Below are 143,035 nucleotides of genomic sequence, written 5' to 3' on the forward strand. Positions count from 1 at the left end.
TGTTGGGGGAAAATAGAATGAAAAAAAAAAAATAAGAAAAATAAAAAATAAATTAAAAGTAAATAAATTATTTTTTTGTTATTTTAAATTTATTTTAAATAATTTAAAAATATATAAGTTTTTAATTAATTTTAATTATATTTGATTTTTTATTTTATAAGACAGTTAAATATAATTTTTTTTTTTTTTTTTGTATTTTTCCAAAACCAAATATAAATGAATTTATTAATTGAAATAAAAATAAAGGGATAAGAAAGGAGCGAGATATCCAAATCTCGGGTTTATTTTAGTATACGGTGTAGTAGGGGAGTAGTGATGACAACTTTTGGGGTGTTTTTTAACTTTTGAATGAAAGGATCGGCAGATGCCATTAATGCCGCCTGATAAGTTTGACTTCCGCTGTTACTATAAAGCGATAGTGAAGGTGAAGGATGTGTGATGGAAAATCTTGAAGCGTCACAACGGCTATATTTACGGTTCTTGGGAAGAGGGTAAGGGATCTTCTTTGTGTAACACAATGAGAGGGGGAGAGAGAAAAGGAAAGTAAAAAATGGATAAAAAATCAATTGTCAGGGCCGTCAGGCCCATTAGGGGCTCAATGAATAAAAATTGTTGTCTTCTTTGGGCCCAATTGGTTCGTGGATCTCAGAAACTGATTCAGTGTGTTGTCAGACCAGACCTCGTATTCCTATATTTATAGTTAAATTTTGCATTTTTTTTTTTAATGTTGAAGATTGATTTAGCAACTTCAAGTGAACATGAAAATATTAGTCATGAGAAACTTAAAACTTTAAGTGGTGGAAGTCAAATTTAGCAAACTTTTAAGTTGTGTAAATCAAATCTAGTTGTTAATTATGGATTTATGAAAGGTATGCATTCAAGTTTACAAGATTCAAATGTCATATCCTTTAAAAGATTTACATTGATTGATACCTACGCTTTGATTCTACATTCTTAACACAACATTTCATGTTCCTTAGAACATAAAAGTCCCATGAAAGTATGTCACATTGGACCAATAATATGCATGTTGGGAACAAAATTGTCAACTCGATTGTTAGTTAATCTAGCATGCTAATAATAACAATTTTGAATGGAAAAAAAATGAGTGATGACAATAAGACTCAACTATGTCATCTCAGATCTTGAATATGATAGATGCACTATATAGATTACCCTACTTAAGGGATGGCTAATATAGGAATTATTTGCTAAGGATGGCAACAAGATAGATTTTGGATAGATTACCTCGATCTTGATCTCATCCCATTTATATAAATTAATTCTAATATTTGTCTCAATAAAAATTTAAATGGTGGGTAAGGAAAGACGATACTCAGACCCTTCCAAGTGGCAAAAAAAATCTCAAATTGACTCTTGACTTGTTTGTATTAATTTCAAAACTGTCTCATTAGGAGGGGTGAGACAAGTGAAAAAAAAAAAAAAAACCTTATCTCATTGTCATCCTTAAATTTTTTTAACATTTGATTATGAAGTTTTCTATTCTTAAACTTTGGAACAAGAGGGCTCAATTTGTGGAGGATGTAACCCTTCATTATGGCTGACAATAATGATTAAATGGGATATAACATACGCCTAATCATTGTTGGTCAACATATTTTTTGGGTATTTATTTAAATTTATTAACAAAATTTCCACCGTTAGCCAAGTGTCATAAGAATTTGTCTAAGTGCCGCACGAGCTTAGGAAAAAAAAACTAAATCCGTGACACAAGACTACTTATAAAATCATGATTTTACTTGTAGGTTCGAACAAAAGTTAAAAAAATAAAAAATTAGGAAACAATCCTAAAACGTGCAAAAATCCAGTTCATTTGACAAAAATGATCAAACCGTTCTTAAAATTTTTAATCTCAAAGTAGGTTTAAATAATTCGGTGATCATCTCAATTTCATCACTGGGTTATAATATAGAATGGGCTACAATGGCATGACCTGTAGCTTCTTGTAAATTACAATTATATTATTTGAGTCTTTTTACACACAATGTCTAATAATGGGCTTCTTGGGTTTGTGCCAATTGCTATTAAACAAAATCAAAAACAGCCAATCCAAACCATCCCATTTTCTGGTTTTATTAGTTCCATTCTAGATATATAAAATCCGATGAGACTGATAGAGTTTTGATTTTAATACTCACAATTGAACCAAACACACAGTGCACACTCAGGGGCAACTGTCCAAATTTTAACTCCTATTTGGCATATGAATACTAGAAAACTTGTCTTTCTTATAGAAAACCTGGCAAATGCTTCGGTTAGAATAGAAAAGAAACATCAGAAAATCCCCCGGTGTGATTGTATACTCTCTGCACAAGGATTCCAAGGGGAAAAAAGGGTAAAAAGAAGCCAGATTTGGGTCATATTTCGTAGTTCACAAAAGATTAAAATTACCCATACAAACAATATAAAGGCTGAGATTTTGTTTTTTCTTCTTTTCAACTGAGGGCATGTTCTGGACCTTTCTTTTTTGTCCATTTTAGGATTGACGAGAGGGATATCAAACTTCATTCATACATAGAACTGAAAAACAGAAGTATTAGAAGGGAAAAGGGTCTGCCCCCACACATAAAACAGCATTCCTAACCCATGGCATACTTCTGGGTCCAGCTCCTTGCAGTTGTCTCATACTTGCTTCGGTCCGTCTTGTACATGTGAGCAATCTCTGGCACCAGCGGATCATCAGGGTTCGGATCCGTCAACAGAGAACAGATTGAAAGCAACACCTGAAATTGCAAACAACCACCATTTTTTACACATCAGGAAATGAAAACATGCAACTTAGTAAAACTGTTTAACTGGGCCAAAAGGGAGTTCTTTTTTGGGTGCAAAAAAAAATTTTACAACTAATTATTTGGTTGATTGAACTTCTATAGGAAAGAGAAAGTGTAATAAGTGATCTCCCAAGTTTCCAAATTGATTATGCAATGATAATTTTTCAAAGATGGCTAATTATGATGATTTTGCAAAGTAAGAAAATGCAGGTAATGAACTAGAACCTTGGAAATAGTTAGGGCAGGGCTCCACTGCTCCTTCAATATATCGAGACAAATGCTCCCATTGCTGTTAATATTTGGGTGGAACACCTTTGTCCTGAATGCCACCTACAAGATCCATCACCATCAGTGTTAGAAGCGGAGAGACGACTGATCCTAAGAATGATCCTCAACAACGAAAGCACAACAAATACTTAAGAACAAAATTCAAACCCCCCCCCCCCCCCCCCCCCTGCATACGAAAGCCAAAATTCTAATCCAACCAGTGTGGGGTGGGGTGGGGGAGCTGGGGGGAGATTCTGGGTCATGAGAAAGAGAAGGAATGCAGTAGAGCAAAATTCAAATACTTAAGAACAAAATTCAAAATCCCCCCTGCATACAAAAGCCAAAATTCTAATCCAACCAGTGGGGGGGAAGCTGGGGGGAGATTCTGGGTCATGAGAAAGAGAAGGACTGCAGGAGTAGAGCAGCTCCAATTCACTGAAAAGATAATCACCATATGAATCTATTTTTTTGGGTCCCTACTGGTGGAACACCTCCCCCAGTCCCATCCCAACCCTCTACCAGTTAACCCCAGCCTTATAGGCTACTCTAACCATGTGAATCTATTTTTTGTTTATATTGAGCAAAAAATAACTTCTTCACCAAATAAATAAATAAATAAAACATACTTTTGACTGCATCACAAATCCCTCAATGAGGAGGGGCCAATACATAACAGTGGGATAAAATTAGCCCCATGTCTGTGTATAACACAGCTGAACCAATAAATAGGCCAGGCATTACAGAATAAATGGACCATAGTAGAGAACACTGATGTTCAAAACACACTCCAACTTCAAACTATACCAGTGTTAAAGGTAAAAGTATCAGAATTAAAGAGAAAAAAATAGCAAACAAGAAAAAAAATGAAGTGCACACTCGATAATTACAGATCTTGATTAACTTTAAACTGTAAACAGTTAAAGAGTGGATGGGGTACCTTAGGTGGCTTAAATGGATAATCTGGAGGGAAATGGATAGTTACTAGAAAAACACCCCCAGCATAAGGACTATCTGGGGGGCCCATAATCGTGGCTTGCCAGTGAAACATGTCTTCAGCAACTGGGCCTAAAACATACACAAAATCAACAATGTTAGAAAACAACGACAAGAGTGGCACAGACAATGAAGATTTTCTTGTATCAGGATTTGTAACACATTAGTTAAGGATAGAGAAATTAGCTAATTTTACGAAACACACAAAATAAATAACTTAGCCTGGAAAGAAAGATAACAAAGATAACATTTATATTCCCAATATAAACAAGAAACAGAAAAAGAGAAAAAAAATCAGAAACAAGCATAATTCAACGATATAAATGGTTCCATTAAGATTTCCTTCCATGTTAGTATTGAGAAGAGAACAGAGGAATGGAATTTTCAAAAAACTTTATAGCAGTGCAAAGCAATATGTTTTTTTTTTTTTGATAAGTAAGTGCAAAGCAATATGTTTTAAAAACTAGTACTGCCCCTTCACCAATTGATGACCCCAAATCCAGGCAAACATTAAAATCATTTACAACATGGAGGAATTTCAAACAAAAGGTTATCAACAATCACATTCCATATCACTAATTACTATGCCTTGACTAAATAATGCATAAACAAGCATTAAGAACAGCCAATGAATGGTTGGATCTGAATTTAGTATGTAGAACAGTATTTCCCCCAAATCAAAATATCGATTAACCAAAGGAGTCAACCAATACCAACCCATTTGCAACATCATGGCTCTTACTCCCCACCTTTTCAAGCCAAAATTTTTCTTATTCGAGTGTTGGGTAACAGATGAATTTAACGCAAACCACCAACCACCATCACATCTTTGGCTTCCAACAGAAAAGTAAAAACAAATGTGATGCTAACTGGATTTTCATGCAATTAGATAAATGGCTAAATATTCAAACTTCTATAATAACAAACAGCTCCGATGTCATCTAAAATAAGAGTCCTGAAACTGTTGAAAGAAAAACTACAGAGTAAACATGGCACAGGATCATGCAGGCTTCACAGGCCAAAAAGGTTAGGATTCCCATCATATTTGAAGACTATATGATACATAGTTCCTACATATGGCATGTATTCTCTAGCGGTCAAAGAGAAGTAATTCCCTTTTCTTTGGATGAGCAATGATAATATTATATAATAAATATAAACAAGCATCAAAAAACACTGCACCAAGGTACACAGGACATATAGAATGAGTGCTAAAGGATGAACATAAACACCCTCCCCTAGCAAGAATCCAATCAATCAACAAAATCTATTAAAGACATAGAACTTCATCTATGTACAACTTTACTCACAACAAAAGATTACTAAAGAATTGGTCTTTTAGAGCATTCACTAACTGTTCATCATTCTCAAAACACCTATGATTCTGGCCTTTCCAAACCTTTTGGCGTCTTCTCCCCACAAATAAACCATGTCAACCTAAAAGGATTTCTCTGAATGTGGTGAAAATAACCCAAGAAGCACTAAACAGGGAGAAGAAGAACTGCCATAGATCCCTTGTCATGGTCAATGATTAAAAAAAATATCACTGAAATTCGATGAAAAATCAAGGAAATATCAGTATATTGGGATCCACATATATGATATATAGCATGGAAAGACTGACCAGCCAAATATTGCAGATTTCTTTTAGATTTTATTGGTTTCGATTTCTCGGCAATTTCATTACCATTTTCACTATTTTTTTTTACGATTTTGACCAGTCAACACAGGTTAAATCTGTTGACTTTTTAATTCGATGAAAAATCAAGGAAATATCAGTATATTGGAATCCACAAATCTGATATATAGCATGGAAAGACTGACCAGCAAAATATTGCAGATTTCTTTTAGATTTTATTGGTTTCGATTTCTCTGCAATTTCATTGCCATTTTCACTATTTTTTGACGATTTTGACCAGTCAACACAGGTTAAATCTGTTGACCTTTTAAAATTAAAATGGCAGAACAAGGCTGCAACTCAAAATCATGCCTTCACTACAAAATGGCAGGTAGCAAACCCCCTGAGCAGCTTTGCCCTTAAGGATATATGTGCATAAAATACATATAAACAAATATTAAAATAAAATTTCAATAAGTAAATTAATTTAAATTATCTTATTTCAAATTCCATTTAACATATTACTGAAGTTATAAAAATCATCACAATAATCTTCTTAATTAGTTTCTCTATATTTCATATAAAAATTAAACACAAAAGAAAAACAACATCGAAATAAAATTATAAATTTTTTAAATAAAAAAATCATACACTTATCATCATTTCACTTATATCTTGAATACATCTAAACTAGATAGATCATCATTTTAGCATAAAATGTGTTTTCAAGTTATTACTATCGAATGCCACAAATTTTATCATATATAAATTGTTTTCTTCAATAAAAGAACTCAATATGTGTAATATTGCTTGCTTGTCATTTTGTTGAAGTTTTACTAATATTTCTACAAGTTTTGATCAATTTCCATTCCACCAATTTTTTTTTGTCTAAATTTTAGTTTGATATTTCCCGATATTTCAATAAAATTCAACCATTAATTTTCCTTAATTTCCGATATCGTGATCCTTGATCATGGTATAGTACAATAAAATGTGATCAACAAATTCTTCATCTACTTTGTAGAGGAAGCATCTATTAGCCAACATCCACCAACTTTTATAAAGCTAATCACGAGTCAAGAACCTTCCTCAACAAGCTTTCCATGCAAAAAAACTTATTTTTTCATGGAACCCATAAATTCCAAATGATCCTTGTTGGAAAAGAGCCTTTAGCCAACATCCACCAACTTTTATAAAGCTAATCACGAGTCAAGAACCTTCCTCAACAAGCTTTCCATGCAAAAAAACTTATTTTTTCATGGAACCCATAAATTCCAAATGATCCTTGTTGGAAAAGAGCCTGAACTCCTCAACTCCACCACGGAATAAAGACACTTCACAGAGAAGGAATTATTCCTCAAGTCCATCCACATTGCCCTATCCACCTCATAATTCATCACCTTGCTCTACTGTCTAGAAAACAGATGCACTACGTCATCCATCTCCCAATCATTTAGATTCTTACAAAAAAAGGGTTCCAATGGCCCCTCTCGCAGTAAAATGTGATCAATAAATTCTTCATCTACTTTGTACAAGAAGCATCTAATAGCCAACATCCACCACCTTTTTTGAAGTTTGTCATGAGTCAAGATCTTTCCTCAACAAGCTTTCCACGCAAAAAACTTTTTTTTTTCATGGAACCTGTAAATTCTAAATGATCCTTGTTGGAAAAGAGCCCAAACTCCTCAACTCTAGAGCAGAATAAAGAGACTTCACAAAGAAGAAATCATTCCTCAAGTCTGCCCACATTGTCCTGTCCTCCTCATAAAACAGATGTATCATCCATCTCCCAATCATTTAGATTCCTAGAAAAAGAAGGGTTCCAATGGCCCAAGTCTGCCCACATTGTCCTGTCCTCCTCATAAAACAGATGTATCATCCATCTCCCAATCATTTAGATTCCTAGAAAAAGAAGGGTTCCAATGGCCCCTTTTGCTAGCCTGATCCCACAACTCTAACACCCAAAGCATATATTGATGAGGCTAAATTAAACAAAGCTAGAAAATAAATGCACAAGGGCTCATCCCCACACCACATATCCTTTCAAAACTTCACCCTCCACTCATTCCCTTCAAAGAAATAAATTATACTACTAATGGAGTCTCAATCCTTCCAGATTTCATGCATTCATCTCCAAAATGTTTTGATAAAGAATGTGTCTCCAAAGGCCCTTTAAAACGTTTAAGTACCCTCATCAGCAACAAGAAGTATGTAGGAATCTTTATGTAGTAGTTCCAACAAGCCTCCTATAAAAATAATGCATCCATAAAGGTAACTGCAACAAAGAAATAGAAATAGATGGTCTTTAAGTATAAAATAAGTTCCCAAATATAGGTTCTTAATTTGCTCCTTTGTCAAATGGATATTTCAAATGAGTAAAGCACCCATGTTTGACATACCCTGTTACATAAGCATTTCATTTTACCTAAGAAAATTTAAGAATATAAGAATAAGACATTGTGAAGATTTTTTTTGTGTCTCATTGCCCCACCCCCCACCCCCAAACAACAAACCCACACACACACACACACGAACGATAATAGTAAATGGCAGACACACATCCACAACCAAAGTGCGAGACACCTAGACACACAGCTGCACCTCACACGCTTAATGCGCGTCTCACCGGCCATGCATGCACAAAGCTAGGGGAAATAATACAAAAGTTGATTTGACTGAAAACAGCTAAACTGAAAGTATAGGACAAAATCATAAAAATAACATAAAACATACTAAACCAAACTATGACCTACATCTCCACGATAAAAAACAAACTATAAAATACACAAATCTTATTTACATGACAACAACTGGCCTTTTCCAAGGGCAAAACCTTTGTTGCCTCTCACTTGACAACCAAAAATCTTGTTAATTTTTCCAACAATTTCAAATCATTTTTTTTTCAGCTCTTTAATATCAATCCAAAAAGAAAATCATCATCCATACCAAAATAAATGAATGAATAAACATTGCAAAGCTGAATCATGATCAAAACTTCCTCAATGGAAACAACTACTAGGGCCTTAAAATATTGTTATATACATGATACACATTATTTAAAAAATAAAATCAACAATTAAAAAATGGAAAACAAAAATTGTAATTTACAAAGCCCAGTCACAAACGAAAGGTCACTACCTCAAAGGAAACAATTATTAGGGGCTTCAAACATGATCAGAGGCATAACATACGTGATTACATAATAATATGTTGAAAAAAACGAGAAAAGAAAGAAATTTGAAAATTTTTGTATTTCAAAGCTGAATCCCAAACAAAAGTTGACATCTTCAACGTAAACACCAAGTAGGGGCTGATATATTATCAATCACATACATGCATATGATTGAAAAAAAGAAACCACCAGAATAATACAAAAATAATGATAATAAAAGTAAAATTTCATAATAGATGAAGCAAACAAACTAAAATGCATCGAAAAATAAAAAGAAAAATAAAAGGAAATTTTTGAGAAAATGCGATACCAGCACTGCAAGATGTGGGAGGATCCTTCTGCAGATCCTTGAGTTCCTTCAAGATCCGCTTTGAAGCCATCGAGAAACCTGGTTCCAGCGGCCAGATCGCTTCAGATCAGACTCATCACAACAGAAACAACACAAGGAACCAAACACAACAACGCATATGCAAAAACAAATACACAGATTCGAAGGGAGAAAAAGAGATGCGAGGAAATCTTACCGAATAAAATTTGGATCCTCCTCTTCTGTGGTTTGTTTTTCCTAGGGGAGGGTGTTTGGGAGAAAGGAAAAGAAAATGGAGACGGGAATGGGGATTCTGTGCGGTGGTAACTTTTATAAAGGCCTGGTGTGGCGCTGGAGAATGCTTGTAATCGACTCTCTCATTGGTTATTCCCTTTCGTGTGGGCCCCAATTGACGTTTTCTGTGGGGCAAATGATTTTCGCCGAAAGGGATCAAAAGGTAATTTAATTTATCAACTCTGGGCGCAATTATGAGGGAGGGGGACGGAGACGATGCTTCCAAACGACGTCGTTTTCTTTGGATCTAGTCAGTTTTGCTTTAGTCCGGTGGAATCGTTGTTGGCTTTGCCACGGAGACGCGTTGTCGCCTCGTCAACTGGTCAACTTATTATTAGGATAATTATTTTTTTTTAAATTAAAATGATTAGCTTAAATCGCAAGTTATTCTCAATTCTTAATAATAAATTCGAGGAATCTACGGTTTGTGGTATATAGAAATTGAGGGCTTAGATTCTCCGCTCCTTCCTCTCTTCCACAAATCTGACTCATATCATTTAATTTAAATATTTTTAAATAAATAATAATAATAATAATAATTTTTATATAAAATATAAAAATTCAAATCTTCATTCAAAATTTAAAATTTTAAAATATTAAAATATTAAAGGCTTTTATTATCTTGTATTTTAAAATTTTTCAGGATTATATAATTTTATTGTCCTATACCATTAAAAAATCAAAAATTTGAAAATTAAATTATAACTTATTTGACAATTATTTTTTACAACAGTTTTGAAAAATAAATTTTTTAAAACCTTTTTTTTTTATATTCTATAAAATAAAAATTTGTTTGAAAATCTGAAATATTTTTAACCTATTATAAATATCTTTCAAAAATCATTTTTATATCTAATATTTTATTTTTAATAATTTCATATCTTTGTAAAATTATTTCTTAAAACAATCCAAAACAAATGAAAATAAAAAAAATAATTAAAATATATTATTTTGAAATATATTATTTTATATTCTTAATATCAAAAAATAAAAAATAGTTTTTAATTGTCAAATGTGTTTTTTATATTTTTTTGTTTTGAAAAATATAAAATTGTTCTTGAAAATAGTTTCAAACATGTCCTAAATTAATCGATCAAAAACATTTTTGTCCCTTTATTTAATTATCTCGTACTATTTTATTTTTTTATTTTTAAAAAATAGTAAATGTATAATAAGTACATATAAATACACTAAAAATATCTTTTACTTTATAATTTTGAAAATTTTAAAATATTTGAAGAAAATTCACTATAATAGGAAATAATTTTCAAAAACTATTTCCTAAGTGGAATACCAATAAAAAAATTAAATAATTTGTTTTAAATTTAAAAATGAATTATTCCTTGTTGGTTCTCTCTTAAAAAGGGAAAAAATAAAAAATGGTTTGTGCATTATCATTATAATTTTTGCAATTTCTTTTCTTTTCTTTTCTTTTTTAGTACAAGTCATGGTCCAGAAAGGAAAAAGTACCAAATTCTATGGCGGTGGAGTGGGGCTGCTGCTGCCTTTAGGAGAATAATTCAATGGTCCAAAGGTGGAGAATAAAATGTCGTTATTTATGAACATTTGTTTCACGATTTTGCCATCTACCATTTTTCCAAAGTTGGACTAAAAAGATACGAAAAATGTGATTCCCAAATTCTAATCCACAGAGATTAAAATTCTAGGAAGAACGAGTCACGTTTCTCGTACGTGACTGTTTTTGTTTTTTTTTTTTTACTCACAAGGTAAGGCGCAAGGCAAAATTATACTTGTCGGATAAAATAATAAATATAGAAATTGAAATTCTATAAAGAATGAGGCATGTTTCTTAGGATTAAGGTTTATTTTGAAGAATTAATTCGTTTTTATTTTTAAATATTTACTTTAATTAGAATTTAAGAAAAATAATAAATGTAGAAATTAAAATTCTATAAATAATGAGTCACGTTTCTTTGAATGGAAGTTTCTTTTATTGGAATTCAACATATAAATTCGATTTTATAAAAGATAAATTTTAATTAGTTATCTAAAAATAATTAATATTTCATATACTTTTTAATTAAAAGTACTGTATTTGATCGTTCAAGTACTATATTTTAATGATATAGGTATTACTTTTTATCATCTTCGGTATTACTTTTGACTCATGAATATATAAAACTTGGGTTTTTAAATGATTTATATTTTGTGATTATTTTTAGATGGTTGTATTGAAACACGTTTTTTCCTTTTTCTCGTCTTTTATTTTATTTCCTTTTGCATTTTTCTTAAGGCTATGTTTGATTTCTTCAAGTTTTGAATGAAAAAAAATAAAAAATATATTCAAAATTAATAATTTATTTTTATATGTTTATTTAAACCCATTCCACTTAATTTCATTTACCATATAAAAATTGAATAATTTTAAAATATGTAAATTTATAATTAATTTAAATTTTTTTTAAAAAAATTTTATAGTGAAACTAAATATGAGAAAATTATTGTTTTTTATATTTTTTTATTTTCTTGGCACTTTTCCGAACTAAACATAACCTAAATGTATATATTATTTTATTAAAATAAAATTTTATTGAATATAAAAGAAAATCAAAATAGAGTTATGTATATATTAATATGCATCCTCGTGTTGATGAGACATTCTCTTGCGGGAATGGCACGTGTAAGGCAGGTCGTCATAATTGGTATATGCATTTATGTAATTTTCATATTAAATATATATTTTCTTAAATCAAATGATTTTAACAAAATTAGATGAATAGATATAAAAACTTTTTTGGTTAATCAGAAATCAATCCATCATCGTTGTTGTTCCAAATTTATAGTTTTAACTTATACTTTTATCTCATTATTAAAACAAGATATTGTTTTAAAGTCAAATAAGCATTTAATTGGCGTACAAATAAGGCTAATCAAGCCTTTAGTCAATAAACCATATACTATTTCTGATGATTAGTAATGTCATCCACAGTTGTTAGATTAAATATAAACATGTCACATGTCACAAGAGCTGTGGCATTTTGGTACCAATGTGAATAATAATAATAATAATAATATTCTATTCTAATCATATGATACAAAAATTGGCATGCCACATGCAGGTGCAATAAATATTATAGTGAATTATTTATTGCAAATTTGTAGAATTTATTGAGGATAGAAAAAAAAAGTTATGAAAAATGATTTTTTTAAAAAATTGAAGAAAATAGAATATAATTAAAAATATTTAAAAATTTATATGCTTTTAAATTATTTCATTTTTAAATAAATAGTTAAAATAAGTTAAATAAATTTAAAATAATATATAAAAATGATTTATTAATTTAAAATTTATGTTTGGTTGTTGAAAAAATTAAGAGAAAATGTAAGGGGAAAAAAAGAAAGAAAAAATAGAAAGAAATAAAAAATGAAAAAAAATAAAAAATTTTTAAAGCTATTGAATTATTTTTATTTATTATTTTAAATTGTTTACTTATTTTAATTTTTTAATTTAAAATTTAAATAATTTTAAAATATATAAGTGTTTTAGAAAATCAATTTTCTTAATATATTTTTTTAATACTTTCTAAAAATCAAATGCAACCTAAATCTATTTTTTTTCCCTTTTTGTTTAGTTTTTGAAAAATTTAAAGGAAAAAAATATGAAAAAAATAAAAATAGATTCAAAATAAAAAAAATTATTTTTATATATTTATTTAAATTCATTTTATTATATTATATAATGATTAAGTAATTTTAAATTACATAAATTTCAAATTAATTTTAATTATTTTTATTTTTTACTTTTTGTATTTGTCATTGTGAAATTTCATTAATTTTTTTCTTTAATACTTTTCAAACGTAATAAATGTATAAATAATTTATTAATTTTAAATATTTTTTTTATTTTTTTTATCTTTCTTTTTATTTTGTATCTCTTATATATTTTTCTCAAAATTTTTTAATATCAAACATAGCATTAAAATTAATTATTTACATTATTATTAGAAATATTTTGACATATAATTCTCATAATAAAATCAAGAAAAATGATACAAAAATTGAAAATTATTAAAAAATTATTTATTAATAATTATCAAATAAATAAAATTCCAATTTATTGAGATTCCAACCCAAATCATTGCATTAATTTCCTCGTCCTCTTCTTCTTTCATCCTCATTTTTTTTTTCCTTCAAATTATTATTATTTTTTTATTCGAATAATTTAGCAGACGATTTATCGACTGCTCTTGGCCTTGACTTCAAATCCTCTGAAATGGCTCAGAAATCAGAGGCCCACTTCGCGAAGATGGAACGGCTCAGATCGCACCGTCGTGTCCAAATCGAAGATTCCAAACCCACTCGCTACGACGACGACGACGACGAAGAAGAACCAAGTTCACGCGGTTCAATCAAACTGAGGCCGTCGGAGAAGAACGTAACTGAAGATCAAGAGCCGTTCATGGGCGTCAAGGTCCGGAGAAGAGCTTCGCTGCATCGCGATTACAAGGGGGATTATCTCGATGTGCCTTCTCAGCCATTCCTCATGAAGCTTTTAGGGAAACAAGGTGAGCGGTGTTTGATTTGATTTGATTGATTTTGTGTTGGTTTGGTTTTATCTCGATTTGGTGGTGGAGGGAATGCGGGAAAGGGAGGGAATTGAAGTTTTGATTTTGGGGGTGGGTTGGGCACTGGTAAAACTAATAATTCTCACTCGATGATGATGGGAGTTAATAATGGTTCAATTTGATTCTGTTTTGGTTTGATTTTAGCTCAGTTTGATGGGCTAGAATGCAGGGAAAGAAATGGAATCGATGTTTTGGTTTTGGGTTTTTCGTGGGTTATTAACTGGTAAAAAATGATTCTTAGTTGATGATGAAATTTAATAATGGTTGATTTGATCTCGTCTTGTTTTAACTTTACCTCACCTCTGGTGTGTGAGAAAATGATGGAAAAGATTGAAATGGAAGCATTACTTTTGGTGTTTTTTTTTTCCTTTTTTTTGTGGTCTGGAAATGGTAGAACAATGATTCTCACTCAGTTGATGCTGAAATTGATAATTGCTCTTCGATTTTTGTTTAATTTTACCTCAGTTTGATGGGCAATAAAATGGGGAAAATAAATTAAATCGAAGTTTCACTTAATTGATGCTGAAATTGAGTTGATTTGTTTTTAACTCTTCTCTTGAAACTGTGACTAAATTGGGAATTTGATGACCGGGCATTGTGTTTTCAACCTTTGGTTGTTGTAGTCACTGGAGCCACTTTGTTATTTTGTGAGTCTACAGTGAAGTAGTTTTGGTTGTAGGAAGACACACTAAAAGAATGAAATCAAAGTTCAGTAGGGTTCAGATTACTTTGCATATGTTTAATTTTTTGGGACAAAATTGGGTTTTTGATGATTTGTTATTGATCAGTGGAGTTTTTTATGGCTTTGGATTCTGGATAGCTTTTTAATATTTTGGTTACTAAATATGTTTTGCTTGGTTGCTGAGAAAATTTAGGAAAACAAATGCAATTCGAATTTGAAACTTGGACCTTTGACTGTCTGGGAGTGGAGGAAAGAAAAACCCTCATGCAACTGTGATTGATTATAGAACCGTTTAGCTTACTTGAGTGAGGTTTTCATTTTTCTTTTACTCCTATTAGCAACTAAAAGAAGGGTTTGGGAATTAGTGTGAAGTCATAACAAGGTAGCCATACTGGAAGATGCAGCTAGATTATTTCCTTTTCAGGGAGAGCTAATGCGGCAATCCCATAGAAAGACATCACGATCCACTGAGCAGTCATTTGGGCCTTAGCCGGTGATCCAAGGCTGTTTCCCCCCCATATATGGTCTTACAACTTTGCGGAGACCTCAGAATAAAAATGTTTTGAACCCTTTCCTTAAAATTTAAAGTGTATGATAAGCATTGGAAATTATAAATTTTAAGCTTGTATTATTGTGAAATGCATTTGCTTCATGTGAGTTGTATCTCATTAATAAGGGAATGCCATGGAAATTAATAAATCTTATTGTGTTTTAGGTTGTACTCAAGATGAGTCTGTTGCATTCCTCATAATATGTGATTCTGTTTACTGCATGCAAATGCACATAGACGAACTTTGCTGAAACATTTATGAAAACAATCCAAGAAAATATTCAATAACTTTTTTTTTGATGGGCAAAGGCTAAATATTTATTAAGAAAAAGATTCAATACATTGATTGAAAGTATATGTATGAAATGGTGGTTGTGGATTCTTTCAGCATTTAAAAGTTGTCTCTGGCGCAGGTTTTAAGTTTTAACTCCGTGTTTTATGTTTTGACTTTTGTCACCTAAAAATTGATCTAAATCATGAAACACAAATTGAAGGTTGGTGAACATGACTCACTCATTTCCTCAGTAGTAACACTTTTTTTGTTTATAGTAAATTATTTGATATTAGTATAAAAAGGCCTGTAACGAAAGGGGTTGCAACCCTAGTACATAGGAAGTGTGGAGAATCATTCAGAAGCAGATGAACAAAGAAAAGAGGATATTGTAGGTATAAAAAGAAAAATACAAATTTACAACCCCCAAAGGACCCTTTGATGAAGCAAATAGAGATTTTAAGAAACATATTTGTTACTTCTGAATGAGAATAGTGTGAACCATTGAAAGTTCTTCAATTCTCAAGCAAGCGTGATGGCCTCACTCTCCATGCTTGCATTCTGGTCCTTTCCTATAAAGCTGCTGTGCTAACCAGGTAAAAATTCTATTGACAGGATGAGGTAACACCCAATGTACATCAAACAAGGTAAATCACAAAGGCAGACAAACTATACACATGGTCACAGTGGAGAATGGTATGTTTGATGGATTCCTTCATTCCTTAGACAAAAATGGTTAACCAGAGACTAGCCCTTCTCATGAATTGGTTGGACTAAAGATTGTCTTCCACAATGGTTCTGCATGAGGGATCCAATCCTGCAGTTGATGCTAGAACCCCACACCTCACTTCCTGAAGCTGGCTAAAATTCCCAAATTACTAGGATTTGTTGAACAGCTTCATAGAGATACAACATTTATTATCCTTCCTGTGTTGTAGATCAGGTAGCCAAACAAGGAGCAAAGCATTTATCCTCTATTTGAGATTTTATTCCCCCTTGAGTGTCGAATGTTTCCCTACTTTATGTATGTTGGTTTTTTCCTCATGAGGTTAGTCTAGTTGTTGTGGATCTGGTTACTTGGTTACTTTCTAACCAGCCTTTGTACATCTTTAAAGGATCGCTCATATTTCTTGTATTTATCAATTGATAGATGAAAAAAAAAAAAACAAACAAATACAACCTTTCTTACAGAACCACCACACCAACCTATCCTCCCTCCCCCTAAGGATTTACTCAGTTTCTGAGTAATTTTATGCTACATGATTGTAGCAGCCTTTGCAGTTGAGAGAAGTAATTGATATTCCAATGTTCCTGCCGTCTGCTGGTAATGCTGTAAGACTGAAAAACCTGGAGAAATTCCTAGCAAATGTATCTCCACTAGAAAAATGTGGAGGATTTTCTGGTGATATCGATCATCTTTGTTGACTTGGCCATTTTGATTTTAGATATTGATTTCACAGTAGCTTCAAGTGCATGTGTTGAAATATTATAAATGGGTCTGAGCAGGCAGATTTGTGGAATATGCCCCTGTAGGAATGTGAAAAACTCTTTACAACCTCCCAAAACACCATAAAATACTAAATTTCTGATAATAATGATTAACATGAGACAAGCAGGGTGTTTATTGTCCCTCTCTTAATTTTTGTTATCTAGGGAAATTCCCACATATTGATTGATAAGCCTTGCTATCATGGGCTTGCTGATAAATTTAAAATTTATGTATTTGAGCGCTGGAGGGTTTGACATTCCATAAAGCATCAGTTAGAGGGACTATATTATTTTCATGTCATCTTAGCTAGTGCTTGCTTTCTGTCATATTTGACAGAACGTGATTATTTAATACTCAACTATAATTTCTTCTTCGACAAACAATTGTTTTTCTACTCCATTTTTAGGGAAACGAAGTCTTAGAAAACGAGGCCATTTTTTTATATTCTTATGGAGGTTATGTTGTCTAGAATACTGCTACTGTGAACTATGTCTGACAGTTCTATTGACAAGTGGTAATAATGGAGGGTATTAAATCCTAGACAAGCAAATTACAGGAATTAAATATCCTTCTAGAAATATGAAGGACATCTAAAATATTTCTCCCAAACTGTATCTGATGCTCAGCTGGAGCTCTTTTTTGTGTAGTGGATTAGATTAGAGTCGGTTGATAAATGCATAATCCTAGCCCTACTACTATTCAGTGGTATCTACTGGTATTAGTAGGAGACTACTGTCTATCAGAATCATATCATTAATTTATTAGCCTGTTGTTAAATTCTTAAGACTTTGCTCTCCATGTCTACAGGTGACAGGCAAGTTCTCTTTGCAGATAAAGCTTTGAAGTTCACTGGTTCAGGAAAGATGAAACGGCGTACCCTCTTGATCACTGACTTCGCCATTTACATCATTGACTCAGAGACCGATATGCTTAAACGGAGGATATCACTTGCAGCTGTTGAAAAAATTTGTTTGAGTGAACTAAGTGATAACTTCTTTGCAATTATTATTCCAACTGAGTACGACTTGCTGATGGCCAGTACTCGAAAGACCGAGATTGTTACTGTGTTGGTTGATGCTACCAAGAATATGTCTGACTATGAGCTTGAGGTGGTTTTCTCCAACAGGTAATACCTTTTATGTTGTCTTTTTTTTTTTTTTCTTTTATTATTTGTAATTTTTACCTTCCATGTTTCTTTCATAACACCATCATTATATCTGTAAGGACGTCTACTGCTGACTATGCAACTTGTTTGACCAAGTAATCAAAACTTGGTTGTCCCAAATTTAAAGCATCCAAACGGGAGTTTGAAGAAAATAAGCCTTGAAACCTTTGACTTGGGCAACTGGGTTTTTGGTGTAGTCCACCTACCAAGCAACACTACACCACTTGTGGGATCATGTGATTGAGAAGTTAGGCAGGCACATGTCAAGTCTATTGATTTTCATTAGCCTTTTGGTTGATTCATGGTTTAAAATTTAAACTTACCATGTGAATTTCTGCACTAACCTGTGGGATGTGATTGGTTCTCCAAAAGTACTAAGAAAAGAAAAAAGAATTGTTAATTCATGTTTGGTTGTTCTAGGAAAAAAATCAAATCAAATCAAATTAGTTAGAAACTTATTCATTTTCAAATTATTTAATTTTATATATAAAAATTAAAATAAGTGAAAGAAGTTTGAAGCATATAAAAATAATGTGTTGACTTTGAATTTTTTTTTTTTCCTTCTCTTTTTCTTTCCTTTTATTTTTCATCTTTTTTTTCTTTTCCTTGGATCTCCTCTCAAATTTTCTAAGAACTGAACATAGCCTTAAAGATATTGGGTGTCTTGGAGATTTACAGTTTAACCAGATGATACATTGAGAGGTGGGAATGTTAGTTTTGCCTCGGGATTTACTTTTATGGCTTCAATGCCTGTCAGAACAGTTAGAAGATTCATCCCATGCCTTCCAAGTTACCGTTTACAGCAATTTTTTTTGAGGATCATACCATTTTCAGTTGTAGTTGGTCTCCATTCTTCCCTTTGGAGGGTATTTTCAGCATAAGCACTTTTCTTTTGATTATCATGGCTGATACAGTCAACACTATGATGTATTTCTTTATCACATTCTATTGACTACAGCCAAAATTTCTTTAAAGACTGCTTCTATTGACTGCCAATTATCCCTCTTTTGTTGCAGATTTGAATATAATGCTGCCTCTGACCTGGTGAAGGAAGTTCAATTCGAAGAAGTTGAAGGTCTGTAACAATAGTACTTTCTTATACAAGATCTCCTCTCTGACAAAATTATTACTCAAATTCTCCACATATATGCTATATTTGATTCTAGGAAAGTACTAAGAAAAGAAAAAAAATGTTACGGAAAATTATTTTCTTGTGTTTAGTTTTATTACGAAAAATACAAAAGAAAATAAAATATAATTAAAATTAGTTAGAAACTTAATCATTTTAAAATTATTTTATCTTTATATAAAGGAGAAAAAAAATAAGTGAAATAAGTTTGAAGTAGCACATAAAATTAACTTATTGACTTTAAATTTATTATTTATTTATTTTTCTTTTTTTCCTCTTTATTTTCTTTCTCTTGCATTTCCTTCAAATTTTTCGGGAACCATGCATAGGTTTAGGTTAAGTAATACCAGTTTACTGTCCTGAAGTTTTCAATGTTTGTGAACAGGGGGTGTCAAAACAAGAATTTTGAGGAAGTGAGTTGCAGCTTTTCATTGTGATCATATGATTTCTACACACTTGCGGGGATTGGCACAATACTGATTATTTCATCTCTGCGATCAGGAGGTTCTATTCAGTGTACAACCCAACCCCACCTGAAATGTAGTTTATTGTTTCATTTATATTATTATTTTTTTGTGTGTAATTTTTCTACTCTGAACCAGTTTCATCTGGAAGCAGAACCTGTGATTACTGAGATCTTCAAAATCAATATGAAATTGTTTGTTATCTGCAGTCGTTGCCCATGATATCATTGAATGCTCGTTTCCTGATAACCCTCATGTAATCATGCCAGCAGAAGCGAAAACGGAAAGGGAAACCATTGTTCTTGGTAGAAGGTATGGTGGCAATTCGTGTTGGTGGATCATATTCATGTCGTATCACAAATCAAATATTAGACCCGAAAAGTCAATCTCAAATCAGACACAACTAATAATTGGATTAAAAACATGAGTCCAAATATGAAACAATTATATTGTCCTATGTATAATTAATTGATATGATTATTAAATAAGTACATTTATATCAAATACTAAGGTCCGTTAATTACTTAATTATAGCGAATTTGATCCAAACATGATTATATTAGATTATACGCCATCTAAACCCGAAAAAATACATTGGATTTGGGTCATGTCAATGAATCATATCAGATTTTATTGCGGCAGCCACAAATTTTCTATCAAAAGAAGCCGTAGATGGTCAGCAGGGGTAATACAAAAGAAACCAAACTCTTTCATCCAATAACTTTTTCCTAATCAGGTTTTGGAGATTATGACTGACAAAACCTCTCATTATCTTTGAAAATTATGTAACTTGTTAGAGCAGGCTCTTTGAGTGCAGATTTGTTGATAACCCAGGCGGTCATTTTCAGTATTGATTATATTAGTAGCTGAAATGGGTGTCTGTGAAATCACTCAAAATTCAATTCAATTCCACCGAAAAAGTAGGCTCTACGTTTGAATCTATATGTTTGTTAGGTGGGTCTGGCGCATTAAGTCTTGCCCCAGAGCCATAAAACCCGGAGGTTGCACCCACACCCACCAACCCCATCAGCCCAGGCCCCAGACCCACCCCAGCATGGGCACACACATCTGAGAGAGACATGGAGAATTGGCTAGATGTTATTGACCATGAAATGACCAAGTCCTGACCAAATAATACAATAACCCTGAATTTGATCTTAGCTGGATCAGGTAGGTAAACTAATCTTGGTACCAAATCTGTGGAATAAAAACTACATAAACGTCTAAAGTAATCCAAACCCATGTGCTAATTCATAAGACGAATTTGAAGCAAAAGTGAAAAAGGAAAAAAAATTAATCACAACGACTAATGACTGATAAGGCAAGAATCTCACTGTTGGGCAGAGGAGGAACCCATTTCAGCTGCTGCCGGAGGAGTTGGGGTTGAAGATGAGACTTCTGATTTAGTTTCAGAGGATGGGCGGTTTCCAGTATTGACCTGCTGGATGCTCTCCATCATTTTCACTACTTCTGCCATTTTTGGTCTTTGTTCTGGCATTTTCACCACACAATTCATCCCTATCTGTAACATCTCCACCATCTCTTCCTCTATATTTGGATACCTTAAAAGCTCTACATCGAACACTTCTGCGGTCCACTCCTCTCTTACCACAGAATTAACCCATCTCACCAAGTGGATCACCTCATCACCACCGGTGTTATGAATGGGGGATTTTCCAGTTAGAAGCTCAAGGAGCAAGACCCCAAAGCTGTAGACATCCGATGCTTGAGACGCTTTTCGGGTGTCTGTCACCTCTGGGGCTCGGTACCCTGCAGCCCTCGTCATAGGCATTGGTGTTGGGGTCATCAGTGTTCCCAAGCCAAGGTCAGAAACACAACCATATCGCCGGGAGTTGAGGAAAATGTTGGAGGCTTTTATGTTTCCATGGACAAGTTTCCCTCCATTCTCTGTGTGGATATGAGCTATGCCTCTTGCTGCACCAAGAGCAATTCTGAGTCGAGTTTCCCAGTCTAACGAAACCCGACCATCCCCTCGTCTTCCTGCAAAAAACCGATGCACCAAAATGTAGTCACATCTTTGTGATCAATCAACCTCTTTGGATACTGGTAACAGTACATTGATCAGGGTTTCGAGGACTCAAAATTTCGAAATCCACCATGATAGGGCTTTCTTAGCCTAGATTAGTTTTTTCTTTGAAAGACTAATTCCCCATTTCCCAATTACCCCTCAGCTTGCAATCATTAAGTATAAACTCCATCCTAGTTGAGCCAATCTTTCCATGGTTTTTAGGACAAATCTTCCACCAAAATCCAATGCTTTGTTTGGCTCTAGACTAATCCAAATCAAAAAAGGAAAAAGGCTGGATGCTATATAGAAACAACAATGAAAACTCGGGGAAAATGAAAAGTAGGATCAAAGACAACTTAGCACCAAATATCAATCCATTGGGAACCTGAAAAAGTAATGACAGAAGCTAAAATTGAGGAAAGGTTTAACATACCATGCAATATCGAAGATACACTTCCTTGACCGTAGAAATCATATACCATAAGCTTCTCATCCTTGGAATAGTAATAAGCCCTTAGTGGAGCCACATTCTCATGCCTTATCTGCCCAACAATCTGCATCTGCTGCTCAAAATCCCGTCTCACCAGGCTCACTTCCTTCAATCTTTTGACCACCAGAGTGGTGGCATCCTCCAGAGCTGCCTTATATGTTGTCCCAAATGTTCCCTTACCCAAAACTTCAGCAGAGGCCCTTAACAAATCCTCCAAATCAAATGCAAAACTACAACCCTCAAAGAACACAAGCCTGTTACTACCATCATGGCTCCCAGAAACAGTTTTCTTCACAGACCCTTCTCCCTTCTGGGACTTCACTATGAACCCAGTTTCCCGGTCTCTTTTCGAGTAGCAAACAATCATCAGAAGGGCAAATAACACAAACCCCACAACAGAACCGCCAAGTATGATTCCCAACAAGGCGGGTTCACTGAGTTTCTTAGATTTCCTCAATGGTGGATTATTAGGTGGAAAAACTGGGGGAATGGCATTTTCTGTGGAAATGTTGTTCCCAGAGAATGCCCAGTTGGGGAATCTTCGGAGGGATTGAGGCAAAGTGCCATTGAGCAAATTGTTGGATAGATTTATGTGTTGCAAACTAGAAGTATTGAGATCAGGAATTTCTCCTGAAAGTGAGTTGTTAGCGAGATCTAAAGCTGCAAGATGAGTCAGTTTTGAAATGGAAGAAGGGATACTACCATTGAAGCCATTGTTTGAGAGATTAATAATGGTAAGATTCTTCCAGACTGAGAAATCAATTGGCAAAGGACCCGAAAACTTGTTATACTGAAGATACAGGGCCGTTAAGTTTTCGAGTTTGGAGAAATCAGAGGGGAAAGGGCTCGTAATCGCATTCGATCTAAGACTCAGAATCTGAACTGCAGACAGCTGACCAAGAGTGTTTGGAGGGATTTCACCACGGAATCCGATTCCGGGTAAGTGCAGAGCTATAACCCTTGAATGATCACCACTACAAGTCACTCCAGTCCAAGTATTGCAGACGGAGGAGTATTCATTCCAATTGAGAGTGCGGGAATGATTGATATTATTGAGAAAATCGAGCAAAGCTTGTTTATCTTCAACAGGTTCGGCAAAACCCTGGAAAGAAATTGTTCCCAGCAAGAAAATTATCGAGAAAATAGACTTGACTCCCATTTTCTCACCCGAAGTAAAAGATCCGATAGTCGGAGCAAAGATGAGCAGATTTTTCTGTTATAGAACGAACTGTTTGTGGAATTTTTTGCTCACATCTACAAGAATTTGGAAGAATAAGCACAATTAGAAACTCAAAAGACAAAAGAGATATACTTGACTTGTAAGGCTGGTACTTATTGCATATTGACTTATAAGGCTCAATTTTCTTCCGTTGTTTGATGACTCTTGCTCCTCTCACCCATTCGCAGCTCTGTTTGGTAAGCGAGAAAAAGTAGGAAACCGAAAGAAACTATAAAAAAAATATTTAATACAAACTTTAAAGAGGCAAGCCTAATGCCACTTTTCCTTTTTGGTGTTGAGAAAAGTACAGGTATTGGCTTCGTTGAGCTGGTTTTTCATTTCCAGAAATACACCAAAAAAAAAAGAGAGGAAATTTTCATTTCTTTTTCATTTCCTCCGTATTCCCACAAACCAAACAGATGAACTTCATATGATTCAAGAAATAAAACCCACTTACCCTCTTCTCAGTACCGGACACAGAGCAACCTCCACTGCCGTACAGATACGACTAGTGGAAGAACGACGTCGTATTGGGAACTGCAGAAGAAGACAGAAGCTGAGACATGGTTAGAGAATTTGATGAGAAACAGTTAAGAGAGAGGACTGTACTTGGTGGGAGATGATAATGATGATGACGATGATGATGAGAGTGGGGTGGTGGGTTTTACTTCAGAAAACAGGGTCTCATGCCGAGAACAGTAGACAAGAATAATGATTGAAAAGAGCGTTGAGAAGTGAAGCGTAGTAATAAAATATAGTTGGATTTTGGCGCAAGAATAGGGGTCGCATGTGGGAAGAGATAAAGAGAGAGAGAGGGAGAGAGGTCAAGGGTATGAGAGTGTGGGGTAGGGTGGCGTCCTACAAGAATCCTCTCTTTCCGCCGTTGTTGAGCTACAGAAAGCTGCCTCTCTGTTTTTGTGTGTTTTTCAATGGTGTCTGGAAGAAAAAAAACAGAACAGAAAAGGGAAAAACTACAAACTGGTCCGGAAAATGTGTTTTCCAAAAGTAAGGAAGTATATTGGGACTTGTTTGGAATGGGAAATGGAAATGATTTCTAAAAATTATTTTCCTAGTTAGCTAAGAACTAGGATTCCACTGCAGCGGAATCCAACGTTATTTTTAAGTTAGGCGTGGAAAATGGAGCACCCGCGGCTAAACCAACTTAATAATTTAAAATTTTAAAAAGTAACTTAATAATTTAATTTAAATCATTAAATAAATTAAGAATTTGTTGAACAATAATTTTAAAAAATGCTTTAAATATTTTCAATACTTAAAAAATTTATCATTCAAATATTAAAAATATTATAAATATTTTTTAGAATTACTATCAAACATAATCTCTAATGTTTCTAACACTTAAATGATACAAATTTTTAAGTATTAAAACTTAAAAAGGATAAAAATACTTTCTAAAATCATTACCAAATAGGCTCTAAGAGTACGTTTGATCCTAATTATAGAAAATGTTTTTAATATTTTTAATACTTGAAAATTTTTATCATTAAAATTATTTTCAAACGCACTCTAATAGTGTGTTTATGAAGTGTTTTTAGTCTTTCTAACACTTTAAATTTTTTATATTTAAAGTATTAAAGATACTATAAACACTTTTTATAATCACGGTCAAATACACTATAAAAATTTATTTAGTAATGATTCTAAGAAATATTTTTAATATTTATAATACTTGAAAAAAGTGTTAAAAATGTTAAAAACACTTTTTAAAATCACTTTTAAACGCACTCCAATCATATTTGATAAAATCACTTAATAAAATAACTTAAAGTCAAATATAATTTTAAATAATAAATAAAAATAATTAATTTATTTTTAAATTTATTTTACTTTTTTACTCTATTTACGCTGATACTTTCACGATATCATTTGTTATTTTACGATTTTTCTTTATTACTCAACCTTCTTTTTCCTAATTATAATTTATAAGTATAAATATATTAATTTAATGATTTAAAATAAGTTTTAAATTAATTCTATCAAACATATTTAAAATAAAAATTAAATAAGAGGTTTTAAATTAATAATTTAAATATAATTTAACTTAACTTATTAACTAAAAAATATAAGTTTCACCTAACACTCATTAATACACTGTTTATTTGTCTCATTCAACAATATAAATGGGAAATCAATAGGTATTAATTCAATAAATGGGAAAACTCAAAATGTTTTTTAACCTGTTTTTAATTTTTTTAAATATATTTTAAAATAAAATTTATATCTAGTGTTTTGTTTTAAATTATTTTACATATTTGTATAATTATTTTTTAAAGCAATAATTAAAAAACAAATAAAAACAACTAAAAGATATTATCCGAAAATACTTGTTTTCTGTTCTTAAGAATAGAAAAAACAAAAAACTATTTTTTATTGTCAAATATGTTTCTTGTTCTGAAAAATAGAAATTTGTTTTAAAAAACAAATTATCAAACAAGCCCTAAATAATTATTTTTTGTTTTCTATTCTTAAAAAATGGAAACAAAATATTTTTTGAGAATAATTTTTAATTGTCTTAAGTTGTTTTTCCTCGTTTTTTTTATTATTATTTTTAAAATATAATTATATAAACACATAGAATGTTTAAAACTAAAGTACTATATATCAAAAGTATTTTTAAAACATATTTTAAAATATTAAAAACTTCTAACATTTTCAAATAGACTTTTGTTTTACAAAACATCAAGAAATTTTTTTAAAAAATTGTTCTCAAAAACCGTTTTTAAAACAATTACCAAATATAACCTAACTTTTTCTCAAACTTTCTAAAATTAAAATGGGTCTTAAAAGAAAATACAATCAACAAATCAAATGATTAGAATAGAGTGAAATAAATTATCGTATACGCCAAACAATATATTTGCATGATTGGTCAATCACCTATACTTTATTCTATATATCATGTTGCATGGATTTGAAGTAAACGAAGGAGTATGATGATAAATAAATAAAGAGTAAAGTATTGGCATGAGACCAAGTCCAATACAAGATACAACACCTCATGCAACATGGCTTTTTGAAATGGCAAAGTATGACCCTAGTGCATGTGCCCTTCAATCATATGGAAATGAGTATACATGTAACCCAAATGTTGAAATAAAGAAATTGTTTTAGGAGATTATAATATAATGGCTAGTGACTTAAGAGCTTAATTAATTTATAGTTTCATCATTCAAGGATGGTGCATGTGCCACTAACTCGAGCTGACGTAAACTCAATTCTACCTTCATAAAAAGTCATATAGATGGATTAGGGCATAATTTATGAATCAAAATTTAAATAAATCCCCTAAATTTGAAGGCATAACTGTAATGACCCATTTTTTCTTATATAGATATTATTCATTCGATGTCAAATAGGCTTTCATAATTTTAATATAAGTCGATATGATTAAAAGCGATTCATATACATGTTATGTAAAAACGAGAATAGACAACAAAAAAAATAAAAACATTCATATTTATATAAAAAAAACCCTACACGGGAAAACTACAGATAAATGAGAAAAAAAATCTCTATATTAAAAATTAATATAAAAGGGGAGAGAATCGAGTGGTTACTATGTAGACATAAACATCATTATCCTAAATTTTATATACCATTGCATGACCCTAAATCTTATTGACTTGATCTTTCCATTACCACCACAAACCATTCAAAAAATCTCATAAGTTTTTTTTATCATCCATGTCACATGGTGAGCTTTTTGAGTCACCAAGCTCTAACAATATACATCCTTACAATTTCAAATCGAATAATTGATGGGATAAGTTTTGTCCACCCCTTATTTGAGGTATGCTAAGAGATTAAGCTAGTAGAGTAATCAATGGAAAGACATGTCGTAGGAATAAGGAAACATGTGTTATAAAAAAACACCACATACTTCAATCAAACTAAATTAGTAAAATCTAGTATAGATTTGAGTTGTAAATAGAGAGCACAATGGGGCGGGTTCAAGACAAGGTTACCCCATCTCAATCCTATCTCGTTTATCCAAAATAATTTTTATCATCGTTTCGTTTAAAAAATTAAATAGGCAGGACAGGAATAATTATATTAAAATAAATATATTTTATAAATAATTAAATTATTATATTTTTTTTATAATTTATTTTATTTTAAAAAATAATTTTATATATAATCAGACAAGATAGACGTGTGGTGGGACAAAGCAATATCCGAATCCACCCACGCATACGGGGTTTTAAAAAAAAATTCAAAACCATTTCAAATCCATTTAGTTCAAATTGAAACTCGTTTCATTAAGGGTGACGGGACAGGACGGGATGGGACGGCGTATCCGAAGAAATCTTTCACATTTTCATCCCTAGTTGTAAACAGTGAATTTTTCCGATTGCTTTCGAAGTAACTCGTTGACATCGCCTTATTTTGTTGACCAGGATAAAACATCGCTCCCCAACCAATCAAAACGATGTCGTAAAAGTTATGGTAGCAGACTAGCGAGGTGATGTTACACGTGCACCTGATAACTCTTTGGTTTTTTACGAAAACAGCAAGCAATGTCGGTCCTGTTATCTAGTTTACACGTGGGCACGCCCCACTATCATCCGTCAACACCATTGATGTTACCCCCTGAATCCTACTCTCTTAAATTATATAGTCACATATTTAATTACCTTAAATAATTAATATCTTCATATAATGTTAAATTATTATTTTACTAAGTCGTATTTTTTTTTTAACTTTTTATAATTTTATTTATAAAAATAAAAAATACTAGCTTCTATATAAAATAAACTTACCTTAAAAAATAATAATTTAAAAACCTTTAAAAAATTAAAATTTCAATAAATATTTACTACTTAAATTTTAAAAATCTAAAAATAATTTTTAAGTACAGAATATAATTTTTATTTAAAAAAAAACATATTCAATTGAATTTTTTTTTTCAATGAATATATTAAAAGGTTTTTATTATCAAATTTCACTCTTACACCTTAAAATTTTTACATTTTTCCCGCTAATTCTGCCAAACTCGTCCCTGGATGGTAGACAGGGACAGTCGGGAAAATCTCGTCAATCCATTCTTGCCCGGAACTAATTAGATGACGAGGCATTTGATTGCATTAATGTTCTTATGTTTTTTCTTATATATATATTTTTTAAATGAGCAAAAGGCACAGATGCATTCAAAAGACCTCTAAAAGAGTTCTGATGTGACGTTTTGCAAATAGGGGACAACCACGTAGTTGCGACCCGCCATGTGGTATGCTCAGATGCTGATGTGGTTGGTCTAAATACAGCGAATGCGTCGAGGGATTGGTGACAATCTGAATTCGGCATGAAATTATATGCCAGCATGGCATTTATGTCCATCCTTCCGCGGTGAGATCCTGGCGTAGATCATGGAGATTGGACTCCGAGACATTTTGCATTTGGGTTCATCCATATGTCCATTGCTGTAATAGAATCATTTCATTTTTTAGGGGTTAGACTTATAGTATAGCCAAAATGACAAACAATGTTTAGGGGGCTTTTGGTCGTCCCATGCAAATTGAATGATTCCATTATATCATGGATGCAAATTTGGAACCTAGCTTGTGTCAACTTTGAAAGTTTCCATTTTATCTTATGTACTATTATTTGCAAATAAGGAACCTCCCATTTTGACTTGAAAACTCATCTTCAAAATTCAAAGTCAAAAACTCTTTATTTAACTTTTTGGATAAGTTTTCGGGTTTAAAAGTGGCATTTACTCGCACAGCAGGAACCTTGACTTTAATATAAGTGAGTGTTTGATAAATCAACTTAATAACTTTAAGTGATTTAATAACTTTATTTAATTAATAAATAAATTAAATATGTTTAATAAAGTAATTTAATGATATGAATTCAAATAATAAATAATAATAATAAGTAAAAATAATTAACTTATTTTTAAATTCACTTTTTTATTTTATATTTTTATTCTCATTTACCTTATTTTACCTTTGTGATTTTCTTTAAATATAATTTAACTTAAAATCAACTTTAATCATTATGTAATAAGTATTAAGTTTGACCAAATACTCTTAAGTATAATTTTACCGAGGAATGTGCTAAATATAATTTAAATTAATTAAAAATTTATAAAATTTTATATTACTTAATCTTTATATAAAAGTGGAAAAATCTTGGAAAAGTATATAAAATTAATTTATTGATATTAAATCATTTTTTATCTTTGTTTTATTTTTTTAATATTTCTCTATTCTATTTTTTGTCCCCATAGGCAAGTTTTTGTTTAATTAAATCAATTTTTGAAAGTGTAAAGACTTTAAAGTGGAAATCAAGGGTTTAATTAGCTACATTTTCAAAAAGAATTATTAAAAATAATTCTTTTTATTAAAAACATTTTTTTATATTTTTCAAAATAAAATTTGTTTGATAACTTAGAATATATTTATTATGATTTTTAAAATATTTTTTAAAATAATTTTTATATGTAATACTTTATTTTTAAATATTATTTAATTTATATAACTATTTTTAAAAATAACCTTAAAAAACAAATAAAAACACTTTAAAAAAACTAAAATATGTTTTTAAAAAACACTATTTTCACATAATAATATTTAAAAATATATTTGGAAACAATTAATAACAAAAAAGTGTTTTTATATTTTTTTATTCTAAAAACAAAAAACCCTTGTTAAAAACAATTTCCATGACCATCACCCAAGCCCTAAATAAAATGCAATGAAATTATTCAAAATTTAAAGGGAGGCAACCCTGCATGTTTTGGGGAGCAATAGTGGGTGGTATGTATAATGATATTATTAGTCAAAAGTTTTAAATAGATTAATTCCTGAATTTTGTAATCATCTAAGAAAGGGATATTATACTTTGCCTTTTGCTTAAAGGTCAAATCCCAATAACACAACCTTACAATAAGATATTGGGCATATATACTTGTATTTTGTCAATGAATTTAGTGGTATATTAAAGTATTTGTAGAATAAAAAAAATCAAAACAAGAATCAAGCTTATAATTTTTTAAGGGAAAAAATGGAGAAGAAAAGAAGAAGAAGAAGAAAATTTGAACAAATTTTCATTGTTTTGTTGTTCAAGAATAAATTGAAGGGAAAAATATCAAATTATTTAGCAACATGATTTCTCAAAATTTTTTCTCATATTCTCTTTTTAAGGAAAATACATAGGAAAATCTTTCAATCTTTTTTTTCTCATCTCTATGTTGCTATTGGTTACGTTTTGTTATCGAAAAATAGTTAAAAAAAGAAGAAGTTAAAAAGTGATTTTCTCATATTTAATTTCATCATATAAAATAAAAACAAATAAAGTATAATTAAAATTAGTTAAAATTATATATATATATATATATATATATATATATATATTTAAATTATTTAATTTTTAGCAAGGTTTGAAAAATCGGATTTGTTCCTCAAAATATCGGTGAAAAATTGGTCATTGACAGTGGCCCAAATGAAATCGGCCACCAATAATTGGTTGGGTATATATTTATCATTTTTTTAAATTATTTATTTTTAATTTATCTTTTATTTTAAATTTATATTATCATTTATTTTTAACTAATTTTCATATTTATCTCATTAATCTTATTTTAAAATATTAAAAATATAATTTTACTCAAAATTGCTATAATATAAAAAATTTAATAATGTCCTAATATTTTATAAATTAAAATTAATTTGATAAGATAAATTATTAATAATTTTAATCATTTAAGTAAATTAATGTTAGTAGAAAAAATTGTCACCACATATTTGTAATCAAATTTTAGAAATTAAATCTTAAATAAAATATTTTATATAAATCAATTTAATTTTTTATTTAAAAGGTAATAAAACATGTTTTAATAAAAATATTTTTAAAATTTTAAAATAAATTAATATAAATATATTAAAGGAATTTAAACTATTTTTTTTTATAAAAATTTGATAAATATTATCTTTAATCATACTTATGCAAATTATACTTACAAAATAACTTTAATATATGTATTTTTACTTATTTTATCATTTTTTTGAAAGTTTTCTAATCATTTTCATGAATTTTAAACCATTTATGTTCCATAAAATATCCATCGATATTTTTCCGATATTTTCAATATATCCGTAAAATCTAAAAACCTATTTGTATTTACCAATATTTTAAATCTTGATCTTTACATGTAAAAAGAAAAATAAATGAAATCACTTTAAAATAATATATAAAAATAATTTAATGATTTTCATTTTTTTTTTCATTTACTTTCTACCATTGATCACTAGCTCTAACGATCAAAGGGCTCTCTGTTTGATCCTAGGTTAGAAAGCTTGACAATTTGTTCACCCCGTTAGTAAAAGTCGTTTTCCTTTTGCTAAAAACTCTTCTTCCTTCGAGAAGGCAAGTCAGTAGGTCATAACAATTATTTGCTTGTTAAATAACCTCCCGATGACCCAGCTTTGAGAGTCTTTGTATATTTTGACATTTCTTTTCATTCATAAACTAACGAAATGACATATATCAACAAAACTTTTAATAACTCTTCTTTAAGAGCTCCCCTATTTTTTACCAAAAAATATTTATTATCAAATATTAATTTAAAATTTATTTTAAAAACCTTATCATATATATATATATTGAAAAGAAAATATCAAAATATTATAAAATAGATCTAATTCTATTAAAATTACTCACTTGTGGTAAAGCCGTAAAGGTTTATGCTTATCTAGCGTAGGTTCACGCACTACTCCCACCTATCTCAATAAATAAATAAATAAATAAATAACCTGCCCCAGAAAAGGCGACGGCACATAGGGACAGGCAGCGCCAACCACTACATCACTGACCCAAATAAATGTTACCGAAGCAAAATTAAATTACATGGCATTCATCATATGCCCCACCGAATCCCACTCTCCACTCCTCTCACAATACATCATCAATATATATTTTTTCCCTCCTATCTTTGTAATTTAAATTTTTATCATATGATCATGACCATACCATTCCTATTTATTTATTTATTTGTAGTTAGGGGACATGCATGGCCTACTAACGTTTAGTATTATTTGCTTGACAATATAGTTCGTGATGAAATCTCATAAAAAAATCAATTATTTTTTTAGAAAATATTTTTATTAAAAAGAGAAAAAAAATGGCGAAGATTTATCATTTTGATTATATATGTATAAAATTTAAAGGATAAAGTTATTTTTATATAAATAAAAGGTAAAAATATTTATATGAAAAAGAGGTGGAAATAAAAAAAATGGAGGGTTAGATTTATAAATTGGGAGTTATTTATCTCCTTTAATCAAATAACCATTTATCCTTCACAAAGATATTAAGTGGGTATTTGGTAAATCAACTTAATAACTTAATTTAAGTCATTAAGTAAATTAAGTAAAACCTAATGATATATATAACTTAAAGTAAAAAATAATTTTAAGTAAAAGATAAAAATAATTAACTTATTCTTAACTCCATATCTTTATTATACATTTTTTATCTTATTTATCATAATTACTTCTACCATTTATTTTACTTATCTACAACTTTCATTGTTACTTAACTTTTTTTGTCATAATTATATTTTACGATAATAAATATGCCAATTTGATGATTTAAAATAAATTTTAAGTTAATTTTATCATACAATCTCAACACTTAAAGTTATAATTAAGTAATAAGTTTTAAATAAATGTATAATTTAACTTAAAGCTAACTTAAATTATTAGACAATAAGTACTAAGTTTTATCAAACACTTTGTATTTGTGTATAATGTAAAAGTTTAAATGTATTCTTATTATTTTTAATTATTACATAAAACACTTTATAATAAATAATTGAAAATACCTACAATTTGTTTTAAAAAATAATTTATTTTTTTAGAATAAATTATAAAAATAAATTTAGATCAAAAGTTTGTCAAACATCCTCTCGGATTTATAGTTTTTTATTTTTCCTTTAATAAATTTTATATAAAATATAAGAAATATTTTCAAAGAAAAAATTTGTTTTAAAAATTATTATTAAAAACCATCCTTTTAAAACAAATATCTTAAAAAAGAGAAATCAATTATAATATCACATATCTATAATTTGGTCATATTACTTTGTGAGACTTCAATAGTGCATTCACGACACGGTTAACCTCTTATTTACAAAACAATCCCCCTCTAGCGACACTCATAGAGTTTGAATATTCGAACCCATAATCTCTCGACTTTAATACCATTTGTAGGATCTTAAGTGTTATTAACTCCCCTAAAAATAATTGTTGTCAGGAAATACGTAAACCCTAATTTTATAGTGTATTTATCTCATCATTCATGAAATTTGAATATAAAGGGAATTGATGGATGTGGTCAATATTTGTTCTGTCAATATACTTTATACCTAATTTGTATTTTATTATTTTTATACACCGACACAAGTTTTATTATATACTTTTAGTTCATATTTTTAATAATTGAGATTCCAAGTTGGACACTTACCATACTTTAAAAATTTTCTAAATTATAACTTTTTACTTTAAAATTAAATTATTAAATAATAACTTGATGATACATGTGAGTACACAGACCCTCCAACTAATTTCTTCTTATTCTACTAAACTTAAATTTATTGGTCGGACAATAGAATCCCGCCACCCAAACAGTCTCCTGATTGGAAAGAGTCGAATTCTAATCCAATTCCCTAGTAGCACACGCGTGTTTTGACACTTGACAGGGACCTTAAAAATTAAAATGAAGAAAGTCAAAAGAAAATACAATGATTAAATTCTTAAACCAATGGATTTTTCCCAAGACCCTGTAATACTTAGGTTAACTAATCAAGTTAGGCATCTATCATTTTGAATGAATTGGAACATCAAGACGAGTCAAGTCAACTAGCCACCTCTCAAATAGAAATAAGTACAATATTTTGGTGCAAATATAATTAAAATGGGTTATTTGATTAAAAGGGTCATTAGAAACCCCATTTTGAAAATATAACCCTTTATTTTTTTGACATCATTTTGACGAAAATACCCTCATCATTTTCTTGTAAAATTGACATTTTTTTTAAAACATATTACAAATACTTGAAATAATTAAAGGTATTTATATCCAAAAAATGGGTTACTCTTAAAAAAAATCGAAAGGGATAAATTTATAAATATGGAAATTATTTCATTCATTTTAACCAATTAATTTAATTAAATTTAAGATGACAAGACATATAATAGAACCTTCATGGTTAAGGATGACAAACACGAGTCTGAGAATAAATAATTTACTTGCAAAAACATAATTTACATAATAAATATTCTATCGAAATTATTTTCAAACTAGTGCATACGATCTTAAGGTATCTATATTATAAAACCGTATTTGCTAACTACAGTTTTAAATTTAAAATAGTCAAAACCTAACTACAATTGTAAACTTAAACTTAAAATCGTAGTTACCAACTACAACTTTATATTTAAAGAAAAATTCAAACTACGGTTTTGACATTTTATTTAGATTAAAAACTTTGCAAATAATTAGGGCTTTTGATGAGCAAGGAGGATAAGGAAAAATTAGTTTGTATTGATGATGAGAATTTGTTTTGAAAACTGATTGGTTCGGGTATAGTTAGGGTTGAAAATGGGGGTAATATTTGCCAAGATGAAAATAAATTATAAATGAGTTGGTAGTGATTTTGAGAATTTGTTTTTAATTTTTATTGGGTTTGGAGTAAGTTCCTATCCATTGAAAAGTTCTTAAGCTTCTTTTGAACCAAAAGGGGGTAAGAGAATGAAATTCTAAATTACTTCTCCAAATACATAACATGGCCCAGATCCATTTGAGGCCTGACACAACCCATCGATGTCAAAGCCCAAAGTTGATAGGGCTTGGGCCAAAGAATTTAATATTTTCAAATGAGATGAGATTGTATCTCAAGATATCAGAGTGGCGCAGCGGAAGCGTGGTGGGCCCATAACCCACAGGTCCCAGGATCGAAACCTGGCTCTGATAAGAAGTTTTTATTTTCTTTTTCCGAAAGACACGACGTCGTTTCATATATCTTTTTATAACAGCTGAAACGACGTCGCCTGACTCCCAGGTTTAATTTGTTTAAAGTAACATAAAACGACGTCGTCTGACTATCAGGTTTAAAATAACATCGCTTCATCTGATTGGCTAGCTTTTGTCAATATGCCGCGATATATCATGAATCGACCTAAGAAGATAAAAGAGAAGAAAAAACAAAAAAACAAATATAATAAAGAAAATACAAAAAACGAGAACGGAAGATGAAAGAAGAGAAAGTAAAGAAAAGAAGACCCCCTCGAAGCCCTAACTCCAAAATCTCGCGATAAATCGAAAATTCCCAAACCTGCAACTTCCGTTTATCTCTCTCCTTCCCTGTGTGAGTATATTGAAGTTCTCGCTATTTTCTCTTCATTTTGATTCTTTGAACCTCCCAATGCTTTTTGCCTTTTTTATTTAATTTATTTTTTGTTTTGGATTTTGAAGCTGTTTGGTTACTGAGAAAGTGGAGTAAAAAGGAGAGGAAATTTTAAATATTGGGATGGGATTTGGTTTTTAACACCCATTCACTTTGAATCAATGGAATATTAAGGGTTCCAAGTTCTGTTATTTGCTTTCCTTTTTCTCAGCAACCAAACAGAGTATGGCTAGTGGTTTTCCTGTGCACACTGTGGTGTTCCACAGCGGATTGACGAAAAGCCAAGTGCTTAATGCTCCATTTGGTTGCTGAGAAAGTGTGGGAAGGGGAAAGAAAGCTTAACTAAGTGAAGTGGTTGTGTTTGTGTTGGTTGAAGGGAGTTTTCTGCTTGATCCTGGTCTTAAATTATGAGAAGTTCCTGATGGTGAATCTGGGAAATTTTCAGGCTGTTTTTTCTTTTTCCAGGATCTGAACTTATCCGAACTATAGAATTTATGATTTCTTTACGATTTTCCATGAGATTTTTCTATAAAATTACGAAAAAACTCATGCTAAAAGAAAACTCTAGAATTTATAATGCATAAATAACCTGTTCTGCCAATGAAATGTTGGGTTCATTGTTGTTTCAGTTAATGGCGTGCTCTTAAAAAAATCCGGGCAGTAGAAAGTGTTTGTGGTAGTTTTATCAGCTTGCTTTGCTCTAGTTTGTTGCTTAGTTGTGAGCATTCCAATGGGACTTTCAATTCTTTTCTTCCAGTTGTTTTTTTTTGTTTCAAAATGGTCCATGAAGAAGAATAGACTTGCAAGAGGAAATTCAATACTTTGGGGGAAAGAGAACTCTTATTCCTTTGAATTTTTGAAACTGTAATTCAATGGTAGCCTACTCCAAACCTGTGATCTTAGTTATATTGCCTTCTTTGAAGCTAATATAATAGAGGCAAAATGTTTTGTTGCCTTGAATTTGCTTTGAAGGTCCTAGTGCAGAAAGGATACACATTACAGGGAAGATTTCCAAAGTCGAGAGGAATGTTAAATGGGTAGTTGGGCAATTTAAGTCTATATTGTGATCTAGAAGTATCAAAGAAGGGACAGGACTCTTGTAGTTTTGCATATATGAGACAGCTCAATCACTCTATAATCATTTTCCAAAGAAAGGAAGAATTGCTGGTAAGATGACCATAGAGGGCAGTTCATCTTGAAGAAATCCTAAGGTTCCTAACATATTTGATTTGGAAACCCAGGCTTGAAATAGAAAATGTCACTCTCTTCTCTCTACTAGCAAATTTAGGAATCAGACCATATGTAGAGTAGGATGAACTTATAAATTGGACTTATGGGTCCTTAAAGAAGCTGGGTTTGCTCAAAAGTTAATGATAAGTATTCTCAATTTCTTTACTTGTGCTCTTCCATAGCAGCTTCTGAAATTCTTTTATAGGTACTTTTGATCTTTTAATAATTGCCTTCTTGTAATTTCTTCTTTGCTGCTTGTGTAGGTCTGCATACAGGTTAACAGGGCATTTCCTTCATCAGCAGTAAGTCCAAGCTTAATATTCTGTAATCATTTATTGGTAAAAGTTTGATATGTTTTAAACTACAATCTCATGTAACATTTTCCTTTTGAATTTGAGAAATCGTCTACATGCTTTTTAATCAGTACTATTGGATATAAATACTGGCTTCAGTTGGTTGGTCTAACTTTTCATCATCACACCTTGTCTGTTTCCCTTACCTTACATGGTTAAATATTTAGGACTTAAGTTATGTTTGAGTGCTGTGGTTCTCCGTTCATGACTTTCAAATTAAGCGTTGTATGACCCATTAGAGTTCCAATTGAATGCTAAAACTTCTTCAAGCCTATCAGCTCAGCAAGGCCTTAATCCTAATTATCTGGGGCTGGCCAAGAAACACCTGTTCCGCTATTCTGTTCATTCTCAGGCCAATCATCTCGTTCTGCTGGAAACTACATAATCTTCTTTTTTCACAACTATTGTAAGAGAATTTGGTGTTTATCTGCTGATTATTTGAGTTAAAGGGGAAGAAAATCTCACATGATTGAGTTGACCCTTTTCTTAGATGAACTCAAAATTGGAATATTCCTACTTCATAAGTTGGACATATGGTATCCGAAATAAGTTAGTCATTTGAACTCTCTGGCACAAATGTGTTGTTGTCAAATAAGAGAGAAAATGGAGTACAGAAGTTACTGACATATAGATAACTGATTATAAGTTTGTTTTCTGGCAGTGGTACGAGAAAAGGATGTTTGTTGGGAATATGCAGAGAAGTTAGATGGAAACAAGGTGAGATGCAAATTTTGCCTTAGAGTTTTAAATGGTGGCATTAGTAGATTGAAGCATCATTTATCCCGGCTTCCCAGTAAAGGTGTAAATCCATGTAGCAAAGTTAGGGATGATGTTACTGATAGAGTGAGGGCCATAATATCATCAAAAGAAGATGGGAAAGAAACTTCTAGTGCTAAGAAGCAAAGAGTAGCAGAAGCTAAATCTCCTGGAAATTACTCTGCAATTAAAGCTCTCATGTCTGTAGAGACACCATCACCAATTGCAAAAATTTTCCCACCAATCACTCACATGGGTCCTTCCTCATCAAATGATGGAGAAAATGCGGAGAGGAGTATTGCTCTGTTCTTTTTTGAAAATAAGCTAGACTTTAGTGTTGCTCGTTCTTCATCCTATCAGCTAATGATAGAAGCAGTATCAAAGTGCGGTCATGGATTTAGAGGCCCATCTGCAGAAATCCTGAAGACTACATGGTTGGAAAGGATTAAGTCTGAAGTGAGCCTACAGTCAAAAGACATTGAGAAGGAGTGGGCTACCACAGGCTGTACCATCATTGCAGACACATGGACAGACAATAAATCAAGAGCTTTGATTAACTTCTTGGTTTCATCACCCTCCAGAACCTTTTTCCATAAATCAGTGGACGCATCCTCATATTTCAAAAACACAAAATATCTTGCTGATTTATTTGATTCTGTTATTCAAGATTTAGGCCCTGATAATGTTGTGCAAATAATCATGGATAGCACTCTCAATTATACTGGTGTAGCTAGCCATATCGTGCAGAACTATGGAACTGTGTTTGTGTCTCCCTGTGCTTCTCAGTGCTTGAATCTGATTTTAGAGGATTTTTGTAAGATAGATTGGGTGAACAGATGTATACTGCAAGCACAGACTATATCAAAGTTTATATATAATAATGCATCAATGCTTGATCTAATGAAGAAATCCACTGGGGGACAAGATCTCATTAGGACTGGTATAACAAAGTCTGTTTCCAACTTCCTCTCATTGCAGTCTATGTTGAAGCAGAGGCCAAGATTGAAGCATATGTTTGGTAGCTCAGAATATTCTACAAACTCTTACTCAAATAAACCACAAAACATATCTTGTATTGCCATTCTTGAAGACAATGATTTCTGGAGGGCAGTGGAAGAGTGTGTGGCGATTTCTGAGCCCTTTCTGAAAGGGTTAAGGGAAGTTTCTGGAGGGAAACCTGCTGTGGGATCTATATATGAGCTAATGACCAAGGCCAAGGAATCAATTAGGACATACTATATTATGGATGAAAGTAAGTGCAAGGCATTTTTAGATATAGTAGATGGAAGGTGGCGGAACCAGCTCCATTCACCTCTACATGCAGCAGCAGCATTTTTGAACCCTAGCATCCAATATAATCCAGAAATCAAATTTATTGGAGCTATAAAAGAAGACTTTTTCAAAGTTCTGGAGAAGCTTCTTCCAACATCTGATATGAGACGTGACATCACAAATCAAATTCTTTTGTTTACAAGGGCGACTGGGATGTTTGGTTGTAACCTAGCAAGGGAAGCACGTGACACAGTCCCACCTGGTACGTATACAAATTTTTGTATCATCCAATATCTGGGTATGTTGGAGTGAGAATTCTACTATATGCTGCATCTTCATGCATAATCAGTGGACAAAGCAATTGTGGGGGGGCATAATTTGTCCTCTGCATTCAGAACAAACACCAATGTATTGCTGGTCATAGTGCACCATATTATGGTACAATGGGGTTCTTCCTTTAGTGGTTGGGATATTCTATTTGGCACATGTTTACCATAATACAACTTCTAACTCGTTTATGACAAACTCAAATCCTTATATGTCTTTTGGATACACTTCTTGTTTTCTATTTTTAAAAACAAAAAATGATAATAACTCCTACATAACGTAAGAACTCTGAGACTTACTTTAGAAGACTATACCTTTCAAAAATCCATACTTTTTTATTTGAGAGTTACCATACTTTATATATAAGTTGCTACATTTTATTTTTAAAAACAAAAAAACAATTATATCCAAATGAGCACTTAGATTTTCATGAACATTTGTCCCTGCATGCACACAACCCTGTCATTACTGCATCGTGCTTCTAACCCGCTGCCATCTTTCATGAAAAATATCTTTCTTTTTCAGTGAAATGATAGCTACAACCTTTAGACTATGAATGGCTCACCATGGTTATGGATTGTTATTGGCAATCATTGATGAGAAATTGACATGGAGAATTCTTTCCATGGTCTGTTTGCTTTTCATCTGTCATGGCTCCTGCCTAATATATGAAACAATAATTTGTTCAAGCATATGTGCATTGACTCATACCGATTATATGACATAACTGTGAGCAAGTGTATATGCAAACATAAACTTCATTTATTTTTCGGTTTTTTCAATCATACTGCAAATATGTTGTAGGGCTTTGGTGGGAACAATTTGGCGATTCTGCACCAGTGTTGCAACGAGTTGCCATTAGAATACTCAGTCAAGTTTGCAGCACTTCTACTTTTGAGAGGCACTGGAACACATTCCAGCAGATCCACTCTGAGAAGCGAAATAAGATTGATAAAGAAACATTAAATGATCTTGTGTATATAAATTATAATCTCAAGTTGGCAAGACAAATGAAAATGAAGTCTTCAGAAGCTGATCCTCTCCAATTTGATGACATTGATATGACTTCAGAGTGGGTAGAGGAAACTGAAAACCCAAGCCCTACTCAGTGGCTTGATCGGTTTGGTTCTGCTTTGGATGGGAGTGACTTGAATACAAGACAGTTTAATGCAGCTATATTTGGTTCGAGTGACACCATATTTGGTCTGTGATTGTGCAAACTTCCCTCAGTCCCTCATGTATTTTATTCGAAATGTGCTTCCAAATCTTGTTTTCCCGGATTCCCTCGTAGCAGGTGCTGTTCCTTAGACGGTTTCATGCTCTTTATTTTTGGTAGAGTAATGAAAAATGTAATAGTAGATAATGTCTTGCATTCTGTAGATGACAGTGTATACCTTGCATGGAAAGCTTATCATTCAGTTCTACAATATGTTGTGGTCCTGAACTTTAATCTTTTGAAAGCAAAATATAAGGTTCTGTTTGGAAAGTGTTTTTGAAAACAGTTCTGAAAAATAGTTTGTAAGAACAATCTTTGAAAACCGTTTTTTTTTTCTTTTATATTTTGTAGAACGAAAGTTTGTTTGGAAATTTGAAACGTTCTTATGTTTTTAAAAATAACTTTTATCTATAATATTTTATTTTTAATTATTCTTTATATTTGTATAATTATTTTTTAAAACAGTTTTTTAAAAAATATTTTTTAAAAACACTATGTATTTTGCATTTTTAGAACAAAAAAATTGTTTTTGGTTTTCAAATTGTAAAGCATGTATAAATGTTCAGTTTCCTGTTAGGCTGTTACCTCCATTGTTATGCCTTTTAAATTCTTTATTGAGTGCCTTTAGGATGTTCACTCTTCCCTTGATTGTGATGTAGTTCATAGATCTTTGTACCTAAATACCTGTAGGAGATAAGATGCTCACCTCGAGTTTCCTAAATACCTTTAGCATAGGTTCACATCTGTTGGGGCTCATATTATCTGCAACCCCATAGTTGCCTAGTAAAACCTTTGTTTATTTCGAATTAAAAGCACATTTGAGAGGATTAGAAATGCTTCTTTTCAGAAATGAGATGTTTGAAAAACTTTTGAAAATAAACTTGAAAAAACCTTGAGAATCATTGGAAGTGATTCGGATAAAATTACTTTTAAAGTGTGTTTGGTAGTGATTTTAGATAAAGTTTATAATATTTTAAATATTTAATAATAAATTTTTTTAAATATTATAAATACTTCATAAAGTTATTGTCGAATAGATTATTAGAGTGGGCTTGATAGTAATTTTAAGAAGTGTTTTTAATATTTAATATTTTTTATTTTTTAAGTATTAGAAAAACTAAAAATACTTTTTAAAATAATTATCAAACGAGTATTCTTAAAGTGTGTTTAACAATAATTCTGAAAAGTGTTTTTAGTTTTTTTTAAATTTTAAAGTATTAGAAATATTAAAAACACTTATTAAAAATATCCTCTAAAAACATATATATATATATATATATTTTAATAACAGAAAGTAGAAAACGGTTTTTGATTGTCCAAACTAGATTATTAAGTTTTCTATTTTAGAAAACAAAAAAATTGTTTTAAAAAACAGTTGTCAAATAGAGTCTTAATTTTTTTAGAATTTCTTCTTATAATAAGATTTTAGAATAAATTTAAGATTTTTTAATTGTTTGTTTTGGAGTATTTGAGTAATAATTAAAAATATTAAAAGTGCTTTAATAACTTTTTATATTAGTAAAAAAAAAATATTTTTTATATCCGAGTTTTTAATTAGAATTTTGTTTTTGAAAACCATTTTTTAAAATCTCTTTTTTTTAAAAATTGTTTCTTAAGAACTATTCTTGAAATCATTGCCAAGCAAATCCCGATTTTTTAACCAAACTATTTATAGAACCTTTTTATCATTATTTTCTGTGTTCTTTTTGAGTTTGTTACATATCGAGAACTTCTTATACAATCTATTTAAAAAAAATAAAGAATCAAAATTTATTTGAAAGCTTGAAATGTTATTCATCATTTCTAAGGTTTTTTAATATTTTTTAAAATAAGTAAAAATAATTAAAAATAGGTTTTTTTGAAAATTATTTTTCATTAAAAAATTATGAAACGTGTTTTCATGGAAAATAATTTTCCTTTACCCAAACAGCCTCCTACATTTTCTACGAAATATTAAAAATGTTGTGAAAAAAAAAAATAGATATTTTTCATTTGACTATTCTATTTAGTTATTTATTTATTTTCTTGGCCAACTCTTGCTTGGCTCCGACTCCAAGGAAACTCTAGATTGTTTATCACCGCGTTGAACCCTTAAATCATATTTGAGGTAGTCCCGTTCTCATTCCCGAACATTCTCCGAAATTCGCTTTCTTCAGCCTTTCGTTCTCTCTCTGTCTCTCCCTCGTCTCTTCCCGTCAATGAGTTACGATTACAGGAACAGAGCAAATCAGCCGTACGATTCTCAGATCCCAATGTACAAAACCACCACATCTTCATCTTCTTCCGCACCAGGCCATCAGTTGTACGGAGCTCCTATGTATCCTAGGGTTAGTCAACCCTCGTTCGGCGCCGTTCCTCCCCCCGGCCGTGCTTCCTCTTATCAACAGACCTCTGCACCTTCCTCGTCTCGTAAGTCTCCTCGGTTTTGCCGTAGTTTTTCATGTTTTATCGAGAAAGTGCGAGAAAACAAGAGTTTTTTCTTTTGGCTCTAGGGTTTCTGGTTGTTTTTCTTGTCAGTCAGCCCCGCCATCCGTAATTTTTCATTTTTTTTTTCATAAAAAGTGCGAGAAATGAAAGAGAAATTACGAACGTATGGTTTCTCATTGTTCGGAAACTGTGAACACTGAAACGCGTGTTTTGTTTGAGGCTTTCTAGACATGAGATTATAAATTTTATTTTGTTTAGTTTTATAGGTTTTGTTGGCGATCAGAGGGGAGGTTAGGTTTGCAGTAATTAGAACAATATAATTACCAAAATTTTAAGCCTGATCGGATAATAGTGATGTAGCAGATATTGTTGAATTTGATTCATTATGTTGATTTGATCACTTGGCTTTTTCCGATGAAGTGTGTGAAAATGAAAGAAAATTTTTTAATCCAGGATTTCTTGTTGCTTCTCTCGTGGTTTCCTCTGCCATATAATTTTCTTGCTAGATAAAGTGCAAGAAAATGGAACAATAATTTTTTTTTTATTTTCTAGGATTCGTTTTCATTGTTTGGGACCTGAGAACGCTAAAGCTGCAATTTCTTCAGTTTTTTTTATACAAATTTGTGAATTTAATTTTACTTTTATCTCTAATTTCATCAGCTTTCTCAGTGATCAAAGGGAATGACTTGTGCTGTGGATTGGAAGAATATAATTACTTGGATTTTAGTTTTTTGTTGTTATTGATGGGATGATAACTCGGTGATCGATGCTATTAATTAAATTTTTTTAGTTTGTTTCAGATGTGGTTTATTAGATGCAAAAATTATATTCTCCTTCCTTTTCATTATTTTTCTCGGCAACCAACCAGCATGGTAGAGTTTTGTTAGCTTATATTGTCACATTTACAGTAATGTAAATTATGTAATTACTAGAATTTTAGTCCTAGTCTTTGGTTGATCAGATAGTAACGATCCAAAGGTATTATTGCCAATGGTATTTGATACATGTTCTGATCACATGAAGTTTCATACATGGTTTTCGTTTTTATGATTTGCAGCTGGATTGGGCATTAGAGTTGTGATCAAACCAGAATTTCGGATCTCTCCTCCGGTATGTTTTGAGTTTAATACTCCCTAGGTCTTATTTGTGAATGATGATTACGTGGTTTTCAAGTATGAAAATGTTGTCTTAAATTGATATCAATGATTGACTTGGTATGTCTTGATATTTTTTTGTACTCATAAACCCTATGTTTGTGATATTGATTCTGTGATAATGATCTTGATTTTTTATGTTATCTATTTTGGTCTCTTAGTTTTTCCAATCAAAGATCAACTCCTCTTATGATGGCATGTTTACAAGGTGCCTCCTATTATTATTATTTTATTAGGATTTTGGTCTTGTACTATGGTGCATCTTTTTTCAGGCACTTTTAATATATCTTCTCCTTTTTTCCTTTCAAAAAAATTATGATTTTTGTTTTTCTTGGGCTTGTCCCTAGGATTCATTGCTTATTGGGGAATATTAAGCAAAATCCAATAGATTGTTGAGGCTGCATGTACAACCTAATTTCACATCTGTAGTTTTATTCATTTGTTTAATTATTATTTATTTTGGTTAGTTTTCATTTATTTGTTTAATTGTTGTTTTTTTTTTGTTAAAAACAATAAATTCTGTAAATTTAAATAGTAAAATAAAAAGTGGATGAGAAAACCTTCCAAAAAATACAAAAGTTGATAAAAAAAAATGGTGTTATTCATATGCCATAATGAATAACACATACATGCATACATGCAGGTGCCTCTGAAATGCTTCCTAGTACCTCCATTGGAGCCGAGACTCACTATTGGTGCTCTCTTCCTTCCCAATTACACATACATATATTAATTATATATATAGACACATATATATCCAAAATATGAATGACAAAAATGAAATAAAATTTTGAGCCAATTGGTGAAAGAACAAGAAGTAACTAGTAAGGTTTCATTGGAAGCCCTAGGAAGCTTGCTTTTAGTGGAGGCACCCCATTCCATGAGCAAATTGGCTTCTGAATCAGCAAATCCAAAATATTCTCCAAACCAAACAATTGAAGTGTGGAGAGTGTCGTACTATTGTAGTTTCCATACTCTCCAACCCCCAAGCACACACAATCTTTGCAATGATTGTCTCCTCCTCTCCTCCTCTTTGCATTCATTTTTGGTTTATATTCATATGAAGTTTCCTGTGCACCTTCTTCCATTCATGATATGGCAGTCAATGCTACTTTCAATGCATTTTTGCTCTGGCCCTTGCAAGTCCCATCTCATTAGTATTTTAACTATGATTTGTAGCTTAAGTATATGGTTTACATTGATTCATGTAACTGATGTGGCAGTTGATTTGGAATTGTTATTGGTTGATCAAGTATTTCTTTTTTTGGATAGATAAAACAATTGCATTAAAAATAAAAAAAAACGCCACAAGGTTGCACCAAAGTACATTGAACATATTCAAATAGTGCCTAATAACACAGAAACAAGAAAAGAACCCCAGCTACAACCCCCTCCCTTAACCCAAACTCAGCCACTCAATAAAATCAATTAAAGACATAGAATCTATCTCTATGTACTTCTTTACCCAAGAAAACAAATTTCTAAGAAAGAACATCTTCAAAAACTGAGCTAAATGCTCCTCATTATCAAACAACCTAGCTTTCTTTCCTTCCAAACCATCCAAATGATACATAATGGAGCTGGTCTCTAAACCTTTTTTCATTTTTTGCCCACAAACGAGCTGTGCCACCCTAATAGAGCTTCCTTAACCATAGCAGCTTGCCCCTAATGGATATCAAAGAGATCAAACAGCAACTACCAAAGGATCCTAAACAATGAAAAATGAAGGAGGATGTGGTCTATGGATTCTTCTTCTTTGCAAAGAAAACACCTATTGACCAAAGACTACCTTCATTTTTGAAGCTAATCTAAAATCAAAAGGTTGATGAAATAATACTTATCAATCTAAAGCAATTCCTTTTTAAAAAATGCATGAGAAAGTGTTCATGATTGTTTGTTTGTTTAAGTTTATACCTTACTATGTGATTTATACTTCTTGACTCCTGTGTATAGGGGTCGCACCCTTATTGCGGGGCATTCTTTAAGAAATCTTTTCATTGCCTATCAATAATAATGTATTTTCTGATTTTATTGGGTTTGTATTTAACGCTCATTTTTAGCCTCAATTATCACCACAAGTGGGAGAGATTCCCCGGAGCACTTTCCAGTTTGACTTTGATCTCGAGAAAAAGATATTAGCTGAAGCAGAGAAGGACAGCCAAAATTGGAGCAGGCTTGGGTTGGAGAATCTTCCGTCAAAAGCTTTAGAATCAACTCCATCAATGGTATGCTATCTGATGTCATATTTCTGATTTTGAATTTGATGTATGTGCTGCATTTTACCAGAGATGGCTAATCAGGCTAGGACTGCAGGTTGCTCTTTTGGCGGCCCTTTTTAATTTATTTATTTTTCTTATCTATCTAAAACAAAAAATAAAAAAATCAGCCTAGACCTATTGTGAACTAGTTGAATCAAACTAGAAAAAAAAATGTTAATATAATGGAGTAGGTTTTTTGTAGGTTTGTGTTTTATTATGTAGTTATTGACATGGAAAGTCCTTGTTAAAGGGGAAATACAAAATGTAGATCTAAGATCAAGAAGTTCACTTTTTGGTTGGGGCATGAAGCTATTTGTAATGTCTCAATATGAGCTAAAGAAACTAAAATGTGGCGAAGGAGAAAGGACTTCCATGGAATTTCGAATGGAGTAGATCTGCCTTTAAATTAATCTGAGGGTCCTCCTGCTGCTGGATGAAGCAGTACATAGAATGTCTGGTTTTCACTTTTGTCTTCTTCAGTTTCTTTTCTTTCCAGGGATGAGAATTCTATTTGGTGTAGGGGTTAGAAAGGGTTGTGTGATTGTGTCTGAGCTATGAAGTTTGTATGATGCACCTTGAACTTTTAACAGTGGTTGATGGTGGTAGATGAGCATTTCACTGAGATGAGTCATGCTTCTCATCTGTTTATAATGATTAGAATCTTTAAGTTTGATTAACCGGATCATTTGAGTAATATTTTTTTAATGTTTTGGTAAATCATTTTACTAAGAATTGTGCCTCTTTTTTACCAGTGACATTTGCTAACCTCAATAATAATTTTTAATCGAAAGCCTTTTTCATGAAAATAGCTCATTTAAAAATGGTCAATCTTTTATTTTTCTATGCAGGGTTCCACTGCAGATCCTGTGGTGAGCAAATACATTGCATCTGGGCTTAGTCGAGAAGCTGTTCCTCTTGCTGTTGCCAATTATGGAGACAATGAAACCAAGGTCTCTCCTTTTTAGCTCCTTGCCTAATTTTTCTGTAATGCCCATGAATTTGACCAGATTACATTCAAAAGTTATTTATTTATAGTACTCATTTGCTTCTTCACTGCCATTTTATGCACATTAGAGCAGTTAAGATCATGCACTCGATCATAGTGGCACTTGCAATGGATGCTAGACTCTTTTTTAATTCTACAATGAACGTTCACACAATTTCCTGTGGCCTTAGATTAGATCATTGTAATTGGAATTCTTTAGTCATCCAATTGATTGCATTGAAAAAAACATGCCATTTTTGCATCCCTCTTACTGCTCTGGTATCTTAGTTATTTGGAGCTGAAAGACCTCCTAGATAGAAATGACTTGTCCAGTGTCTGGTCACTTGAATTGTTTCAACCACACATTAGCAATTTCTTTACTCTTCATTCTGAGTGGGGTAAAAAATTGCTTTGTTTGGGCTAAAAACTCCCCTTTCTAGGATTTGGAAAACAAAATAGTTCCTTTATACCATGTTTGAGAATGTAGGAGTCACTCTCCTTTTTTTCTTTTTCCCCCCTTTTTCTCCCTTGCCTGTGCAATGAAACAATTAATCACGAGGAACCTTTTTCAGTTTTGAGGTAAAAAACATTATTCTAGTTAGTTTTTTCTCCCTTTCTTTCACCTAAAACATATGCTAGTTAGTTTTTCCCCCTTTCTTAACCTAAGAAGGCTGTTGTGGTCCATCTGAATTAAGCTAAAAGCATTATTTTGATCAACTTTCTCAGTTAAAAAAAGATGATCAGGATAATGCTTTTAGGGCTTTTTTGAAAAAAAGATAGGGTGGCTTTCTTAGCTTATAATGGAAGAGGTGATGTTATCATTAGTCTCCTTGTTATGTGGCTAAAAAAATGTCACATCAGCATCCCTCCTCCTACATGTCTAAAACATTGAAGATTGGGACTGTTTTGTTTCCTGAATCCTATTAGAGGCCTTTTTTAGTCGAACTTCTTACTCCCTGCATTACATGGCAAATGCTTCTATCTTGGTTTGGAGGACTTCCAATATATCTGGTGGTGTCTCCCACATGTAGTGAGTGCCTTTGATTTGTTTTAGTGTACACTAAAAGATTGCTTTTTCTGCTATTCTTAAGGTTCGGGAATTTACCAATGGCTACACCCTCCTGCGAGAAATGGGATTCTCATCAAGCAATGTTGCTGAAGCTTTAGTCATGTATGACAACGACACCGACAAGGCTCTTGCGCATTTCCTTAACAGCTCATCCTGAGAGATCAGATGGTCTTATATTATATATGGTATACATCCACACCGAGTAAGAGGTTCTATGGTATTGTACAAATAGTGTGTTTATATTTTACTCATCCAGATTGGCGACACTACTTTTGTTTGTAAAAGATGTTTGTTTTTAGGTTCCGTTTCACAATACTAGCAGCTTGTCTCGATAGCCTTCCAGGTCCCTTGGCCTAATCCTAGGTTTCCGTTGGACTACAAATACTAGCCTGAAGGCCAGGCTTTTGGCCCAAAAATGTGTTTAGCCCGAGCTCAGGTTCAAAAGGATTAGGGTACATAGTTCCTCTATTATTTGGGCTTGGCCCAAAACCCTGTCCCTTCTGGCCTGATAATTTGGGATCAAACAGCAGCTGGGCACATGCCCTAGGCCGAGCCTGGCTTTTGAGCCCCCTTTAAAAATGTATGTTTAAGGCGATGTCACTGAAGTGACGAGCCCAAACTTGCCACATGTTTATATAAGAAAAATAAATGAGGTTTTATAAGATCCATGTGCTTAGGCAGGGCTTGCGCTTGGTATTAAATTTCCAGTTCGGTCTGCTTATATATGTCATCGTAGCCTTTGGTCCGCGATGTGGCCTTGAAGGGCAAATTTGTTCCTACAACCTACGGGAGAAGTTCGTACCTAGAAGTAGGCCCATTTAGTTGCCGAATAAACGGTTGAGCCCAGAGTCTGAGGCCCAAAGCCTCTGGAGTAGACATTCATTTGGGCGTGGCCTAAGTTGGGCCTGAGTGTCATAACCCCATCTTTGGTCCAAAACTAAATTAGTCAAAGGTCCTTTGGGCTTGGATTCATGCCATGGACCACTTGAAGGTCCAGATCTGAAGGCCTAGGTCTAAGAGTTTATAGCTAGGTCCTGAGCCAGTAGGAGCCCACATCAAGCATATCAGACCCAAATCTAAAATTAATCTGTACATAATTAATGCTCTTAACACCGTCTGGGCATGACCAGCATTGATCTGGTTGGCAGTGCAGTTGAAGCCCATCTTAGAAGAATGTGGCCCAAGAGTACCAATCCCAACCAATGATTAAGCCGGAATGTCAAGCCTAAAACAGAATGTGTATATCATCATCCTTTGGTGCCCCATGGCCAAACGCTAAAGTCAAAATGTGGAAAGTTCATGGTTAGATCTCTTACTGCAGTTAAAGCCCATGCGAGGTTTGAGTGCCTTACAAGCTCAAAAGCCCATTGGCTATAGAGATGCTAAGCAAATCCACCAGACTAGGCCTCGGAGTGGTCCAGTGTCAGGGCTGAGGTTAACCAGCAAGCCCATTATAGAAAGGCTTAAGCCCAGGCTGAAAATCCCCTGAAACTACTAGAGCGTATGTGGGATAATAAGAGGAAAGGTACCTGTGTTGAAACGAAGCATGAGAGAATTGACATAATGCTCTCCGCCATCTGAAGCTTTATAAGCATTGGATTTTAACGAAGAATAGGCTGCTAAAAGCCTAAAAGGAGGTAATGTGTTTTCCACCCTGTGCAAGGCCTTGACATTGCTAGTTGCCCCCCGACATCCTTAAATATTTTATCCTCCAAATCCAAGTTGTATTTTAACTCAATAACAAAGAAGGAAAACAAGTAGTAAGAAACCAAAAGCAGAATATGATTCATCATTTTCAGCTGTAAAGGTCCACAAAATTTTCCCCACAATTTTGTTAATGATTTATGTAGATCGCCTGCCGCAGGAGACCGTTATTGGTTTGCATGCACTGTCCAGTGTCCGCAATATATCTGGAAGGCAAGAAACCAAGAATCAAATACAGTGAGGGAGCTGCACATGTTTGCTTTCCTTGTCAAACCTAAAGTCAGACATCTAAGAGCTGCATAATAAAACCCTATAAACCTCAGCTTTATAATTTCTTCTCAGGATCACCAAACAGCTTGAATCAAACGCCGGAACATATGGCCCCTGAAACACAAGATGTTCATCAAAGATGAGGCAATGCCACTGAGCAAATATTCATTTCCATTATATCTACCAGAATTGAGCCAGATGGCCCTTGGGATAGGTCGTAGCCGAAGACACCGACAGATAAAATGGTACATTGCTAGAGCTCCTACTCACTATACCTGATGTCCAAGATGAGCAGCAAAACTTTGGTTCATGCACATATTCAACATTGAGGCCAATAAACCAAGATCCGACACTGGCATCATCATGGGCATAAGTCCTTATAAGAGATCTGCCAAAGGAATACACCTATGATTCAGTAATTGATCCATACTGTAATATTAGTTGGAACTGATCCAATAAAGGGGAGAACAACTAACCTATTTATTGAAATGAATTTAGCCAATCCTCGGGATATGACATACATTTCACCTGATGCATAGCGGAAGTACCTGATGGATACAGGGAAGTACGTTTTTTAAGACGAATGCAAAATGCAGAAAAAGAAATATGATAAATGAGAACCAGCATGACTACATGTATCTCAAGAAGCCGAGGCCTCTTCTTGGGCATTTTATGACAAGAAATTTGGAAGGAAAATTTGAAATGTGGTATCACTTACGATTTCCCATCACCGAACTTCCACCAATCTGATTCATACCATTTATGGCCCCTGCCAAGGTGCAGTAATTTACAAATAATTGAGAATGCTATAATAAATTGTATTCAAATCCCATACGCAAATGCTCATTTTCTAACAAATTCATCAATAAGTTAAGTTTCTAGCTGAACTAACACATCAGAAAAAACTTCGCCTGATTTCATACAACCGATATACGTTCGAGACACCTGCAAATGAGCTTCAAGCATGGTCACCAGGGCATCTGTGCAGGAGAAAGAAAGGGAGAAAAAATTAAGCAACAAAGAAACATTAGAAAATTCAGTCTAACTGATGGGGGGAAAAAGGGTTTCTGTTCTCTAAATAGCTTTGGTCAGATGGATCTGCAATTTAGGAAATACAAGAAACATGAAAAGCACTGCATTTCAGCATAAGTATATAATTATATTGCAGTCATAAGATATGCACCACCACATTATTCCACATGGAGATGAAGGATATAAAACACTACATCAAGATAATAGTTGGCAAACTTGCTGCTTTCGAATCTCAAATAAAAATCCAAAAACACTCACCGTGCCACTTAACCTTTAAGGTACAATAGTCATACATTGTCTCTAATCAAATCACCCAAATTCTTTGATCTTACACTAACATGCCCATAATCAACCATTATATTTTTCCTTTTTCATGAGTCAGCAAAAAGCACCCGAAACAGCAAAATAGGGAGGATAACCTAAGAACACATTTTATAAATGGATCATAGAAGGAATAATCTGAAGAAGAAAAAAAGGAAAAGAAACAAAAGACCACACTAAACAAAAAAATATCATCCGTGAAAAACAAGAAAGAACCCTAGTCATCTCTCCTAACATCATAAACCCAACAGAACAGCTTGATAAGGAAAATAGGTTTCTGCTCTACCTGTGGCATCTCAATCATTATATTGACTTCATGAACTACTTCTACAAATTTCTGTAACCAGGTGATTCATCATTTGAAGTGGTTGTCTCTACTGAGTTGAGTTGCTAGTTGAGATGAGTTCTAAGATAGCTTGGTCATTCAGAGAGACCAAAGAGACAACAAAATGCACTAAAACTAGAAACATACAAAATGTGTCATAATGTTCTTAACAGGACCCTTCCACATTGAAATCTACATTTTAGGCTTTGACATAAAATATAGTACTCATTCTGTTGATACTCACCAATATTCACATAAACATCATCATTTACTTTCGCATAGAATTCAGCATCCCAGTTATCAGCAGCATGAGCAAAGAACAACTTGGTCTTCTTAGGAAGCTCCTCAGGTGCCTCCACATGGTCATTCTGTCAAGAAAAAAGGTACAAATGAAAATAAAAAGAGATTAAACAAGAAAGAGACCAACATTTTATGGGGGGGGTGAACTCTCTGCCATTAGCCACAAAAGTTATACAACATTATGAAATACAGAAGAACACTTATAATTAACCATTGAACGTACAAGAATAATGAAATCATTGGTCTGCCTATTTTCATTGATAATGGCCCTGTCCAGACTGTCCCCCTGATTTGCACTGCAAATTAACATTTTATCATGGCATCAAGCTCTAACTCACCCTCCTAAAATTTATGGCATACACCAAAACAGAGAAAAATAAGGACAATAAAGGAAAGAAACCTTCTTCCAATGATGAATCGAACAACTATACCCTTTTCATCCTCCATCTTTTTTAAAGCTGCACCTGAAAAGATAAAATGTTGGGATTTGTAATTTCAATGCAGATTAGAAGAAGCTAACTACTTATAAGAACCAAAAATATTGGGAAATAATCATCCTTTCCATATCTACACATTTACCCTTCATCCTGATTATTATATTTGGGAGTGGGATGCATAGACAACCATACAGCGGTGGAAAAAAGATTAATCTCATTTATAAACAAACAAAATCCCATTCTGCCTTTTTACGTTTAATTCTAAAACCTCTAGTGTGTGGTATGGGAAAGAGATTTTTATGTTTCTTCAATTTTGAGTTCATCCTTCTTTTTGTCATGAAATCTTAACTTTCATTGTAACCTCTTGGACCATGACATAAAAGAACTTATTCACCTCATGTCAACTTTGGTCAATGTGTATTTGTCATCCACTTCTCCTAATAACAGGGTTTGGTCATTTATTTAGAGGCAATGAGAGGTTTGGCCTTTGGCATCCTTTGGCCTGTTCAGTTAAATATTTTTCTAAAGCCCTTTCTGTCTCTGCCAACTCGAGGTCCTTTGTTCCTACAAATTTTATCCAGAAATTTAAAGCCCCTCTGAAAGCCAAGGCCTTGGAAAACTGGTAACAAATAAGAAGGTTAATAACTTAATATAATGATTTGCTGCAAAAGAGGAGGCCTTACAAGGCTCTTAACCCGAAATGACGTGTCATGTGTTAAAGGAGTGGGGCATCAGTATATCATCTTTTTCTACATTGCTTAGTGGCATTGACATCATGGCATGGCACACACTGTTTGGACTTGCAGAAATCAACTAGGTTCCACCAAGAAATGTAGTGGAGATGCTGACTGTTTCTTACTCAGGTTTTGGAAACCTTCCTAGAGGCAAGTCATTGTGGAGCATTTCTGGTCTCATCTTGTTATGGACAATTTTTCAAGAGAGGAACATGAGAATTTTTGAGAATAGGTTGAAGATTTTGAGCAATGTGGGTCCTACTCTATTTCCCTTCATCCCTTTGGGCAACAGCTTGTGCAACATCTTTAGCATTGTTGGAAGGCTTGAAGTTATTTTTCCAATATTTTAGTAGAGGAAGATTTGGCAAGCCATATCTTGGTGAATAAGAAAGAAAGAGGTTCATTGAAGTTAAAGGGGCTTCCTCAATTCATTGGTAATGCTTTGGAGTTGAAATATTCCTTTTTTTAGATTCCTCACTAAGCTCATTAAGTGGCAGATTCATCAGCAAAGAGAGAAGCAAAAGATTTAAGACCTATCTGGCAATATTTTTGAAAACAATTCTTGAAATAAGTTTTCAAGGACAGTTCTTAAAAGTAGTTCTTAATTGTCTTCAGAAATAAAATTTTGTTTCGGAACTCAAATATGAAAAACAATTTTCTCAACTTATTCTTCATTCAAACATTGTGCACTTATGTACAATACAAAAGTTCCCGACCTATTCTTGATGTATTCAACTATTTCTTAGAACACCCTACAAAAAAACAAGTGAAAACTCTACAAAACTGTTCTAAAAAATCACTCATAGTTAAAAACAAATTCTCAAAAACTGTTTTCTGTAAAAGGTTTGTCCAATGTGTTTTTTAATTTAAAAAACTATTTTCAAGAACAGTTTCCAAATAGGCCCTTAATTTCCTTCATATAGGATTTTTTTACCTTCACAAGGAATTGATTTATAGTTGTAACTTGTTACCTCTTTCTTGCTTTTTATTCAAGGTGTTGTAAGGTGGTTATGGGGGAAATACTTCTCATCCTTCATTACCTAATTATTTCTTGGGAATAAAATTTCTGTTTATGATTTAGAAGAAAAAAAAATACTCATTCTATCAAGTGTCAATAAATTTATCCCACGAGAAAGTTTAGTACTGTACCAGTTAACATCCATACTTTACGGATTGCATCTCTGTTTCTCTTCTGGCCAAATGAGGTATGAATTCCTATCACTACCAAAGGCCTTTTCTTCAAGCCAGTCCCACTAGCTCTTGAAGAGGGCTTTGTAACGAAACCCTCATGTCTAGCTGCAGCCAACTCCATCTCAAGGGCTGCCAATTTCTTCTGCTGTTCCCTAACAAGCAAAGCTCCTTTAGTAAAATCTATGAAGTAACGACAATGGACCTACCAATTAAAAATTAAAATCACCTTACTTGCAGGCTATGATCTTCAATGAGTCAGCCACTGATATAGCTGATTTGCCCTAAAAACATAAGATCACTTCTTATTTTATCAACTTGAATTATCAAATGGAGAAAATAAATATGTAATTTGTCCTGAAAATATGAAGGCCGCTTAATACTTATTAAATTAATTATCCTACGGAAAAAATAAAGAAGTATGTGATTTGATCTAAAATTATAGAGATAGCTGATGAACTTATTGATTAAGATCATTCCACAGAAAAACCAAAATATATGTTTCTGCAAGGGCTGCAGTGAAATTTGCTCAGAGGAATAAGTTCTATTGGATTAATCTCAGATCAAATTACTATGTTATGGTACAATTTGCCTGCAAATTCTTTAAAAAGTATTAGTAGCCACAGCAAAATAGTTAGTACTACTAGCAATAATAAAAACGAACGTTAAGTTACCTGACCAGTTATTCTGTCAAGTTCTTTAATTAAATAAATTCTGTTCTGCGCATCCTGCCATAGCCTATCAGAAAAATTAAACATTCAAATCAAACATCGAGTACAATTTCCCGCTGTTTGGTTGCTGAGAAAACAAAGGGAAATAAAAACAAATAAAATACTGTTACTTTTATTTTTTTAAAGAGGGACAAAAATGAAACAACTAATTCTCTGCTCGGATGCTGAGAAAAAAGGAAAACGAAAATTTTGGAGCGAAAGGAAAAAGATCCTTAAACTTCAATCATCAGTTTTCTTCGCAACCAAACAGAAAGTGTTTATATAGGCATATATTACGTGCATGTATATAAATGTGAGTTGTAAAACCCTAGAAAGATGAAGAGAGGCGATCGAGCAAAAACTAAAAAGGAAAGAAAATGTGGAAATGATGAACTCACCTGCCGGCAACGTAAATTGCAGCCACAATAGAGAACATAGCGAACAAAAGAGTTGACGGTCGTGAGCCGGAAAGCATCGCCGATAACCGTTGATTCGATCCACGACTCTGCATCTTGGAAACAGAGATTTCGTTCGTTTATGGACGGATGTGCATGAATTGAATCCTCAAAAACTACTTCAGTTCCTGTAGCGGATCTGAATCCGGATCGAACTTGGACTTTGAATGTGGCGGTGAGGAGAAAAGGGGGAAAGAAGTTTCTAGAAATTTCCTGGTCGGTCTCTTTTTTTTCCGAGCCGCGACGACTGCAGCAACTTTTTTAGTGAGCTTCTTAGGCCTTGTTGTTGGATAGCAAATTGTGGAAAGTGGTTTGGTTTGGACTCTGGAGTGAGAAAATAAAACAAATAATAATTAGAAAAAAATCTGGAAAAGGTAAAAAATATATATATATAAATAAGATGGCATCATTCTGCTACGGATTTGGCCACCTAACACTATGTGTATTCTAAAAAAGTATTAAAAAATTAGTAAAGAAAATAGTTTTATTACAATATATATATATAATTGAAATTAATTATTTGTCCATATTTGAATTATTTAATTTTTATATAAAGAATTAAAATAAAAAATTAAATTTAAATAACATATAAAAATAATTTATCAATTTTAAATCTTTTTTTTTAAATCTCTATTTTATTTTCTTCTATTTTCCTCCTTAAAAATATCCCCATATTTTTCCCCTAATTTTTTTCCATAATCTTTTCCATGAATCAATATTTTTTAATAGGTAAATTTTTTTTTCCATAAAAGCTCAAATCTTATATACATTTTTATATATAAATTTAATGCACATAATAGATATGCATATCTTATGAAATCATTTCCCATAGATACATATCATTAAATATTATATCCAATAAAAAAATATATTCTAAGATATTATAGCTAATAGATATTTATGTTCCAATTATGTTTGATTTATAAAAATATATAGTGAACCCTGCATTTCGACTCATGCGTTTTTCATTTGATGGCGAACTCGATTTTATTTGAAAAATTATTTTTATTTATTAAGAAAATGACTTGGAATCGCCACTTATTTTTTGTTTATTTTTAAATGGTGAACAAAATAAGAAGAAAAATCCTAAGTGTGACTCCTTATTTTGGAAAATATGGTATATGAAAAACCGGATCAAGTTCGGGTCAGGTTACCTATCAGGAAGGTACAGTAAAGACCGTAGGTCTCTACTAATAAGATGAAGCAAGTATGATAATTGATTAATCGAGCATGGATACCAAATGAATATCACATAAAACAAAATAAATGAATGAATAGGAGAGACATATAATGTATCTGAGTGATGATCCAGTTTATTTCATGGGAAGCAAAGGTTAGTGAATAAACACATAATAATTGTGTGCATATCATAGAACATAATAAATCAATCACGTATGACAATCAAATCAACCAATTAATCAATCAAGCAATCATAAAATCACGTATGTGGGGCCCCCACCAAAGCCCGATTTACTTTTCTATGAATTAATCCCATGAATTTCCATTATTTAGAATTACGGGAATAAATTCATATTTATTTTAAAACATTTTTAAAATCATGGAAGTTATGAAAATTGTTTGCTAGAAGAAAAAAGTGACAACAAAATTTTATTGAAATTGATATTTTGAGGCCTAATAAAAAAAACTAAGAATGAAGATTTGAAAAGCTAAAATTATTTAAAAATCGAGAAATTGGAAACTATTTGAAAATTGGAAATTTGGAAATTATTTTAAAATTGAAGATGAAGAAATAAATAAATAAATAAAAAGGACATGTGGCCCGAAAGGTGGTCATGCATAGTTGGCCATGCAGTGAAGTTGGATGCTTGAATAGTCACTTGATCAGATAATGGCACTGTAGGGCTCTGCTCACCATTGGGATCCTTCCCTCACAAAGAAGTGTGATCTCACAAACTCAACTGTACAATTATAGTCCGCGAAGTTGAAGACAACATAGCCTATTCCTTTGGTTATCCTGTGGCCATGGATCTCATACATTCTACTCTTACCAGGCAGTCCTTCATGGGGGAGGCATAAGAGTGACTCAAACTGATTCCAGTTCATAGAGTCTCCAACCAGCATCAGCATCTTACCTCTTCGAAGATCACACCCATCTAGCTTCCATCGCTACTTCAAATACTTGGAATCTAACCTCTCTTTACCTTGGTAGCTAAAGCCTCATCAACATGTTAGGAAGTGTCTCAAATTCCTAATTAGTATAGATTCCTTTTTGTAAAGAATATTATATAGAATATTTCTAAGTTGATATATTATTATAATATTAGACTTCCTTATAGAATAAGGAAGGTTGTTGGAAATATCTTTATAAATATTCTAGGTCATGAGGGGAAAAAATTATGAGATGGAGATGGACCTGTAGAGACTATACGAGGTGGATAGAGATGTGAGGAAGAACGAGAGGTACCCGGTGGAGAGAGAGGGCTCGTAGTAAGGTATGGATACAAGGAGTGGGGAAACATGGGATGTTTCGGAAACCCAATAGTTGTATCTGGTTCTGTCCTCTATAATATTCTTTATTGTATAGTGGAATCATTATCTCTCATTCATGGACGTAGGTATGGTTGGCCGAACCACGTTAAAACCTCGTGTATCGTATGTGTGATTGTTTTATCTTTGTATTCTTGAACTAACATTGTTGGCATCAAAGCTTTCATTGGCACTACACAACATATGGGCGAGAACTTGGGCTGTAAATTGGATATTCTTCATCCTTCATCCATCATTATGGTGCCATGGTTGTATCTTTGACAACTATTTCTGGAAACTCAGCTGCTGATCAAATCCAATGAGTAATTTAGAGATTCCCTCAACTTTGAGATGTTGTCCTTGCTTGGAATTACCATTTTGAACACCTTCTGCAATTTGAGAGTGATGAAGAGAGCCATTCCCATTCATATCTGGCAGACTGTTACAAAGTGATTGATAACCTTTGAGATACCAAACGCTAATTTCAGATGCAAATTCCTCTAACTTCGAATAAAACTCCTTCTATTTCTCTGCACGTTCAGTGCATCTAAATGTGGGAGTTGTTCCAACTATTGTTAGAGATTAAATTGTTCATACAGATGTTGCAGCGGAGGATGCAACAAACCAATCATCCTCTTCGTCCAGATGCTTTTTATTTTCATGTTGCAAAAGCTTCCTTACTGATAGAGGCGACATTTGCTTAGACGCTAAAAAGGCGATGCAAGCTGTTGATGGACAACGGGTATGACAAGTGAAAGGCTTCGATGGAGGGTTTCTAAAAAATTTGGATGTCTTTCAGCTGATGACACACGTCTATCATCCTTTAGAATGTCTTTCTCTACGGAATAAGACCTAGAAACTTTTCTGGTGCTTATAAAAACCTGCAACTCCATTAGCTACATGACTTGGGAGGTGATCCATGCATTTCATTCCACGTGGAATTGAGACAACACTTTCTAAAGATCGAAGAGCAACAATAGCATTGTCGCATTCCAGAAAGGGCATTATCACGCTCAGATATTGCAGTATTTCGTTGCATTAGTGTCTCATATCCTGGGATAGTCAATTTATAGCTATAGTCATGAGGGTCCCACATAACTTTGTAAAACCTCAATGTGGAGACAAGGATTTATTATTTGAGCAGTAGAAGCAGTGACGGTGGGCATGATGGATGAGTTAGGGTTGAGAAACAGTGGTCATGAGCACCTTCCATCTTCAACTGGTTTTGCAATATGAGGTGTTTCTATTTGGACTTCAACATTCGTTGTGGTATCATCTGATTGACTCTCTTCAACTTCTTTGCTAACTAAACCTTTTGAAGACAATATTTGATCTGTTATTTCTGTAGACGGGTCAGATCTGATCACTTCTCGCCTCATGTGTTGCTGAAGCCTCCTCAATTATCTGACTAGCAGTAGATATACACCCTTCAGAAGCCGAAACTTCATAACTCAACATTGTTTTTTTTTTTTTTCTATAGTTTGGACTACATCCCCTCTCTATAATGAATTAAAGATCACACTTTCTGAGTCCTCACTATTTTTTGCCATTTCATTTAAGGCATCATCTATTGTACTTGCACCCACATCCAATTCCTCTGAAGGGGTTTCATCACCTTCTACATTCTCATCCACTACAGATGGGACACTAACTGATTTCTCATCGTTGGTAGTCGACTGATCCTGTACTTCTAGTATATTAGTCACAGTTTTAGCTTGATTCACCTATCATTTTATACTGAAACTCGCTCTTCTGATTTTATTTTCATTGCAATGTTGAGGAATAACCTATCCACAATCAGCATTTCCACTGAGCAGCCAATATTCGGGCCTCACTTCCATGCATTTATGAAGTTTTGTAACACCCGCATCCTCAACTTCAAGATCAAGTGGCCATCATCTGGATTTCCCTTTTCAACAAATTCATTCAACAAACCGGGTTGAAAGTGTCACGACCCAAATTTCGGGCGACCCAAAATTTGACCCGTGACCCCGGGTCAAAGGTTTGACCCTAAGGGTTCCTCCTATTCCACGTTGGCAGTCAACCAAAACACTTTGGAATTTTTTTTTTTTCACATACATCCCACTAGAATTCCCATAAACTACAATATCCCAAAACTACTCAAAACAACAAGGTTTAATAAATATTCATTATAGTCCAAAAATAAAAGTTCACAAGTAAACAACTTAATCAAAATAAGGTTTCATAACAAATCCATAAGTCATAATTACTAAAACAAATCTCAAAAACACAATAAAAGAATATGTCATGCTCCATTAGGCCGCTCCAAGAGCATCCTGAAGTCCTCCCTGCCCCACCTACGGATCCTCAGGAGTGATATCTGCATCTAAAAAGGTGTAAAAAAAAAAGGGTGAGCATTTCCACATTGCTCAGTAGGATGCCTAACACCCAAGGGGTTACGGGGATTACTAAGTTCTAAAGAATACGAAAAGAACACTTTAACACAATAGAAACAATTCAACATTATCAATCAAACCACATAGTTTAATATCTAATATTATACACAATTTCACAACATTCAACAATTACATGAATGCACATGAACATCTGACACACAGTCATACAATGCATTATTGTTCTCGGGCTTTCACCGAAGGATACATGTCCGCACCCAAATACACTCCCCATTCGGAGTCTTCTTGGGGTAACTTTTGGGTCTTTCACCCTAGGGATCTCTCTCCCTTCTTAATTCACCTCACACGGGCTTTCACTTTTCATCACTATTTCATTTTTTTCCATTTCATACACTTTTCACAATTTTCATAATTTTTTTTTTTCACATAACCATGATGCAAATGAATGCCACAATTCCAAAGTTCCTCAATAATTTCAACAATCTCAATATTCCCCAATAATCCAATAAAATAATTTTCCACATTAAAATTTCCGAAAGTATCCCAAATAAATATTCAAAAATTTGCATATCAATAAACTTGAAATTATACCACACTTACAGAATTTTTCAACCATTATAATAATTTCTAATATTCGAAATTAACAAACTTTCCACCATAAAAATTCCGAAAATATTCTAACTAATGCCCAAAAATTCACAAATCACTATTTTTGAAATTAAACCCTAATTTCGGAAATTTTCAACCCTTCTAATAATTTTTAATATTTGAAATTAACTAACTTTCCACCATAAAAATTCCGAAAATATTTTAACCAATGCCCAAAAATTCACAAATCACTATATTTGAAATTAAACCCTAATTTCGGAATTTTTCAATCCTTCTAATATTTTTTAACAATTCAAAACAATTAATTATCAACCAAAAGCAATTTCCCACAATTACAAAAATTCCAAACAAATTCCAAATAATCCAAAAAAATTCATACAACACCCATATTTCCTACTTAACTCATAATCACAAGATTTACAATTTTTTTCAAAGGAAAAACACATTAAATTTAAGTTTTAGGGTTAGGTTCCCTTACCACAAATCTAATAATTCAACCATTAAAAACACGATTAGCCACTGTAGGATTGTTCCTCTCGTCGAGTAGAGCACCCCCTCAAAATATGAGCCGAAATTGGGGTCGTTTAGCCACCCAAACGACCGATCAAAGTTCCGGCAAGATGAAATTTCCCACAGTGCTGCCGCCTCCTTTTCTCACCCGTTCCACTAATGTTTCCCTTTCTTTTTACAAAGCCCATTTCTTTTCCTTGTTTTAATCCACTTACCACCAGTCCACTCAAACCCAGCCCAAAGTTCAAAAACCCAATAACTAATTCCCATTTTTCTTTTAAAACCCCATTTCATCCAAGCCTAAATTAATTCCTTTTCATTTTTGTTTTTTTTTTCTCTTTATTCTCATTTGGTTATTTTCCATTTCCAATTTCATTTCATTTTTTTTATAACACACAAATTAATATTTTCTCAATTTTATTAATAAGGAATTTAATTTAATTAATTAATATTTTTTTATTAATTCTAATTAATTTTAATTAATTAACTTTTCATTTTCGTTTTTGTTTTTTTTTTTTCCGGAAATTCTCAATTACTAAAATCCTAAGAAATTTCTACCCTAAGGCTGACATGGCATAAAATTTTCAACTCGTCTAATTGACCAACACAATAAACTGAATTTCACCAATCCAAAACTAACACGTGTTCTTCAGACACTTTTCTTTTTTACTTTTCAACCATCACTCAAAATAAGACTTTTCAAAATAGAAATGCTAACGTGGCATAAAATACCCAATCATTACAGAAAGGGTCCAATTCTACTACTTCAGGGAGACCATTGCACTCACGAATGTAAATTAGGTTCAAAATTCCCTTTTTTGGCAATTCGTCAAACAAATTTGCATGCGTCAATCATTATTCCATTTCTTGCATGCATTTTCAAAGTCCCGTTCCTTGAATATTCATCCTAGCCGAATCCATTATTGTTGATATAGTCATCATCTTTTTATTTTTTATGGCAAAATTCCCATACTACAATAGTAGTCACCAGCAACGGAATCTCGATCAACGCATAGTAGTAATTCCTCTTTCCTCCTGCAAAAAGATGTTCGGACATCCCCTGCTACAATAGTAGTCACCAACAACGGAATCTCGATCAACGCATAGTAGTAATTCCTTCTTCCTCCTGCAAAAAGATGTCTGAACATCCCCTGCTACAATAGTAGTCACCAGCAACGGAATCTCGATCAACGCATAATAGTAATTCCTCCTTTCTCCTGCAAAAAGATGTCCGGACAGGATGTCCGAACACACCTCCGATGGTTTTGTTAGCCATGGCTCAAGAGATTAAGCTATCAAGGTTTTTCAGGGATAGTTAGCTTACCTTCCTCCTTGTGTGAAGGCTCTTTTATATAGTGTCAGAAAGTATGGTCTCGCTGTGCTAGCGGGTCCCATCGTCATGATTGCGGCTTATAAGGTGGCAAAGCAATCATGACATTTCTGGTGCCAGGTGGCGGTTGCCACTTCAATTATGACATTAAATATCGGGGATGTGTCAGGCACTTTGATAAGATTTAGGAATATCTTGCCTCTTTAAATATCGGGAATATGTCAGGCACTCTGATAAGATTTGGGAATATCCTTTCGAGCTTATCTTTCATTGAAGATGAGTGACAGTTCAGGAGACTTGGTCGTCAATATTATCTGAGTTTGTTTTTTTATTGTGGGCGGAAATGGATCCGGCGAATCGCGAGTGTCTGACGAGCTAAGTTGTCTGGGGAATCTGAAATGGCGGCTGCGGATGTTCTCCGGGTACGCGCTATCAGAGTATCTGGACATGCCTGACCGGGAAAGTTGAATTGTCCTCCTCTCCCATCCGACGGCAGGCGCCAGGTGTGAAATATCCGGAGAAGGTGGAACGTCGGCGGATTCAGATGTGAGATATCCGGATGAGGTGGAACGTCGGCCGGACAGAATGGCGAATGTGAGACATCCGGATGAGGTGGGATGTCGGCCGAACATAAATCCGGATGTGAGACATCCGGGTGGAATGAGTGAGAATTTCCGTCCGGGTGGAATGAACGATGCCACGTGTCGCAAGGGGGACGTTCGCGTGTCCTAGGGAGAGGAAGCCACATGGCGCTTTTTAGGGAGGATCCCACACTTATGACACGGAGGTGTGGGGATGTACGTGTTGGTATATGTGAGTGTCTCTTCCCATATCTCTGGTGTTTCCGGGCATAACGAAGATAATGACGTTGAACAAATGATGATTCACGTTTTCTTCATCTTTAAGTTGTACATCTAGTATACCAGAACAACCACTATAATGTTCAACACATGCGTTCAACAGGGACACTCATTTCCCTTCATACCATAACATGCACTCTAATCCCACCATCTCAAGGATGCAGAAACGAATGAGCCACGTGGATGGAGACCCCTAGCACACCTATACTATTTTTTTCACGTGGGGTGACAAAGGTTGGGTCCAAAGGGTGCACATCATGTAGAAACCCTGGTTTGTGGCTGAATGCATGGAGAAAGCAGAGAGACTTTAGTGTGGAGAGCATGGCGCTTGGAATGAGAAGAATGTGATAAGCATGAAGGATAGGTATAAAGGCTAGAGTGGCCACACATGGCCATGCAAGTGTGAAGGGGAAAGGTTTAGGAAGAGTAAAGAATGGTTATATATAGAGATTGGTGTCAAGTGGAATTATGGGTAGTGATAGAGATGGGTACGAAGGAATAATTCGATGGGTATGGAACAATGGGTTGGATGAACGCTAGGATAGACGAGTTTAATGAAGTATGAAGGTTAATGGGATGGGAAGGAGGTGGGTAGTGAGTGAACTGGCAGAAAACTTCGAGTTCAGTGCCATTGGGTTGGCATCCGGACATAGAAAATGGGTGTTTGATCACAGTATTAGGGGTTGGATGCACTATATTAGAGGACTCTCCTTTGTGATGCATGGGTCTTCCTATTGTAGTGTCGTTTTTTACCCGCTGTTACGTCTATTGGAGGAAGGATCATGACAGGCGTTAACCCCACTGCATGATCAGAATTTAATGGCATCTACAACTCATCATATTTCCGATAGACTCGATCAGAGTGGGTCCCTGATGAGGCCACTCCAATCTAGCCACCGCTTTCAGGAAGGCTACGTGGCGACGGGGTGGATGCTGATGTGTGTCTTGTCTTGCTTGCACCTGAACGCTTCTTCTATTCATCATCAAATTTCCACTGTTTGTATCAATGTTAGGATCACATGTTACGCCCTTGACACAGCTGCAAACTCATCAAATGCTAGAGGGCGATGAACCACAGATAGATGAGAGAATAATGGCCTTGTCCTTGCATGTGCATGAGTGGCATGAATTGTAAGATTATGATTCTTATGCCAATGTATTGACACTAAATGCTCAAGAAAGCCCAATAGAGCAATTTGGACTGAAATTGATGCCTTAACCCACAAGCTCTAGTCCAACAAGACACGCTCAACCATTTCTGCATTTGCCAACACAATACAATTTGATATTTCAATTGGTATATCAGTATTTTCAAGCTCCGAAATATGACTAAATGAATCTTTATGCGCAGAAAAATCATCCATATCCCCATGAGATCCAACTGAAAAAAATTCATCACAAAACTTAGAGAAATTAAGATCCTCAATGCTAGCTTCTGGATTAATCGCAACAGGCAAGGAAATATTATGAGTATTTTCCAACTTCCTTGGTTTAGAAAATGAAGCCTTACATGCAGCAATCTGGAAAAAGATTTCAAGAGAGTGCATGTCAAATAATGACATTCTTAATTAGGCAAAATAGCAATTAACAACTAGTAGTTTAGTTTGTTACAACAACATTAGTTATTTTCGTTTTCTTTGTTAAAACTCTGTTAGCCTTTGTTTTTCTAAACCCTGCTATATATATAGCAGAGGTGTTGTATTGTAAATATAATAAAAATCCATCTTTCTCTTTCTCACTCTCTTCTTCTTCCTATCTTGGTATCAGAGCTACAGTGCTCACGCATCAATGGCCGCTGTGAATCAGACTACTGGAGAGGTGTTACATTCGGATCCTTCAGCTGAAGCTAGAAGAGGCAATCCGACGACCACAGACGAATCTTTGAGAATGGTAATAAGCCCTTTGAGTCAGCTTATTACGATGCGTCTGGAAGATGATAATTTCTTGATGTGGAAGTATCAAATCGAAAATGTTGTACAGGGTTATGGTCTTGAAGGTTTCTTGTTTGGAACAAAGCAAGTTCCACCAAAGATGGTCACTAATGAAACAGGGATTTTGGTTCCAAATCCCAAGTTCAGAGATTACCAACGCCAAGATCATCTGTTGATTTCTTGGCTTCTATCTTCAATCGGAAGTGCGTTCTTGTCTCAGGTTGTTGGGTGTTCTTCAGCTTTTGAGGTATGGAATACAATTTCCCAGAATTTCAATTCCCAATCTTCTGCAAAGGTTATGTTCTACAAGAGTCAAATGCAGATGTTAAAAAAGGATGGTCTGACTATGAGAGATTATCTTACCAAAATGAAGAATTATTGTGATCTTCTTGCTACTGCTGGTCACAAAATTTCAGACACAGATCATATACTTGCTATAACGCAAGGTCGAGTCTGTCATTGCTGTTATCTCCTCGAAAAAGTCTTCTCCTTCTCTTCAACATGTCACCTCGACTTTGATTGTTCATGAAGGAAGAATTGCACACAAAATCTCTTCTAATGATCTTTCTATGAATTACACCTCTCAGTATTCTAATAGAGGTTCTTCTTCCTCTTGGAATTCTAATGGCTACCCTTCTAGTGGTTTTCAGAATAGGAATCAATTTGGAGGAAATCAGGTGACTAGAGGGTCTTTTGTTCATAACAGAGGAAGAGGTCGTGGCAGAGCTCAAGGAGGAATCAAGCCTCAGTGTCAACTATGCAATAAATTTGGTCATACTGTTCATCGTTGCTTCTATAGGTATGATCCAAATTTCCATGGGAATATGCCTGCTAATGGACCTACTCCTGGTGTTTTAGGAAGTGGTGCAAGGAATGGAGCATCTGGTTCAATTTCTAGTGCTGGAAATGTCAATCTCACTGAGTATGATGCTCAAGAAGATCAAGATTACTCAGAAATGGAAGCAATGGTTGCCACTCCTGAAGATCTTCAAAATTGTTGTTGGTTCCCAGATTCAAGAGCCACAAACCATGTTACTCATGATCTTGGCAACCTCAATTCTGGTGCTGAGTATAATGGTAACTCAAAAATCCACATGGGAAATGAGACTGGACTTAAAATTTCACACATTGGTTTATCTGTTTTTCCTTCTTCTTCTAGTCCAAATAAAGTTTTTTTCCTTAAAAATATTCTTAGAGTTCCTGCAATTAAGAAAAATCTGTTAAGTGTTTTTCAATTTGCCAGAGATAATAATGTTTATTTTGAGTTTCATCCAAAGGTTTGTTTTGTTAAAGACAAATCTAATCACTCTTTACTCTTGTAGGGCAATCTGCATAGAGGACTCTATCAGTTCAACCTGTCAAAGAAACTCTTTGGAAAAGCATCTGGTCTTTCTTTATCAAATGGTAAAAATGAACTTACATGTTGTAATGATTCTCTTGTGCATAATGACAATTCTGATTTTCCTAAAAATACCAATTCTAGTTTTCATGTTTTTGATTTGTGGCATAAAAGGCTTGGTCATCCGGCCTCAAAAATTGTAACACAGGTTCTCAATGTTAATAAAATTCCATTTTCTACCAAATCTGGTTCTTCAATTTGTTTAGCTTGTCAGCTCGGGAAAAGTCATAATTTGTCTTTTCTAATTTCTCAAACTGTGTATACTAAGCCTCTTCAGTTAGTTGTATCAGATTTATGGGGGCCAACTCCAATTAATTCTTCTTATGGGTTCACATATTATGTTTCTTTTGCTGATGCATACTCTAGATACACCTGGGTTTATTTCTTGAAAACTAAGTCACAAACTAGAGAAGCCTTTTTAATGTTTAAAGCTCAAGTTGAACTCCAATTTGGTTGTAAACTCAAAACCTTTCAAACAGATTGGGGTGGTGAATTTAGAAGTTTGAAAACCTATTTTGAACAAAATGGTATAATACATAGGCTTTCATGTCCTCATACTTCAAAACAGAATGGCATTATTGAAAGAAAGCATAGACATATAGTGGAGTTAGGTTTGACTTTTCTTGCTCAAGCTTCTCTTCCACTTAAATATTGGCCTGATGCTTTTTCCACAGCTGTTTTTCTCATCAATAGGTTGCCTACTGAGGTCTTAAAGCAAAAGTGTCCCTATGAGTTTTTGTTTAATTCTAAACCCAATTATTCTCAGCTTAAGGTGTTTGGCTGCCTTTGTTTTCCTCACCTAAGACCTTACAATAAACATAAACTAGATTTTAGGTCCTCACCTTGTACTTTCCTTGGTTACAGTTCTAAACACAAAGGGTATAAATGCTTAAATCAGCAAAGAAGAATGTTTATTTCTAAAAGTGTTGTCTTTGATGAAACTAAGTTTCCTTTTGCAGATAGACTTCAAAAACCTATTCAAATTGTTTCACATTCAACAGTTGGTCTTCCTTGCATTCCTTTAGTTAAAAACCTAGAGCCACTAAGTATCAGTCCTTCACTGACACTTCCCACATCTTCAGCTCAATCAAGTCATCAGCTTGATGAGAATCTTGGTTCAGACATTAGGTCTGTTCAACAGGATTTATCAAACACTGATTATTCTTCAACTGTGCCAATTCTAAATGAGTCAGCTTTCATACCTTCTTCTTCTAATCTATATGCTCTTCCTGGTACAATTCCTTTATCAACAAATTCAGATGAACCAAATGAATCTATCAATACAAGACCAGTCACTTTACCACAACAACCACATCATATGGTTACGAGGTCAAAGAATGGTATTTTTAAACCAAAAGTCTATACTGTTGATCTTAATGTTGAAGAACCTAATACTTTCCAGGAAGCAATCTCTCATCCCAAATGGAAAGAAGCAATGGATGAAGAATTTAGAGCTTTGATGAAGAACAAGACTTGGTCTTTGGTTTCTCTTCCAACTAACAGAACTTCTGTTGGGTGCAGATGGGTTTTTAAACTCAAAAGGAATCCTGATGGTTCTGTCTCTAGGTACAAAGCTCGTCTAGTAGCAAAGGGCTACTCTCAAGTTCCTGGTTTTGATTTTTATGAAACCTTCAGCCTAGTTGTGAAGCCTACTACAATTAGAGTTGTTCTTGTTATTGTTGTTTCTCAAAGCTGGTTTATAAGGCAGTTGGATGTCAATAATGCCTTTTTAAATGGTGAATTGCAAGAGGAAGTTTACATGGACCAACCTCCAGGTTTTGATGGCAAAACCAATCAAGAACAAAAGCTAGTTTGCAAACTACATAAGGCCTTGTATGGCTTAAAGCAGGCACCTCGGGCTTGGTTTGACAAACTCAAGATTTCTCTTCAACAGTTTGGTTTTTCTTCCACTAAGTCAGATCAGTCCCTATTTGTAAGGTTTACCAACTGTTCTTCTCTCTTTGTTCTTGTTTATGTTGATGACATTGTTGTGACAGAGAGTAGTAGTCAAGAGATTCACGAGCTTATCTCAAGGTTAAGGGGTTTGTTTTCCCTTAAAGATCTTGGTGAGCTTAGCTATTTTTTGGGAATTGAGGTAAAGAAAACTACAGATGGTGGACTTCATCTTTCTAAAAAAAAATACATTCAAGATTTGCTTAAGAAGACTAAAATGGATGGAGCTAAGTCACTTCCCACTCCTATGCTTTCTGGTCTAAAACTTTCAGCTGGAATGGGTGATCCAATTGATAATGTTTTTTAGTACAGAAGTGTTGTTGGAGCTTTGCAATACATAACCATCACTAGACCCGAGATTGCTTTTAGTGTCAACAAGGTTTGCCAATTTATGCAGAAGCCTTTAGATACTCATTGGAAGGCTGTCAAACGAATTTTAAGGTATCTCAATGGCACTACAGATCTTGGTATTGTGTTGAAGCCATCAGAAACTATGAATTTAGTGGGGTTTTGTGATGCTGACTGGGGGAGTGATGTTGATGATCAAAGGTCTACATTTGGGCATTGTGTTTTTCTTGGGAAAAGCTTGGTTTCATGGAGTTCAAAAAAGCAGCACACTATTTCCAGATCTAGTACTGAAGCAGAATATAGAACCTTAGCTAGCTTGACCTCAGAAATGTTATGGTTGCAGTCCCTCTTGTCTGAGCTCCAAACTAAGATGACTATGGTTCCTATAATTTGGTGTGACAATATAAGTACTATTTCCCTTTCAGCTAATCCAGTCTTGCATTCGAGGACTAAGCATATGGAGTTAGACCTTTATTTTGCAAGAGAGAAAGTAATGGAGAGAAAGCTGGTGGTCAATCATGTACCAACTGAGGATCAAGTTGCAGATGTGTTCACAAAGCCTTTATCTTTCAGGTTCTTTGACAAGCTGCGTGAAAAGCTTACTGTTACTTCTCTTGATCTGAAGAATGGAGATTAGGCTTGGTGTTGTTGGGATGTTCTCGGGATCTCTTTTATTAGGCTTGGTGTTGCTGGGATGTTCTCAGGATCTCCTTTTGAAAGTCTGATTGCTTCTACTGAGTGGTAAAAAGCTTGAATGATTGAAGTTTATGGTGGCAGGTTCAGTGGCTCCTAGGGGCTTGCTCCTAGAGGCTTCATTTGAGGGAGCAAATTAGGCAAAGTAGTAGCAGGTTCAGTGGTTCCTAGAGGCTTCGTTTGAGGGAGCAAATTAGGCAAAGTTGCAATTAACAACTAGTAGTTTAGTTTGTTACAACAACATTAGTTATTTTCGTTTTCTTTGTTAAAACTTTGTTGGCCTCTGTTTTTCTAAACCCTGCTATATATATAGCAGAGGTGTTGTATTGTCAATATAATAAAAATCCCTCTATCTCTTTCTCACTCTCTTCTTCTTCCTATCTTTCTTCTATGAAGAAAGAGAGATAGCAGATGGCATCCTCTACATAGATGTCAACAGGACCAATACAAGCTCTCATAACAGCTTAGATGTCTCCACCGAATGAATCTCTAGCGCACTGATACATAAAACGAGCTGACCGAATATGCATACAGCCAAACAACTCATGAACCATTTTCAGCTAGGTACCTTTTGGTCCAACTATATTTGAGAGAAACCCACATTTTTATTATGGCCCGACTCGCTCACCCCAACCTAAGTCATGACTGATGGTGGGATGCTGCCTTCATGAGCATTGGATTTACACTGTCTTATAACAGGAAGAAATGGAGTCTTCGAGGTATCCTTCAAGTAATCACAAACCACATGGCTACTCTGTTCCGAATAAACTACCCATTCTTCCCATGCCTCAAAACAAGGGGTATTCGTAGGTATTCTGATAGCTGAAAGCCTCACAGGAGTTGGTATTTGAGAACAACACTCAGAGTCTTGATTGATAGCGGACCATGTTCAAAGACCCCTCCTAAGGCCCATTCAGGTGCAGAAAAATCCCCTGTTTCATGAAACACACTCCACGAAACCATCTTCTGATCCCAAGCTTTAGAAATTGTGCCCATATGAAAACCAAAGGCTCATGCTGGACCAAAACCCTTCTCCTTGAGGGTATGAATGGCCATCGAGAACAAAGTATAAACAGCAAGAGAGCAAGCACAAAAACAGAGTATAAACTAAACCAAAGAAAACACCGACCCGAGCTCCATTTCATATTGGAGTCAATGGGCTTATGCATGGGTGGGAATAACCAAGGGGAACTAAGATCTCAAAGATATGACTCAAATATCCAAATGAGAGCTATAAAGGAATCAGATTACTCTAAAACAAATTTTCAATGAAAAACAAAGCATGGATACATTATCACATAGTCACAGCAACCCAAATGATATCAATGGCAAGCAAAATGTGGTTTAGCCAACGTATCTGAGAATGTTTCCTTTCTTTTCTCTGTTTCAGCTTTCAGTTGCCTTTTCTCTCAAGCAACTAGCCATCTGAATCACCTTCTCTCACAGTCTCCCTAAAAAAATACCTCTGCCTCAGCCACCCTAGAAAAAAATCCCCCCAAACGGAATACTCTCTATCCCTCTTTAGCTTGCTACCCAAGCTCAAACGTCTCTCTCCTCTCTCTGCTTTTTTTTCCAGCTAAGCTCTCAAAATCTCTGTAAAAACCATCCTCTCCAAAAAAACCTCCTCCTCCGCAACCTCCAACCCCTCTCGCATTACCTGATGACCAATCTTCAAGCTCCATGTGGCTTTCCGAAATCAAGACACTTGGCAAAACAAAAATGCATAAAATGCACCCGGGGTCTACACACACATTTTATATATATATATAGTTATTTTACAATGTAATCTATATATATTTTTAATCTTCTTTATACGGATACAATCTATAATCTAAAACTTTGTTTTATATCTTCTTTATATGGATATGTTAATCATACGATTAAAATATAAAATGTACTATTTCATGTATTATAAATCGATTATTCTCATCAATTTTTTTTCATTTGCTATAGTAGTTATTTTGCAAAAAAAAAAAAAATTATTACAAAAACTAAATTTATAGTTAAAAAAAAGGTAAAAATGTATAAAATATATTGTAAAATAATATTAATATATGTATTGTTTAATAATATATATTAATTTTATATTTTTAATAACATGATATAACAATTTTTTTATTTATAAAATTTAAAATATTTTAATCATGAATATTAAAAATAAATAAATAAATGGTTACTTACTAAATTTTAAATTATATAATAATTTTCAAATAATACTTAGTATGAGAGAGATCTTATATTTTTTTTAATAACAAAAATTAGAATGTAACGTAATTTTTCTTTTAAACAAATATTGAAGCTTGACTTGAAAACTGGAAAAAATTGGTTACTATTGGAAAGAAAACAAGATTGGTCGTATATCATGGAGACTTTTTTTTTATAAATTCAGAAATAAGTAAAGGTGGGTTTTGAACTGCATTAGCATTGAATTTCTCCTTAGAGAAGCCTTTCATATACAACAACAACTTGGTCATATAAGAGATCTTGTTCATTCACTACCTGAGACTAAGATTGAGTTTCCTTCGCTTTCGACTTCTTATTTGTTTGTAGATGACTAGGAATTGACATGACCTGAACAAACGATATTTCAACAAAATATAATTTGTTTTTTATTTTATACTAAATTTAAATATAATATAAACTATCACACTCAATATAACATTAAAAAAATCATTCAATGGCATATAATATTATAGGATATTCCTATCTCATTCAATATGTAACACTCAATTACATTTAAAAATCCTATGATGTGTATGTGTATATATATATTTATAAAAATTTTAAAATTTAAGGTATTAAAAAATGTTAATATTAAATTTTTGTTAAATTTTTAGCCGTTATTGCATCTTATATAAAAATTATTATTATTTCTTTATTATAAAAATTGAAAATTGAAAATATATCTAAACTACATCATAATTACTTGGACAATATTGACTTGGTGTGACTTTTATTTAATGTAGTATTTTATTAATTTTGTCTTCTATCATTAACAAATGAAATGATGCTTCATAGCTATCTGTGGACCCCGCATTTCGGCTCAATGCGTTTCCCACTCGATGGTGAAACTCGATTTTGATTTGAAAAATGATTTTTATTTATTAAAAAGAAATGACTTGGAGTCGCCACTTATTTTTTGTTTTATTTTTAAAGGGTAAACAAAATAAGAAAGAAAAACCCTAAGTATGACTCCTTGTTTTGGAAAAGGTGGTCTGTGAAAACCGGATCGGGTTCGGGGGTCAGGTTACTCATCGGGAAGGTACGGTAAAGACCGTAGCACCCCTCTAAGTCCCTAAAGTCGGGTCTCTACTAATACAGTGAAACTGACGTGGCAATCAATGAGAAAATCAATGAATACTCGAAGCGATCATGCACATATGGGAATCAAAACATGTATAAGGAATGAACAAAATATGAGTGGATACGTACCTGGTCCTCCAGTCACGAATCCGCTAGCATGAAACAGGATTAGTGAATCACGAATAGATAAAATTATGCGCATGTCAAGGATCAGAATAAATCAAACAAAATAAATAAATCAATCAATCAGTCAGTCATAAGGAAATCACATATGTTGGGCCCCACCAAAGCCCGATTTATATTGCATGAATTAATCTCACGAATCCCATTATTTCGGAATTATGAAGATTCATCATTCTTGGTTGGGTAAAAATTAAAAGAAATAGAACATTATTTAAAAATTGGAGTGGAATTAAAACTGTTCGAGAGAAAATTGGATTTTTGAGATTTATTTGGAAATTGAAGTCTCGAAAATTATTTGAAGACTAGAGTCTTGAGAATTAAATTTAAGAATTGGAATTTTGGATATTAAATTTGAAAGAAATTAGAATTTTGGAAATCGGAAATTAAGTTTAGAAATTGGAATTTTGAAGAATTGTTTAAAATGGAATTTCAAAATAAATAACTAAAATGAAAGAAATTAGAATTTTGGAAATCGGAAATTAAGTTCAGAAATTGGAATTTTGAAGAATTGTTTAAAATGGAATTTCAAAATAAATAACTAAAATAATAATAATTAAATGGATTAATGTGAATATCGGAATTTTCGGAATTAGAAATTAAAATCGGAAGTAAGAAATTTTAAAAAATTGTTTAAAGTGAAATCTTAAAATGAATAAATAAAATATTAATGATTAAATAAATTAATGTGAACGTGAAAATTTTTGGGATTATGAATTTAATTCGGAAATCGGAAGTTTTAAAGAATTGATTTAAAATGAAGTTTTAAAATAAATAAATAAAATACCAATAATTAAATAAATTAATGCGATTATGAGAATTTTAGGGATTAGGAATTTAAATTTAAGGGTAAAAAAGAAGAAGAAATAATAATAATAATAATAGAAGATTAAACTTTTAGCACCAAAAATGAAGAAATTGCGTGAAATAACTTAATAAATAAGTAGATGAATGGGTATAAAGGTAAAATGGGAGTGGTTGTTGGAGTGGCGGACCCAAGAATGCCCATGCATGGATTCTTGTGCAGTGGGGCTGGTTGTTCAAATGATTACAAGATGGCTTGGTGGGGCTCCATTCACCCTTTAAACATATATAACCTCAAATATCAACCCACACTAGTTTACTCCTATCTAAAAAAAAGAACTCTCATCAAGTGGGCTTCCACCAACACGGCATCCTTCAAGGAGTCCCATGAGCACAAGTTGACAGGCCCAGATTGCAAGATGCTCCGGGCGCGAACGAGGTTGGGTTTGCCATATGCTTCGGGGGATGCTTTCCACAGCCCGGTGCATGGTGATGTAGAAAGAGAATGATGATAATAGAAATGGGTATGAAAGGTGTATTGGGTATGGGTGTGAAAGAGATGACCAGATTTGCATGTTCTCACGAGCATGAGTGGATGAATCTAAGGAGTTTTGGACAGCCGTACATGGGCGGAAACATGTAATGGATTGGTGGAATGAGTAGAGAGGTTTAATGAGAAAATGGGTATGGGAAAAGGTGATCTAGCTTGCATGGAATTGGTGATGTGGCGAGGTGAAGCATTAAGATGGCATGGGAAGGCAGTAAGATGTAAGGAGAAATGGATTTAATGTAGACACCCATGGCCGTGAATCAATGGAAGGAATGATTTTGAAATACACTCAGAAAATGGGTATGGGGCTTGAAAAAAAAGAGAGAGAAAAGGTGGTAAAAAAAAATGAGGATTAGGAACGTGGGTATGGAGTTTTGGGTGATGAGATGATGTAGTTATGGAGTGTGGGTATGGGGAGTGAGCATGGCGCAGCCACGCACAGCCATGCATTCTTCACACGTCTAACCCTGTCCAGGAACTTTCTCTAGCTTTATGCGCATGCAATAAATGTACTCTGCCCCCCTCATTGCACTGGGTGTAAGTAGAAAGCAGTTCCTCCAGACCAGCATCCCCACATATATCACAAACTTTTACTTCATATTCCAAAACATCTGATTTAACATTATCATCAACAAGCTGAGATTGCAAAGGACGTTTCTGTGAGTTTGAATGTCTCAAGTAATGCACAATACTCTTCAGAATGTTCCTTTTTATCTGACTTTTGACCACCGAAACTAGAGGCTGCCACTGCCACTCTCGCCGATGATGATTCAACTTGTTTTCCAAAGCATTCAGAAGATTCTCCCTTCGGTGATGTTGGATTTGGACCAGCATAAACACCTTTTAAGTAAGAAAATTCTGACGGGTCCAATTTGTTTGATAAGCCAGCAGTTTTCCTCATGGATTCTTTAATAAATTCCTCTCCAAACTTTCGGAGTCCCTCAAAACACCCAACCCGGACAGCCAAACTTAAACAAAAATATTTGTACTAAAAGAAATAGAAAAAACAGAGGATAAAGAGTGAAGAAGGAAAACAGAGCAAGAATGACAAGAGGAAAGAAGTATTTAGCCAAAACCATGTATCATGAGTGATAAACGGGCTTCGAACTGGTGGGACAAAGAGGAAGGCTTCAATATAACTATCATTCATCAAATCTAAACCCAAAGAAGAAACTCACCATTTACAGAGGGGAAAACAAGATTATTAGAAGGGAATAAACAGAGCATATATAAGCAAAAAATCACATTCAACCAAAGCAAACCTGTGGCCCTTGAACGTCCACAGCAAATCACAAATAGATATTCGTTAGATTAACATAGAATGAAGTGGGATTTTCAGAAATGAAAACGCACCAGATTCAAAGTGATGCTTCTCACGCCTCCACAGCACAAACTCCTCCCCTTCAACGACTGCCTCCAGAAAGAAAAAAAAAACCCCCCGAACCCCCTTTCAACCTCTTTCCTTGCTTTTTCAACCTCCTCACCTTGTCTTCCTCAGCAAGCCATCCTCGGCTCCACTGCTACACATCCCATCTGCCGCCCAAAAGCTCTGCCTCCCCTGCAGCTTCAGAGCCCCCAAACACAGCTCTCCCATCATGTCGAGCCCCGGGAAATAAAAATTAAAATTAAAAAAAAAGTCTCTGCTTCCGGGGGGTCTACACTATCACTAAATGCAAGTACACCACACCATATGCATTTGATGTGTATGTTTTCATTAAATATTAGGTACAATGCTCAAGTTTAGATGTATAGGTACAATTTTGGATTTTTGTCCCTTGTCCACTTGACCATCACTTTCTCACACTTTCTGGTCTTTAAGCTAGCTCAAAGATAAGATTTTTTTTATTTTTTTTGCAATTTTGCTAATAACACCATGTGGTGATACCTTTGGTTATTTTTTTTTGCTTTTTTTTTAAATGACGTTGACAACGGGATTATTAATTATTATTAATTTGAAATTTTATCAAATACCTATCTGGTCTTATTTATTATTTTTTCTGTTCTATTTTGTTTAAAATAAGGTAAATATTTGACAAAATCTTAAATTCCTTGAGATTAAGTGGATTTAGCTCACATTTTTTAAAAATGAGTCAAATTTACTTTTTTGTGTCTTATCGCTTCTCTTTTCAAAAATCTTATATGTTACAAATTTTTGTTTGTATTCCTCGTATTACCAATTTTAATTATCTATTTTAGTGCCATTTCTTTGTGTATTTGATGTGGTTTTCTTATTATGTTTGTGACTATTAATGACTTTTTCAGGTTATGTTTGGTTTTTGGAAAAATTGAAGAAAAAAAATGAAGAAGAGAAAACAAGGAGAAGAATAAAGAATGAAGTTAAAGTTATACAAGTTAAATAATCTAAAAATATCTAAGTTTCTAAGTAATTTTAATTATATTTGATTTTTTTTTTTTTTTTGTGTTTTCTATAGTAAAATCAAGTATGAAAAAAAAAATTAGCATTTTTTTTCTACTCTTGGTACCTTCTCACAAACCAAACATAGCCTCAAAGGATTACTTTGGTAGGAAAATTTACATTTAAATGCTTTTAAGAAGCATTCATGTTTGGCGGCCCACCTTTGGGCAATTTGACCAAAAGGTTCAAAATAAAAAATAAGGTCTTCTTTGATAACTATTTTTAAGATTTCTTGTGAAGGATTGTTCACCTTTTGAAGAGAAACAAAGAACATTATTTGTGCTTTTGTAATTGAGAGCTTGATATATGTTTAGATATGTATAAAACTCAATATTGCACATGCAATAAGAATATTAGGCAAATATCGAAGTAATTTAAGCTTGGAATAATAGAGAGTCGCGAAGAAAGGCATGCAATACTTCCAATGTACAAAGGATTATAACCTTAATATAGACTATTTGAATGATCTAATCATTTGGAAGTGGTTAGATATTCATATTTTGACTTTACTTACTACTCCATTCTGAAAGATCGACATTAGGATATGTCATCTTATTAAGGGGTTATTTATTGGAAAAGTGAAACGCAAGTAATACTTATTTCTTTGACCATAAGAAATTGCGAAACAACCATATAAGCTATTTGGCTAAAGAATTTTATTTTAGAGTTGAAGTTGTTGACTCAATTTCCATGTGTTTGGGAATTCACTATGACAACTACACTAATGTTTTTGGCTAAGAACAACAAGAACGAAAGATGTAATAAATACATCGATATAAAATACTTAGTTATTAAATAATATATAAAATCAAACAAGATAACTATTAAGCGCATCCGTATTGTATTATATTGATGATTGTGGATCCCTTATCAAAAGGTTTGCTATCAAAAACATATGAGGAACATGGTGAGTATACAAGACCAAGTCACATTTTGTAGATATTATGTAACTAATATGCTCTTTGTGTTTGTATCGTATTTTGGTCTATATATGCTTATATTGCATTTTAATTGATATGAAAAGCTTCAATAACTTCGATTGTATATCTAAAGTTTAAAGAATAACAATATGCATTTTTTAATATTAAGTAGTCTTAAATGAGCATTTGAAAATTCATTCTTAAAAATATGAAAAAAAAAAAAAAAAATCGTTTTGTTACCAAATGGGCTAGCACGGTCTGTTCAACGAAATCTCCCTGTTGGGCCTGATCCCGCCCCATTGGGCTGGTAGTTAAAGGACGTTTCACTCCGTCTGCATACAAAAGGAACGAATCAGATGCCCATAGAACCCAAAAAAAAAAAAAAAGATGAGTCTGACAAATATTGGGCTACAGTAAGGCCCTTCAATAGAAAAGGGCCCACTTTCGACAGATGTTGGGCATGATAAGGCCCATTTCATATTATAACGTTTTATTAAAGTCAAAAATTCAAAAAATTTCCCGCCATTGGTTGAATAAGTGAATTTATTAGTATTATTATTATTCTACTTGGAAGTAACATTATTGATTTTGAAGTAGCAACTTTTCCGGCTATCTCCCTTTTACCCTCCGGGCACCATGTTGATGACCCGAAAAGAAAAATCATTTAGCCACTGGACCACGAAAAAAGGAAAAGCTGTTGGTAATTATAGCTGCTCTTCGCATGATGCTACCCATCATGCTACAAGCCTGCAACATCAGAAATGGAACCTTTATTGTTGGTGGCTTCCTAAGTCTCCAAGTTGTCTAACTGCTGCACGAGTTTCTTTAATAAAAATAATGGATGCTTTTCTTAAAAGGGTTTTCACGTGTCTTTTTCTCAATCAGATTTTTTTTTTTTTGGGTATGTTTCCTACCACGGTTATTTGTTCTTCAAAATAAAAAAAATAAAAAAATACATTTAAAAACCATAAACTATTTTAAGAACAAAAAGAAATAAGAAATTTTCATAAAACATTTTTTAGTTATTTTATGTTGTTTTCACTTATTTTTTTAAGGCTGTTTTAGAAAATATTTTATACAAATACGATAAAATAATTGAAAATAAAATATTTGATATAAAAATTATTTTTAAAAATATTAAAAACATTTCAGGTTCTTAAACAAATTTTTGTTATACAAAACATTAGAAAACAAATTTCAAAAAATTGTTTTTCAGAATTGTTTAAAAAACAATTGTCAAATAAGACCTATATTTTGATAATTAAGATTTTTAAAAATTTTATATAATAAAAAATATGAACATACTAAGATATCATAATTGTATCTATTAAACAAAAGATTTGAACCATTAATTATATAATAAAATCTAAACCGTTAAATAAGGGTACAAATAAATGACATTAGAATATAAGAGTGCAAGTAAATAAAACTAATGTACAAGTTATGAAACCTAAAAAAGTATATGTTATAACTTTTAATTGATGGTTCATTTTTGATACATATCGAAATAGTATATATATATTTACGTTTGTTTCTTATTAATCTTTTTTTTATTAATTTTTAAAAAAATTAAAGTAAAATCTTTAAAAGAAACTTCATATTGTATTATCAAGTCGGCTCTAAGTCGAAAATTCTATTTGTGAGCTTAATAAAACAATTTATGTCTATTTAATTAAAAAAATATTTTTATATGAAAATTAGAAAATAATTTTTTTATGGTTTTACTTTAAAAAAATATATATAAATATTATATTTATGACTAAATGCTTTTGTATTCTTTTTCATTATTCTTGGAAGCCACCAAAAACTAACAATATCATCACATGGGTTGAGTCGGAGCTTATAAATTTCCCTACCAAATTTCGACGCTTTCTCTAAAAGATTCCCACAAAATTGTCGATTGAATTAAAACGTGGGATAATCATTCTTTGAAATGAAAGGTCAAAAATATATGTTAGACAGATTCTACTCAAGTCGATACTTTCTTCGTTGAATCATGACTCATGCAATTATACATTCAGTGTAAGAGATGGGGTTGGATTTTGCCATTGACAAAGAACGGCACGTTACTTTCATGGGCCCACAGAAATTAATAGCCTCTATTATAGCCCCCATGCAATTGGTTCGATTCCAACCACAATTTCATCCTACTCTGTCTTTATATATATATATATATAAAGAAAATGAATACTTGGTTAGATAGATTATTAACATGTTGCCTTACAAATTTAAACTTTGAACTTGATTAATAAAGATAAGGGATATTGGATTAAAAGTATCAAAACAATCCTTATTTTTGAAAAAATGATTTTTATTTTATAAAAAAATATGAAAAAAATGAAATTTTACAAAAAAAAAAACCATCCATAAATTTTTTTATATATTTAGTTAATTAAATAGGTGTTTAGTAAACCAACTTAATCACTTAAAGTGACTTAATAATTTAATTTAAGTCATTAAATAAATTAAATATATTTAATGATATAATTTAAAATAAAAAATAATTAACTTATTTTTAATTTCATATCTTTCTTTTTTTTTTTATCCCATTTGTCTTAATTATGTCCACAATCTCTTTTGTTGTTCCATGACCTTCACTATTACTCAATTTTTTTTTGTCCTAATTATAATTTATGAGGATAAATATGCTAATTTAATGATATAAAATAAGTTTTAAGTTAATTTTATCAAATAACCTTAATACTTAAAGTAATAATTAAGTAGAAAATTTTAAGCTAATAATTGAAGTATAATTTAACTTAAACTCAACTTAAGTCATTAAATAATAAATTATAAATTTTATCAAATACCGTTAATCATATTTTATAAATTATAATTCCCATGGACTATGAGTTGGCTATGTAAATTTTAGTGGTTTAGTAGACTTCTTTTGGATAAAGCTTATAGAAAAAGCCCATTGCTAAATAAGTCTCTCCCATCATTATTGTCACAAAGATGAAACATTTTTTACCTAGCTCGTACATATGGTCTCATCTCTTGTGTCTATCTTGCCTTAACAACAAAGCACAATATATTTTATATCAAAACATTTTTTTTATAAAATATATTTTTACATTATATTTATAATTTTTAAAAATATAAACATCATTTTTATAAAATAAAATAATAAGATAGTTATTTATTAAAAAAATATATAGACGGTTAAAATTGTACAATAAATTTAAACTATTGAATAAAGATACAAATAATTCAAATAAAATAAAAAAGATAAAATCGAACACTAATAATGATTTTAAAAATTAATTTTAAAGATCGATAAACTTAAGCCATTTTTTATGCTGTATTAGATAAATTTATTAAGATGTTTCTAATGTTTTTTTATAGATAATAAAAAACTATTAAGATATTTTTAATATAGAAGATACGGAAATCTAAAATGGATTAAAAATCTCATTCAAAATATTATAAAATTTTTAGGGAGTATTTTTAAGATCAAAGGGTATTACATTCCATCAATAAAAAATCCTACCTTCAAAATATCTCATTCTTCTTATTAGAATGATTTGCTCGTCTATCATCGAATGCTCGTTTCTTCCACTAAAACAAATTGCTTTAAATTTTCAATAACTTATCTTCAAGTTTTAATTAAACACATATAATCATTAATCTCTGTTGGTTTAAAATTCTATCAACTACATGCCCTATCATTTTGACTTTTTTATTTTGATTCATCCCTATCAAGGCTCTATACGTTTAACCAAGAGATAAATGAAATTAACACAAAGTTAAAAAGCTAGTGGACCATCAAATTTTCCTTGTACGACAAAAAGTGATATAAATGCTCTTTGGAAAGGAGGCTGGAAAAAGGAGAACCCGGTGGTTGGCTTTTTCGAAATGATGGGAGTCTCCAACTGTCCATGAAATGAAAGTTTTGTTTCTTACTGTTTTTTTTCTCACTGTGAGCCCCGTTCCCATGACTCCCGTCTGGGCTGACACGTGGTGGAATATATTTCTAAAACGATTTTGATTTTTTAATCCACTTTACAATCCTACCCTTCCTTTATATATATTTTTAAATAATGTTTTAATATAAATCTAGAAAATTATATACATATATATAAATATAAACTTTCATTTTAATTGTAAAAAAATATATAATAAAATTTTAAATTAAGTGAGGATAAAAGTAATTGAATTAAGGTAAAAAAAAAAACTAAGTATAAATAATAAAACCAAATATAAGATAATAAGTATGGACCGTATCCGTTTAAATATAAATTCATTTTTAACCTAGGTATGAGGTTAATATAGAACTATTCAGACATTGATGTTCATCGTGCAAGTAATAAATGTTTCGAATCATTATGTTAAGAGTTCATTATGAACATAAACATCTTATTTTAAGCCCAAAAACCGAGACATCAATTATTAACATTTAAAACATTAAAATGACACACATACAATATTTTATTTGACATCAAATTTAAATATGAAAAACAATTCTCTAAAAAAACAATTGCATGTCTCTTACAAAAACTTTTGAAGAAGTGTGTCGGAAAAAATTATCCGAATATATATATATATATATATATAAATCAAATTTAACTTAATATAAAATAATAAAATTGAGTTATAGATATAATAGAACTTGATTAATTATGCTTGGTTACTCATCAGACCACCTTCTGCTTGAGGAAAAGTCGTGGTTACCTTTTGTTTTGGTTCACATGATTAAATTTGGATGAAGACTTTAACACCAAAACGTTAGAAGCAGACCAAATCCATGAACTTTTTCTTTGTACCACAAAAGTGATAATGTTTTGCACAGGAAAGCAGGAAAAACAAAACTAGAAAAGCACAAGCCGGTGGTTGGCTTTTTGGAAATGACAGTTTTCTTTCAAAGTGTATTCATTTTGTTTTCGTCTTTTTTGTTTTTTTTTGTTCCGAGTACCTGTTGGATTCTTTATAAAAATATTATTTAAAGATAATTATTTTAAAATAAATATAAAAATAAGATTTTTTTTCTCATTTATCTTGTTTTAAAAATATAATTTATTATTTTTTAATATGAAACTTATTTTTTAAAAAAGATGAGTTGACCCGTCTTTTCCACGTAAAATCCATAAATCCAATAGTTTAAAAAAAAATAAAAATTCATGGAATGAATTTTTAAAAATTGCACTATCCACGCAAAATTCTCACTCAAATAAATTAGTGTTGTTTTTTATGTTTTTACTTATGGTCGTGTTAATCATATAATTCACGATTCTCATGAGATTACTCCAATGAGTCCCACAGGATTATAGGATCAAATATATCGAGCTTGAGAATATACTATTTGCAATAAGTTACACTCAATTATGTAGATATTGTTCATTGTAAGTTCAAATGACTCCCCATAGTTTTAAAATGTATTTATAAGATTAAAAAAGAGTTTATATATATATAATATCAAAGAGCTTCTCTCATGAGACATCATAATTAAATTTATTATTTATTTATTTATTTATCAAAATGATCCATTTTATCTTATTTGACCCATATAACTTTATTAGTCTTATATTTAAAATTTATAAAAATATTAAAATAATTTTTAATTATAAAAACCATATAATTAAAAAATTAAATAACTATCAAGCCTGAAAACATTAAATAAAATACTAAACAAGTATAAATTTAAATTTTTAATTTATTTTCTATATTATAATTATAATTAAATAATTAAAATAATTGCAAATATTTTTATAAATTTGAAATCAATTAATTATATTATGACCATATTAATAAATTTAATAGCTTATAATCATATTAAAGGGTTTAACAAGTTAGAATTGTATTGATGAGTTTAATAGACTAAAATCGTATTGACAGGTTATTCAGGTCTTGTTCATGTATAGTCATAAAAGAGATTGGCGAGGATGGCTTGTTTGTCTCATTCTCATTTCTGAATTCTGCCTCACAAACCAAGCCAGTGGCGGATGTTGTCACCTCGCGTATCCGGTGGTCCACGTTGCTGCTAGATGGATGGACACGCGATTCTCAACACACAAGGGGTTCTTGATTCAGTGGTTGTACCTGCAAAAAGGCATCCGGACAGGGTGTCCGGATGCACCCTCCGATGATGTTGTTAGCCATAGTAAGAGAGTAAGATATATGAGGCAGTTGGCCTTTTACTAGGTATCAAGAGGTTACCAGGAGATCATCCCTTTCTTCTTCGTGTGAAGTCATATATATACAGCTTCAGGGGTACTGTTCCTTTCATTAATGGTGAGGAGATATTTTCTGTTGTGATGATGACAATAGGTGTTAGTAGGAGCACTATCATCCTACGAATGGCTGTCAGAGACCATGGTAGGTGATGCGGCTGTCAGAGATCGTGGGAAGTGATTATGTAGAATGATCGTGGGAAGTGACTTGCTGTCACTTCCTCTTGTCTTCTCATTCTGCAGGTGATGGGATGTGGGCCATGGCTGCTTGCTGTGATTGCGTGTAAGACTCGCTTTACTTTAATTGACCATCCAGACGATTTATATCCGGATGGATCATGCTGATTATCCGGATGTGTTGTGGAGACTATCCGGGTGTCTACGCTCTGCCAGCGTCGTTTGCTCTTCCTTGGATAGGAGAAGCTGAAACGTCGTTTGCCTTTCCTTGAGGGGTTCCGGATAGGATAGCCGCACCATGCATATCTTTAGGAGAATTCGGATGATGATGGTCCGGCTGATAGCACGTGCCACGCGTCACCATGAGCTGCGTGCCACGTGTTTCCCAAGGGGAGGGGTCCCTACATTGCCCCCCCTTTTAACTTGCCTATTTTGCCCAAAAAATGGGCGGGTTAAAAATAACTGGGTTTTTGAAAATTGAAAAAGTCCATTCGTCTAACTTGGCCACGTGGCGAGTGGGGGTGCGGAAGCCAAAAAAGGCATTTATGGCGAGCCGCCGACCCTGTGTATCCCCAGGCAATATGTCGTTTCAATGATAACATGGCTGTTGGTTTGGCTTTCCGAGGGGCTGTCCTGCTATAAATAGGGCACTGTACCTCTTTTTGTATTTTTTCTACTGCATTCTCTTGAGAGCCTTCCTTCTTCTTACTTTTTTCTGCGTCCTTTGCTTTTCTGAGAAAAACTTCGAACGACCTCGTTTATTTGTTGCCGGTGATTTTATACCGAGAGAGTAACTGTTCTTCTTCTTCAGAGCTCTATTTGGTACGTACCTCTTTGCTACTGTCATTCCTTTGGTTGCGTTTGCTGGTTCTTTAAACTTGGTTCCTGGCTTTGTTTTGGACAAGTCGCTTGCAATTGTTTGTTGAATGTTGGTATTTTGTTGTTTGTTTGGAGGGGTTTTTGAGGGGTTTTTCTGACTGCTTTGGGTTAGGGTTTGTGTATTTTCTGATTGCTTGGTCTGAACCGTTTGCATTGCTTTTGCGTGCAGATTTTGCTTTGGCTTTGTGGTAAGAAATGGCTCCAAAAAAGACTGTTTCGTCTGTCCGGGTCAGCGAGGCTGGCGAAAAGGCGATAGATAAACTAAATGCGAAGGAGTTCCGGGAGCGATTCCGCATCCCCCATGAGGTATTGATAGACTTGGTGAACGAGGAGGCGGCTATGCCTATTGAGAAAGGTGGAAAAAACGTTATCCTCTTCACAAAGGAACAATTCAACGCGGGGCTCCGGTTCCCTCTGCCGTCGTTGTTCAAGGAATTCCTCCACTTCTCTCAGATTCCACCCATCTTCATTCATCCCAACCTTGTCCGGGTGCTGATGGGATGCAGCATCATCAACATGCTGTACAGCCTCGACCTTACGCTACTGGAGTTGTTCTTTGTCTATTCCCTGAAGAAAGCAAAGAATGATATCTTCAGTGTGTCCGCTCACCTGCCCTCCCTTCAAATGGTGACAGAATTGCCAGATTCGACAAAGGGAGGAGCGAAGGGGCTGGTGGCAGTCTAGGGTGGATGGGCGGGGCTATCGCAGCATCCGTCGAGACCTTTTTCTCCGAATTATACCTTAAAAATTCCGGGTAATCTTGTTTTGCGACTTTTTGTGTCCGGATTTTGCTTTGCTGATTTTTTCTGATTTTTCCGGACGGAATTCTCACCTTTTGTTGCTGACAATGCAGGTTTGGAATTGAGGGGCCACCTTGTGGATTGGGTGGAAAAGGCGTCCTTTGCCTGCGTCTGCAAATTATTCGAAATAGACCCCAAGGAGAGGGCCTACAAAACATTGCTTTCCGCGCGGAATCTGATAGAGGTCGTCCGGGAGCCCCAGGAATATGTTATCAATATTCTTCCTCGAAAACTGGCAAAGGATGAGATAGTGCCTGGGGAGCATTATACTGTGAAGGAGCTCCCCCTCTATCAGGAAGCTAAAGAGGCTGACGCTGAAAGGCGGCGAAAGCTCCTGGAGGATAGAGATCAGAAAAAAACTGAAGGCACTATCCGGAAGGCTCCCGGACAGAAGCGGGGTCCGGACTCTCCTCCAAAGAAAACTTCAGGAAAAAGGGGGAAGCTGGTGAAGAAGCATGGGAAGGACATGAAGGAACCCACTCCTCCCAGGGAGTTTCCTCCTCCCCAAACTACCTATGAGGGGGAAGTAATGATAGAGGAGCCAGTAAATGCTGCTCCGCACTCTATCTCAAGCGGCCCCGGACGCATGTCGGGGTTGAATCACTCAGGTCCTTCCTTGGTCGCGGCTGCGCGTCTGGCTAACGTGGCTGAGGAAGCTGCATCTATCAACCGTCCGGGCAACCTTAATCCGGATGCTGATGCAGCTGAAACGGCCCCGTTGGAGGAAGCGGGAGCAGAAAGCCAAAGTCAGCCTTCCGACGACCCGGATCGCCTGGCCATAGTCCTGGTGAAAGGGCCTCCCCTCAAGAAGCCGCGTTTGACGCGCGATCTACAGTCCGGACTCTTTGAGCGGCTTCAAGAGCGGCAGCAAGAGATTGAAATTAGCTGCGCTTCTGCCCATGATGCTCATCCGGATGGAGGCGAGGTGGAGATGGCTACTGAGACCTCAGCCGCTCCGGCAATAATTCCGGCTGAGGATGCATCCGGACCTATGTGTCCGGACGAAGATATGGGGGTTCCGATTCCGGGACAAGAGTTACCCTCTGCTTCCTCACCTGAGGAGGAATCTGCTGACGATGCCGCTCCTGCTAGCCCTTTCAGCTACGCGGAGTTGGAAGTTAAGTTAAAGCAGATTACTCCTGACTGGAGAGCCATCAAGCCCTCTGCTCAGATGTTTGATATGATAGAAACGGTATATCGTTGTCTTGTGTTTTTGCTTTTTGACTTTTTGTTGTACTGATGTGTTTGTTGTAGTATGATTTATGTCTTTGCTTTTCTTGTTTGTGTGTCAGTTGGTGAGGGGCCTCCGCAGCATGTCTCAACAACACGATCTTTTTACTCAGCTGCTGCAGACTGCAGACTATATGAGGACCTTCTCCTCTCGGCGCCAAGAGATTGAAAATCAACTGCGTCTGAGAATGGAGGAGGCTGAGGCCAGTCTATCCACCATGCGAGAGGAAAATGAAGCCCTCCGGGTGGAGTTGGCTGAGGCAAAGGGTCGAGAAGAATCAACTGCGGGCCGCCTTCATGAGGCGGAGGGTGAGGCAGCCCGGCTAAGGGATGAATTGAGTCAACTCCGGACAGAGGTTTTGAATGAAAAGAAACAGAAGGAAGACTTGCAGCTGCGTCTGGATGTGCAAAAAGAGGAACTTGAACGGGAGTTTGCTGTGGAAAGGGAGGAACTTGCAACGGATTACCAGAAACAAGTGGATGATACATTTATCTTTGGGTATCGCTGCTGCATGAAGAAGAACGGTATAAAGCGAGATACCCCTTCAATTCCTCCAAGTGAAGAAAAGAAGCTCCATGAGAAACCTGCTCCCTGATAGTTTATCTCTTTTTGCAATTTTTTTGCTGTAATTTTTCCTTCTGTATATTTTTGTGGTCCGGATGTCTCTTTGTAATTACATTTACTCATATCAATAAAACATACTCCTTTCTCATTTGCACTTGTGTACACTTTCTACTGATAATACTGCTTTAAATTGAACACATTCCATGGTCTGAGTAACGGAGTGCCATCTAGGTTTTGTAAATGATAGGCTCCATTTTCATTTGCCTTAGACACTATGTAGGGTCCTTCCCATTTGGCTTGGAACTTTCCTGCGCCTACTTCAGCAGTATTTTCAAAAACTTTTCTAAGTACTAGCGCACCATTTTTGAAGTTTCTGGGCCTGACTTTTCGATTGTAATGTGCTGATGCCCTTTGTTGATAATCTGCCATCCGGATGGCCGCGCTTTCTCTAACTTCGTCTGCCCAGTCCAAATTTCTTCCTAGGTCCATGTTGGCGTCTTTTTGCTTTGCTGCATCAGTCCGGATAGTAGGAAGACCTATTTCAGTGGGAATGACTGCATCCATTCCATATGTGAGGGCAAAAGGAGTATTTCCTGTTGGTCGTCCGGGTGTGGTTCGATAGGCCCACAGGACGCCGGGTAGCTCCTCCACCCACTTCCCTTTGGCTTGCTCCAGCCTTTTCTTTAAGGCATTGATTAGAGTTTTGTTTGTGGCTTCCGCCTGGCCATTGCTTTGAGGATAACGTGGCGTGGAGTATGAATTCCGAATATTCAATTCCGAACAGAAATTCCTGAATGCAATGCTGTCAAATTGTGGACCATTGTCAGCTATGATGATTTGGGGAATTCCAAAGCGGCAAACAATGTTCTTCCATACGAATTTGGTGACATCTTTATCTTTGATGCTTGCATATGCTTCAGCTTCTACCCATTTACTGAAGTAATCAGTGGCGACAAGGAGGAATTTCTTCTGGGCAGGTGCTGCTGGGAGGGGTCCTACAATGTCTATGCCCCATTGCGCGAAAGGCCATGGGCCTGAGACCGATTTTAATGCGGCTGATGGCATGCGTGGAATGGAAGCGTATCTTTGACATTTATCGCACTTTTGGACATATGTTGCCGCGTCTTTCTTCATTGTTGGCCAATAGTACCCTTGTGAATGAGCTCTATGTGCTAGGGATCGTCCTCCCGTATGATTTCCGCATATTCCTTCATGTAATTCAGCTAGCACATACTGGGCCTCTGAATGCCCAAGACAGCGAAGATAAGGCCCTGTGAAAGATCGCTTGTACAGGTGCCCCCCGATCAGGGTGAAGCGGGCAGCCTGCACCCGGATTTTGTGCGCTTGTTTAAGATCTTTGGGTAAAGTGCCTGTCCAGAGATATTCTGCAATATCATGCGTCCATTCTTGATTATCCGTTTGGGTTGCTTCAACGGTGTTGCAAGTGGAATTTTCTGCGACAGAGGGATGGGCTTGCACATGTATGGGCAATAGAATGGCTTCTTTGATAGGTAGAGAGGCAGCTATGCCGGCCAAAGCGTCAGCGTGCCTATTGTCAGCTCGCTTAATTTTTTCGATTGTCCACTCGTTGAATTGTTGTAAGGTGCTTCTTACTTTGGCCAAGTATCGCGCCATGCGTGAGTCCTTAGCCTCATATTCTTTCTGGATGTGCCTTACCACTAGTTGCGAGTCGCTGTAGATCCGGAGTTTGGAGACGGATAGAGCAAGGGCGAGGTCCAATCCGGACAGGATGGCCTCGTATTCTGCCTCATTGTTAGACGCGGAGAATCCCAGCCGGATGGCTTGCTCCAGATGTTCCCCAGTTGGGGACTGTAATACGAGCCCAACTCCAGAGCCTGATGAGCGTGAGGCTCCGTCAACTCGTAGTGTCCACCAGTCCTGTTCACTTGATTCGTGGTGCTAGTTGGGTATTCGTGAATATTCGAGCACAAAGTCGGCCATTACTTGGCCTTTTTTGGATAATCTGGGTTGGAATTCGATTCCAAATTCGCTCAATTCGATGGCCCATTGTAGCATTCGCCCAGTTAAATCTGGTTTGTGTAGAATGCTACGAAGGGGTTGGTCGGTTAGTACAATCACTGGGTGGGCTTGAAAATAGGGGCGGAGCTTTTGGGCAGCACTTCGAAGAGCTAAGGCTGTTAGCTCCATTTTTGAATACCTGGTTTCTACATCTGCCAATGCCCTGCTGACATAGTAGACAGGTTTCTGCTCCTTTGGTGAAGGGCAGCGGAATAGAGCGGCGCTGATTGCCCATTCTGAGACAGCTAGATACATATATAGCTTCTCCTTTGGGATGGGGCTGCTCAAGATGGGTGGATGCATAAGACAATGTTTAATTCTTTCCAACGCGTTTTGGAAATTGTCCGTCCATTCCTGCGTTCCAGCTTTTCGTATCGCTAAGAAGAAGGGTCGCAACTCATCAGTGAAGCGGGCTATAAAACGCCCTAACGCAACGAGCTTGCCTGTGAGGCGTTGTAACTCCTTTTTGTTCCTGGGAGGAGGTGTCTCCATGACTGCTTTGACTTGATCCGGGCTGACTTCTATGCCTCTTTGGCTGACCATAAACCCCAGAAACTTGCCAGCACTCACGCCAAAGGCACATTTGGAAGGATTTAGCTTCATGCCATACTTTCGCAAGAGGTAAAAAACTTCTTGTAAATGGAGGATATGCTGCTCTCGAGTTTTGCTTTTAACCACGATATCGTCAATGTATACCTCGACCGAGCGGCCTATCAGAGGTTTGAAGATTTTAGTCATCAATCTTTGATACGTGGCGCCAGCGTTTTTGAGTCCGAATGGCATGACTTTGTAGCAATAGAGGCCGTGTGACGTTATGAATGCTGTTTTTTCTTCGTCATCCGGAGACATGGGAATTTGGTGATATCCGGAGAAGGCATCCAAGAAAGAGAGCATCCCTTGCCCGGAAGTGGAATCCACAATTTGATCTATCCGTGGTAAGGGAAAACTGTCTTTTGGACATGCATTATTGAGATTGGTGTAATCAACACAGACTCGCCATTTGCCCTCTTTCTTTGGTACCACTACTACATTTGCCAACCAATCCGGATAAGATACCTCTCTGATGAACCCGGCTTCCAACAATTTGTTAATTTCATCTTGGATAACTCTTTGTCTATCCGGGTGAAAGCGTCTAATCTTCTGTTGAATGGGTCTAGCTGTTGGGAAGGCGTTAAGCTTGTGAGAGGCGATAGAGGGATGAATTCCCTTCATATCCGAATGTGTCCATGCGAAGATGTCATGGTTGCTTCGAAGGATATTTTGTATGCTCTGGGTTTCTTCTTGTGTCATGAGGGAACTGATGTTTGTGAGGTGATCATTCTCTTCTGAGATTTGGATTGTTTGTAAGGGATCTGCTGCCGGGGGATCCTTGTCCACCGGACCCAATAATTGCTATTGGTCGTGCGCAATGCTAGGTTCAGGGGGAGATGCATCCTCCTGGTTAGCGACTGCTTCACGTGCTATTTGGTAGCACTGGCGAGCGGCTAACTGGCTGCCATACAAGTCAGTTTGTCCTTCGTTGGTGAGGAAACTCACCATTTGATGATATGTGGAAGGGATGGCTTTCATGTAGTGAAGCCATGTGCGTCCCAAGATGACATTGAAGGGTGACAACTCTTGCACCACTGAGAATTGCACGTTGAGAGTGACTGGTCCAGCTCGAACCGGCAGTATAATGTCTCCTAAGGATGTTGTTGATGATCCGTTGAATCCGGATAAGATTCGTCCGGGGTTTTCGAGACCCACGAGACTATGTCCCATATGGCCAATGACTGATGCTTGTACTAGATCGGCTGAACTGCCTTGATCAACCAAGATACGTCTTACATCAAAATCTCCTATTTCTAGAGAGAGGATGAGGGCGTCGCGATGTGGCTGTAGCGTCCGGGTGGGATCTACTGGTGGGAAAATGATTGTCCCATCAATGGGGCGAGGGCCCTCCCCAGTAAGACCCGCCGGATGGAATTAATGCGCTCGCGTATTGACGCGGCTCGCAGCAATTTCTGTCTTTTCCGCCTGGAATCGTATTCCTCGTCAGATGGGCCCCCGTTGATATAGTTTATGACAGCCTTGGGGGCGACTGGGGCCCTCGGGGCCCCAGAGTTATGATGCTGTGATGCGTCCCTTCCTCCAGTATCTGAGCGGAGGTACTGTTTTAAATGTCCTGCTTTGATGAGCCTTTCAACTAGATACTGGAGGGACCGACATGTCTCTGTTGTATGACCATGGTCTTTATGGAAGGCGCATTTCTTGCTGCGGTCTCTTATAGATGGGTCCGTTTCGAGGGGTCTAGGCCACCTGAAGTCGGACAACCCTTGGATCATTGGGAGAAGTTTTTCGTAGGATATGGATAGGGGTGTGATGGGCGGCCTATCCGGACGACTCGGCCCTTCCTGCCTCCGGTCAACTGGTTTTGGCCGGTCCGGAGGTTTGGCATGTCTGTCCGCGTTATCTCTAGAAGCCCGTCCGGCAACTAAAACTTGCTGAGTGGCTGCACGTACGTCATCTTCGAGCATTGAATATTTGTTAGCGCGTCTGAACAAATCGTCCATCGTTGTAGGAGGTTTTTTTGCCAGCGATTCGAAAAATGGGGTGCCTGGACAGATGCTTCTTTTGAAGATCTGTAGGACAGCGTCCATGCTACAAACCTCTATTTGGAGTACGGCTTGGCCAAATCGTTTCACAAATTCCCTCAAGGATTCGTTGTCTCTCATTTTTATGTTCTGGAGGGTGCTGATATTCTGCTTGTGTCGAGCAGAGCATAAGTACTGTCCCACGAATGCTTCAGAGAGGTCCCTGAAATTGTCAACAGAGTTAGGAGGTAGGCGATGAAACCATGAGAGGGCCTGCCCTTGAAGGCTGGCGGGGAATACTTTGCATAATAATGCATCGTTGCCAATATCGAGCGTCATAAGCTGTCGATAGTGCATGATGTGATCGAAGGGATCGTTGGTCCCATCGTATGTGGAAAACTTTGGTACGAGGAATCCTCTTGGGGGCTCGTAATGGGTGATATGAGAGCAAAAGGGCGTGGAGAGCATGTCATCCAGCCTTTTGCTGATGGAGCCAATGGGTGGCTCGTTTGGGAGGTTTCTCCCAGCTGGTCGTTCCGCTAGGTGTGAGTGAACGTTCCGCATCGCTGGGGTGACCATGGGGTCACGATGCGGAGGTACGTTCTGCACCCTGGGAGCAATCATAGGATCGGGGCGTGGCGCCCGGGTTGTGGCTACTGGTGGCCTTGATCTCCCAGGCTCTTGTGGGCCTAGTCTTGCGCGCATAGAACTTGACAACTGTGATTTTCTATCACGTTGTCTTTTTGCTGAAAAATGAGTGGAATCTGAGCTTTCCTCACGGGGAGCTCGAGGCATGGGTGTGCGTGGCTCATGGGGCCTTGCGTTGTATGCTCCTGGGACAGCTCCTGTTGACCCAGGATATATTGATTCTGGTTCTGGCCTTGAGTTTGCCACCTGGCCTCTTGAACGCTGACGACGAGGAGGACTTGACGTTGAGGCTTGAATGCGTAATACAACATTTTCTTCCCTTAACCTCTCCGTCTCCTGGAGGAGAGCTCTTAGCTGTTTTTCGCTTGCCAACTGTCTTTTTTCGATGGCTTGACGCCATTCGTAATTATCTTCCTCCTTTCTACCAGATGATCGACTTTGGGAAGGTGTGGCCATCTTTGCTAGTGCCTGAATCAAAATAAAAAGTAAAGCATTCCCACAGACGGCGCCAATGTTGTCACCTCGCGTATCCGGTGGTCCACGTTGCTGCTAGATGGATGGACACGCGATTCTCAACACACAAGGGGTTCTTGATTCAGTGGTTGTACCTGCAAAAAGGCATCCGGACAGGGTGTCCGGATGCACCCTCCGATGATGTTGTTAGCCATAGTAAGAGAGTAAGATATATGAGGCAGTTGGCCTTTTACTAGGTATCAAGAGGTTACCAGGAGATCATCCCTTTCTTCTTCGTGTGAAGTCATATATATACAGCTTCAGGGGTACTGTTCCTTTCATTAATGGTGAGGAGATATTTTCTGTTGTGATGATGACAATAGGTGTTAGTAGGAGCACTATCATCCTACGAATGGCTGTCAGAGACCATGGTAGGTGATGCGGCTGTCAGAGATCGTGGGAAGTGATTATGTAGAATGATCGTGGGAAGTGACTTGTTGTCACTTCCTCTTGTCTTCTCATTCTGCAGGTGATGGGATGTGGGCCATGGCTGCTTGCTGTGATTACGTGTAAGACTCGCTTTACTTTAATTGACCATCCAGACGATTTATATCCGGATGGATCATGCTGATTATCCGGATGTGTTGTGGAGACTATCCGGGTGTCTACGCTCTGCCAGCGTCGTTTGCTCTTCCTTGGATAGGAGAAGCTGAAACGTCGTTTGCCTTTCCTTGAGGGGTTCCGGATAGGATAGCCGCACCATGCATATCTTTAGGAGAATCCGGATGATGATGGTCCGGCTGATAGCACGTGCCACGCGTCACCATGAGCTGCGTGCCACGTGTTTCCCAAGGGGAGGGGTCCCTACAGCGGAGAGCACTCGCCCTTTCTTATTCAATCGAGTTCAATTTCAAGTTCTAGTCCGCTTCTCCCTGGACTCACCCTCATATCTGTCAGTCTCTGATGTTCTCACTTCTCTCTCTACCTTCGTATTCAGTTCTATGTGAGACTATCCAGTCTCCACTCATTATGAAAATAGTTTTTTTTTTTTTTTTTTTTTTGGTTATTTGGATTTTGGAATGGCTCTGGAATACGGAATACCCGAAGGGTACCGCGACTGGTGAGGGCCCGTGCTCATATTATGTGAGAGATAGCTTTAACTTATGCCACGTGTTTGTTGGTTTTATGCCCTGCTGTCAGCCAGTAAAGCCTTGTTCGGTACTTCGGAATGAGTGAAAAATAGACATCATTTCAATTATGTGGGTGTAATAATGAATTGATTTTTAAATAAGATAATAAAAAATCTGATAAATAATTACTATTAAAAATAAGAGTTATGTGGTTATAGATTCGTGTTGCGAGAACGTTATAGTAAAGGAGGGATCGTTTTAAAATTAATAAATTATTTTTGTATTTACTACATTCAACTCATTGTAACTTTTTATATTATATAAAAATTTAAATAATTTTAAAATATTTTAAAAAATAATTATAATTATATTTGATATTCTTTCATAATTTTTTAATAAAATTAAATATAACAAAAAATCAATTTTTTTTCTTAACTCAATGATTTCTAAACCAAACACAACATAGGCAAAGGGTGTGACTTCAAAATTGTGAAGGTGAGCCTACTATGGTATGTTGGGGGATAGAGGGACAAATTTTGTCCACTCATTAATTATCACATGTCAATATAAATCCACATGCATTGTTAAATAATTAAATAATTAAATAAAAAATTATTTCGTGAGAAATAAAAAGTAGACATGTGATATGTTATATAAAACATTTAATAACTAATAATTATGTTCCAAGAAAAGGCACTTCTTCAAAGGTATTGGACCAATTATATTAATATATGACCGTACAATAATTTTAAATTATTTATGTCTATCAAATCCACTTAAATATGTCATAAAGCAGCTTTTCTAAGTATCTTCACGTTATAATATGTATAATATTTATTTTCTATTTATATGTATTTACCTTTGGCTTTTGACTTTTTTTTTATAACGGGGTTTTAGTTTTTTTTTTTTCTATTCATTTTTATGAAAAATAAAACTTTGGAATTATTTTCTGAAATGTTCAAGAATCTCGATTGGTTGTTTTATTGATCAATTTTATCGCTTAAAGTTATGAATTGAACTACATATATAAGAGTCATTTTTTTCTTATAACACAAAAACCTTATCCTTCATTTTCATCGAGAAAAACATGAAAAACTTTGAGAATATATATATATATATTTAAGAAGAAGAATGGATGTTTCTATTATTATTAAGGAAAGAAGAAAAAAAAAATGTATTTATCTTTAGGATGTTTTCTAAAAAGAGAAAGTTCATTAAGAGATAAATTTATTTTTATTTAATAATAACAGTTTTTTTTTATATAGTTTTAAAATTCTCATAAATTACTCTCTTTATTTCTCCTATTTATTGGGTTGGCTGGGATCAACTTGCTTGGTAAGCCAAACCCAACTCCAACACATCTCTTTAAGTTTAACCCCCCAAAAATGAACATTTTCCTTATTTTATTTTTGAAGAAAATAATATTTAAAAAAAATCATTTTATTTTCATAATAAAACAAGATATTAGGGCTTTTTTTTTATTTAGTTTTTTACTAAAAATAATTTGCTTCAAGACTTTGAATTATTTATTTTTATACTTTTTCATAATTTATTATACATTTTTTATTAAATAAAAAAGTAAAAATATTTTATTTCTTCTAAATAAAAAAAGAAATATGTTGATTTTTTTTAATACAAAGTAAAATATTATAAAAATAAATTACTTAAAACTTAACATTCTTAAATACTATTTAGTTTTAAGTCCGGTGTAAAAAATACAAACACTATCAGAGCCTTTTTTTTTTTTTTCATTTTATTTTATTTTTTTTGGTTATGGGGTAGTTGACAAGTTCACTTAAATTAGCCCAAAAAAACAAAAAGGATAAACATTCTTAATTAAGTAAAAAATAAGCTACAAGGTTATGTCCACATTCCAAATCAATTTGACTTTTTCTTTGAAATGTTAGCAAGGATTCTCTCGTCTGCCGACGTTTCCAAATGAATAATAGAGGCCACAAATACAATCACACGGGAGATGAAAAGGACTTCACGGACCTAGTTTAATAGTCATGGAATCATGGTAGGCACATAACACCAATTTTGGTTTGTATTCTATCTAAATTTAATATTTAGGGTCAAATTCTTCTATATCACGTATTAGCCCGTCTTTTTGCAATTGTATGATAATTTCCAAAAAAAAATTTAAATAAACTTTTGTGGAAGATTTCCCTCTATGTGTCCATTTCCAGCTCAAACCCCTTGACCGTTTAGGATAATTATGTAACTCATTCGGGATCATTCTATCTAGACCATGATAAGTTTCGTTTGGTACCAGAAGTGAAAGGGTTCATTTCTCCCACAAGGTCGGATGAAATCGGTATCCTGGACTCTTAGATGGGAATATCTGTCGAGTTTAGTCTTTAAGACTTCTAGCATGTGTGATCAATCACGCTTAACATATGAGTAGTCGATGAGGCTCCATTTAGCCTACAAGTCTATGTCAATTAATTGCTGCACATAATCTCATACGTTGACAAACTAAATAAACAGACAACTGTACGGTTTGAGATCTTGACACATGACACCTGCCAACTGCCCTTAACTAACTGAGATGATTACTCAACTGCCCCTAAGGATAATCATCATTACAGAAAGGGTTAGAGTGCATAGTCAACACTACAGTGGCGGTGTTATCAACTTTATATAAATCTTCAAGAAAACACGAATAAGGTACGCGGGCACATATGCTCACTATCTCCCATAAAATAGTTAGAGTTACTCTTGTATGACTTAAACTTTGGAGGGGCATGCCTGGACCACTTGTCCGGATATCATTTTGTATAGGAAATAAGCTTGTTTGGCTCTAGTACAGTTGAATGGACTCTTCAAGAGGTATGAAGTAGGAAATAAGTTTCTCTGACTTCAGCGAAGCTAGACAAACTTGACTCTAGTTGGCTTAGTATCAACAAGTTTCACATCAAAATAGTTCTATAACCATTTTTATGTGAATTAATTTCATTTCCACCTCATCACCTATGATTTAAAATTTTATCAATTAACAACTTTATAAATTTATGGTATATATACAATTTATTTTTTCAAACAAATTTAAGTTAAAAAAAGTAGATATATATAAAATTTTGATAAAAATAAATTTATTCTCTAAAAAATGATTATATATGTAATGTATTTATCAGGATGTTAATCGATGAAATTTAAAATCAACGACGGTTCGGTGTATTTAGGGTTGCAACTAAGGCGGGTTGGTCAGATTCATGAGTAACCCAAGCCTAGCCTGAATTAAAAAATAATTAACATAAACTTAATCCAATTTGAACTTTAACCCAAGATACTCAATTCAAAACCAATCTAACTTCATTTTTCTAAGTTAGGCTGAGTTCGAGTTGTTCAAATTAGACTCTTGTTGATTGGGTTGGTTGTGTTAGATTGTGTTAATCAGGTTGCATGATTCAAAATCTATCTATAATATTTTTTAAAAACCTTTTAAATGTATTTATATAAAAATTTAAGTAGTAAATGAAACAAAATTTGAAGAGAACAATAAAAGAATAAATATAAATTTATATTTTTCTAAAAAATAAAAAAAAGAAAATAAATATTATTATAATATATATATATATATATATATATATTATATAAAAACATTAAATTGGTTTGGGTTAAGTTCATATTATCTAAATTTCCAATTGGATAAATATTTTATACTTTAAACTTAAAAGGTCCTCACGAGCCACAAATAACATTTTACACTATGATAATGTGCGGAATAAATTGGAACAAATAATATCTTCGTAGTCGAGTTACAAAATGATAATTTGATTTAATTTTTACAATAAGCCTTTGATTAATTTTCAAAACAAATAAAAAAACACTTTTATCGATATTTTTTTGAATAATGAAAAAAATCAATAGAAAAATATTTCTTTTATAAAAAATATTAACACCAAAATTGTATACCTTAATTATTAATTTTAATAAATTTTTATTTCACATATTTTTCAATTAGGCTACATGGCTTCACGAAATTTGGAAGCACAACTCTCTTTTCATTTTCCAACCTTACACCATGATTGTCCTTTTTGCTTCCTGGCTAGGCCCGCTTTGTGTCCATGTTCAAAAGGGCATGACATTTAGCTTTCATGTAACAATTATAGGGGAAAGGGTCCTAACGTTGTCCTTTAAATAATATTTTTGGAGCCTTATTTAGGTTTTTTTTTTGAGTCACATATTCTACAATAATAATTATTTGATTATTCAATATTTACAAAGTATCACTTTCATCCACTTCTATTTTCCAAATCATAAATTTGCTTCAAAAAATTTCCACTGACCTTCTTTTAATAAAAAAAAAATTGTAAAATCTCGGAAAATTTTAATTTAAAGATACCTATTTTAAAATTAAACCTCGTGAAGAAATTTGATACATAAATTATAATTTAATTATTAACACGTGCTCAAGCACTAAACCCTAGCATTCGTAATATAGTTAATAGTTAATTACATCGTTGAATAAATTTTTTTAAAACATATCATAAATTTAATGCTTCGAAACTCGAATCTATGACCTTTCACTAAATCAAGTTCTTATATATATATCATCGGCTCGGGGCTTAAAGTTATAAGCTTATGTTAAATCAAGTTTTGATATATATATAAACATCTATCAAAAATTTTAAAAATCTTTATTTTAATTTGTTTTAAAAACTATAAAATGTTACACTGCTGAACATTTATTACATTCTCATTGTTTGTTTGATGCTTAATTAAGAGGGGTTTTTATAAAAGGTAAAATAAAAAAAATAAAAATCTTTCCCCCCACACATTTCCTTTTTATCATTTATAAATTTTTTGGAAAGTAAAGAGGATGATTTTATTTAAATAAAATTAAAAAAAAATATTAAATCATTTTATTTTTATATATATATTTTAAATATACAACTAATTTTAAAATAAAATAATTACATTTATTTCTATTTCTAGTATCAATTACATTTTTATTAATTATTTTTTGGCACTTTTTTATTTATTGGTGGGGGAATCAAACAAGAACTCGACCCCTAAAATTCATATGAAAAAACTTTTAAACTCCAAAATTTGAATTATTGAACTTTTTTTAAAAAGGCTTTTATGTAAAAAGATAGAATGGCTTCATTTTGCATTTTAGTGAAATGAAGGGGGGAAGGAGGTGTTGGTGAGTGGGAGTCCAACAAGCGACAAAACTTCACCATTCATCAGGCTACGTGAGCCATGACGAAACACCCGGCACCGTAGGCAAACCCCAGCCTTTTATATAACATGTAAATGTAGTTCTCCATCATTTAATATGTGGTTCAATCCTTGAGCCGTGAATCTCCCAAACTCTGCTTGGTGTTTTTTATGGTCTCAATCCCTGCATGAACAACCATTCCGCTCCTCAAGGTTTCAAGCTTCATTGGATTGTCTGGTGAGTTTCATCTCTCTCTCTTTCTTTTTTTCTTTCTTTCTTTCTTTCTTTTTTCTTGTTTTTCGTTTTTCCCTATTTTAAGGCTAAGCGTTTCATTTCTCTTGTGGATTCCTGGGTTTAGTTTCTTTTTTCTTTTCTGGTTGGAAGAAGTGGGTATTTTTGAAGTTTGGGTTTGGGTTGGGTAGGATGCTGGGTTTTTTTTAGTTAATGGCGGTTGTTTTTGCTTTTTTGCTAGAAATTGTGAGGATTTGCAGTTGTGGGTGGCGGAGAATTGACTAACATTTGAGGGAATGCTTTGAAGGTTTCTGGTTTTTGGAGAAGCAGAAAAGGGTGTTAAACCTTTGGGCCAGTTGAGGTATGCCATTCAAGATAATGAACTTTCATCATTTTATGATTCTTAAAAGAGAGGGATGCCATTTCCCATTCGTTCCATCGAGGCTGGACGATGGGGATGCGATCAAGTTGATTTCTGTCTGTTTGGTTGTCTCTCTTAGTTGACATCAGTGGAAAAAGTCCATAGCCAATGACCCATTTGCTGTTATGGAGTTTACCAGCAGACAATAGTGAATTTCTGGTGACAGACACGGAAAATAGGATTTGGGGCTTGTGATTTCCTCTGTACATTCAAAAATCGGTACTCCATTTTTGACCTTCCGGCTTGAAGGGGAAAGTTGGCGGAAGGTCACGAAAAGACCGCGGCTGCAGTAGGCATTTATTTGTTAGTTGTCGCCGTGAATGTATGACTCTGTGCTCCATTACTTTATAGTTTATCAGGTTAGACGCTTTTGTCGATTAGCAAGAGAAATATTAATTAGTAGCCAAATGGCAGAAGAAGGGGTGGATCTCCAATGAATCATAGTATTCTTTTGAGGCAAGATAAATCTAAATTCATTGACTGGGACAACTGTTTTAATGGTCGTTTTCTGTTGTTTGAACTAGCATACTGGTGGGGAATTTGCTTTGTTGAAGCTTGATTCAATGATATATGGCTTTTCCAATTTGATTTACTGATTCTGTTGTAAGTTAGCTTACACTGTTTTTTTCTTCAAAAATCATTAAGTTGATGCTTTGATGAATCTATTAAAGGGTTTCGCAATGTTTTTCTTGTCTTGTTGCCGATGCAGAGTTTGAAGAGGAAAGAGTAAAATGGGGGATCTGTGGACTATGTTTTGTGGGGAGCCCAGTTGTTTGGACAGTGGTGGTTGCAGCTCTGAATTTATTTTTTTCAATCATCCATCTTCTTGTGCGAACCATGCCTTGACAGTTTGTTTCGATATTCTGCTATTTGTCATGTTCTTATTCACTATGATTCAGAGGACATCATCAAAGCCAGTTCATGTCCCAGGTCAGTTTCAAAGGTTTTCGCCCCTGCAGATATCTTCAGCCATTTTTAACGGCTGTTTGGGATTGGTGTACTTGGGCTTGGGTGTTTGGATCTTAGAAGAAAATTTGAGGAAGACCCAGATTGTTTTACCTCTTCATTGGTGGCTTCTACCATTGCTTCAGGGATTCACATGGTTGTTAGTTGGTTTAATGGTGAGCCTTCGGGGGCAATATCTTCCAAGGTCTCCATTGCGGATTTTGTCTATTCTGGCATTCTTGTTTTCTGGCATTACCGGTGTTTTATCCATTTTTTCTGCCATTGTTTACAAAGAAGCATCAGTTGAGATAGTTTTAAACGTTCTGTCTCTTCCTGGAGCAATCTTATTACTTCTATGTGCTTACAAGGGCTACAAATATGAAGAAACTGATAAAATTGTTAATGGAAGTGGCCTTTACACTCCCCTGAATGGTGAGGCTGATGGCAGTGCTAAAACTGATTCTGTTGGTGATGTTACTCCATTTGCCAAAGCTGGATTCTTCAGTAGCATGTCGTTTTGGTGGTTGAATCCATTAATGAAAAGGGGTACAAAGAAAACTCTTGAGAATGAAGATATACCCAAGTTGCGTGAAGAAGATCGAGCAGAAAGCTGTTACTTGCAGTTCTTGGAGGAATTGATCAAGCAGAAACAAATAGAGCCATCATCCCAACCCTCAATATTGAGGGTAATCATCTTATGCTACTGGAAAGATATTTTCATCTCTGGGTTCTTTGCCCTAGTAAAGATTCTCACTCTCTCCACTGGTCCTCTGCTTCTTAATGCCTTCATTAAGGTTGCTGAAGGTAAAGAACTTTTTAAAAATGAGGGTTATGTGCTTGCCATGGCATTGTTTGTTTCAAAGAACGTGGAATCCTTATCACAAAGGCAATGGTACTTTCGAAGCAGGCTTATTGGTTTGAGAGTAAGGTCTTTGCTCACAGCAGCTATTTATAAGAAGCAATTGAGATTATCCAATGCTGCCAAAATGATACACTCTTCTGGTGAGATAACGAACTATGTTACTGTAGATGCTTATAGAATCGGTGAATTCCCTTTCTGGTTTCATCAGACGTGGACAACGAGCCTCCAGCTCTGCATTGTGCTTGTGATTCTTTTCAACATTCTTGGGCTAGCAACATTTGCAGCATTGGTGGTAATAATTCTCACTGTGCTTTGCAATGCCCCACTTGCAAAATTGCAGCATAAGTTCCAGAGTAAGCTAATGGTGGCACAAGATGAGAGACTGAGGGCATGTTCTGAGGCTCTTGTGAACATGAAGGTGTTGAAATTATATGCATGGGAAAACCATTTCAAGAATGTTATAGAAAAATTGAGGAATGTAGAGTACAAATGGTTATCAGGAGTGCAGTTGAGGAAAGGATACAATGGATTTCTCTTTTGGTCATCCCCTGTATTGGTCTCTGCTGCAACTTTTGGGGCATGCTTTTTCCTTGGAATTCCTCTAAATGCTAGCAATGTTTTCACCTTTGTTGCAGCTTTGCGCCTTGTTCAGGACCCTATTAGATCGATCCCTGATGTTATTGGTGTGGTGATTCAAGCAAAAGTTGCATTTGCACGAATTGTGAAGTTTCTTGAAGCGCCTGAGCTGCAGACTTCAAATGTGCGGCAGAAGTCCAACATAGAGAATATAAGCAACGCCATTTCGATCAAGTCGGCCAATTTTTCATGGGAAGAGAAATTATCAAAGTCAACACTAAGAGACATAAGTTTAGAGGTTAGAACTGGTGAAAAGGTGGCTATTTGTGGTGAAGTCGGCTCAGGGAAATCAACTCTTCTGGCTGCAATTCTTGGAGAGATTCCAGATGTTCAGGGAACTGTAAGTTCTAGCTGCTACTTTCAATTCTCTTATGGTTATGCGTGATACCCAACACTGCCAATTCACAGAAAATTCCTCGTATAAACATAGAATTATTTCCGAATGAGGGTAATCCGATTCTATGTTACATGAATAGGAACATTCCTGGAAACAGTTTTTTTTTATTGGCAATTTGCTTAAGAAATGAAGGATTGTTATTTGATTAGTAATCCAGTCTTGTTTGCTGCTTCCTACAGATTCGAGTTTATGGAAGAATTGCCTATGTTTCTCAGACAGCTTGGATCCAGACAGGCAGTATACAAGAGAATATTTTATTTGGGTCCTCTATGGATCCTGAAAGATACCAAGCAACACTTGAGAAGTGTTCATTAGTAAAGGACCTTGACTTGCTGCCCTATGGTGATCTCACTGAAATAGGGGAACGAGGAGTTAACCTGAGCGGTGGTCAGAAGCAGCGGATTCAACTTGCCCGTGCCCTTTATCAGGATGCTGATATATATCTCTTGGATGACCCATTTAGTGCTGTTGATGCACATACTGCTACAAGTCTTTTTAATGTAACTTCATTTCCTAATACTGTAATATTTATTCATTTTAGATTACTCACTCTTACTGAAAACTAACTTGAATCTTGACAGGAATATGTTATGGATGCACTTTCTGGGAAGACGGTCCTACTTGTAACCCACCAAGTTGACTTCCTTCCTGCATTTGATTCTGTTCTGGTTAGTTACATTCATACTCCAGCTAAATTCTTCAACACTTTTACTTCATTTTTGTGTGTGACGGCTTGCAATTTATTAGTACTTATTGGCTAGTATGCCATCTTTCTTAGATTCCAAGACTTGGTAAAGTATACTGCTTGGAGATTGATGATTTTTTGAGTTTGACTTAGTGTTCAATTGGAACATGAAAACGTGACTGAATTGGTCCTAGTTACTCTTCGGGACGGAGTGGAAGAGGGGAGGAGATTCTAAACTTGTTTCTATGAATCTTGTCATGAGTAAAAATTCAAGCAGCTGTGAGTTGAGCTTTGATAAGTTTGTTAATCAGATATTATGAACTGCACAAGAAAATGAAGTCCACTGGTTTCTTAGCTGATCGAAATTCATTTTTCATTTTCTGTAGTTTTCTAGTTACAGAATTATTGAAGTAAGTTTAATCTTCTTTTTTGGTGGGCAGTTGATGTCAGACGGGGAAATCATACAAGCGGCCCCTTATCAGCAGCTATTGGTTTCAAGCCAAGAATTTGTGGATCTTGTCAATGCACACAAAGAGACTGCAGGTTCTGAAAGGCTTGCAGAGGTTACACCTGAGAAATTTGAAAATTCTGTTAGAGAGATCAACAAGACTTATACAGAGAAGCAATTCAAAGCACCTAGCGGTGATCAGTTGATCAAGCAAGAAGAGAGAGAAATAGGAGATATGGGTTTTAAGCCTTATATGCAGTATTTGAGTCAGAACAAAGGCTACTTATTCTTCTCCTTGGCTGCTCTCTCTCACATTTTGTTTGTGGCCGGTCAGATATCTCAGAACTCTTGGATGGCTGCTAATGTTGACAATCCTAACATCAGCACACTGCAGTTGATTGTGGTTTACTTGTTGATTGGAGCAACCTCAACACTTTTTTTGCTCTCTAGAGCTCTTTTTGTGGTTGCTTTGGGTCTTCAATCATCAAAATCTTTATTTACGCAATTGCTGAACTCCCTTTTCCGTGCACCTATGTCTTTTTATGACTCTACGCCTCTAGGAAGGATACTGAGTAGGGTAAGCATGCCCAACAAAGATTTGATTGTAATTTTGATTTACAGAAATTCTTGATGCTAATCATTCTTTTGTTTCTTTTGCTCTTGTGTAGATCTCGAATGATTTAAGTATTGTCGATCTTGATGTTCCATTCAGCTTTGTCTTTGCTTTTGGGGCTACCACAAATGCCTATTCAAATCTTGGAGTATTAGCTGTTGTGACTTGGCAAGTCCTGTTTGTCTCCATACCGATGATCTATGTGGCTATTCGCTTACAGGTAGTGTATTACAATAGATTTTCCTTTTTTAAAAATTTTATCTTGACTGTGAAATTGATTAAAATTGATACTCTGATGGACAGAGATACTACTTTGCCTCTGCAAAAGAGTTGATGCGGATCAATGGTACGACCAAGTCTTTGGTGGCAAACCATCTGGCTGAGTCTATAGCAGGAGCCATGACAATCAGAGCTTTCGAGGAGGAAGAAAGATTCTTTGTAAAGAATATGGACTTCATTGATACAAATGCTAGCCCATTCTTCCACAGTTTTGCTGCAAATGAGTGGTTAATTCAAAGATTGGAAGCACTTAGTGCCATGGTCCTCTCCTCATCGGCTCTCTGCATGATTTTGCTTCCTCCTGGTACTTTTACCGCTGGTGAGTATGCATTTAGGTTATATTTGGTTCTTGAAAATGTGAGGGAAAAAAAGTAAAAAAATATTTAAAGTCAATAATTATTTTAATATGTTACTTCAAACTTATTTCACTTATTTTTCTTCTACTATGTGAAAATTAAATAATTTAAAAATGTATGAGTTTCTGAATAATTTAAATTATGGTTGATTTTCTTTCACATTTTTTATAGTGAAAGCACATGAGAAATCGTTTTCCTAAGCATGTTTTTTCTTTCCTTGGTACTTTCTAGGAACCAAACATGCCTTTAATTTTCCTGAATTGATTTGCTTGTTCAGTTACTGAAATTCTGACATGAGATTTCTAATGACCATGATTACTGTTATTGCAGGATTTATTGGAATGGCAATGTCTTATGGTCTCTCATTAAACGTGTCCCTGGTTTTTTCTATTCAAAATCAGTGCATTCTAGCAAATTACATCATTTCTGTAGAAAGGCTAAACCAATACATGCATATACCGAGCGAAGCCCCAGAAGTGATCGAAGGGAGTCGTCCCCCACCCAATTGGCCAGCTGTGGGGAGAGTGGACATACATGATTTACAGGTAGTTTTTGCCTATATTGATGCTAAAACCAGTCAAAATCAGTACATATACTCATAAAAATTGTGTCAAAGCAGATTAGGTATAGACCCGACACACCCCTTGTTCTTCGTGGGATCAACTGCACATTTGAAGGAGGACATAAAATTGGCATCGTTGGACGAACTGGCAGTGGGAAGACTACTCTCATTGGTGCCTTGTTTCGGTTGGTAGAACCAGCAGGAGGAAAGATTATAGTAGATGGCATTGACATCTCTACAATTGGACTTCATGATCTGAGGTCACATTTTGGGATTATTCCTCAAGATCCTACTCTTTTCAATGGCGCCGTGAGATACAATTTGGATCCCTTGTCCCAACACACTGACCATGAAATATGGGAGGTAATATATCTACTCTTTTTCTAAATTTTTTTTCTGGGTAGTTGCTGATAATACCATGAAGAGCTGTGGAATAACAAGAAATACCCGTGTTGAAGTTTCTAACTGATAATCTACCTTATACATTTTGACAGGTTCTTGGAAAATGTCAGCTTCAGGAGGCTGTCCAGGAAAAGGAAGAGGGTCTAGGCTCCATTGGTAAGATTTCAAGCTCTTAGTACACAGGGTGTCCCTTTTTTTCCATTGTAGCCATTAATAAGGGTCTGTTTGTTTCAGTTGCGGAAGGTGGATCAAACTGGAGCATGGGGCAGAGGCAGCTCTTCTGTTTGGGGCGTGCCCTCTTGCGAAGAAGCCGGATACTGGTTCTTGATGAAGCAACTGCATCGATCGACAATGCAACCGACCTGATTCTGCAGAAAACTATAAGGACCGAGTTTGCAGACTGCACTGTGATCACCGTGGCTCACAGAATACCAACTGTGATGGACTGCACAATGGTTCTTGCCATCAGCGACGGTGAGTTCCAGTCGTATATCTTCACCCTCCCCCATTGTTGTACTTCCATGCCTTCGTACCCCATTCCTTCATGTCGAAGAAAAAAATCTAAAGAAAACAATATTTTCAATCCATTGCAGGAAAACTAGTTGAGTATGATGAACCAGCAAAGCTAATGAAGAGGGAAGGCTCATTATTTGGACAGCTAGTCAGGGAATACTGGTCCCATTTTCACTCAGCGGAATCACATTGAAGCTAACTATAATTGTTAGTAGCGTCTATAAAAAAAAAAATAAAGGAAAAAAAAAAAGTGTTGTTGGATGTGTTTTCTTAGGTAGCTTGATGCAGTAGCTTAGATAGGCATTAGATTCATCCTGGGATTGAAGCATAGAGAGGGGAAGGAGTTGGGGGTGTGAAGTGGAGCTATAAGGGTATGGTACAATAATCACTTGACCCATAAGGGGAAAAAATGAAGTGAGGGCTTACCCTTGTGATGTGTAATATGTACAGTTGTTTAGATGCAATCCTTTGGTTGTTCACAATCAATATGATGTATAACCAACCAATTTTTAGAAAGGGTAACGTTGTTTTTGTTTCTTTTCTATTCGAGTAATTTATAATTCTCGTGTTTTTATTTGAAAAGTAACTTATTTTTAATATAAATATCATTTATCATTTCAAGTATTTATATATAGATTTAAAAAAAAGAAAAATTTTTATAAAAAAATGATAAAGACATATTCCCCTGAATGAGGTAAAAAAAAAGACGAAGGATTAAATATTTAAAATTGGTTTTCGATTACCCTTTTAATTAAATAACTCTTTCTCCAATCCATTTGAAAGTGATTTTAAATAAGATGTATTTCAAGTGAGTTCAAAAATTTTGAAAGTAATTTTTTAAAATTTATTAGATACATATGACTTAAAAATAGTTATCCCTAACAGTATCCTCATGAAGCTTGCCTTTACCCCACAATGGGAGACCACACCCACGCGCTTACGTGGAAAATGTTCATCCCCACCTTTTCTTTTCTCGGCTCTTGTAATTTTCCAGGAAAATGTTCACTTTCTGGCTGTTTGTTTAGGCCATTGTCTAAAATTTTTGAGTTGGAGGTGTTTTCAGTACATCGAGAGATGAAGAACTCCAAGCGGCCTCATTTTTTTTTAAGGTTTTCCAGCCTGATACGAGCTCTGAGCGACTGGTAATTTCTTCTTCTCTTATTTTATCTTTGACCGCCAGTTTTGCCTTCCTGGCCTTTCCACATTGCCCTTCGTCAAGGACAATAAATTAGGGTTATTGCACCGATTTCTTATCCATAGGGATTCCTAAGGAGAAATGTTTTGAAATTTGAGTGCTCATAAAGTGGGCCGCGCATCCGTAAATTTTTTTGGGCTTGTCAGTGTTAAAAAGAAATAAGGGAAAATTTGAGTAGAAGATGAAGGGGAAGGGAAGGAAAAGAAGGAAGAAAAGGATGGAAAGGAAGAGAAAATGGAGAAGAAATAGGGTTAGGGTTTTGGATGGCGACTGGCGAGTGTAGAGAGAATGAAGACGAGGGTGTTTTGGTTATTTAAAATTATTTAAAAAAGAAAAAGGGGTGGATGCGAGAGAAAGCTTTGAGGTCCATTTCTCTCAAACAAGTGACACGACACATTAGCGGAAATTAGGGAAGACCACTATAGCCTACAAAGCCGCATGGTAAATTTCTCTTTGGTCTTGCTTTCCTCATATCCGAAAGAAAATGTAAATGTGATGAATGTCGTTTGTTTTCCTTTCTTAGTCGCCATTTTGATATTTGAATTTCTGGATTTCAACTGATAGTGTCTGTTTTAGTCATGTTTTCCCCAGTTGGGTTTTCTGACTGATTATTGGTTGTCTTTGTGTTTCGGGGTTTTTCATTTGATTAAGGTTTTTTAGCATCTGTGATATAATCCATAACAATTTCCCGGGCTTTGTTTAGTTTCCTAGGAAATTGAGTAAAATGAAGGAGAGTAAACTTTCAGGATTTTGGCTTTCCCATTTTCAGCTGTCCTTAGTAGGGGAATGGGTAGTGAGATGACTTGAGTTGATTCTATTTCTGCAAGATGTGATGTTTCTTCCCTCTTAGTGGCCAAATGGAGAATTATGGGTTTACTCTTATGAAATTAGATGATATGAAAATCTAATATTTAATTTTTTTGTGTCCTTGTTATATTGTTTTGTATTATAAAATTTGGGATTTGCCAAGTTTTCCATTAATGATCTTATAATGGCTGTCATTTGGGATTCATTTCCTACTTAGAATTGATATAATATTCAATTTTCTTTGTAATTATTTGGAAAATGATATACATGTTGCTGTTATACATGAATTTGATATTTTCCATTTTGCTGTTGTTTAAATTTGCATTTTTTTTTTTTTTGTAATTTCAAATATACATTTGGATGGAGTTGTAAAGATTTTAAGCCATTAGTGTAATACCCATTTTGATGAAGTTTATAAACATGGGTTTTTTTTTTTTTTTTTTCAATTTAATTTAATTTATTATTATTATTTTTTTACATTTTGTTGGAAATTGTTTATTGTTTAGGTCAAGGACATAGATAAATGTCACTGAAATTCAGAGCCTGTGATGGAATTCCAGAGTAGACATGGGTAGCTACTAATTACAATCAGATTGTGTTACAAATTAGATTATTCATTCCTCTCAAATGAAAATCTTCAGAGTTGTCAGTCACAAAAGAACCTTGCTAGGGTTTAAGAGAAGCTTCAGTACAGAACCAGAACTGAAGGACTTTTTAAACTACTTGGACAATCTCAAAAACTATGAGAAATGTGGTGTCCCCAAAGATGCAGGCACAGACTCAAGCCATGGCTTTGATCTGGGCCGCATGAACCGGTTGATGGATCGGCTTGGTAACCCTGAGACAGGGTTTAAGGTTCGAGCTTTTTTCCAATGTTATTTGTATTCTAATATTCTATTAGTTTTCTCTCATGGAGCTTTTTAGTGTTAGTATAAATAATTCTAAAGTTATAACTAGAAGGAAAAACAAAACTCAAAAAGTGTGCTTGCAAGATTTGTTTCTTTGTTTTTATTTTTTTTATTTTTTTCTGTCCGAAAAGTTTTCTTGTAAACCAGTAGATCCTTTAGGCTTGGTTTATCTTAATGGATATTTCAAGGTGAAATTCATGAAATTTTATTTATCTGTATAATTACACCTGGAAAATTTAATGAGCTTTAAGTTTAAATATTTTATAACTTTCACTGTTTGGTTTGATATAGCCAGGCAGTTGGATCAAATTTTGATATTGGTACATGCAAGAATTTCAAATGTGATCAAGAAAATGCTAGTTATGATTGGTTTTTCTTGATTAATTTTCGTCTGCAGATCAGTGAATGGTTGCATTGCATTGCGAATATGCACTACATTTGAATTTTCATATTTATTTGAGTATGAATTTAGTTAATTAGTGTAACAGCAATTATAGGCTGTTCACATTGCTGGGACCAAAGGAAAAGGGTCAACTGCTGCATTTCTTGCCAATATTTTACGGACAGAAGGTTATGCTGTTGGTTGTTATACTAGGTATTATTTTGGACTATTTGTTTATTTTATTTTAATTTTATTTTGTAAAATGTTATTGAAAGATATAGATGTGTGCAAATGATTATTGTTGCAACAATGTCCTTTCATCTTATATTTTCTGACCACAGGCATCATTTTCTTTAAGCAGCCCACATGTTCGGACTATCAGAGAGCGTATATCACTGGGAAAATTAGGTGAACCGGTCTCAGCAAAGGCATTGAATTGTTTGTTCCATAGGATTAAGCCAATCCTTGACGAGGCAGTGGCACTTGAAAATGGGCGTTTGAGTCATTTTGAGGTATCAACGAGTGTAGAACATTGTGCATTGTCATTTTATTGGATTATAATTGAATATTTGTTTTAGATAGATAATTTTTCACAAATTAGAAGAGAAATCAAGGAAGTAACATGGGATTTCATATCTATGTATGAATTTATTGGTGCTTACTTGCTCCTCTACAATTTTCTTTTACTTTTTTAAGCTTATAATAGTAATAGTAGTAGCAGCAGTAATTTACTGGGGTGTATTTGTTGATGAATTAGTTGACTTGTCCTGATTGTAGTTTTTGATTTCTGTTCTTTGTTTTTGCATTTTTAACACATTTTGGGTTTCCTCTCAAAATCTCATACTATGCTTTGTGGTTGGAATATAACCATCAATTGGATTGTTCTTTGAGTTTCTGGATAAATTTTCTCACAGTAAGAGCTTTCTTGTCTTGAATTTTAATTATATCATGTTCATGCTATTTCAAAAGGAGACTGGATAGCATATTTGAAACTTGCACATGCATCTTGCATTCAGTAATTTGGAATTCTCTGCTTTTTCAATGTTGTGTTCTAGTTTTAGGTCCACCATTGCTGCAATTAGCATATATTTTATGATTTTGTTTAATTTGTTTTGCACTTTTGAATGGAGCTCTCAGATTCTTACTGCAATGGCGTTCAAGCTTTTTGCTCAAGAGAATGTTGATGTTGCAGTTATTGAGGTTAATCAGTTCTCCCTTAACTTCTTCTGAGCAATTCGATGCTATATCCTTTGTTGGATGATTTCCCATCCCATGATGATGTTTCTTTTCATTGTATATAGTTCTTGTTATGAATTCAAATATGTATTTTGAGTTTCTTTTCCTTAACAAGAATTGCAATAGGGCTGTATTTAGTGAGTACTCTTTATTTTCAAGTAACAGGCTGGACTGGGGGGAGCACGGGATGCGACAAACATAATTTCTAGTTCTGGACTAGCTGCAGCAGTTATAACAACAATAGGGGAGGAACATTTGGCTGCACTAGGGGGTTCCCTGGAAAGCATTGCAATGGCAAAGTCAGGAATAATCAAACAAGGTTGCCCAGTTAGGTGGTTCTCCCTGCATATTTACTCTGCACTTTGGGTGAATATCTCACATTAATTATAATTGCATTCAATCTTCTACATCTAGCTTTTCCAACTCCAATATCCCTTTCTACTTGTTATAGATTCTGAAAAAGTTGGATCTGGATTATGCAATGAATCCCACCTTGGGCTTCGCCTTGGTAAATTTGAATGAATTGTCAGTTAAAATAGCTATAACTGATAACTAGTTACCAATTCCCAACCAAAAGAATCTAAAACCTTTTATAAGGGGCTCTTAACACATGGTTTATATCCTGTCTTTTAGATGGTTAGAGGAAAAAATGGGTTTGAATAGATATCTTTAGCAAAGATCATTATTATCATCCGGCTGCTAATCTTTGTCTGCAACTGCTACATCCATAGTTCTGATCAAATGGTCCCATGTGATTATCACTGGTAACTTTACAGATAGGATAGCAGGGATTTCCCCCCCTTACACTTTTGTCACGCTTTTTATGTTACAATAAGGTCCATAGCTCATGGTTGGCCTTTTCATTCTCTTTAACAAAGCAATGAATGATATACTGGACTATGTTTACTATTCTCTCTCCACCCCCCAATCCCACTGTTTTTTTTTTTTTTTTTTTTCTTAAATAAATTTGGAATTTTATCTTGACCCTGTTAAGTGGTTGAAATTTTCAGTTGGTGCTGGGGGGCCCATTCCTTCCACATATTGAACACATTTTTCTTGACAAAGCATCCTCAATGTGTTCTCCTGTAGTATCAGCATCTGGACCTGGAAATAGAAGTGCTGTAAAAGGAGTTAGCAAATCCAATGGAAAACCTTTCCAATCTTGTGATATAGTGATAGAAGTTGAGAGGGACTTTAAATTGGTAAGCATTCTTTTTTTTTTTATTGGTAAAATTGGTAAGCATTCTAAGAATTAGTTCTTGAATGTCTTGAAGTTTTTCTTTTTCAAGTAAGATCAGCTGTTCTGACATACCTTGCTTTGTTATTAAAGCTGTTGATTGTCCATTGTTTATAATATAAGTCATTATGCTCATAACTTAAATTATATTAATTCATGCAGTTCATCGAGTTATTTGACGTGAAACTACAGATGCTTGGAATTCACCAACTTCAAAATGCTGCAACTGCCACTTGTGTGGCACTGTGCTTGCGTGATAAAGGTTACAATTTATATATCTATTTTCTATTTGAATTTATATTTGAACTGTGTAGGTAGGCTTTCCACCTCTAGGCATTCATGACTTTCAGTGCTTTCCCTTTTCCTGCCTTTTCTTTGTGGCTTTGTTCTCCTTTCAAACTATGCATCATCCTCACTTTCTGCACTCATTCTCAAATCACAAGAATTATGATTTTTCCTACCTGGCATTGCAGCCCAACACCAAATAGGATTAACTTTTTTTGATGAGAAACAACAATATAATATATTAAGGCATGAATAAGTACAATAGAAGGATGAGGAATCCTCCAAAGCAAATAGGATTAACTTTTTCCAAATGGATATCAGTATCCGATCCCAACTAATCAGGACAAGGCTTTCTTGTGTCAAGTTCAGGTCATTAGTACATCCTATATATTTTGTCATTGTTTATTTTGGCGGTTTCCTGGATGTCTCAGGATGGAGAATTTCAGATGAATCCATTCATGCTGGTCTAGAGCATGCCTATTTGCTTGGGAGAAGTCAGTTTCTAACATCTACAGAAGCTGAGACATTAGGGCTACCTGGAGCAACCATAATGCTTGATGGAGGTTTGATTCAGATACTTGCTTTGTTACATGTTCCTATGTGTGAATGCAATAACTGTGTTTAAAGATGGTACTTATGGCTGATGGTCTATTTTTCTGCATGCATTGGTAATCTGTGGCCCATCGGAGATCTTCCTTCCCAAGATCATGTCATCTCTTGATTGCCACATTACAGTCTCTTTATAATTTTGAATACTTGCAAAATGTTGAAATTTTGCAGGCAGATAATTGTAGATTTGAGAGTTATAACCCTCATCCTCCTCTAAGAGACATGACCCAGCAGCCCAAACCATGAATAGCTGCTGTCCAGAAATTCTAACAACATATTCCTTTAGTCTAGTTACTTGTAGCCTTTAAAACTCAGCCTATTTTGACCCTATTTCTTCAGTGGAACCCAGTTATTATTATCCATAGTTAACAACCAAATATTACCAGCCATCCTAAGCTTAGACCTGGCTATAGACAGCAGCGGTGCTGGTTATTATCATAAACAGTTAAATGTTAATCAGAACTACTAATGGTTTCTCTTAATATTCTTCAGCTCACACCAAAGAATCTGCTAAAGCTTTGGTGGACACTATTCAAATGACATTTCCAGAGGCACGATTGGCTCTTATTGTTGCAATGGCAAGTGACAAAGACCATATGGCTTTTGCAAGAGAATTTCTTTCAGGTGTAGTCCTTCATTATTTTTGCCATATGCTTTATTTAGACTCTGTTTGGTAGTGTTTTTAAAAAGTACTTCTAACTAAAAGGTGTTTTTGAAGAAAAATCAAGCGTTTAACAAAATTTAGAAAACAATTTTAAAATGTTGAAAAATCATGTGTAATGTTTTTGGGAGGAACACTTGATAGGTGATTCTGCTAAAAACACTTTTAGAGAAAACACTTTTGCTAAAGATACTTCAAGTAAAAACTCAATGTCAAACGCACTCTTGTTTTCTACCATCAAAGTTTGGGAAAGACAAAAAGGTTTATGCGTTATAACTTGTAGAACTTGGAGGCTAGAGTGGAGTATATTGTTTTGCAACACACACTTAATTTAAGTCTCTTATCTAGCTCCCATTAGTCTCTCATGAAATGTGTGCCACGCACATTGTAGTTCTTGAGAAAGGTCTAATTTAGATCCTACAACATTCTCCTCAGGTGGACAATTAGAGGCTGTCTTTCTAACAGAGGTCAACATTGCTGGAGCAAAATCTCGAACAACTTCTGCTTCCATGTTAAGAGATTGTTGGATCCAAGCTTCCAAGGAACTGGGCATCAATACTCTTCATGATGGAATGGAAGAATACCAGAAGTTGTTTGAGAATCAATCATTCTGCTCTGCAGGGGAATCAAAACATAAAACCATACTGGCTGCTGAGAATTCATTACTAGTTTCCTTGAGGGTTGGAAATCAGATTCTGAGAGCAAGGACCAGAGACCAAACTAGTATAATTGTAATCACAGGATCTCTGCATATTGTTTCGACGGTATTATCCTCTCTCCTTGGTTAAGTTGCTTCCTTCTTGCTGCGATGATTTCTATCCATCTTCTCCTATTCAATCTGATCCATTGGCAACATGGAATATTAGATTTTGTGCTTTACACATAAGGGTCCTAGTCTGATCATCTTTGATCATTCGTGGGGTGCATGAATTTATTTGTATCCATATCTTCATGTTGTGCTTCTCTTTTGAGACTGGAACAACATATATAGATTTTGCCTTTTGGTTTCTTCTGAGAAAAACTAGTACATGTTCTTACAGAATCCCCACAGCGATGGAAATAATACTTTTGAAATGATATGAACATCACAATTTCATTGGATTGAATTATTTGGCTTGTTGCTATAGGTAGTGGTGATACTGCCTGCCATCACATGTTGGGCCTCCTTTCTTCCCTCCTGTGATTTGATTGAGATCGGTATGACAATCTTTAACTACAGAAGATGGCTACTACAAAGGTTTCCAAGCCTTTGTTTATTTTTCAGAATTTGTGGGCCTGAGTGGCCTGATTTTGAAGCCTTACCCAATTGTTTGGTTCTTGGGAAAATTCAAGGGGAAGAAAATTTAGAAGGAAAGAAAAAACGGAAAAAAAAAAAAAAAAAAACAGAGATATAAAGTTAATAGATCACTTTTACATGATTTTTCAAATTTATTTTATTTATTTTTTCTTTTTCATATAAAGATTAAATGGTTTACAAATATACAAGTTTCTAGTCGAATACGAGAAAATTATATTCTTATTGACTTTTTTTCTTTATTACACTTTCGGAATCAAACACAGCATTGGAGACTTGGAGTAGGCTGTAACCTAGTTGTATTCATCAGAAGGGCATTAACATGTCTATGGGCACCATAAAATGGCCCATAGCATAGGGTACGGGTAAGTACCCAAAGGGCAATGTCCGGTGGGCTAAGGCCCACATTTTCAGTGACAAATGGAACAGTCGTGGGCCCAAATTTAATTAACTGGCCAATGGGCCCAGACTTGTTCTAGAGGTGCAGCTCACTAGGTCAGGCAATGATAGGTGTTTGATGAAAGAAGGATCCCTCTCATGGGGCCCCATGCTTTTCATGAGTATTTAAGTCACGAGGAGCATGTTTGTGCCCTTTAAATGATCATTGTTTCACGCCTGCAAGCTCCTGATCGTCCACTCCGGACACCCACCAACTTTAGGGTACACCCTCATTTAGGTGTCGGGAGCCAGACCCATATATTACTCGAATCGGTTCCCCCAACCTCTCTATAAAACCCCTAATAATGGTGATCTCAGGACAGACTCTCCTCATTAATAATACAAAAACACCCACTATTTATTTATTTTTCATTTTAGGGTTCATGCATGTTTACATGTAAGGGTGTTGGATGTTTGGGACATTCCTGCAAATGGGTGTGGGCTGAAGGGGGTTGTAAAAATGGTGGTATTTGCGTTTTGCCCAACACCTCTAGTCACCATCAGTGTATTGAAAGGTAACTATAAATTTAGATGTATGCAGGGAGGCTTGTTTTGTAGGGGGAAGGCATGGGCATTTAAGGCTTTGTATGGCGGGTACTATTTTTTTTCTAAACACCAAAGTGGGCATCTCTATGCCACATTTACAACATCTGCAGAGATGGGTAGTGATGTAAAGAGCATATTACACGTTAGAGAGAGAGAGAGAGAGAGAGAGAGAGAGAGAGAGAGAGAGAGAAAGAGGAGCTCAGCTCAACTACTGTCGTCTCCTTTACTTGAATTCTTCGTGGAAACTGCTAAGGCATCTCTATGTCGTACCGGTTGGCAAAATGGAGCTCTTTTCTTATCTTATTTTATTTATTTAAAAGTAATTAGTGTTGAACCCGTCCTTTATTATTATATATATAATATTTAATTTTTTTAATATTATAAATATAAAATTATACATATTAATATTAATTTTAAATTATATATATAAAATAATCGAGGTAGGTGTTGAGGCCTCGCGTCCCTAGTGATCCACGTAGTTGCCAAATGAATGGACGCACGATCTCAACCAATATAGGTTCTTGATTCAGTCGTTCTACCTGCAAAAGGCGTCCGGACGGGGTGTCCGGACGCACCCTCCGATAGTTTTGTTAGTCATGGTCAGGGAGAGAGATAAATCAGTTGGCCTTTTACTAGATATAACAAGCTTACCTTCCCCTTTGTGTGAAGGTTAATATATATAGTGTGAGAAGCTTTGACTCTTCTTTAATGGTGGGGAGATATTTTGTGTTGTCATGATGATACTAGGTGGTGACATGGCCATCATCACCCTACGGGCGGAACGTGGGTCATGACAGACTTGTTGTGATAACGTGTAAGACTTGCTTTACTTCGGTCAATGACCCGGACAATTATATCCGGATGACCTATGTTGGTCATTCGGACGTATTGTGAAAGCCGTCCGGACATCTATGTTTATAAGTGTCGTTTGAACTTCCTTGAGGCAGTCCGGATATGAGGGGCACATCATGTGTATCCGGACGGGGTTGATCCGAATGGTAATGCGTGTCATGTGTCACCATGAGGTGCGTGACACGTGTTCTCAGGAGGAGGGGTCTCTACAGTAGGGATGAATCCCATCTTTGTATCATATTTATGAAAATTTGTCCGATCCAATCTCGACCCTTATTTTGATTATTACTCCTCGTCTTGATCCCATTAGGGTTTTTAGATCTTTATAAGACTTAATTTCGATGAATCTTTTCATCCCTACATTTATTTTAGGGGTTACGATGCACCTATTCCGTCCTTTTTACTATTTCAAGGCTTACAACAACTCATGTAAAGCATTAATTTTGTTAATTTAACAATTCCTTCCCCAACATGACACTTACAAGTTACAACACAATGTACGAAATACTTACACAAATTTAATTATTCCTCACAAACTTTTGTGACTCAAATCCATGAACGGAATCTGATACCATTTTTTGTATCCAGGCTTTAATAACACATCCATCTTACGGCCTGCCACCTTCTCAAGGCCTACTAAGAGATTTTATTTCTTAAGCAATTATTTCTCCAACGTCATGATTGTTGCAAAGAGTGATGTGGTTCTATAGTAGTATATATTTAACACATATTGCTACTCTGGGGTCCTACACTGGCCTTAGAGAGTGATTACAAATTTACAATGAACTCTTTTAAGCATAGAATATTGCCACTGCTATGGGAAGTTGCAATAAGACTTAATAAATAAGGTTTGTCCAAAGTTCATTACTTTACATCCATATATAAGATCATTCTAGAAAGGTTCTTCAAAATATTCCATTTTTTTATATCACTTTCATTATTTCTACCCATGTTGTAAGGAATATAAGAAAAAATCGGGAGTATGTTTGATAGTGTTTTTAGTTAAAATAATTTTTTTAAAATATTTTTGAGAAAATTATGACGTATCAAATACTTCTTTAAAAGTACTAAATATGTTTCATTTGAATTTTCTGACTTGCTTCAAACTTTTTAAATATTTTCAAGTGTGAAACCAAAAAATAATTAGAAATAATAAATATATTTAATATTTTATAAAAATAGGACAAAAATAATTAAAAAATCATGATGCTTTCTGTTTTTGAAAATGATAACAATAAAATTGTATTTAAACATTTTAATCAATAGCTTATTATTTATCATTTAAAATGCTTATTCAACAAGTATCTTTGATTTTATAAAATAATTCAATGATGAACTTGAAGAAACATTTTTAAAAAATTTATTGTTTAGTTCTTGAAAAGTTTAAAGAAGAGAAAATTGAAAGGAAAAAGATAAAAGTAAAAATTGAAAATAAAAAAACTATTTTTTTGTTTGGTTATGTAAGAAACATTCAAAGAAGTTAAATTATTGAAAAATACACCTCTTACCCTTTTCCAAAGAAAGAAAGTAATAAAGAAAGAAAAAAGAATATTAAAAATATGTAAAGAAAAATTAAATATAACTAAAATTAATTAAAAATTTATATACTTTTAATTACCTTATTTCTATATAAAAAAAATTAAAATACATTTTTAAATATATATATATATATATATATATATTTTCCTTCTATTCCTTGCATTTTTCCTTGTATTTTCTAGGAATCAATCATGTTGGTGGTTTTTCGTAATGTCCAAAACTTAAAAAAATAAATAGTTTGGAAAAATATATATATTTTTTATTTTAGCATTTTCTTGGTTAATAATTGAAATATGAAAATTTGAATAATGGAGCCAAAATTGAAGAAAACAAGAATAAAACAAAACATAGTGATGAAATTGATGGTGATGCAACAGTGTGATCATTTACTCTGTAGTATCTAGGGACAGATTCTCTAACTCAGACTTAAATTGAGAAGAAAAAGGGGGGTCGCACCAAGCTCCATACTTAACCTCCAACGGTTACAGCTCCAGATGGGGACATCTCAGTATCCCACTGGGCCACCCCAAATCTATTACGTAATCAAGGTCGTGGGTTCCACCTCCCGAACCCCCCGGCACCCGTCCGATCCACCCGAAATCTCCCGAAAATCAAGCTCCAGCATTCCGAGTAAACCGGACGGAGAAAAGGAGATGGAAGGAAGCGAAGGATGTGGTTTTAAAGGAGGAGTAAATGTGTCACTCATACATTTCGTGGTGGAATTGAATGAGGTTTCAGACTTTGAGAAATGAATGAAGCGCTTCCACTACCCTCCCTCCTCCTTAATTTTTCTCTCTTTGTTTTTAAATTTTGTCTCACATTCGACATTCATTTTTCATAGCATGGCTTCTTCAATTCATATGGTTACGTACAAAGGATGGATGCCCTTTGAGTTGCCTCCATTTTTTTTATTTTCAAATTTAAAATTATGCTTCCATTATTTATATTTATTTTCCAATTTCCTTTCAATAAATATAATAATTTATATTTATTAAAATTATTTTTATTTATAATATAAGTTAGAGACGGGAAATTCTTTTATTTTTACTTTATCGTAATGATTTAAACGTAACTCTATAATAACCCTGAATCAAAAAACATTAAGAAAAACAAAATCGAGGAAAATGATTTTTTTTTTTTTATGTTTAATTGTCTCATAAAAAATTTCAAAAAAAAAAGAAATATAATTAAAGTTAATTATAAATTTATACATTTTCAAATTATTTATTTTTTGTAAGTTAAAATAAATAAATTTAGTTTGAAATGGTAAATAAGAATAATTTATCGATTTTAATTTTTTTTCTTTTATTTATTTATTTATTTTCCTTTTCTTACAATTTTTTCTCAACTTTTTGGGAAATTTGTGTTGGGTTTGGAGCTTAAATTTGTTTCTTCAAGAGGTTGGAGTTTATGATATGATTAAATATCAAATAAATATAGTTGTTTTAATTCTCCATTTTTATATTATTTTTTATTCTAGACAGGAAGTTAGGAGGGAGAACCACCCAATTAATGTGTTCACACTAAGCATCTCAGACCCAGCAGAAATTTAAGACCTTTTCTCCTCTGCTCAATCATGTGCTGACAATTAATATACACAAAATATATATTAAAAAAAGGGAAAAAAAAAAAAAACAATCATCCCATCTCATTTAAAGAACAAACAGATAAAGCAAGGGGTAACCTTCAATTTTCCTTAATTTGCTTTTGCCCATATCTAGTTGATGGTTGAGGAGATCTGTTGGGTAAAACAGGTATACTTGTATATGGCTATAATGATAAATTCTTTAATACCAATCAAAGGAAATTAATGGCATGGCTATGTTTTTAAAGCAAAGGGAGTTCAAACTATACCAAATATATATGCTTTTGTAGGTTAAAACATTTATGCCAGGAGAGGGTTTAGTGGGCAAAGTGAAGTTGAATTTACTCCAAGGTGATAACCTTGAAAGAGAGAATGAAAGGGGGAGGCAGGGAGGGAGGGAGGGAGGGAGGTTGTTGGAGGTGGTGGGTAGTGTCCACATGGTGGTGGGTTTGTAGACAAAAAAGATTATAATCCAATTCACAGACAAAACATTTTTTTCTCTGCATACACGACAGAGAGAAAAGAGACGACAAAAAGGGGTTGTTGAGGGTGGTAAATGTGAAAGTTGATGAGAGGGGGAGAGAGAGAGAGAGAGTAATTGTGCTAAATCCAAAGATGGTAGACTTTCACACACTTAAATGAAACGCACTCCCATGCAGAAGTCGCCATTACTTCTCTTCTCTCAAGCCACACTGCCACTGCATGCCCCCCCCCCCCCCCCCCCCTCCTCCTCCTCCTCTTCCTACTATTCACTATTCACTATTCACACTCTCATCATATTTATTAATTAATAATGGCTTCTCTCCCTCCTCTTCCTACTATTCACTATTCACACTCTCATCAACTTTATTAATGAATAATGGCTTCTCTCTCTCTCTCTCTCTCTTTCTCTCTCTCTCTATGTATATATATATATATATAAAATGTGTATATTATTGGTATGGTAGTAGGGCACGGAGATGCCGTGTCTGCACATTGAAAGCCACCTTAATTCAAAGGATTGAAACTGGAGCAGAGACAATATTTGCAGACTTTGCCCAGTACTCTTCTTCTCTCCCATTTATTTCTCTCTGCTGCCCACCCATCCGCGGAAATCCCACATTTTAATTTAACTTCTTGCTGTTTTTCAAAATTTCTTTTGTTTTCTTTACGCCTTTTTCTATACTTTCAAATTCAATCATGCTTTTCTGCACCCTTTTTCTTGTCTTCATCATTTAACTATCATTGTCATTTTCACTCTTTCACTCACTTATATCCCCATGGTTGATTTTTTTTTTTCTCAAATTATGCATGAAATGAAATTTTGGGTTGCAAATAATAATAATAATATATAATATTTTAAAAATCGAATTGATCAATCAGTTCAATTGATCAAATCATCTATCAAAATTCTAAGTCGATTCAATTCACCTTTATTGACATTGAACCGAATGATGTATGAAATGAAATTTTGGATTGTAAATAATAATAATAATATAATGTTTTAAAAATCGAATTGGATCTATCAATTCAACCGATCTAATCCTAAGTCGGTCCAATTCACCTTTTGAGTCAAAATGGATATTACATTGACATTAAACCGAATGACCAAGTGATTGTTATTATACATAAAAACGAAGTATAAATTTACTACGGTTGAAATATATAAGCGCTTTTGATTTTTATGGTATGATAGCGATAGAGCAAAGAGTAATGTAAAGTAGGATTTAAGTGACATTAATTGGAGAAGAAGAGGCCATAGATTTTGCCTGATGTTTTGTATATTTGGCATCTTCTAACGAAATCGAGGGACTTTACTCTATGGGTGCATTCACGGGTGGACATGAGTAGAGCATTTTATTACTTTAACTGGTCGCGTATGCCAATTTTGCTTATACATTTATTGTTTACGTACTTGTCCCCCTTTTATTGTATTGTCATTTATGTGTTTTAATGTTATCTAAGCCTGTACTTTTTTTTTTCTTTACTGAAATTATTTCCAACTATTTGAGATTGATTTAAAAAAAAAAGTAAAGTTAAAAGCACTTTGTAATGTGTAGAAATGCTTTTGAAAAAAAAGGAAAAATAGGTGTATGATAAGTCATTGGAAATCCTTTTTAGAAATTTGAAAGAAGTTCCCTTAGAAGTTCAAAAAATATTGTAAATTAAGAGTCTGTTTGATGATATTTTTAAAAAGTGTTTTTAATTTAAAAATTGTTTTTGAAAAATTATTATATGGTTAATAATATTTAAAAAATACTTTTAAAATATTTAAAAAATAGTTATAATACTTTCTAGAAAAATCATTTGAAAAACACTTGATAAGATAAGTGGTTATTTAAAAAAAATATTTTTAGAAAAATATTTTCATTAATTCAAAAAGAAAGACTATCAAACATATTCTAAAAGTGTTTTAGATCAAAATCATAACAAAACGAGGTGAAAGTCTCTTTGGTAATGCTTTTAATGCTTCTAGTATAAAAGCGAATCCCATGATATGAGAGAAAGTTTTTTGCTTTATATAAATATGAGTTTTTCTTAATTATATAAATACGTTTTAAAGCCATGATGGTTCATTTGAACTTAAAATGGACAATATCAATACGATTGGATGTGGGTTATTATAAGTTTGACTTTACAATCCCGTTAAATATAATAAGGATATTATGTCTATTTAAGAGAGTGTTTATGATATTTCACATCGAATAAATGATAAAATTCTTAATATTATATAAATATGATTTTTTATTAATTATATAAACGTGTTTTAAAGTTATAAGTATCTTTTAAATTGATAATATTTATACAAATGGATTACTTCCAATATATCGAGTGGCCCTAACCATGTCCACTATTTTACTTAAACTTGAAAGAAAAGTGATTAATTCAAACTGTCTTGATCTACCATTGTCAACTTGACATCAAAAGCCAACGTGGAGGAAGGAATGAGTGCCAAAGTCAATCAATCGGACGGCTATGATTAAGGGAAAGGAGTATGGGGAAGACGGAGGGGAATGGGGCCCAGGGAAGAGAAGGGTAATGAAGAGGAGAATTAATAAGGAATGCCTGGACTATTTCCTAATCCGTACGCCACAGCGCAAATGGCTGAACATTAAGCTGACAACACCAACATTCATTCAAATTTTTGTTTTGGCATTTAAACCGACCAGGCCTCCAAAGGGTATGTCGGTCATTTTCCGTATACCCGGCAGTTTCTTTCATGTTTCCAACCTAATATTGTTTCATAATAGTAATAATAAATATTTAGCCAGCCATAGACGAGCCTCTCGGTTGTACCTAAAAAACACACACAAAGACATACTATTTCAAGCCAGGCGTGTCCCAAGCGCGTGTGAATGACTTTCCCAATTCTGAAAAACCCAATCAAAGGAGTTATGCATGGCATTAGTTGTTTTACTTTTTAAATAATATATATAATAATGTGAATTTTAACTCTAAATTATTTTAGGAAGTTATATTAAATATTTTTATAAAATAAAATATATATACATATTTTTAATTTAGTGTATGAAATCTAATTTACGAGAAATCATTGAATTTACATAAAATAATATGTATAAAAAGTAGATTCATACATGTATATGAAAGATCTATATTATAATTTAATTAGAATTAGATGTAATATTTAATTATAAAAAAATTATAATTTTTTAATAATATTATTATATTATTTTAAATTATTTATATGTTTTGTATGAAGATTTTTTTATTATTTTAAATATATATTTTTTTCCTCTATCCATCCTGATTACTTCATTGTCGAGTGTTTAAATTTTTATGGGGTTTTTTAATTAAAGCTTTAACATCAAAATGAGGATTTATGAAGACAAAGATGCGAGGATGAAGAAGCTTATTTCATTATCTAGGGTTAATATTATGCTATTTGGAGGTTATAAACTTATAATAATTTTATTGTTTTTTGTAGGAGAAATTGTGATGAGGTCTTTGAAAGAGGAAAGAAGGCATTTCAATTAGAGAATAGGATGAGACTGAGCGTGTCATGCACATGCCATGGAAGCAAGTGGGGGTAATGGCCATCACTGAGAATTAAAGCAAGAATCTATCACCTCGCTTCTTTCCTCTTCCCATATATACATGGTTTTTAGTGAACATCTCCGCCCCTCTCTCTCACATATCTGCCATTTTATATAAACCTTTCCTCCACACTCACCTCTGCCTCTCCCCATCTCTCTCTCTCTCTCTCTCTCTCCCGTTGTCTTGTTCCCTGTAACCACAGACACACACAGTGTCTGCTTCGCCTGTTCTGTCAAGCGTCTAACGGCTTCTTTTCTATACTAAGGCCTAGAGCTTCTCTCTCTCAGTTTCCATTCTCCTTAGGATTCTATGTTTTCCTTTCTCTTTCTAATTTCACCTGTGATTCGCCCAAGCATCTAAAGGCGAATCCGCTTTTCCGCAGGCCCATCAAGTGACCTGATGGTGATAGTGTGGTCACTTTCACAGCGCTTTTAGCCTTTCTTTTCTTGATTTAACAAACTTACACACCACCTCGTTCTCATTCACATCTGGGTCTTCTTCCGCTTTCGGCTATTTTCCATCTGGGTTTCCCAGGATTGTTTCGGATATGGGCGATAGTTTATCCGACTTCTTTGAAGAGCCTGAGTTTGGTGGCGAAACCAGCTTGACTGGCGTAGCTTCCCCCGACGATCTCGATCTCTTCAGCATTTTCGAGAGTCTGGAGGGTGTCTCCGAGGTTCCTCCATTGGAGGAGACTGTGTTGGGCTCCAAAGAAGGTGAGGAAACAGCAAGATTGGTCTCTCAAAAATCTACTTCTTCCAGTGCTTTGCAGGAGTCCGAGACGGAGCTCGAAGCTTCCCCGAAGAGGAAGAGGCCCAAGCTCGCCGCACCCACTTCGTCCGAAGAGGGGAACCCAGATGGACAACAGAGGGTGTCGCATATAACTGTGGAGAGGAACCGCAGAAAGCAAATGAACGAGCATTTATCAGTGTTGAGGTCCCTTATGCCTTGCTTCTATGTCAAAAGAGTAAGTCTATCCTTTATATCATTTCTCTCCTTTAATACCATGAAGCTTTTCTTGATTCTCAACGTCAATCGAGTATGACTTCTAACTGAACTGCATGTAGAGAAAAATTAAAAATGAAAAAAGAAAATATATTATTTTCCTATAGAACTTTTGAATTAATTTATATGGGTTATGTCTAATATTTTGATTTTGATTTGGATTAGGGAGATCAAGCATCCATAATAGGCGGGGTGGTGGATTACATCAAGGAGTTGCAGCAAGTTCTACGGTCACTTGAAGCCAAGAAGCAAAGAAAAGTTTACAGTGAAGTTCTAAGCCCTAGGGTTGTTTCAAGTCCAAGGCCTCCGCCAATCAGCCCTAGAAAGCCACCATTAAGCCCTAGAATAAGCTTACCCATAAGCCCAAGAACCCCGCAACCAACCAGCCCTTACAAGCCTGTTAGGTTGCAGCAGGGTTACCTTTCCCCGACCATAGCTCCTTCCCTCGAACCATCTCCTTCTTCTTCAACCTCCTCCAATGACAACGCCAACGAGCTCATCGTAAATTCAAAATCAGCCATTGCTGACGTAGAGGTGAAGTACTCCTGCCCAAACGTTGTTTTGAAGACAAAATCTTCACGGATTCCCGGCCAAGCAGTGAAAATCATTTCCGCTCTAGAGGACCTTTCGCTTGAAATTCTCCATGTTAGCATCAGCTCAATCGATGAAACCATGCTCAATTCCTTCACTATCAAGGTAAAATCACATGCAAAGAACTTTTTTTTTTTTTTTTTTCAGTAGTAAAGAAACCCAAGTTCTTTTACATAATTCTCATATCAAAACAAAGAGATGAATAAATATGGGAATTACCCATTAACCCTAATCTAAAACCCTAAACTGGGTGATAGTTTTAGGGCTGTTGTAGTTGTATGTGGTCCTTTTCAAGACCCAGACACTCTCAACAAATTGATACCAATAATTGTTTGCAGTAAATTTCTCTCATTCATGAGGTAAATTCTTAGGTTTATTGCATGCTCAGAGAGATGGCAGGAGCAAGATGCACTGAAAACTAGGGTTCTATTTCCATTTCCATCTATATTAATTGTCCAAAATTTTATTCTTATTTTATTTTAAAATTTATTGAGCAATTGTCTTCACTCTGTTAATTAGAGTTGGAATTATTGAAGCTGATGATTGGGTATTTTATGCTCTTTGATAGTTTGGAATTGAATGCCAACTTAGCGCCGAGGAACTCGCTCACCAAGTCCAGCAGACATTCTGCTAAATCTCTACTGATAGGGGCTGCATCAGAATCAATCAAAACCCTAACAAAACCTCCCTCATCACTTTCTCTTTCTTTTTTCTCTCAGCTGCAATAATGAAGAAGAATGTGTGGGAGGCATTTACCTTAGTTTCTGTTTAACATATGTAATTGTAGATCAGGCATTACTTGTACTAATTTCCTAGTGTAACCCTTGTAATTGAGCATTATTCTCAAGCTTTATTACTATCTATGAATTTAATTTCCATTCTCAATTTATGCTAATTACTATCACAGTTGTCTTCATTCAATTCACATTTGCAAAAACTAAGATATTCTTGTAGTATTCACATAGGGTTCGAAGCAATTGATGTTAGCAGAAAATAATTGAACAACAAAGTAGGTAATTATCCGGTTTCCTATGAATCCGAACAAACGGATTCTTGTGCTGAAAATTATGGATGAATTCTTTGAAGCCTTAAAATTTTAAGTTCTCCATGGTGAGTATGGCCCAGTGGATAATATTCTTGTCCAAAATTTAATAATGGCTAACCTTTACAAATATATATTTCGTGGAGAGGTGGGATATTGTATTGTGAAAAATAGTCAAACCGACAATAATTTTGAGAAGTGTTCCTACCATTTCTAATATTTGAAAAATAAAAAATTTTAACGGTTAGAAATGTTAAAAATACTTCTCAGAATCACTGTCAAATATACTTTTAATTAATTTCCATGAAACTTAGAGTCCATTTGGGATTTCAAGCGCTAGAAAGATTAAAAACATTTCTTAAAATTACTAACAAACCGACTCTTAATCTTCTTTCATTTGTTCGTGGAAAACTTCAGACAACAAGACTTCGACCAATGCTGAAATTTGGGAGTCATTAATGTATGCCAACTTGGAGCATCAGGTTTTGTGCATCTTGTTCAAAATTTTCTTCAATACCAATTGATCTGGTCCCATCTAGATATATAAACCGAAAAAGAAAAATCTCAAACACCATCTAAAGAAAATTGAACACATCTTCTGATAACAACATGTGAACGTGAACGCTGGACCATGCGTTAGCGTTAGGCTCGACATTCTCATTGTTTCTCTACCCTAGTTTCAAACTTTCATAATGGGGGTAACCCTACCTCAATTTTGTGTCTCTTTTTTGCATGTTTATGGGTTTTGATTAATCAAATGGCAGCATTACTTACCAATTATTGGAATGATAAATCCCAATGAAATAGTACCAAATTGAGGATGGCACATGTGATATGGAACCATACATAAGATAAGTAGAAAGAAAAAAAGGTCGAAATCATTGACATTTTTCTTTCCTTTTGGTCTGATTTCCTTGTGGAGGCATAGAGGACAGAGGTGGGTAGGGTGGGGTAAAATGATAAAGAAAACACAAACACATAATGGTACCATTGTGTGCCCAATTTATTGTTTTGGAACTCTCAGAAAAGGTGGGCTACCATCAATTGATACATTTTGGGTAGTTGAAAATGCAGTGAAAAAGTAAGACCTTGATGTCTCCATATATAGGGACTCTCCGCGCCCACATCCCTCACTCCTAGGCAATTTATCAGTGGGGGCTAGTTTCTTACTGTCTTCAAGACAAACCCTAAAGCAGACAGACCACTTGAACATCCATAGAGTGGGCCAAATCATTCAAAATTTCCTGCTAAATTATTGATGTGAAAGAACTTTAGGGTTGTGGGGAAATGGAAACATATATTATGCCACTATCATGAAACTTTGGCAATCAAACTTGTAAAATTTTCCAATTTGATCAACTACGAGATTCGTTTAATTTAAATTTGAGAAATTTTTTTTTTCCAATTTGATCAATTTATGCGAAAATTTAACGAAAAAAATTGACCCATATTTGTAATGAGCAACATTTTTTCATTTGAGTAGGAAATATGAACCAGAAAGTGGTAATGGACCATCAGGCCCGGTAAAGAACAGGTGGGTCCATCTAGCTGAGTGAGAATAAATATTTTGGGCCCGATAAATCTTTGGTGGAGCTCAAAATATTTATAGTGGATCTAGAATATATTTGGAGTTTTATTTTGGGCTCACATAATGGTTTCTCAGGGGCTGGGCCATCGCCCTCTCTGCCTTGGGCTTGGCATTTATGGGCATGTGGCCAGTTTTGCTATCATAAACCAAGAGGTTCATATGTGGGCCTGATAAAAAATTTGGAGCTAGTTTTTACTGGGTTAAACGATGGGCCTGACCCTTAACATTTTGGGCTCTAACCTCGTGGTTTTTCTTGTTTGGCCCTAATGGGGTGTGACCTATGTTGGCGACAACTATTGCCAGGCGTGAAACGACGTGGACTGAGGGCTGCCCGCCAGACGTTTACGTCCATATGTAGAAGATGAATGAGGAGGAAAAATGTCCGGATGTTAGAAGATGATGGGAGAGCAAATCATAAGATGCTATCAAAGATCAAATATTGGATACTATGTTCGAATTTATAGAAATATAGGACAAAAAAAAAAAAAAAATTAATGAAACGAAATTCAGTGAAAACCAGTAAAAATATTGAAATTTTTTTTTCAAAAAATAATAAAACAATTAATCTTGTTTATTTGTAGAACATGTCTTAAAAAAACTCATATAATTGGTATCTCTAGTTTTATTTCTAGTACTGCAAAACATGTAAATAGCTCAAACGATACGTTTTTTGTTTGTTTGTTTGTTTTGTTTTTTGTTTAATATAAACAAGAAAACCCAAACTAGTGATTGTTTGCTTTTTTTGGCTAAATAGAAAATATTAAAATATTTGATTTTTTTATTCAATTGAAAATAGTTTATTGATATCAACTTATATAACTAAATTTAACATATTGATAGTAAATTTATGTTAATTATATTAGTTGTTATTAACATATTATTTTTAATTTAATAGAAAAACAAAAAAACAATCCTAAACTATGGATCAAGTGGAGAGATTCAATAAAAAAAGAGGTTAATAAACCTCTTAGATGAAAATTGACAGCACGTTACAAGAACTATTACAAGACGAAAAGAGGACCAAAATTGGCAGGTGAAGAGGAAAAATGTTACAGAAATGATCTCTAGTACCTAAAACAAAACTCCAGAGGCTAAGCTATCATTAGTTGAATACAGACAACTAGTGCTGCTGCATACATATGGATATGCTTCTCTTTATCTCCAATTCTTGCAAGCTAGGATTTGCCGCTAAGCCTATGACTTTATTGTTATTATCTTAAAGCTTTCTATTGTTTCCTATTGAAGTGGATGATAAGAATTAAAAGAATCCCAGGTGGTCGAAGTTAAAGTTCGGATCGAATTCCATGGAACCAAACGGGAACTGCTCAAACTGAGGGTTTGTGGTTGAAGCAGCAGCTGAGATTATCTCATTGAGATTGGCTTCGGGGGCCTGCAGGTTTTGGTTTCCTCCAAGGCTGTTCATTTCATCAGACGACATGGAAAAATAGTTTGATCTAGATGCTGCAGGAGATACAAATGAGGTAGGAAAATTACCAACGATATTGTTGTCCATCATGGAAGGCGAGAAGCCAGGTTCTTCGACCTTAATATTAGACGTTGAAGTGAAGCAAAAGGGGGGAAATGCTTGGTCGCTTGGCGTGTCCAAGCCTTCTGTTACGACTCTGAGGCCACTTTGGAAGCTCAAGAGCATGTCTTGTGCTTGTTGCTGGTTTTGTTGGGGTTGGAGGTTGAATTGCTGATGATCTTTGCTGTCCATCAGTCCTTGGTTTCCCGGCAGTGCTGCCGGCGGTGGAATTTGTTGGGAGACTTGGGTGCAAGTGTGTCTTCCACGGTAGGTGATTTCAAAGATGGTTGGGTCATCGTCTGATCTTTGAACTTGCTTTGTAGCCAAACAGCCTTGGGCATTTCTATGAGTGCATTTGTAATAGCTCCTGAAAGTAAAATTCAATCTTCTATGGTAAGTTAAAAAAAAAACGAAAGTAAATTCACTTTTTCATTTCTTAATTCTTTTATCTTAAGCAATTAAGTATCAAGTGGAAAAAAGTGGGTGGATAGATTCAAATGGTGTAGACCCAACACTTGGTATTAAGAATGAGCCAGTTGGTTTGGTTAAAGCCAACATTTGAGGCAAGTGGACAAGGAATTTGCTTTATATTAGCGTGCCTAAGAACATGTTCTAAGGCTGCCTACCAAGTTGACTCAGTTTTGGGGTGGACTTTTCTCATTTCCCATTTGTACATGGCCTTCATGTGTTTTATGCTTATGGGTGGTCGCCCAAAATGACTACTTTCACACTTGGAACCAATAGGTCAAGGACACTTCAAATCCTTTCATATATCAGCTTAAAGATTCAATACTTCAAAAAAAACACCTAAAAAGGGGCTGTAACTCTTTCTGTTAAATAATATATAACTCGATATTTGAAAATGACCATAATGCCCCTGTCAGTTCTGATTAGGGGTGTCATACTCATTTTCATAAAAAAAAAAATCTTTTTATTTTTATTCTCAAATTATTTCAATTTCTAAGAGACATGCATGTGATTTTTTATATTTTTTTTTGGCAAAATAAAGAACACTTAGGAACTGAGTCCGACATGTCATCTACTAAAGGCTATAATGCAGGCATGAATTGGTGAGGTTAGAGGCAACACCCTAAGATTCAGAGACAACAAGGGTGTCTACTTTTTGATGAGAACATGACTTTAATTTCTTCTAAATTTCAGATGGATCCAATCTCACTTATCAGTTATCAGTTATCACCACTAGAATTTATGTATATTGATGTAGAACTTTCCTACCTTGGATATTTGGCTCCGAGAATGTCCTTCTGCCCATACTTCCTCCAACTAAACCCATCATCAAGAGGGCCTTCTGGCCCTGGCCCTAGAGACATCTGCACTTGCTTTGTCCACCTTGGCAATGTCTTTCTGCAACAAAATTCTAAAATTATTCAGCTCAAAAAATGAAGGTAAATGGATTGAATCATATGAACGGATGGATGGTAGGGAAGAACAATGGTGGTATATAAGAATTTTAATTGATCACCTCTTCCTAGACCCATCTTTGTGCTCCTGCTCCTTATCAGAATCTTCGCTCCTAGGACTCCCACTGAGCGAGCGTGGAGACTCAGACATCCCTATTCCAATTGCTCCTCCTCCGCCTGCTGCGGCGGCCTGTGGCTCGCCCACTGGGCCGCTACACCTCAGCAATGAAAGGGCCTTCTCGTATGAAGTTAGGATCTTTTGGACCAAGGATTCACGGGCGTCATGTGAAGAAGACGACACGCTGAGATGGATTTGTAGCTGTTTGGCTAGCTCTCTCCCATTCGTAAGCTCATTTATCAGATTCTTTTGTTCCCAACTTCCCATGTTCTCCATTTTTAAACCACCCAAAGAAGAAGAACAAACTGTACTTGACTGCGCCAATAACCAGAAAAGGATCACTTATAGTAGACTCGCATGAATGCTACTTCACTGCAGTTAAAGCAACTAGATATAAGAAGAGCCGAAGAGAAGAAAGAATAAGAAGCTACGAGCATGGAAATTTAGCTTAGTTGCAATCAAACTCGGCTTCAAGATAATACTAGCAAGAGAAAAAGGCAAGTAAGAAACTGAGGCATCAAAAGTGGGTTTGGAGGCGAAATTAAATCTGGAAAAGGAAGAGAATTGTTAAGAGGGTTTCTGAGTTTGTTGTGATTTGGAATGGTTAGAGGGGGGTGGGGGTGGGGGTTTTGCATTTAAAGAATGGGTATTTTTGAATGAAGAAAATTGAGGGAAAGAGAGAGAAGTTTGACTGAGAAAAGAAGGAGGGGGGTTTGGAATGGTATTTTCTGCAAAGACTAGTCTTTGGTCATTGGAATGGTAATAGGGGAGTGAGGGAAGTCCAATTGCTGACCGTTTCTCCTCAAAGAACCCTTCCCGGATCTTGTTCCCTCTCTCTCTCTCTCCCTCCTCTACTTAGTAACAACGCGGAACCAGGCTTGAAGATTCCTGGTCCGCTATTCACAATGCTTATCTCTGACTTTCCTCTTCTGTTCGCAATCCACGTTGATTCGAACCCAAACGTAAAATAAAGAAAAGGTTGAGAGAGAGAGAGTGCTGATATGGGAGTGACGTTTGGGTTTAATCTAAGGATTACGTCGAAGTTGATAGATGGGATCAAAGTTTCTTACCATGAAATCCAGCGAAATGGTAAGCGTATTTTGTGGCATACGCTGCCTTCACCACATCAATCCGCCACGCGCCCACTCATCCCGATTCTCGACCTTAAAATTTTGGGTTTTTGACTTTTTCCTCGCCACCCAAAAGCACTTCTCACCGGGGGCTGGCTTGGGAGTTGGGAGTGATCCTTATGTAAAAGTGCTTTTAATTAGTATTATCATGTTTCAAATATAAACCATTTTACAAAAAAATCAATTAATATTTTAATTAATTAAAAATAATATTTTAAGGGATTTTTCATATTTTAAAAATGATTTTTATTTTGGTAACATTTGAAAATGGAAAAGAAAAATGAAAAAAAAAGGTCACCAATTTTTTTATTGGATTTATTGTACAAAGTATTAAAAAAAATATCATAAATTAACTTTAAAAATTCTTATACCTTAAAATTTGTGTTTGTTTACTTTTTACTATTTATTTTCCACTTTTCCTCTTTATTTTCCTTCTCCAGTCCCTCTCCCTTTTTTTTCTTTTGAATTTTCTATCATAAAACTAAAGGTAGAAAAAGTTGTTGAAGTATTTTTTCAAAAAGTTATATAATATTTCACATGCTAAGGAAGCCAAAATGAAATGAATGGAAAATACAAACATAAAGAATATCACTATCCTATTCTAATGAATACTCCATTCTTCCTTCTAGTAGATGTCGACATAATGTTTTAATTAAAAGGTCTTTTGTTGCATTTGAAAAGTTAACGGTAGCTTAAGAGAGCAACGAAAGAAGCCTCCGGAGCGATGATATTTCCTTATTAAAACAAGTGGATGATGTTTCATGTATGTTACTTATACTATCTATATAATAGACTTACATACATTTCAAATCATCTGAGCTTATTGGGTCAAAATTGGTGAACATTTGAAAGGGATCAAGCGAAATGTCTTTTTGTTAAATTCATAATCACACAAGACATAATGAGAATTTTGTATTTGAATAAAAAAAAAGAAGATGATTGCGATATTCACATCAAATGCAAGACTTTTCTTAACTGACATTTTAAGTTGTAGGAACTCATTATGCTCAAAGCTCATGACTCATTAAGTTCAAAACAAATAATATTTATTAAGAAAAAACGTGAATGATTATGAATTAACACTTAATAATAATTAATATTGAAAAGTACTTTATTCTCCGTGTAGGTTTGGATTGAATTTTTTAAAGGTAGAAAAATCATTTTTAATTTTTTTTAAAAATTAAAATTTTAACTAAAAATTCATGTAACCTCAATTACTTTGATCACGCACATGAAGGAGAGTGTTGGGAAATCACCATCACCTTCACAAGTACTTGTGGATTAATTTTCAATTGTTTTCTCAAATGATTTGAAAAACATTTAGTGCATTCACACTTGAACATTAATAAATTTTTTGTTTCCTTAATGTTGTGGACATGTTTTATTGTTTTTAATTTTGAGAATTGTGAAGGATGAGAAGAAGCATGGAAGATGGAATTGAAAATTATATTTTTGTTTTATAAAAATAAAAATATAGGGCAAGTGGATTTGATATTAAACTTCCACGTGAGATCTTGATGGTTTGTTGGCATGTTACATGCACTTAGACTTTTCTTTATTCATATATATTCCTCTTAAAAACACTTCCGTTATCCCCTGGTTTTGATTAGAAAATACTTTGAAAGTTTTAAGGAGTATTTGTCTTCTTCACTTCAATGCTTAACTACTCAATAAACAATGCTCAACTCTGATTTTTCCTTATGTATTAAATGATAGATTTGAAGGATGATTTTAAAAGAAACGTTTTGTTTTATTTTAGGAAAGTAATAAGAAAAAAAAATATTAAGAAAAATGATTTTCTTATATTTATTGTATTATAGAAAATACGAGAGAAAATTAAATATAATTAAAATTAGTTAAAAATTTACATATTATTGAATTATTTAACTTTGATATAAAGGAGAAATATAAATTAAATAAGTTTGAAAAAATATGTAAAAATAATTTCATAATTTTGAACCTATTTTTTTATTTTCTTTTATTTTATATATATATATATATATATATATATATATTCTTTTTCTCATATTTTCCTTCAAATTTGTTAGGAATCAAACACATCCTAAAAGAAATGATAATTTATAGATTTTTATTTATTTTTTAAAATTATGAGAATCAAACCGATATAAAAAGATAATGAAAATAATCAAAATTAGAGATTTCATTAAAATATTTACAAAATTATCATAAATCCAAATAGAAATGAAACTAACATTTATGCAAGAAACGAAATAAAGGGTATAATTTGAAATTTTTGATATTTCTAATTATGGAGAAAAAATATTTTTAAATAGATATGCAAAAGAATAAACTAATTCTTTCTTGAACTTTGTATATATTTAAAAATAATAATAATAATTTTAAAATACATAGTTGTTTGTATATTGAAGATAGTTTAAAATCTACAATAATTTTACTATAGCTTTTTTATCAGAGTAGATTAGGAAACCAAAAGCCTAAAATTTGATTCCATGAGGAAGGGAATCAGTTTTCTTCATGGCGGTGGAGGAAATTATTTCTTCAATTTTCTTCTGGACAAAAAAAACGGCTTTCCTAGATAATTAGTGATACCCCTGTTTATCTTTTGACTCCGAATGTTAGGTAACACTAGAATGCGGACAACGCATGCACAAAATAGAATAATTTTCTAGTCTTGTTTTCAATCAAGAATTGAATAAAAGAAAGAGGTAAAAGTTTCAAGTTTGAAATTGTAAGTTGTAGAAATTTAAAATTTTTGCTTTTAAAAATAGGAAAAAAATCATATTTGAATTTTTTTTTAATTTATCAAAATAACAATAATTTTAAAATATTGGAATATAAAAGAAAATGAAATATAAAAATTCAATTATTTTATTCAATATTTTATCAAATTACATGAAAAAAGATGGAGAAAAAAAGGTAAGAAGAAAAAACAAAAACAAATATTTGAATGGGCTAAGTGGGTTGACACAAGGAGTTGATATGATAGCTCGATTAATCATTTCCTTAATCTTAGCACGACTCGCTATAGTAATTAGGTTGTGTTGGTCCAACTTGACCTTTTTGCGTACTAACCAAGGGCCAAATTAGGCGGCCTAGTCCACTTGATAGCTCTACAATCGACCGTTTAAGTTGATTAATCAAGGTGACCTTTGGGCTTATCTTACATATTTTGGCGATGGTCACCAATACTTGAGCTGGAAACTCAATTGATTGAATTACCTATCAATGGTCCAAGTCAATTGATTGAGGTTTCTACCTCTAAATGGTTACTTGCATTATTTTGTCATCAACAACTATATAGTTGGTTGACAACCCAAGTCGACTAATCGATGGTCTAAGTTGATTGATCAATATAATCTGTCTAAGGGCAAATTTACTTATATTACTCATATATAAGAGCTTAAAATTACCATTATTACTAAGAAAATACCTTGAAATCACTATTCATATTTTCTAAGGGCTTTTTCCTTGATTTTGGAGTGCATTAAATCAAATTTTGCATGTGTATTTATTTCAATCCAAACTTCCCACAACATTCATTTGAATCAAAACTTGTTTCTTATTGGTCGTATTACTATCCTTTTTGAGTTGTAAATTGTGAGAAAGTTTAAAAGTAAAACATCTTTTAAGTAAAAATTATGGAAGATTTCTTGAAATTAAGAGTCCAGTGTAAAGAAGACTACACTTGATTGAAGCATTGAAAGTTTAGTGGAACCTCGACTTATATTAGGAGTTAGAGGAGAGTATACGTAAAGTAGGATTGGAATAAATGATTATAAAATCTTAATTTACATCTCTCTTTCTTTCTCTCTTTTTCTTTTATTACCTTACTACTTATTGTATCATTTGCATTGATTACTTGATAAAATTTGTTATAATTGACTAACACTCAATTTACCTACTCTTTTAGGTATAAACCTTGGTTGAATTAGCTAAGATTTGAATTCTATAAGAGAAGGAATTTAAATTCACCTATTTTATTTATCAAACACTTTTAGATAATTAATTTTTCTAAAAGTTAAGCCTCTAGTATTTGGACCCGTGATATATTTAAGACATTCCAACAATTTTTTAAAAAAATTTTAAGTTCATTAATCATATTTGAATCAATATAATTAATCTTCAGACATGTTTTCAACTTATTTTGACTTATTTATTCAAAATCAAACCTTAAACAAGTTAAATATAATTAAATAAATTATTATTATAATAAAATTAATTAACATAATTATTAAATAAGAAATTCATACTATGAAATAAGTTAATTGTTTGAAAGATATTAAAACACCCAAATTCCAAATAATTCTTTTAATAAAGTAACCATTTAAAAATAAATAAACAAGTTACACGTGTCGCATCTATATATAGATATGGAGTTCATACTTGGGAGGAATTTGTAATTTATTGTTTAATATAACTTTCCACGAAAAGTCTTATTCTATCATTAACAAAAGTCCTTTGAAATCCCAAATCGCTTTCACTTTTAATTAAATAATTAAATACTACAAAAAAAAATGAAAAAAAGAAAAAAAAAATCATGGGTTCATACTAAACAAGAACTGCATTAATAACGGTTGAAAGATTCAAATAGATGAATTTAGACCCATTCAATGATTGGAATGTTTGAAAAGGCAAATGGGTTGGCTAGAAAAGGGAACCAAGATTTATGAATCGGTGGCCGCAATCTGGGTCTTCTAGACGTTGTTCATACGACCAAGTTGTGGACCAACGCGCTTAGGACTTCTCCACCCACGGTCCTCGCCTTGGACCCCTGCCTTTTCCCGGCCCTTTTGAATCGGGTCAAACGCCCTTTATTTTTCGTCATGTTAGGTACCTTCACAAAGGACTTTTGGTGGTTTCAATACCATTTTTCAAGGGCAAATTTTTAGGGATTTACCCGGTCCAGTGCTCGGTTTTTTTTTTTAAGCTAAAGTTTGATTGATTCAACATGTGAGAAGAAGCCCCTCCAATCAAATAATTATTCATTTTGCCTTTTCTTTGAAATTTTTGGTCAAAATGATTTTTTTCCCCTTTTTCCTACTTTATACGTATTTTTTAATTTGATTAAAAATGTTGTAGACCCCCATTTAGGCGTGGATCACCTTTTTCTCTATTTATTTTTGCAGATCACATTTTTAGTCAGGTGTCGCTATCCCAGTGGGCCACGTGTCACATCCTTAGTGACCATAAGGAATCAACCTCGCTTTTTGAAGCTGTAAGAGGAGTGGGACAGAAAAGGTGGCTGCAGTGGGGCGAGACAGAAAAGGTGGCTGCAGTAGAGATCATTGAAAAGACAAATCCGAGATACAGAGGTGAAGGGGGGGGAGGACAGCAGGGTGCCGGAAAAAGGAAGAGTTTTTCTGAGAGTTTGGGGGGAAAGGAATATGGGTTGAACGACAATAGGAAGCTAAGAACAGAGGAGCGTGGAGTCGTTGGGAAGAGTCCAGGACACGAAGCTGAAAAGGGAGATTTCCAGGTATGACCATTTGTTTTTTATGTGTATATTTTCCTTTTTTTTCTGTCCAAGTCTGATTGTCAATGATTTTTTTCATGTCTGCTTGTTGGATTGTTCTGTTTTGGTGTCTACTGATTGAATATTGGAAAAGTTTGCTGTGTTTTATGCCCTATTCTGACGAGTATTTTCCATCGTAACTCACCGGATGTTGGACCCATGGATGAAACGATGAAATGGGTCCGATATGCTAGTTAAAGTCTTCATTTTTTTTTCTTCTTGTTGCTATCCTGTTATCTTCTTGTTTCCCTTTCCTCCCTGAGTGCACTCATGCAAGCGTGTCGTCATCTCGTCCCCATGTGTTTTTTCTTTATCCACCATACCCATCGTTCACCTATACACCTCTCTCTCTAGGTCGTCATACCCATTTCCTCACTCAAGCCTGCAGGAATCAGGCATCCTCCACCACACCCATTTTTCTCTCATTCATTCCCCATCCCACTCCCTCACTTACATGGAGTCTCCCGGGTGCATACTATCCTTCACTCTTTCGCATACCCATTAAAGTCACTCACCCAAGCCTCCATATCTATACAACCCATACTTATCCTTCATGCTACTCATAACAATGTTCTACCTTATCCAGGTGTCTCACTCCGGGAATTCCTCTCCGCCGCCATTCCATTCGAGTGTCTCACACCCGGAATTCCTCTCCGCCGCCATTCCCCTTGGTGTCTCACTCTCGGGATTCCTCTCCGCCGCCATTCCCCCGGGTGTCTCACTCCCGGGATTCCTCTTCGCCGCCATTCCATCCGGGTGTCTCACACTAGGAATTTCTCCCCGCCGCCATTCTCCTGGGTGTCTCACTCTCGGAATTCCTCTCCGCCGCCATTCCATCCGAGTGTCTCACACCCGGAATTCCTCTCCACCACCATTTTCATCCGGGTGTCTCACACCTGGAATTCCTCTCCGCCGCCATTCTCCCGGGTGTCTCACTCCTGGAATCCTTCTGCGCCGCCATTCCCCCGGGTGTCTCACTCTCGGAATCCTTCTGCGCCACCATTCCATCCGGATGTCCCACATCCGGAATCCTGCCCCGCCGCCACTCCCTTCTCCAGATGTCTCACATTTTAAATTTTCATCTTTAGGGTTTCAAGTCCTAAAAATCACATTCTTAATAAAAATTGGTTGCCACTTTCCTTCTGGCAAGCCATTTTCACACCTTCTCTATTTTAAAAAAATGTTTTGAAATAAGCAAATAATCAAAATTTGTAATTCTAAATAATGGAATTTACGGATTTGGTCCATGCAAAAATGAACTGGGCTTTGGTGGGGGCCCCACATACATGATCTTATGATCAATTGATTGATCTGTTTGACTGACTCGGTTGTCATACATGATTTATTTATCCTACTCTCTAACATACATGCGATTATTCCTTAACTATGCACTAACCTCACTTCTTGATAGCGCTTTATTGGATCGCTGCCCAGGTACGCATCCACATCCACTTTGGTAATTTTCTATACATGTTTTGATTCTTATATGTGCAATCATACTGATTATTCATTGATCACCTCATCAATTGCCACGTTAGCTTCATTTTATTAGTAGAGACCCGACTTTAGAGACTTAAAGGGGTGCTACGGTCTTTATCGTACCTTCCCGATAAGTAACCTGATCCCCGAACCCAATCCGGTTTTTTGCAGACCGTCTTTTCCAAAATAAAAAGTCACACTTAGGGTTTTTTCTTTCTTATTTTGTTTACCTTTTAAAAATAAAACAAAAATAAGTGGCGATTCCAAGTCATTTTTTTTAACCAATAAAATCACAATTTTTCAAGTAAAAATTGAGCTTGCCATCAAGTGGGAAACGCATTGAGCACGAAATGCGGGGTCCACAAATGCATTTTGAAAATGCGGTTTCAATTAAAAATAATAATAATATTCTATATAACCTAACTAAAAGCCCATACAGTAATTTTAAAAGGTGTTTTTAACATTAAATTTTTTTTATCATTTAAATATTATAAAAGTTATAAACGTCTTCTGAAATCACTATCAAACGTATTTTAAGAGTCTGTTTAGATAAGCGTTTTTTAAAATCATTATCAAACATGTTTTAAAAGTGATTTTGAGAGATGCGAGAAGCCGCTCCTTACAAAAATAGTGTGTTTGACAATTTTTTAAATGATTTTTGTAATTCTAAAAAATTAGATGACATAATTTATGGGAAATCATTTGGTAAATAATTCTTAAAATAAAAATCAATTTTAATTTATAATACATTACTAAAAACACAATTAAAATATATATTTTTATTTATTTCCAAACATTGAGTGATTTTCCTTGTAAACGGTTTCAATAAAAACACCACTCACAAAAATACAATGTTAAATGACTGGAGATCCATTATCAATTGGGCCCAAGTTATGGATATGGCTCCGAACACAAAGCCCAAAGATACCATCAGTTGGGCCTATTTATTAAAGCATGACCCATTTCCTACTGAGCCTTAGGCCCAGTTAGATTAGATCCGATTTGGACACGAAGGCCATCTCTCAAGTCACACTCAGTTAGACAGCAAGCCCATTTCACATATTTTAGTTTTAGAGTCAATTTTTTTCATTTGCCATAAAATTAAAATTTAGGTGTAAATTTTTGTAAATAAGCCTCTCATCAGCCTATCTCCTCCATAAAAATTGTATTCCAACTAGTATAAAGCTACGTGTCACAAATGGCTGATATCAAACTACGTATTCATCCTCACACCACCAAACAACACTGGGTCCCACAACCTCGTTGTAATATTCATCGCCCAATCAAAACCTTCCACGTTTCACCTTTCTCATCCACAAGCCTCAGAAAATATCTTTCATCCAGTCCCCGCCAACCACGTAAGCCCTCTCCGAGATTATTCTCTGCTGCAACATTGGCCACGTCACCAAAATTATTTTCCTTCACTTCACGCAACTCTCTACCGTTAATTTTCTGGAGTAGAGCTCGTGGACGCCTTAATTTGAGGATTTATGATTTTGGTATTTAAACTCCGGTACTTTTAACAGCAGAGATTCTCTCCAAATCGCTGTGAATTCTGTGTTAACTCGGTGACGCGGTTCTGAGTTCCTTTTCTTTTGCTTCTTTAGAGGTATGATTCTCTGCATTGATTTCCATGTTGGCTTTTCTGTTTGGTTCTCGGGAAAGGAGGAAAGGAAAATTCAGTGTGGTGTTTGTAGTTTAGGTTGGAAGTTGAAAGCT

General features: G+C 34.4%; 11 protein-coding genes and 1 non-coding gene across 29 annotated transcripts in view; 8 read left to right on the top strand and 4 right to left on the bottom strand.

Annotated features, from left to right (window-relative positions):
- Nucleotides 1–2,229: 2,229 nt before the first annotated feature.
- On the bottom strand, nt 2,230–9,672 carry LOC100248397 (ubiquitin-conjugating enzyme E2-17 kDa). Its single transcript, XM_002267117.4, has 5 exons — nt 9,367–9,672; nt 9,153–9,230; nt 3,997–4,124; nt 3,018–3,122; nt 2,230–2,744 (listed from the first exon to the last, which is right to left on the bottom strand). Exons 2-5 carry the CDS (start codon nt 9,220–9,222, stop codon nt 2,601–2,603), a joined length of 447 nt encoding a protein of 148 aa, XP_002267153.1. The 5' UTR covers nt 9,223–9,230; nt 9,367–9,672; the 3' UTR covers nt 2,230–2,600.
- Nucleotides 9,673–13,520: 3,848 nt separating this feature from the next.
- Nucleotides 13,521–19,987, top strand: LOC100243274 (uncharacterized). The gene is made up of 4 exons (XM_002267246.5): nt 13,521–13,969; nt 17,829–18,147; nt 19,203–19,261; nt 19,701–19,987. Exons 1-4 carry the CDS (start codon nt 13,678–13,680, stop codon nt 19,730–19,732), a joined length of 702 nt encoding a protein of 233 aa, XP_002267282.1. The 5' UTR covers nt 13,521–13,677; the 3' UTR covers nt 19,733–19,987.
- Nucleotides 19,988–20,859: 872 nt separating this feature from the next.
- On the bottom strand, nt 20,860–24,544 carry LOC100243368 (probable inactive receptor kinase At4g23740). Of its 6 annotated transcripts, none has more exons than XM_019226208.2 (4): nt 24,127–24,544; nt 23,975–24,054; nt 22,242–23,552; nt 20,860–21,780 (listed from the first exon to the last, which is right to left on the bottom strand). In XM_019226208.2, the coding sequence occupies exons 3-4, from the start codon at nt 23,455–23,457 to the stop codon at nt 21,110–21,112; spliced, it is 1,887 nt and encodes a 628-aa protein (XP_019081753.1). In that variant the 5' UTR covers nt 23,458–23,552; nt 23,975–24,054; nt 24,127–24,544; the 3' UTR covers nt 20,860–21,109. The 6 variants fall into 6 exon arrangements, with proteins under 6 accessions (XP_019081753.1, XP_010662598.1, XP_010662597.1 ...); XM_010664296.3 differs by having other exon boundaries at nt 22,242–23,707; XM_010664295.3 differs by adding an exon at nt 23,631–23,707 and having other exon boundaries at nt 23,975–24,544.
- Nucleotides 24,545–35,439: 10,895 nt separating this feature from the next.
- On the top strand, nt 35,440–35,511 carry TRNAM-CAU (transfer RNA methionine (anticodon CAU)). Its single transcript has one exon. It is a non-coding gene; the product is annotated as a tRNA-Met (tRNA).
- Nucleotides 35,512–35,759: 248 nt separating this feature from the next.
- LOC100265581 (uncharacterized) lies at nt 35,760–41,309 on the top strand. Its single transcript, XM_010664292.3, has 4 exons — nt 35,760–35,905; nt 37,438–37,476; nt 38,189–39,817; nt 40,687–41,309. Coding segments are annotated over exons 2-4 (2,037 nt in total). The 5' UTR covers nt 35,760–35,905; nt 37,438–37,475; the 3' UTR covers nt 41,094–41,309.
- Nucleotides 41,310–43,081: 1,772 nt separating this feature from the next.
- LOC100260370 (uncharacterized) lies at nt 43,082–49,325 on the top strand. Its single transcript, XM_002267486.4, has 5 exons — nt 43,082–43,507; nt 44,583–44,635; nt 46,740–46,904; nt 47,786–47,887; nt 49,014–49,325. The coding sequence occupies exons 1-5, from the start codon at nt 43,297–43,299 to the stop codon at nt 49,146–49,148; spliced, it is 666 nt and encodes a 221-aa protein (XP_002267522.1). The 5' UTR covers nt 43,082–43,296; the 3' UTR covers nt 49,149–49,325.
- A 1,427-nt stretch (nt 49,326–50,752) lies between these two features.
- LOC100255287 (hydroxyproline O-galactosyltransferase HPGT1) lies at nt 50,753–56,781 on the bottom strand. Of its 2 annotated transcripts, XM_010664290.3 has the most exons (13): nt 56,411–56,781; nt 55,977–56,040; nt 55,537–55,586; nt 55,264–55,457; nt 53,344–53,407; nt 53,167–53,239; nt 52,888–53,011; nt 51,858–51,945; nt 51,684–51,734; nt 51,442–51,513; nt 51,241–51,353; nt 51,014–51,079; nt 50,753–50,901 (listed from the first exon to the last, which is right to left on the bottom strand). In XM_010664290.3, exons 1-12 carry the CDS (start codon nt 56,521–56,523, stop codon nt 51,057–51,059), a joined length of 1,029 nt encoding a protein of 342 aa, XP_010662592.1. In that variant the 5' UTR covers nt 56,524–56,781; the 3' UTR covers nt 50,753–50,901; nt 51,014–51,056. The 2 variants fall into 2 exon arrangements, with proteins under 2 accessions (XP_010662592.1, XP_059589800.1); XM_059733817.1 differs by having other exon boundaries at nt 50,753–51,353; nt 56,411–56,776.
- Nucleotides 56,782–101,044: 44,263 nt separating this feature from the next.
- ABCC1 (ATP-binding cassette, sub-family C (CFTR/MRP), member 1) lies at nt 101,045–108,830 on the top strand. 8 transcript variants are annotated; one of them, XM_059743307.1, is made up of 15 exons: nt 101,045–101,137; nt 101,177–101,201; nt 101,437–101,938; nt 102,141–102,219; nt 102,326–104,399; nt 104,636–104,956; nt 105,038–105,124; nt 105,582–106,166; nt 106,258–106,422; nt 106,506–106,800; nt 107,168–107,382; nt 107,457–107,762; nt 107,894–107,957; nt 108,036–108,275; nt 108,395–108,830. In XM_059743307.1, exons 5-15 carry the CDS (start codon nt 102,348–102,350, stop codon nt 108,505–108,507), a joined length of 4,443 nt encoding a protein of 1,480 aa, XP_059599290.1. In that variant the 5' UTR covers nt 101,045–101,137; nt 101,177–101,201; nt 101,437–101,938; nt 102,141–102,219; nt 102,326–102,347; the 3' UTR covers nt 108,508–108,830.
- Nucleotides 108,831–109,205: 375 nt separating this feature from the next.
- On the top strand, nt 109,206–116,740 carry LOC100267405 (dihydrofolate synthetase). 5 transcript variants are annotated; one of them, XM_010664281.3, is made up of 11 exons: nt 109,206–109,456; nt 110,823–111,171; nt 111,722–111,819; nt 111,968–112,118; nt 112,744–112,806; nt 113,008–113,208; nt 113,853–114,044; nt 114,242–114,341; nt 114,796–114,927; nt 115,466–115,597; nt 116,070–116,740. In XM_010664281.3, the coding sequence occupies exons 2-11, from the start codon at nt 110,944–110,946 to the stop codon at nt 116,420–116,422; spliced, it is 1,650 nt and encodes a 549-aa protein (XP_010662583.1). In that variant the 5' UTR covers nt 109,206–109,456; nt 110,823–110,943; the 3' UTR covers nt 116,423–116,740. The 5 variants fall into 5 exon arrangements, with proteins under 5 accessions (XP_010662583.1, XP_019081779.1, XP_002267695.2 ...); XM_002267659.5 differs by having other exon boundaries at nt 109,209–109,456; nt 113,008–113,169; XM_019226232.2 differs by lacking the exon at nt 109,206–109,456 and adding an exon at nt 109,575–109,950.
- A 9,307-nt stretch (nt 116,741–126,047) lies between these two features.
- On the top strand, nt 126,048–128,414 carry LOC100262241 (transcription factor SPEECHLESS). The gene is made up of 3 exons (XM_002267709.4): nt 126,048–126,890; nt 127,094–127,624; nt 128,088–128,414. Exons 1-3 carry the CDS (start codon nt 126,471–126,473, stop codon nt 128,151–128,153), a joined length of 1,017 nt encoding a protein of 338 aa, XP_002267745.1. The 5' UTR covers nt 126,048–126,470; the 3' UTR covers nt 128,154–128,414.
- Nucleotides 128,415–131,092: 2,678 nt separating this feature from the next.
- On the bottom strand, nt 131,093–133,940 carry LOC100256922 (probable WRKY transcription factor 53). The gene is made up of 3 exons (XM_002267757.5): nt 133,158–133,940; nt 132,911–133,039; nt 131,093–132,041 (listed from the first exon to the last, which is right to left on the bottom strand). Exons 1-3 carry the CDS (start codon nt 133,487–133,489, stop codon nt 131,408–131,410), a joined length of 1,095 nt encoding a protein of 364 aa, XP_002267793.2. The 5' UTR covers nt 133,490–133,940; the 3' UTR covers nt 131,093–131,407.
- An 8,591-nt stretch (nt 133,941–142,531) lies between these two features.
- Nucleotides 142,532–143,035, top strand: part of LOC100250120 (RNA polymerase sigma factor sigE, chloroplastic/mitochondrial) — a 3,790-nt gene continuing 3,286 nt past the window's right edge. The window contains exon 1 of the mRNA XM_002268673.4: nt 142,532–142,925. The gene's annotated coding sequence lies outside the window, so the exon portion shown is untranslated. The remainder of the gene's footprint in view (nt 142,926–143,035) is intronic.

The sequence above is a fragment of the Vitis vinifera genome, chromosome 16 (genome assembly GCF_030704535.1).
Source record: "Vitis vinifera cultivar Pinot Noir 40024 chromosome 16, ASM3070453v1".
In the NCBI taxonomy this organism is placed as follows: Eukaryota; Viridiplantae; Streptophyta; class Magnoliopsida; order Vitales; family Vitaceae; genus Vitis; species Vitis vinifera.

Bases quoted from the DNA above. Each gene is read 5' to 3' on its own strand.
- LOC100248397 (XM_002267117.4), bottom strand. From the start codon at position 9,222: ATGGCTTCAAAGCGGATCTTGAAGGAACTCAAGGATCTGCAGAAGGAT. The intron at 4,125-9,152 runs GTATCGCATTTT...TGTATGTTTTAG, and splicing joins TCCCACATCTTGCAGTGCTG to GCCCAGTTGCTGAAGACATG. The intron at 2,745-3,017 runs GTTCTAGTTCAT...TTGCAATTTCAG, and splicing joins CTGCCCTAACTATTTCCAAG to GTGTTGCTTTCAATCTGTTC.
- LOC100243274 (XM_002267246.5), top strand. From the start codon at position 13,678: ATGGCTCAGAAATCAGAGGCCCACTTCGCGAAGATGGAACGGCTCAGA. The intron at 13,970-17,828 runs GTGAGCGGTGTT...CCATGTCTACAG, and splicing joins GAAGCTTTTAGGGAAACAAG to GTGACAGGCAAGTTCTCTTT. The intron at 18,148-19,202 runs GTAATACCTTTT...CTTTTGTTGCAG, and splicing joins GAGGTGGTTTTCTCCAACAG to ATTTGAATATAATGCTGCCT.
- LOC100243368 (XM_019226208.2), bottom strand. From the start codon at position 23,457: ATGGGAGTCAAGTCTATTTTCTCGATAATTTTCTTGCTGGGAACAATT. The intron at 21,781-22,241 runs GTATGTTAAACC...GGTTTTTTGCAG, and splicing joins TGTATCTTCGATATTGCATG to GAAGACGAGGGGATGGTCGG.
- LOC100265581 (XM_010664292.3), top strand. The intron at 39,818-40,686 runs GTACGTATACAA...AATATGTTGTAG, and splicing joins ACGTGACACAGTCCCACCTG to GGCTTTGGTGGGAACAATTT.
- LOC100260370 (XM_002267486.4), top strand. From the start codon at position 43,297: ATGAGTTACGATTACAGGAACAGAGCAAATCAGCCGTACGATTCTCAG. The intron at 44,636-46,739 runs GTATGTTTTGAG...GCTCATTTTTAG, and splicing joins AATTTCGGATCTCTCCTCCG to CCTCAATTATCACCACAAGT. The intron at 46,905-47,785 runs GTATGCTATCTG...TTTTCTATGCAG, and splicing joins TAGAATCAACTCCATCAATG to GGTTCCACTGCAGATCCTGT.
- LOC100255287 (XM_059733817.1), bottom strand. From the start codon at position 56,523: ATGCAGAGTCGTGGATCGAATCAACGGTTATCGGCGATGCTTTCCGGC. The intron at 55,587-55,976 runs GTAACTTAACGT...TTATGTTTTTAG, and splicing joins TTGACAGAATAACTGGTCAG to GGCAAATCAGCTATATCAGT. The intron at 51,946-52,887 runs GTGAGTATCAAC...TCTCCTGCACAG, and splicing joins TGATGTTTATGTGAATATTG to ATGCCCTGGTGACCATGCTT.
- ABCC1 (XM_059743307.1), top strand. From the start codon at position 102,348: ATGGGGGATCTGTGGACTATGTTTTGTGGGGAGCCCAGTTGTTTGGAC. The intron at 105,125-105,581 runs GTTAGTTACATT...TTTGGTGGGCAG, and splicing joins CTGCATTTGATTCTGTTCTG to TTGATGTCAGACGGGGAAAT. The intron at 106,167-106,257 runs GTAAGCATGCCC...GCTCTTGTGTAG, and splicing joins TAGGAAGGATACTGAGTAGG to ATCTCGAATGATTTAAGTAT.
- LOC100267405 (XM_010664281.3), top strand. From the start codon at position 110,944: ATGAAAATCTTCAGAGTTGTCAGTCACAAAAGAACCTTGCTAGGGTTT. The intron at 113,209-113,852 runs GTGAATATCTCA...TGAAATTTTCAG, and splicing joins ATATTTACTCTGCACTTTGG to TTGGTGCTGGGGGGCCCATT. The intron at 114,045-114,241 runs GTAAGCATTCTT...TAATTCATGCAG, and splicing joins TTGAGAGGGACTTTAAATTG to TTCATCGAGTTATTTGACGT.
- LOC100262241 (XM_002267709.4), top strand. From the start codon at position 126,471: ATGGGCGATAGTTTATCCGACTTCTTTGAAGAGCCTGAGTTTGGTGGC. The intron at 126,891-127,093 runs GTAAGTCTATCC...GATTTGGATTAG, and splicing joins CTTGCTTCTATGTCAAAAGA to GGAGATCAAGCATCCATAAT. The intron at 127,625-128,087 runs GTAAAATCACAT...GCTCTTTGATAG, and splicing joins TCAATTCCTTCACTATCAAG to TTTGGAATTGAATGCCAACT.
- LOC100256922 (XM_002267757.5), bottom strand. From the start codon at position 133,489: ATGGAGAACATGGGAAGTTGGGAACAAAAGAATCTGATAAATGAGCTT. The intron at 133,040-133,157 runs GTGATCAATTAA...ATTTTGTTGCAG, and splicing joins AAAGATGGGTCTAGGAAGAG to AAAGACATTGCCAAGGTGGA. The intron at 132,042-132,910 runs GTAGGAAAGTTC...TTTTACTTTCAG, and splicing joins CTCGGAGCCAAATATCCAAG to GAGCTATTACAAATGCACTC.